Genomic DNA, 144,179 nt, shown 5'->3' with positions numbered 1-144,179 from the left:
CTAATCACCATCCTCAGGCCCCAGTGCTGACTGTCTACCTGTATGGAGCCCCAACACGAGACATGTCAGGCTGCAGGTTAGGATCTGTTTTAGTAGTGTCAGATTTGCCATGTTTTGGGGGGTTAGTATGAAACACCCTCAATTAGTCACTGACCTGGTTTAGTAGCTGCACCTTCACCATGCAAGCTGGTAGCGGAGTGAGTATTTAAATATAATAGAATCTACCTTCATTGTAAGATGGCCTAGATCTAAACCCACAGGGAGCTGTAACTATATTTGACAGAAGCTGTGGCTTCTAAGGAGAACTATGTGAATCCTTTTTCCAGCCTTTTATATCATTACAAACCGAAATCTCAGCCCAGGTTTCCCAAATGCTTCACAAAGCATTTGGGCAAACCAAGGCTAATTTTCAAGTGACAGTGGGCTGACTTTCCCCATGACCAGCCTTCCCCCTGGGTGTTGAGGAAAGATTTATAGTTTCAACCTCAAATTGTGAGAGAAACTGCATTTTTTGCACAGTTTTCAGTCAAAACCATAAGTAGCTCCGTGGTTCTGGCTGAGTTTTGCTTTGGGTTTTTGCCAGCCAATGCTGATAGTCATGGATCCAGAAGGCAGGAGTAAGTACATTTATTGTATGTCTTAGAGTTGGTTTACTAGAAATTTTTCCCCGGCAAGAATGTCCCATTTTTAAGGCCACAGCAGATCCCATCTGAGCTTGTCAACTCCTCAGCTCTAACTATATCATATCTCTAGAAACACAGGATGAACCAGCCATTCTTACAGTGCCTGGGCAGCAATTATCATACAAATGAATGCAACATTGTATCTCTAGAGCAGGTATATTTGGATCAATTTGCACTGCAGTAGCCTGTAGACCAGGAAATCACAAGGTCATGTTCCAGACTGGTGCTTGAGCTCATATGCTATGTTGTACAATACCAAGGCACTGTACCGACCCTGGGATGGTATTTAAAGATGAGATTCCTTCTGCCCATCTCTGTTGGCTGTGCAGGTGGAAGTCAGGCTCATAGCCTTTTTGAGATGAGCAGAGAAATAAACGTCAACATCCAGGACTATTTTTCTTTCCTCATTAAACCAGGTTCTAATGGGAGCTCTAGCTGAGAGCATAAAGCCTGCTGTACTTGCCTAAAAAGTCATTGTACTTCCAGCTTTTAATTCATTATTGTAAATGCTCTGAAATACCAGGGGTATGAAAGGTGGTAATATATCAAGTTATATTCTTATTGTACCGTAGAATCCTGTCTTATTTGTCTCAGGCAGTGTAATAACAATAGTTCTGAATTCAGAGTCATGTAACTGACTCACACTGACTACTGAAAAACAGGCAAGGGTCATATGCAAAAACGTATTAGATTCCAAAAGCAATTTCAGGCTCACTTTTTCGCATTACATTAAAGCTACTGCTCCCAAAATGTTAATGATTTTATACCTCCCCCACACCACCTGTAAGTTCGTTTCTGACAGTCTGCAATACTTGCAATGGACTCTGCGTTTTTCAGATTACAGTTGCTCAGACTTTATCCTGGCCTTTCTCACCTGGGGTACAGGAATGATATTAAAGCCTCCAGCTTGTATAAGGTGGCCACCTCCCCTGGACTTTTGGGGCAGGGCTGGGAGGAAATGGTTCATTTTGGACACAGATGAGGTTAACGTTTCTTCAAGCAGGACAACCTGAACTATGTCGCAAAATTTTAGTACCTTATTACCTCACCTCTCAATTTTAAAGATGGGCCTCGGTGAGAAGTTGGACCTGAATTTGAATTTCCCCCAAAGTTGGAGGGGTTTTGGATCCAGAGTTCTAATTTAACTCCAAGAGATGAACCCAAGCTGTGAATTTCCCCAGAATTTAAGTTTTTTGGATCTGGATTCCAATTCAGGCCCATCTCTCCTTCTTTTAGGCCAAATCCCCATCCTTGCTTTATCCCCTTTGGCCACTCTTGCAGTGCATATGGGACAAAAGCTGGTTTTAAAAGGCAATTAAGGATTCCTTTTGCATAGAGGAATTCCTGGTAGTAGAAAAACTACATAGTTAGGCTCAAAACCACCCACTTCTGGGCTCTTAGGGGTTGTCTGAGCATGAAAGTTATTCTGGAATAAGGTAGGATGTGAATTTAAAGAGGAATGGTTACTCTGGAGTTGTGTCGTGTCCCCTGTGTGCAAGACTTATCTATACCTGGTCAGCACACTGTGCTCCGGTGATCCTGGTCCAGTGGAACTGCCCCAAGGCTGCTCTAACTAGAGCTGTAAGGGGCAGGAAGATGGATGGAAAGCACGCGAGGGCATGGACTGCTTTCTCAAACACTAAAGCATTTTGAGATCCTCCATATGCAAGACAAGATATAAAAAAATCAGACTTGAAGCATTTTAGAATACTCAGTGTTCAGTAAGTGATTCTGGTTTTGCTGGGTTCTAACTAGAAATTCTGCCAAGTGAGAGGGAAATAGTCCATATCGTCTTTTCCTTTTGTGTGGATGCTCATCAGGCTGCTCTTATTTTTACCATGGATCACGCTGGCCCCATGTCAACCCAGGGATCAGAGAAACATAAAGGTGTTTTGTTCTTTTTGTTCCCATGGACAGCCTGGTCCTGTGCTCTGTTCACACGCACCAATCACGGCACATCACCATGCTCAAGCACTGCCCTCCGAGTTCACGTGGGCTCTTCACCGTCCATTCCTGAAAGGCAATGTGATGCAGCTGCATGCCTGCTGTCTCCAGAGCCAAGAATATTGTTAAATGTATTATGTGTTGTTATGTAATGCTGTTAAATAAAACTCAGGGATCTTGACAATTACATTCATAGTCTGTATAAGTCCTTTTTTAAATTCATGCATATACAGTAATACTCAGTTTTACATCACACCTACACACACAGAGGGGCAGATTCTTAGCCCAGAAACCTCTTCCTTTCATCTCCAGAACAAAACAGGTGAAAATCTGGCTTCATTGTAGACAATGAGAAAACTCCCATTGACTTCAGTGGAGCCAAGGTTTCACCCAATGACTCTACACAACCCCTAAACACTAGAGCTATGCCCCAGTGATCACTGCCATTTACCACCCAGCAACACCCCAACTCTTGATACATGCACTGCAACCTTCTAGTCCCCTAGCAAGCTCCTAATTCCCTTCAACTCCCACTTCTTGGGTCTCCTGATGTTCTGATTTTGTACACACAAATGGAGCTCCTATAGACCAAGCTAATATTTGATATCACCCATCCCCCCACACTAACCTCCCATTTCCCAGAGCTCCGCATATGTAATAACTCTATTACATGTGTACACATTCACAGTAATAATTATAGTCTCAACTAAAATGGAGCTACCTCTGAGGTGGAACCTGGCAGCTGTTTAACACACAGTGATTGCACTAGCTAACGTGGCCAGCATGGTTCAGGAGCACATTGGCAGATTCTGAAAGGAGGGAACCATGTGACCTACAAACCATCCAACCATTTTAGTTCTGTGTTGGGGATTGTTCCAGCTATACATATAGGGAATACATAAGTGCCTTTCTTCTTCTTTCTCTGCTGCCCCTTTCAGCACTTTCTCCTATTCTTTCTCTCTCTCTCTCTCCCTCCCTGCCGCCCAAGGTCTCTTCCTCCTCCTCTTGGCAATGATAGCCATGTTCTTTGCTGCCCTAGGTGGGTGGTGGGATTATATATCATCTGATTGAGGCTCCTCATGATAATGAAGAGCAAGGCATAAGACACACACACGAGCCCCTGCCTGTGCTGTGACTAACATGCCCAGATCAATCAAATACAGCTTAGGTTGGCTACTGAGTGAAGCACCCCCATCCTCTCAAGTCACTAGGGTAGAAATGAAATTATATGAAATTAAAGAATTCGATTGCTTAAACTGATTAAGAAAATGTGTTGAAAAGAAAGGCCCTGATTAGCAAGTGGCAGGAAGGCCTTGAAAATAATGAGCTATAAGGACAGCAGGACTGGAGCAGGGAGGATGCATGGTGCAAACAAATAACTAGTAAAATAAAGAGATGTTTCTAAAAAGAAGGCCCCTGACCGATAAGGGTGAGGGCAGATGATTTTAAAGAAGACAAAGAGAATCTGTCTTAGAAGGAGCCAACATGAACCTTTGCACCCCACATACCAGTGCTATCTCAAAAATTAGGGCCTATGTGAACACAGGTGCAAAGGAAAAACTGTTGGTCAGCATGAAGGAAGGGAAACTAGAGAGGAAAGACCTTGGGAACAAAAGAGGTTGTAACTCTTATCTGGATTAAGACAAGAAAGAAGGGTGAACTGTCTCAAATTGGTTTTTCACTGAAGTCAGTAATTGCCAATGACATCACTTGTTTTTTTTAAAGACTATAAAAGAGTCAGCTCTTACAGGGTTCATTGCCAGGGTGACAAGACATCCTGATTTTACTTGTTTGTCCCAATGTTCGGTTGGGACGCAAATTGTCCCAATATTTTGCACTCCGGTGAACAGGCGAAAGGGGCTCATGCCCCCAACTCAGCCCCAGCCCTGCCCCGACTCCGCCTGCTCTCTGGCCCATTGGATCCCTCCCCAAATCCCCACTCTGGCCCCGCCCCTTCCCCAAGCACACCGCATTCCTCATCCTCCTCCCCCTCCCTCCCAGGATTGCGTGAATCAGCTGTATGGCGGCGCACGCGCTGGGAGGGAGGGGGGAGAAGCAGGATGCGGCAGCGCACTTAGGGGAGGCGGAGGTAAGGTGGTGTGCTGGGGGGCAGGGCGGGGAGCTGCCAGTGGGTGCTCAGCCCCCACCAATTTTTCCTATGCTCCAGCGGCTCTTTTCTTTTTTTTGCTCCGCCAGCTCTCGTTTTTGTTTTTGTTGTTGCTCCGCCAGTGACCCGCCACCTCCCATGTCTCACTATTTCATGTCTCTCATCTGGTCACCCTATTCATTGCTAATACCTGCCTGACCATTTTAAAGCCGACCAATATGGGTCAGAGCACCCCTGGGTTTAGCCTATTTGTAAGTGTCTTGATCAAATGCTTGTAAGTGTTCTGTTACTGTTTGGCTGTAGTGCACTGCTTGTTATTGAGGCTTTTTAAGCATGTTTAGAGCAATTTGGTCTTTGGATTTAATAAAGGACTTTATGGTGAAATTAGCGTTGTGGTAACACCCTACACAAACAATGATAATTCCAACACCAGGGTGACCACAAACTGCTGACTCCTACATGTGACAGGAGGAGTGAAGGAACAAACCAACACTGCAGGCCAAATCATCCCCTACGTGATTGATCAATATTAGTGACTAAGAGACATCACTGGCCTGGAGAGGGAGAGTGCAGCTGCTCCTTCTCTTCTGTGCTGGCTGGCTGTAGCCAGTGCAGTAACTCCTCACTTAAAGTCATCTCGGTTAAAGGTGTTTCGTTGCTGATCAATTAGGGGACATGCTTGTTTAAAGTTGTGCAATGCTTCCTTCTAACATCATTTGGCAGTCGCTTGCTTTGTCCACTGCTTGTAGGAAGAGCAGCCTGTTGCAGCTAGCTGGTGGGGGCTTGGAACCAGGGTGGTCTGGCTCCCCCTCTATCAGCTCCCTGCTCCCCTAAGTTCCCTGTGCAGCAGCTGCCAGCAGGCTAGCAATTGCAGCTGTCCCTGCCCCCACTGCCATGTGCTGCTCCTGCTCTCTGCCTTGGAGCTGCTTCCTGAGCTGCCTGCTTGCTGTGGAGGGGGAAGGGGAAATGAGGGGGCTAATGTCAGGGTGTCCCCCTCCACCCTGCTCCTACTGCTTACCTCTTCTTCTCCATATAGAGCAGGGTAGGGGGATGGAGAGAGACAGAGAGAGGCAGGGGCAGCAGCTGCTGTCTCAACTTCCTGATCCACTTAAAAAGACAATGCATCTAAGAGTGGGTCAGCTTACTTAAAGGGGCAGTGTGCATCTCTCTCTCTCCCCCACACACAAGGTGTATGTCTGTCTCTGTCTGCTATGTTATCTCCCCTCCCCTCCATTCCTGCTGCCTTGTAGAGTGAGAGGCTACATTAACAACAAAGTATTAATTCTTGAGGGCTCAGCGGAGTGCTAGTTCATCATTTAGCACAGGGGTTCTCAAACTGGGGGTCGGGACCCCTTAGGGGGTCATGAGGTTATTACACAGGGGGTCATGAGCTGTCAGCCTCCACCCCAAACCCTGCTTTGCCTCCAGCATTTATAATGGTGTTAAATATATAAAAAAGTATTTTTAATTTATATGAGGAGAGGGAGGTGTTGCACTCGGAGGCTTGCTATGTGAAAGGAGTCACCAGTACAAAAGTTTGAGAACCACTGATTTAGCAGCAAGGCATTCCCTGGGAAATATCCCACCCTCTTCCACTCTCTCACCACCTCAACCAAGCTTCACAATCATCATAATAGTTTTTTGTCTGGTGAAAAACATTTCCCTGGAACCTAACCCGCCCCACCCCCAATTTACATTAATTTTTATGGGGAAATTGGATTCGCTTAACATCGTTTCACTTAAAGTCACATTTTTCAGGAACATAACTACAATGTTAAGTGAGGAGTTACTGTACACAGCTTCACAGTACAGAACAGCCATCTGGCTGAGAGCAAGCAGAGTCAGCATGGCAAGAGGCTGTGAAGTGGCGGTTGGGGCCAAGAAGCATCTAGGCAGTGTCCCTAGTGATTTCCTGTCTCACCAATGGTCCCTCTTCCCCCCAGTCCTCATGGTGAACCACAGCTCTCTCTGCCCATCGAGCTCCCTCAGGAGTCCTTGGATTCATATTTTGTAGGTTCAAGGAACTCCTCCCAGTCCATGTGGATCCATGGCTCCTGCCTGAAACCTTCAAAGAAGGAGATCGACCAAGGGGATAAATGGCTATTGTTAACATAGTGGTAGCCATATGTTCTCATTTTCTTGCACACATTATCATGCTCAGACATGTTCAATATACTGATGTGTTTGTGAAATAAAATTGATTGCTTTGTTGTAATCTAAGGATAGCTAATCATTGGGGCAACATAACTGTAGTGTCAATCTCTGCAAACTACCGCAGGAAAAATGTGCTTGGAGAACAACGAGGATGTTACATGTTCCAATGTGGGGTTTTTTATTATTTTTTTGCAAAATAAGATACATCATAAATTCTGTGGGTAGGAATTGATGTTCAGGCCTTATAAAAGAGCAAATCCTTCAGAATAATTTGAATATGCTGAAATCTACCATTATCAAACATCTTGAGACATAACATTGTAGCATATGCGGCATCCAGAAGAAACATGGATACATGTGGTCTAGGTTTGGTTAGTTGTTAATTTATATTATGAAAAATTTTAGTTTATACAGTAAGAAAATGTTTATATGAGCTACTGCATGTGATGATTACAGGAGCAGGCATTTACATAAATTCACAGAAGTGTAAAGCAGTTTTTCCTATTGTCTTGTATTCAGGCTTAATATCTAATTGTGTAACACGATAACATTGTTTATGATTATCATGTCATTTTGGTATTATTTCCCCCCCCCCCATCCCCCAAACCTCTCTTTTGTTTAAGAGCCTTATTCAGCACTCTTCTTCAGGCTAGGAGCAGTATTGTTTAACTGATATCAGCCATACGTTGACTGAAATATTGAAGTCTTCAATTCCCCCTCTTTTTTTCATACTAGCTGTATCTTTCTCAGTTATGGACATCAAATCCTCTCTTGAAGATAATCAATGCCACAAGAGCCTACGATGTCCTGCATAATGGTGATGCAAGCCAGGAGTAATGCCTTTTATTAGAATGGCCTTTTATTAGAGTATTATTTCTTAACTTAAATTTATCTATGTTAATGTCCCTGTTGCTGTAGGTCTAGAATGAAACACAAGGGATTCTGGGTTGAATGAAAAATAGGTTGGTTTGTTATCACTTCTGCAATATATTTATTCTAGATAAGTTTAAACAAGGACTGTTCATGGCATTATCATTTGATATTGCATGGATGGATTCTGTGAGTAAACTGACTACATTGTCATTTGAATGTTTTGGTTTTGCCCATTCATCCAGAGCCAGCAATAGACTCGCTGGGGCCCACGGCAGAAACTAAGGAGCCAAAGCCCAAGCCTAAGCCCTGCTGACTGGGGCAGAAGCCAAAGCTTGATCATGTAACTTAGCTTCGCAAGGGTCCCTGTGGTGTGGGGCCCTAGGCAATTGCCCTGCTTGCTATCCCCTAACGCCAGCCCTGCCTTCATCTCCCTCACAGGATTTGCTAGAACATTCTAGCTTTTTCCACAAGGAAAGGACAATGCAAGTGATGTCCAAGATCATCATAACTGAAAGGGATTTAAGAAAAAGCATTCCCTTTTCAGCTTGTGCCTTTGACACCATCCTTGTGTGCAGGCTGCTTTACTAATGCTCCTCTTTAATCAGTGAGTTAGGATCCAGTCCTGCACAGGGACCCATCTAGACAAGTCCTTGCACCCATGTGGCATCCAAGTTAATTCACATGCATGTAGGCACAAGTGTCTACCTGCACCAGTGGCAGCTGCTGCCCAAAATAAGTGATGGGGGTGGGAATTAGAGACACTTCAAACCTGCCCCTCCTCACTCAAATATTTTACTTCATACCCCAGATAATTTTTGATCTCCCCCTGCTCCAATAGCTCCTCTGAGAGACACAGCAGTGCTCCCCTACTTCTTCTGAAAGAACTGTCAGCCACGCTGCACTCTGCTACTTATTTTCACCCTTGTTAAACCACAGGTTCCTCTTTGGTCACAGGCCCTTACCTGCTGTCTCAGCTCTCCCCAGCGCTGCTCCTTTCATGGAGAGTATCTGTGCCTGCCCTGCATTCACACTCTGGGACTATCCTGACTGCCCCCAAGAGCACTGGAGAAGCAGCCTGTGAGTAGCATGTGCATCTCTCAGCCCTGCTCCATACTTTCAGAGGCAGAAGGAGGAATTTTAGGGCTAGATGTCTATCAACCCCACCTGCCTCTGGCTGCACTTCATAGATTTGCCTACAGCAGGAGTGACAGAAGCTCTCTAAAACTGGGGGGGTCCCACCGGCACCCAAACTGTGGTCCCGCCCCTGTGCCACCCTGCCCCTGAGGCCCCACCCCACGCCACCCCTTCTCCCTAAGACCCTGCCTTCGCACCACCCATTCCCCTCGAGACCTCACCCCCTGCTCATTCATCTCCACCTCCTTCCCACTGTTGCTTGTTCTAAGTGCTGGGGCCATGGTCCCCAGACCCCCCTGTTCCAGCATCCCTGGCCTACAGATGAGTTTTTTACAATCATTGCTGATTAACCTGAGGTATTTAATAGGCTCCTAAAATCTAGTCTGGACACTCCTTAAACATCTACTCCAGGATACAAACTTTTATGGCTTACCTATGCTGAGCATGAGAAAAAAGGCGTTTTTTAAACCCATGTTAGTCCTAGTGAAGACAAGGCAGGTTGTAGTTTTAACATATGTTAGCTTGTCCAGGTAAACCCTAGGCTCCTCCAGTAGGGTTTATCATGATTATCTAACACATCAAAACTACAAACTCCTTTGTCTTCACTAGGACTCACATGGGTTAGTTTAACCTGATTTTAAAATACACCTTTTTTTCCTAGCAAAGACCCAATTCTAGGCTATGTCTTCACTGCAAAAAGTGCTTCTGTTTTGGTTTTACACTGAAATAGCTATCTGAGTGTAAAACCTTAGTGGAGACAAAGCACTGTAGTTTCTACCTTAGTGTAGCTAGTAAACCTATAGGGGTCACCCCCAATTAAAGTAAAAACCACTTGTGCCTTGTCTCCACTAGGATTTTATATCAAGGTGACTAATTTACTGTTTAAAAATAAGCTATATTTTTGCAATGAAGACATAGCCCTAGTGTAAACCAATCACTTAACTTGTGGTCAAAAGTAGACAAACCCACAAGGTGCTACAATGAAGCGCTAGAATGTGTCAGCTGCTCCCCCTTTTCCCCTGCTGCTGTCTGTTGTGCTTTCCTGACTCTGTTGAGAGCTATGGTGTTTTTGTGGTGAACAGGAGGAGGATTTTATCTGCCAAAACATACATTTGGAGTTTATCTGATGGCAAACTTTATGCTGACGTTACAAAAAAACCTAAAACTTCTGCACTGCTGCCACTTCTTTGGCTGTTGGTATGTGTAACATGGTTCCACTCACCACCGCTGGTGCCCCCTGCTGATTGATCTGGGAATTAGCTCTTGACCATTTCAGGGTGTCCTCACCAAGTGGTAGCTCGCCTATTGTCTCCATTCTGCTGCCCTGGGACCCACGTTGGTCCCTGCTCAGCAGTGTCCCTTTTAGGACAGTCTTCATCCACTTCAGGACACTGCCCTCCAGCAGTGCTCAATACTCTGGTCTCATCCCCTTCCGGGGGGGTGGGAGGGGTTGTTAACAGCAGTACTTCCATTTGCCCCTGCCTCAGTGGCCAACCACAACCTTAGAATCTAGCCCCTCATCTCAAGGGCAGGTCATGGTCTGTCTCGGCCCCTCTCCTTGGTGGCCAGGGGCAATGCAAGGGGGGAAGGGGAGGACCCACGCCCACCCACTACTCTGGGTCTCAACCCAGGGACCCTCTAGCGAAAGCCTTCCTCTGTCCCCCTTCTCTCCCCTCTCATCTGCCTAGTTTCCTAGGCCACTTCCCTTTTGACTCTATGAACCTTCTCAACCCCTTCTAGCATGAGCTGCACCATGGCAGTTATCTGGGCTGGAGCTCCGCTCTACTCTACTCTACTTCCCCAAGCCTGCCCAGCACTGCTCTGTCCAAGATGCTGCTCCTTAGCTGGGGTGCCAATCCTTCCTCACTAGTCAGGGAGTGACTGACTTCTCCTCTGCTAGGCAGCCTTTGTATAGGACCGAGCCCGGCCCTGATGGGCTGCCTCTTTCCCTTCCCTGATTAGCATTCCCCAGGCCTTGGCTGATTGGCTGCTGGTCTGTGCAACCTCTCAGGCCTGGTTCAGCCCTTTTCCTCAGAGGGTCGGGCATTGCCCTACCACAACATGATTAGCTATCGCAGGGGAAACTCAGAACCCTGAATCTAGGGTCTAGCAGATATACAAAAAGAGAACTGCTTTTCACCCCTCTCTCTGCACAGTCACGAATGTTTACAATGGTAACACTCAGTTAATTATTTTTATTGATTATAGGGCCCAAAACTGTGCTAGGTACTTCATGAAAAAGACATGGAAGATAAACTTCTGGCCCAAAGAGCTTAGAGCCTAAATGGTGGACTTGACAGATAATTGAGAGTATCACACACACCAGGGAGGAGGGTCAGCAGAAGGAAAGCATCAGTTATGGAAATACTATTGTGCGGTAACTCTTGTTAGGAAGGCACGTGTTTTAAATATTGTTTATTTTTAAGTAAAAACAAAATCAAGATTTCTGATTAAAGTTTCGCTTAAGAGACTGTCACAGACATCATCAACAAGCATATTTTTGGAGGGTTTATTTCTGAACTTATGCTACCATCACCACTTTACCTATTTTTTTTTCTCAGGCCAGTAGAGTTCTGTGACATCACTTCTTCTTCTTCTTCTTAGTATATGTACAATGTGCCTCAGGAGGCACGTGACCAGGATTCATCACTGAATTTGGTCCACTGGTTGGATCATTAGCTTTCCCAGCTTGGGCTGGGTATTGATGGGGAGTGCGACATGAACGCAGTTCCATGCCCCCAGTGACATCACTTAGGGCAGGGGTAGGCAAACTTTTTGGGCCAAGGGACACATCTGGGTGGGGAAATTGTATGCAGGGCCGGGGCAGGGGGTTGGGGTGTGGGAGGGGTGCAGTGTGCAGGAAGGGGCTCATGGCAAGGGGCTAGGGCAGATGAGGGGTGTGGAGTGTATGAGGGGGCTCAGGGAAGGGGGTTGGGGTGTAGGAGGGGTGCAGCATGCAGGAGGGCGCTCAGGGAAGGGGTGCAGGAGGGGTGCAGACTGTGGGAGGGGGCTCAGAGCAGGGGATTGGGATGCAGGAGAGGTGCAGGGTGCGGCAGGGGGCTCAGGGCAGGGAGGTGAGGTGCACAGGGGTGCAAGGTACAGGCAGAGGGCTTAGGGCAGGGAGTTGGGGGGTGAGTTACAGGAGGGGTTCGGGATCCGGCCCAGCACTGCTTACCTCAAGCAGCTCTGGGGTGGCAGTGGCACGCACTGGGGACAGGGCAGGCTCCCTGCACGCCTGCTCTGTCCCCAGCCCCATGCCGCTCCCAGAAGCGCTGCGGCCCCGGCGGGGGGCGGCGCAGAGGGTTCTGCATGCACTGCCCTTGCTGCAACTCCAGGTACCTCCCCCGAAACTTCCATTGGCCGTGATTCCCTCTTCCCAGCCAATGGGAGCTGCAGGGGGTGGTGTCTGGAGGCAAGAGCAATGCATGGAGCCCTCTGCTTCCTGCCTGGGGGCTGCAAGGACGTGGTGCTGGCGGCGCTGTGGGCCAGATCCAAAGCCCTGAAGAGCCGGAGACGGTCTGTGTGCCATAGTTTGCCCACCCCTGACTTAAGGCCCTAGCTCAGAAAGATATACACCGCTGTAATCCCCATTTTTCCAGTTGGGTGAATTAGGATCCTTGGTCTATGCCTAGAAGAATTTACAGTCTGTCTTTTATTTCTCTATACAATGCCATGACATCATAAAAACCAATACATACTAAAATTATATCCTTCCTGTGCCTTGTGCTTTAATCAAGCAAGTTTCAAAGATGAACCAATGAGGCTCTGTGTCCGCTTTTCTATATTTACCTACACACAACACTCTTGCTGCAGAACATAAGACAAATATACTAATACCGAACGTTACAAATATTAACAATGGAGTAGAAACAACATCCATAAAACAGAGTTACATTTAAATCAAGTAAAATATAGAATATACCAAAAAAAAGAAAACTTTTTAAAGATAGTTATGTGTGACTCAGTAACCTGGACCTTTTAGCAGCTAGTGCCTCATCCAATGCCAATTAAAATCAATGGGATTTAAGCACTGGTAGAAGTTCTGCACATATTGTGCTCTTGTTTTGTTTTGTTTTGTTTATTTCACTCTACAGCACAGGACTACGGATTTTCCTGACCACCAATTATCCTCCTTTACAAATCATTTGTTGAGCTGAATGCAGAACTTAACCATCTTTGGCTCAGCTCAGTCTGCAACAGATCATATTTTCTGAGATCCCTGGAACTGAAGGAGAGGCAAGCAAACACACTGGAGGTCAGAAGCAAATAGCAAAGTGACTGGTGCGAGAGAGCAGTGGAGTGGATCGAGTTAGGTTGATGTAAATTGCCTTGTATCAACCTATTGTCAATGTATCTACACTCAAATTTCTCTCTGGCCAATGTAAGTGTCCCGTGTAAAGCAACACAGTAAAACCTTCTCCTCAAATGGCACTGAGCCATGGTCAATCAACAAATGCCAACACAGTGCGAGTGGAGACACAGCGTGACCTATGTCGATCCTTACAGATCTCCAGCAGCTGTCCCACAATGCCTGACACTGACTGCTCTGGTCACAATTGTGAACTCCACTGCCTGGGGGGATGAAGACCGGAAGCCATCGCCCTCCTTAAAACACCTCTTGCATGTTAGAAATGCCTTTTCCAGCTTGACGAGCACACCTAGCAGCTCTCCCTTGTGTGCTACTGATCATGCTAGCTCCACGTACTAGATGTGCTCCTGCCTGGAGTAGACAGGGGGTTTGGGTCTCCTAGGCCTGTGGGTGATAAGGCTGTGCAGGCACAGCTATAGACCATGTCAAGGTATGATTTCCCACTCTGAACCGTAGTGTCCAAAAGATGGGGTACCTGCATGAACCCCTCTAAGCTTAATTACTAGCTTAGAAATGATAGAGCTGCCACCACCCAAAAATATACTGTTTTGGGACACTTTCTGGCCCCCAAACCCTTCCCTGGGGATCCCCAGACCCAAACCCCTTGGATCTCAAAACAAAGGGAAATAAACCATTCCCCTCCTTTCTTCTTCCCAGATTCTCCCCTCCCTGGGTTACACTGGGAGATCACTGTGATTCAAACTCCTTGAATCTTAAAACAGAGAGGAAATTCACCTTCCCCCCATCTTCTCTCCCCCTCCCAGACTCTCCCTGAGAGAGAGACAGTGATCCTAACACAGAGAGAAATCAGGCTTTTCTTCCCCGCCCTTGCTCTCCTTTCTTCCACCAATTCCCTGGTGAAACCAGACCCCATCTCCCTGGGGTCTCACACAAGAATAAAAAAAACCAATCAGGTTCATAAAAAGGAAAAGTTTTTAATTAAAGAAAGAAAAAAAAAGTAAAAATTATCTCTGTAAAATCACAATGGAAAATGTTACAGGGTCTTTTAGCTTATAGACACCAGAGAGAAGCCTCCCCCCAGCACAAATACAAGTTGCAGCAAACAGAGATACAATCCTTCCAGCAAAACACACATTTGCAAATAAAGAAAACAAACATAAATCTAATCCACTTTCTACCTATTACTTACTATTTGAATAGAAGAGACTTTTTCAGAAGATTGGAGAGTCTGTATACAGGTCTGATCCCTCCCAGACCCCAGAGAGAACAAAAAAAAAAAACCCCCAAAAAGCACATACAAAGGCTTCCCTCCACCAAGATTTGAAAGTACCTTGTCTCCTGATTGGTCCTCTGGTCAGGTGTTCCAGGTTTACTGAGCTAGTTAACCCTTTACAGGTAAAAGACACATTAACCCTTAACCATCTGTTTATGACAGACCAGTTGTAGAAATGTGGACATCTACGAACAGATTACACAGGGGATACAGGTGAAGGGGTATGACAGGGATCAACCAGCCCCTGCTTAACAATCTGTCTTCAAAGAAATCCTCATGTCCCCCATTGTTACAGGTTTTCCTGCAGGTCTGCAAATACCAGAGGATCGTTCATCCTGTGTTTGCAACATTCATGAGAATAGTGCAGAGCTGTGAGGGCTCTGTGCTTCTGTAAAACAGCAGACAGTGAAGTTGTGTGGCTTTGTGGGATTTAAGAAAAAATGTGAAAATGATGGGATATGGATGGGATGGAGAAAATGGCATGTTGAAAACTTAACCCCTAGCTCCCAGAGATCTCTGGGCAAATCATTTCTATCCCACAACACATAGCAACAACTTACCAGAAGGCTTTGTGCTGGACAACAGCATGTGACACACTGGTATACTTACCCACGGTGCACTGCACTTTGTATTGCCAGAAGTACTCCTGGTGAGTTCATGCAGCGCTAATTCAAGCAGCCAAGTATGCACACGCACAAGCGATACAATACTTTAGGCAACTTTATGCAAATATAATTTGCACTGACCAAAATTTGTATGTACACAGGACCTCAACTGTAATAAATGTAAAGCTCCACACTCAGGAGAGGAACTAAGCAACACAGCTATAACAACAAGCATGTGGGAGAGGGATTCAGCTAAGCAGTCACACTCATCATGTTATAATGAATTTCTTTTCATTTATCTCATTAAATATTTTCCTCACAATAATACTTCTTAATGTAATCAGCTTTATAGCTACAGAAGACAAGGTAAAGGACCGGATCGGGGAAGCTGGGAGGGGAGATGTCCATGAGTAGATCTTTAGCTTAAGACATGGCCTGCAGTGACTGTTTGCTATCCATTGCATACCTGTACATTAATAAACTGAGTTAGTAGAAAAATGCATATGTTAAGGCATTAACAAGTGACTGTTTGAACCACATTTAACAAAGAACTTACTGTGCACTTGAAACACTGTGGGGTTTTGTCCCCTTTGTTCGCTGTGAACTGGAAGCTCTGTAGGCAAAGCACTACTAGGAATTAGAGCCTATTAGACGTGTTTACACAGCTTGGAAAAACAGCTGCAATTCACCAAAGAATGTAGGCCACACTTACAAGATGGAGGACTCTGACCTAAAAAGCAGTGACTCTGAGAAAGATTAGGAGGTCATGGTGGACAATTAGCTGAACATGAGCTCTCAGTGCAACACTGTGGCCAAAAGGGCTAACTGGATTCTTGCATACACAAACAGAGGAATCTTGAATAGGAGTAGAAAGATTATTTTACCTATGTATCTGGCACTGGTACGACCATTGCTGGAATATTGTGTCCAGTTCTGGTGATCACAATTCAATAAGGATGTTGATAAATTGAGAGAGTTCAGAGAACAGCCATGAGAATGATTAAAGGGTTAGAAAACATGCGTTATATAGTGAAAGACTCAAATAGCTCAATCTATTTAGTTTAACAAAGAGAAGGTTAAGGGGTGATTTAATCACAATCTGTAAGTACCTATGGGGGAACAACAGTTTGATAATTGGCTCTTCAATCTCGCAGACAAAGATATAACATGATCCAAAGGCTGGAAGATGAAGCTAAACAAATTCCGACTGGCATAAATTTTCAAAAGTGAGAGTAGGTAGTTAACCATTGGAACAATTTACCAAGGGATTCTACATCACTGGCAATTTTTAAATCAAGACTGCATATTTTTAAAAAACATTGCTGCAAGGGAGGTTTAGGTTGGACATTAGGAAAAGCTACCTAACTGTCAGGGTGGCTAAGCACTGGAATAAATTGGCTAGGGAGGTTGTGGAATCTCCACCATTGGAGATTTTTAAGATCAGGTTAGACAAACACCTGTCAGGGATGGTCTAAGTCAGAGGTGGGCAAACTATGGCTCGTGGGCCACATCCAGCCAACTGGACCATTCTGCCTGGCCCTTGAGCTCCTGGCCAGGGAGGCTAGCCCAGGACCCTCCTCTGCTGTCCCTGCTCCCCGTGGTCATGGCGCTACTCAGGCAGCGCTCTGGGCGGCAGAGTGACACGCTCCTGCCAAGCAGAGTGGCAGCATGTCTAGCTCCGGCCAGGTGGCGCAACTGCCAGACATGCTGCTCTGAACAGCATGGTAAGGGGGCCGGGGCCAGGGGGTTGGATAAGGGGTGGAGGTTCTGGGGGCACAGTCAGGGATGGGGTACTGGGGGGGGTTGGATAAGCATGGGAGTCCCAAGGGGCCTGTCAGGGGGCAGGGGTGTGGATAGGGATCAGGAGACGGGGAACGGGGGGGTTGGATAGGTGTGCAGGTCCTGGGGGGCCTGTCAGGGGGTGGAGGTGTGGATAGGGGTCAGGGGACAGGGAGCAGGGGGTGTTGGATGGGTGTGGGGTCCCAGGGAGGGCGGTTAGGGTTTGGGGAGTCCCAGGAGGGGGCGGTCAGGGGACAAGGAACAGTGGGGGTTGGATGGGTCAGGGTTTCTGAGGGGGGCTGTCAGGGGGTGGGAAGTGAGAGGAGGAGGATAGGGAGTCGGGGCCAGACTGTTTGGAGAGGCACAGCCTTCCCTACCCGGCCCTCCATACAGTTTTGCAACCCCAGTGTGGCCCTCGGGCCAAAAAGTTTGCCCACACCTGGTCTAAGTAATACTTAGCCTTGCCAGGAGTGCAGGGGACTGGATTAGATGACCTTGAGGTCCCTTCCAGTCCTATGATTCAAGCAGAAATTATTTCAGGTAATTTCTATGGCCTGTGTAATACAGGAGGACAGCTTAAATAATCACCATGGTCCCTTTTGGTCTTGGAATCTATGATTCTATGAATTACATAAATAATAACAATTTACATTGGGAATTCAGGCTACATGGTTTATTGTAGGAATCTATTGCCATGGGTGGATACCAATTATTGGTGTGAAAGTAGAGGACAGTTTCACTAACTGATAATCATTTACAGTGAATTATGAACAATCTAATGGCCATAAATCCTCCTAGGACTGACAGAAAGAACTTGTAGCAGCACTGCTGTGTCATATAAGTTGTACAAATGCAGAAAGGATGTCAGCTCATGAGCATGGGTAGCTATAACATGGATGGTAACTTTCATGGTAACACAGATCCACTTTTTACTATATGATACAGGTGGAGTAGATTGATTCAGACTACTTAATCTTGAGTAAATTGTCTTATGCTCCAAGTGCAGGCTATTTGTTCACCTCAGGAATGTATGTATTGTTCCACCTATTTTTTCAAATACAGGAAACACAGACATTTTGGCTGACAAATGGGAAATCTCATTCTCCTTTTGTCACTGACTTACCTTGTATATCTCTTGCAGTATCTGAGCGCAACGAAGAAGTACGGGATCTTGCTCCAAATCTACACCTATTATATTTTGAAGGGGAATGACTGGATCAACTTTCAAGCACCCACTTCTAGAAAGCTGTGTATTTGGGACCATGGTGTTTTTGCCACAATGTCTTGCTAATCTTCTCTGTGTGCTCCTGGATGGCTTGGCCATGCCTTCCCATTGCACCTGGCCTGGATCTGATCTGATATAAATGGAGACTTGTTCAATTTAATTCACTCTGTTTTATTATAGAGGTGGGTCTGAACCAAAACAAACAAACAAACAAAACCACAGGTCCACATACTCCAAACTCTGTGAAAGTTTGGATTCAGATTCTACCGAAGTGGTGCAGGCCCAGTTCCACCTCTGCTTTACTAGATTTAATTGGGAGTTACAGTTTACATGTCTAACTTGCTTAGAGTCCCAGTCAAACCACTGAATTTCCTACAAAAACCAGCAGCTCTAAAGTTAGAAACAGAAGAGACAGTGTGTCTTACAGTAACAAATCAAGTAATAAATCAAATGAGAAATTCCAGATCAGTACTGAATCAATAGTCCACATCAGCCGGATCGCCTCTTCTATAGACAGATAAAGAGTTTCCTGCTTAGCTATCTTTGAAATGTATACTTCTCATACGTGGGAGGCACTGTGTTCTACTGAAGTGACCATGGGACAGAAGCCAGAAACTTCTGAGTCCTAATTGCACTTCTGATACTGACTTGTTCTGTAGCCTTGAGCAGATCACTTGACATCTTTGTCTCAGTTTCCACTTCTCTAAAATGGAAATATCAATACCTACTGCACCCTTGTGAAGTAGGTATTACTGATATTTCCATTTTAGAGAAGAGGTTAATGGAAATGGTTAATGTTTGAATAGTGGTGCTTGGAAGATGTCAAACATTATATCAGTGCTAATCAGTATATCTGGTCTGCCTACATAGTGAGCAAACTCAAGGACAGCTGCTAGCACAATATTGTCTATTTCTGCACAAAATGAAACATAAATCATGTTCTCTGTCCTCAAGTTTCCCGTCCAATATTTGTTGCTTCACAGTCTGAAGTACTTAGTAATACGAAACATTTCTATCCTACTTTATTTTATTTTCTGAACAGTATTCTATGTCGAAAAGTGAAGAAACATGACTGAATCTTAATTTTTTAAAAAATCACTTGTGTTACATTCTCCCGGGATCATCTATAGCAAAATGTAATAAGTTTCTCGATATGTGACCTAATTATAATTGTCCTTTTAAGTTTTGTTTCCCATAGGAGCTAAATGTCTATGGTTAAAAATAACATTTGAAACTGCTCCAAGTTTCAATGCAACTTTTTCAATATCATTCAAATTTACCATCTATTTTAAATTTGTTTTAATTTTTCCTCCCTAACTTACAAAAGGCATTAGTTTTATTCTACCACACATCTCCTAGAAATGATATGAGCAGATAAACTAGAGGAGCTAAACAAAATGAAATTACATTACATTTATTTATTTTGTGGTCTCAGGATGATACCGTTACTATTGTAGAAGCAGCTATAGGAGCCCTAAGGCTGGTTCTGTAGATAAGTGGGTGCCAGGTTCTGAGTTCTATTCCTAGCTCTCCTACAAGCCTTTTTTTGTATTACCTTGTGTAAGTCACTTAATGCCTTTGAGCCAGATCCTCAATGAACAGCTAATGGGAATTAGGCACCTAAATACCTTTGAGGATCTGGCCTTTGTGTCTCAGTTTCCCCACCTGTAGCTGAAGGATAATAATAATATTTACCTACCTGACTAAGCCACTGTGAGGCTAAATTCATTACTGTTTGCCAAGTGTTTTGGGATCAGATGGAACACGTTTGAGAAGTACAAAGAATTATTATGCCTGGTCATGTTCAGTTCTTAGCTAAAACAATAACTTAACTTTTACATATGGCCCTTTCCTTCTGATAGAGCCTAACTGAAAAGAAACCCAATTTTAGACATGGGTAACTAAACAGCATCCTGATCAGCCCTTCAATATGGAAATGTTAGTTTTATGCATCAAAGAGCCAACATGAACAGATAAATAGGAAAGCAGGATGTCACACTAAATATTTGAAAATTAGACGCTGTTTGTATGGCTCACTCACCCACTCACCTCGTTCTAAAGCCTTGTAAGTGGTATTACATGGCCACCTTCACGGATACTGAGTAAATGCCATTTTCATGGTTTATTAATCTATGAGGTGAGGGGAAGATACAATTCCACTTTAAATCTAATCAAGAAACTCAATTTATAATTGTCTAGCTATGCTGCTGGGAAGGTCTGAAAGACTTAATTGCCACAGTATACAAAGGGAATTTACTGGGAAAAATAGATCTGAGCAAGTCTTAAAGTGGTTTCAAAGACATGCCATGCTTGCCATCGCCTAACAATGGAATTTCACTACTTTGTAAAGAAAGCTAAAGGCTTGAGCAGCTTATTTAAATACATTTATAATGCTAGTGGGGCAGGGAGGTGCTTTTAAACAGGAGAGAGCAGATCCAGAGTGGAAACTTAGGAAACATAGTCTGATTTGACCAGCTGGAAAGTGCTGAGTGACTACCTCAGTAGACTGCGGGGTTAATCAGGCTGACATCACTCTGGCAAATGACAATGTTTAATAGTCTAGAGAGAAAACAAAAATAAAAGCATGCAATTTACAATGATGACAACCCCATGTGTTCAAAAATCATGAATCAGGCTCCCTAAAATCCTGATACTTGCTTAAAAATCAAGATTTTTTTAAAAGGTCTCATTGCTGCAGAAGATGAGGCTTTAAGAAAAAAACACCAAATATCACGAGACTCACAATACTACTGAGACAGTTAGTGACTCTGGATTTTGCACTCTGAAATGCTCAAAACCCATATTATCAGTGCACATGCACCTATCCCATGCATGTGCATTATGCACCATTGCAAATAACACTCTGCCCTGAAAGAAGCATGATGCTTATTGGAAAAAACCTTGGAGTGGGGCCAGAGTGGATGCTGCACTCTTTAGCCAAAACTTCCAAAAGTGACTGGTAATTTTGGGTGCCTAACTTATTACACCTTGAAGAGGCCTGATTTCCAGAGGGTACTTGCTCTAAAAGATCAGGCCCCTTTAAGGTGCCAAAATTGCTAGTCACTTTTGAAAATCTTGGCTTCTGTTTGCAGAGTGGAGAGTACTATTTCAGACTCAGCCCTGTCATCACCTGCTCACTGGTGATCCGCTGACCTCAGAACAACCTTCTTCTTTTTGGCTGGATCTGAGAACCTACCTGACTTCCTGCATTTGCAACATGCCTGCCAGAGGAAGCCACAGAAAAGCCTACTGAATGTGGAAGAAAGCTCAGAGGAGAGGGCTAAAAAGTTGGAGCTCTCCAACAAGGATGTGAAAAGTCTGAGGGAATAAAGACATAAATACTGTGTAGGAAAATCTGTCCCTAATGGATGAAAATATTCTTACTCTTGTGCTGTGATGAGATCCAGTGGAGTTAAGTGACGAGGCAGATATCTGGAGTAAAGGAAGTGATCTCAGCTCCAGTTTATCAGTTTCTGACTTTGGATAAGATATTGAACTAAGGCTCCTTCTACCTGTCTCTAATGAATATATCTAGGTGGAAGTTAAAGATCTCCTGGCACTTTTTAAAAAGAGCTGAGGATAACCCCAAGGGTTCTGGAAAGCATATCTTCTTTCAGTAAAACTTTTTCAAATATCCCAGAGGCTGTGTATGTTGTAATGCAGCACATAATGCTCACCATATTTTTGTATCACTACGCTACTACTTCCAGTGTCTACCTGTTTATTGTAAGATTGTTTGGAATACCATGTATAGAAAAGGTATTATTTAAATCCAAATTTGACTCTGTTTTGGAATCATGTGAACGCATGGTGGTGTTTTGCTGCAAATTGAGAATGTCAAGTTCTCAGGGGGTATTGCATGGTCCCTTGCTTCACTGCTGAGCAGTGTGCATCTTGGGATTGTTTTCACTGTGAATTGTGGGAAGCCAGGTGGGTTCAAATGTTTTTAAAAGCTTTCATGTTTCTGTTGTATCCAGCAGTGCTTCCTTTCTGGGCAGGCTCATGCCATTTTCAAATTGCTGTCTGCCAGCACAGACCCTACAATGCCCTGCTCCACTATGGTGATAAGCATGAATATGCAGATGCTGCTTGAGCTGTATTACAGCAGTCAAAGCCGGAAAACTTCAGCATTGGATTTCTCTTGTTAGACCACCAAATGGATGATGCTGGCATAGGAGAACATTCTACAGCAGCAGTGCAGCTCCTCCAGCAGCCTGGGATACTCTGCATTGGTAGCAGCAGGACAAGGAGGAAGAGCAGGACAATGCTGAGCTATTGGAACAAGAGGACTGGTTCCTGGCTCACCTACACAGCATTCAGCACCATTTCTGGGCCCAGGAAACCTGCATGGAGTGGTGAGAGAGGATTGTTCTGAAGACCGGGGACAACCAGCGGTTGTGAAAGAACTTCAGGACAGGAAGGGCTACCTTGTTTGAGATCGATGCAGGACTGACTTGGGAGTTTCAGCAACAGTGTCCTAACATGTGGTGCTCAATACCCATGGAGAAATAGGTCACCATTGCATCAAGAAACTGGCTACCTCAACCTGCTGCCAGTCTGTAGTCAATGAATTTGACATGGGGAGATCAACTTTTGGGGCCATTCCATTCTCATGCAGGTCAGCTAAGCCATTGGTAAGATACTGCTAAACTGGTTCATAAAGCTGGGTAATGTTCAGAAGATTGATGGCTTTGCACATATGGGATTCCCAAACTGTACTTGGGCTACTGATGGAATCCACATACGTATCACTGCCCCCCTTATCCTCACTCCCCATTGCTTCTCTGCCAGGGCACAGAATTTATACACAGAAAAGGGTACTTTGCCTTGGTGCTCCGTGAACTGGTTGACCATCACGGGGGAAGGGATGGGGACAGAGTGTGGTTTACAGACATAAATACAGGGTGGTCTGCAAGGGTCCTCGATGTTAGGATCTTTTTGAACTCGTTTCTATTTAAATTAATGGAGAAAGAATGGTTGCCCCCAAAGACTACTGTGGACATTAATGTTGTGGAGGTTGTTCCAATTATTCTGGGACACCCAGCTTATTCTCTCATGCCCCAGCTAATGAAGCCATATACAGGTTGGTTGGGCAGAAGGAACAAATGATTTAACTGTTGCCTGAGCAGTTGCAGAATGTTGGTCAAGTGTGCATTTGGCACTGTTTATGGAATAGGATGGAAGCGTCACAAAAAACCCCAAACATTCTGACCATTATAACTGCATGTTGCATTCTGCAGAATATTTATGAGAATAAAGGAGAAAGCCTTATGGATGGGTGGGAAGCAGAGGTGCAGAGACTTGCTCAGTGGTTTGAGCAGCCAGATAGGCGTCCCATAGAAAATGCTCAAACCTGGGGGAATGCTGTCACGGAAGCCTATTGTTCATATTTTGAATCTCATGCCTGAACATGTTAGCCTGTGGAGTGGAGTGTTGGGATAGCTACATTGCGAGCAGTGATGTAGTATGTATGGGTGATGCAAATGGAACATCCCCCATGTACTTTTGTGAAACTCTATGAATTATGTCAGCTTTATTTAAAGAAATTTCTGAGTTAGAGCCAACAATGACACACAACTGATGCTTTGTAAATGGTTTTTATTATGACAGCGTAATAAAAAACCCCAAATAAAGGTTTGATGGAACCAACTAACCAACTATAAACCAACCTTTAATTAAAACAACAGCACAAATAAAACAGAAAGTGCAACAGTAAGAACACTGCAAATAGAATAATTATTTTTGGTGCGGGGAGTGGCTAAATTTACAGGTACATATACAACTTCCCTCTAGTGCATGTGTGATCTGGGGTTGAGTGCTGTGGCTCAACATTTTCACAGATGTTGCAGGGCTGAAAGGAGCTGTGCTCCCAAATGCCAGTGTTTTTGGTGCCCAGAGATTGGTTCTGAGAGGGGAATGACCACAGGGAGCACTGCTGCAGGGGTCCGGTAGGAAGGAGTTGCTGCTGGTCCCAGCATCCAGATTGTCCACAGGCTGGAGGAGTCGGCTGGGTCCCAGATTACAGGACTGCAGGGCTGAGCAGAAGAATGTTCTGGAGGAGATAACATCTATGAGTTGCCTCTGCGTCTCCCTTTTTTCATGCTCTCCTTGGTCATGATGATGCTGTCTGTGCCAATGCCATGATCTCCTGGGAGCACTGCATTTCCTTTTCCTTCTGGGTCCTCATGTACAGCCTCCAACTTCCAGTCAGTCTGGTTTTCTTCTGGGACTCTGCCATGAGTTCTGAAAACACTCATCCCAAGTTTTCCTTTTTCACCCCCTCAGGTCTCTCAACAGTTTGTAGAGTCACTTGTTGGTCTGGCCACTGCAAGCCCTATGGCTGTGGGAGTTTGGAAAAAATAGCATTTTTCATATGTATATGTGATTATCTCCCTGACATTTACCATCTCTGAGATTCCCCCAAGAATGAGAAGTGGTCTCAGTCTTACACCGGGGCAGGTGACTAGGAGGCAGAGAATGGTCTAAGGCAAAGGGCAGACCATCAAGAGAGGCTGTGAGTTTATTCACCAGGATGGTCCCCCCAGCAGTGCCACTGAAATGGGAGGGGCTTGTAAGCTACATCAGGAATGATGGGCTATTCCAACAAAACAGAGTAATTCCTCAGTCTTAAACTCTGCTATATCTCCCCAGCAGACACAGAAAAGGTGCAGAGAAAAACAGATAAGGTCCTGCAATGATTGTCAGCTACAGTGTGTGGTGCAGTGCATTTGTACCTCAGCAGGGAACAGTATTGTTTGTGCCTTTACTGGACGTGCAATGTTAATTTACACCTCATGCAAGCTCTGAGCACTAACCAAACTTTTCCTCTAATCACAGTAACCCCTGTCTCAATAAGCTGTTGAATTTTGCACAAATTAATGCTTTTGTTATTCAAATCTGCCATTGGAGGGAGGACGGGCTAGAGCAGGGGTTCTCAAACTGGGGGCTGGGACCCCTCAGGGGGTCATGAGTTATTACATGGGGGGTCATGAGCTGTCAGCCTCCACCCCAAACCCCACTTTTCCTCCAGCATTTGTAACGGTGTTAAATATACAAAAAAGTGTTTTAATTTATAATGAAGGTCACACTCAGAGGCTTGCTATGTGAAAGGGGTCACCAGTACAAAAGTTTGAGAACCACTGGGCTAGGGACTGCAGCTGTGCCTGCTGAGGGCTGCCATTTTGAGACAGCCAAAAGAGGATGGGGGTATTTCACTATTCAGGACAGATGAGGAAAAGGAAATTGGAAAATAGGCAGATGGGCAAGTGCGCTCCACGCTGTAGCCCTCTAAACAGCAAATAGCTGTGGTTTGAGTATATCACAGAGGCCAATTGCCATGTGGAGCAGCCAGCATTTTGGAAACAGCCATGGGAGGGGCCGAATGCACAGCGTGAGCCAAGGGAGGCAGGGGCTGGATACTCCAAAGGGCTCCTATTTCACGTCCATCTACAATGGCTGTGGTCATGGGGCTCCCAGAACCCAAGCCAGAATGGCAGCATAGCACAATAGTAATAAATTGTAAAGATAGATAATTATATGCTGAAGCTCCCTCCACAAGATCTGCCTCTTCAGGCCCATCCAAGGTTTCTGGCTGGGACTTGGCCTCAGCTGATGCAGGGCAGCAATTGGGTTTGTGATAAACTCAGGACAGATAGCTACAAGGGAGGGATATAAACCAGTCTCAGAGAGTTAAAAGGCCCTCCTCCCTATCAACTGGAGGGTAACTATGGGTCAATCAGGTTCAGCTGAGAAGGGGTTGCCAAGATATCAATTAGAATCTGCTGAGAGGGAGCTACCTGAAGTTAATTAGGATCAGCTGGCTCCAACCAAGGGTGGCCTGAGACCTTTTTAAACCCTCCCCTGGGAAGGGGGTGGGAAGGGGAGAGAGAAGAAGCCCTGCTGCCAGGAGGTGAGGGGCAGCAAGACAGTGATCCTCACCAGGAGGAGAAGCACTATTCTCTCCCACAAGGGAGAAATATATTATGAAAAGGACTGGTGGAGGAAGGGAACAGACTTCCCCTGGGTCCCAAGGGGGACCAGATTACCCAGACCTGTCTCACCAGGGCTAAAAGCAGTGGAGGCTGGGGAGACTGAGAAGGTGCCTTGCCACAGGTTCCATTGCAGTAGTGCAGGATTGGGGCTGGTTTTCTAGCTGTCAGGATCCTGAGTCCCAAAAAGATCCTGGCTCTCAGGGGAGAGCTCATCTCCTGCATCCTCCTGCTCATCTTCTGATGGGCTTTGCCAGCTCACCTTGGGGAGCGGCCGGGGGAGTGCAGGCAGCAGGATCTGAATAGTGTCTGGGACAGGTTGTGCTATAAATGTGTAGATTCCTGTCAAGACATCTGCTTTGCAATGTACACAAAGAGGTCTTTATTTCAGTGGCTGGCCACAAGAGCCTCCTGAACAAATGCTTCTCCCCATTGATAAGATCCAGGATCTCAGCATGGCTCCATGCAGCTGCACGAGGCATGTAGTGGGGCTTCTGGAGTGCTAGAGTGGTTGTACTACAAGAATAGTCCACTAGGATCTAGGAGCAAATGGGCAAAATCTTGCTCCGCACCAAGGGTCATCTTGGGAACCTGACATCCAGAGCAGGGAGCTCAAACAGGTAAATGGACAGGTCAGTAACGATTGACCTGCAAAGCACTGTGGGATTGCCATTGGAAGCATGCAAAAAGTGGTGCTCAGCAATTGTATCCACACAAACAATACACCAAACTAATTCAATCTGAAGCAATCCCAGTCCACTTTACGGGATGATTCCAGAGCTCACAATAAATGTGAAGTTAGTGGACCGCGATGGATTGCATTGTGTGTTCACAAGCATTTTTAAACTAGATTAACTCAATCTGATCTGGTTTGAACCCTCATCTAGACAAGTCCTAAACTGCAAACAGAAATAGCAGACGTGCATGCACAATTCAGGGACTTGCATGTGCACACACATAATCGTTCCACACATAAAATAGGCTCATTCAAGCATTTGCCTATGTCTAATTTTGAAAATCTTGTCCTCGCTAGATTAAACTAAATAGTTGCTATGATTAGTGTTACGATTACTATGATTTTGCCTAGATATTGTGATGGGGCAAGGCCAGATGGCTACAGTAAAGTACTGAGGAACAAGTATGTTAGCCCCAGGCTAAACAAATCCCTAATAACCTGGTAACCAAATGGCAGTTGCTCCAGGTTAATCAAGGCACCTGGGGCCAATTAAGATCTTTCTAGAAGGCAGTGGAGATACCTACTTTAATTAGAACACCTGCAGCCAATCAAGGCAGGCTAATCAGGGCACCTGGGTTTAAAAAGGAGCTCACTCCAGTCAGGCAGGGAGGAGCCAGACGAGAAAGAGTGTATGTGAGGAGCTGGGAGCAAGAGGGCAAGGAGCTGAGAGTGAGAGAGTATACTGCTGGAGGATTGAGGAGGACAAGCATTATCAGACAGCAGGAGGAAGGTCCTGTGGTGAGGATAAGGAAGATGTTTGGAGGAGGCCATGGGGAAGTAGCCCAGGGAGTTGTAGCTGTCATGCAGCTGTTACAGGAGGCACCATAGACAGCTGCCATTCACAGGGCCCTGGGCTGGAATCTGGAGTAGAGGGTGGGCCCGGGTTCCCCCCAAATCTCCCAACTCCTGATCAGACACAGGAAGAGCTGACCCAGACTGTGGGTTCCACAAGAGGGGAAGATCACTGAGGTGAGCAAATCCGCCAATAAGCACAGGACCCACCAAGGTAGAGGAGGAACTTTGTCACTATATATGCAAAAATTATCATTCTGTATGTGATCCTCATTCTGGTATCAGTTGATTTAGCTGTTATGTTTTCAGGGTATAATATTTTTCCTGTATTGTTCCATGGATCCTTGCATCACAGTCTGCTGTCACCCCTTGCATTTCTTTGTTGACTTTTACAGATCTATGTGCTCTGTTGTCACAGTTTCTCCTCAATAATCTTTAGTAGTAGAGTGTACAACCAGCCCACTCATCATGTGAAATATGTCTTTTCTACACTGTCAGTGCTATGTTTGCCAAGTAACTCTTTTGTGGTTGTGAATGTTTCCATGTTGCGTTAGAGTTTGGAACAAAGTGTCACTTTGGCTGGCCAGCTGTCTCATCATCAGATACAATGCCAGTCACCCAAAATATCAGCAAAGTAGCTACTGTAAAACATCAACTAGCTAAAGTCACCCAGCACACATTGTAGCAATCCGTCTTGATTAGGAAGTACTCATTCTCTGCTAGGTCTTTTCATAAGTAGCTTGCCCTGTGTCGGCCTCCACTGTATAAAGGTTTCTTTTCCTTTAACTGAAGTACGTATCCCCTACAGCATATTGCCATTCATCACCTCTCAGAAATGTGTCATTGTTTCTTACAATATTCTGTGAAATCAACTCAGCCAAGTAACATCCATTTACTTGCTAGACCAAATATAGCCCTACTGCTTTTTTTTTTCTTTTTAATAAGGTAATTTTTTTCTGTTTGGGACAATTCCTAGTGCCAAGCCCAAGTGAATGAGCATTAAACAGAGATTTCTTCACACAGGAGTCAGGGGAATAGAATCCTCCCCCTTGGCAAGTTTTGGACCCCCAGCTGTGCCATAGCTGTTACTATAGCCTACATACTGTAGTGGTGGCTGCTGCTCTTGTGCTCCCTCTACAGGGAGACATTGGCCGGTAGTTCTGTGTAGTCACAGACCAATTAATCAAACTCCACTCCAATCCTGCCTCATCCCTAACTTCTCTTGTACACAAAGACAGCAACTATTGCAAAGTTTGCAAACAATACTAAACTGCTCAAGATAGTTAAGACCAAATCAGACTGTGAAGAACTTCAAAAAGATCTCACAAAACTAAGTGATTAGGCAACAAAATAGCAAATAAAATTTAATGTGGATAAATGTAAAGTAATGCACATTGGAAAAAATAACCCCAACTATACATACAATATGATGGGCGCTAATTTAGCTACAATGAATCAGGAAAAAGATCTTGGAGTCATTGTGGATAGTTCTCTGAAGAGGTCCGCACAGTGTTCAGCGGCAGTCAAAAAAGCAAACAGGATATTAGGAATCATTAAAAAGGGGATAGAGAATAAGATGGAGAATATCTTATTGCCTTTATATAAATCCATGGTACACCCACATCTTGAATACTGTGTACAGATGTGGTCTTCTCATCTCAAAAGAGATATACTGGCATTGGACAAGGTTCAGAGAAGGGCAACTAAAATGATTAGGGGTTTGGAACAGGTCCCATATGAGGAGAGATTGAAGAGGCTAGGATTTTTCAGCTTGGAAAAGGAGACTAAGGGGGGGATATGATAGAGTATATAAAATCATGAGTGGTGTGGAGAAAGGAATAAGAAAAAGTTATTTACTTGTTCCCATAATATAAGAACTAGGGGCCCCCAAATGAATTTAATGGGCAGCAGGTTTAAAACAAATAAAAGGAAGTTCTTCACGCAGCACACAGTCAACCTGTGGAACTCCTTACCTGAGGAGGTTGTGAAGGCTAGGACTATAACAGGGTTTAAAAGAGAACTATATAAAGTCCATTAATGGCTATTAGCCAGGATGGGTAAGGAATGGTGTCCCTAGCCTTTGTTTTTCAGAGATGGAGATGGATGGCAGGAGAGAGATCACTTGATCATCACCTGTTAGGTTCACTCCCTCTGGGGCACCTGGCATTGGCCACTGTCAGCAGACAGGATACTGGGCTGGATGGGCCTTTGGTCTGACCCAGTATGGCCATTCTTATGTTCTTAAGTTTTATTGCTGTGCAGCACATAGGGGGTGTGGAATTTTCCCATGTTACTTCTTTATAGCCTGTTGACTTTGTGTAGAAAAACAGTGATCCATCGCTTTTTGGATTCCATAGACTTGCTGAAAGGGGTCAGAATTTGTTCATCTGTCTGCATTTATGTGACCATTTTGATGCTGTATCCACTCTTTATCCTCCCTACTTTCTTTGCATAAGAGCGCCCATTCAAAGCAGACATGTTCTGTAATTATTGTCCTGTATAACATTCACAGTGATTCTAATTTTCCCCAGCTGCTCACAGCTCTAACCTCAGGTGAATGTTTTATGAGATTTTTGTTACTCAGCTTTACCTTTCAATTTTTTTTCTATTAAAAAACTAGTGATTTTTGCAGTCGTCATTTCATCACCCATGGATTTTAGCCAGTACATGCTTTTAATAGCAACACTTCTACTGTTTGTCAAGGCTTGCCAGGCTTTTACAAACACTGAATAACCTTAGTCTCCAGGAGGGCGTTCCCTGCTGGTCATGGCTGAGGTCATGAGCAGACAACTAATGAAGAGAATTAAAGTGATGATTGTCTGCAAGCCACACAGCCAATATACCAGTAGAGACTGTCAAGCTTCCAGCAACTTTGAAAAAGTATTTGCCAAAAACAGCTAATCACAGTAAAGTATTACATTTTTAAAAGGGATGCATGTATTTTAGTATGCAATTACATTAAAAAAGATTTACTTAACAGTAGAGTATATCTCAGTACTGAAAGTGAGATACCCGAGTTCAAACCTGTACTGGGAATACTAGGGCCAGGGCTGGGTGCTATGTAAAGTGACATAAGCCATCAGTGAGAGCAAACCATTCATCCAGCCAAAGAGCACTGCTGGCATTCAGCAAAAATAAATAAATACTCCTGCGTAACAGCAGCTGACAAGGACAGGAAAAAGATAAAACAGGACAGTATCACAGATGAGGCTGTATAAAATGCTCACTGCCCTGGGTCAGAATGAAAGAGATGGGAGTTAAATATCACTACTAATGCCACCCTTCCCACCTCCCCTTTAAATATGGTAGATCCTTTTAACATTTGCTTGTGCTGTCTCATGATGAATGGAACCCCTACTCCTGAATACTATGAAAGAATAAGGATTGCTGTAAAAGAAAGTGAATCATTTTCCTCCTCTTTTTACTTCCTAGAGCTGTTAATTTTCCATGAGGCCATTAAATCAATTTGGCCAAATTCTCCTCAGCTATGTAGGTACATCCCCACTGAAGTCTTTGCTCCAACACAGATGAGGAAAATTTCACGTCTAATATTCATATCCTGCTTTTCCAAAAACGAAGTCCAAAACAAATGATAAACTCCTTTCAATGCCATTTTGTTGTCCATTCAAAGTAACATTTAATAAATTCAGACATTAGGAGGATCTATTTCTACTCTTTTACTTGGCACACTCTCCATAGTCAGACACAATCTGTCAAGGACTTATTAGCTAAATTTTCTCAATACACTGTTGTCTCTTTCTGGTTATCTATAGTTTCAGTGCTGCAACCGGTGTACATCTTACCCATGAACCAAAGCAGTGAAGAACCAGCTAAAAAGATTCCATCAGGAAATAAAATGTTAGATTATATAAGGAAAGCTCACAGTTTAGATTTAAATCCTTATTTCCCAGAGGATGCCTTCAACATCTTTGTTCTTCAGCTTGTTTTCCTTCTCAGGCAGAATCATTTGACTTAAGAGCTATAGGCCAGTTAAAAAGACAATTATCTGCTGACTGCCTTTGCATTATCAGCTGTTCTATCTTGGGCTTTCCCATGCCCTGTCTGTGAACCCCAGATTCAAGATGGCCTAGTTGGTAGCATCCCCTGGGGCTTTGTGATTGGCAGCCAGAATTTTCAATAAATTTAGGATTATCGGAGGGAGACCAGCTTTGTACAAACAAAACATCACATTTTTCTTATACTGTAGGAAAATATTCTTACATGAATTTGTCAACTGGTGCAATAATTCTGACAAGACTGGGTGATTCAAGAGATTACGAATGGCCTATGTAGACTTTCAGGTCTAGTTTGTCAGTGGCTGAAAACTGATGCCATCTGATGGCTGTTCAGTGACCTACAGAAAATGAGTTGGCTCAGTTCCTAGAGGACCAGTGTTCACATCACAAAACCATTACCAGTAGAGAGACCAGCATGTCTGGACACGGAGACTGAAACCCCTCTCATTCCCAGAAGTCTACACCTGCTTTGCGGATAAATAAGTCTTCAGTCTCCAGAGCTGCCAATCAAGCAACTTTCCTGAACATTAGATTTACTAAAAATAGCTGACATCAGTTTTTACGAACAAAAATAAGAAATATGAGATTTTAAAATTCACTGAGCCCTGCACTAAGAGCCCTGAGTGCACAACATCTCTGAAAAATCAGTCCATACAGGTTTTCCTATTCATAAATATCATTCATGTATATATAGTTCCATACTGTACTACCATACTTTGCTGTTATTTGAAAAATAAAACAAGATGATAGAAAAAAGGTACTTTTTAAGCTTATTTTCCCCCATTATATTTTATGCTGGGAATATCTGGCTTTACCTCTAGTTTCCTGTCTTTGTCTGGCTAGAGATTGTACCATTTATGTTAGGTGTCCTTCAGGATGACTGGCAGCATCTATCTATTTTTAAAGTATAATCTTGCTAAATTTGTCTTCAATTGGAAATTTGATTAAACTGCTCTTCAAACTGCAGTTGTTTAATGTTATAGTTATAGGCCTCTTCAGAGCTGACAGCTCCATATCCAGCCCAGCATACTCACAGCCTTCTGAGCTATGCAAACCCTGGAAAGCATAAAATGGAAAAGCCATGCTGGGAGGCAGTGCAGTCTAGTGAACAGGGTACTCAGCTAGGAATCAAGACAGCTGCATGTTGGGTTCTAGACCTAGGTCTATCAATGAGTGCTGTTTCATGTTGGGCTCTTCAAGAATGGGAGTCTCTCACTGTGTTTATCCACTGCCTCACACAATGAGACCCTAATATTGGTTGATGGCATTAGAGTAATACTGATCTACAGCTGATTCAATATGCAACTGCCTTCCAGATGGGATTGATTGTTGGGATCTTTGCTCTTTACAGTGTCCATAATATGAAGGAACTAAATAGGCACAGTGGTGTCCAAATAACCATATTTACTAACTACATACAACATGCCAGGTCTAGCTACTGTGACAAAGCTCCTCCTCTACCTTGGTGGGTCCTGCGCTTATTGGCAGATTTGATCACCTCAGTGATCTTCCCCTCTTGTGGAACCCACAGTCTGGGTCAATTCCTCCTGTGTCTGATCAGGAGTTGAGAGGTTTGGGGGGACACCGGGCCCGCCCTCTACTCCGGGTTCCAGCCCAGGGCCCTGTGGATGGCAGCTGTCTATAGTGCCTCCTGTAACAGCTGCATGACAGCTACAACTCCCTGGGCTACTTCCCCATGGCCTCCTCCAAACATCTTCCTTATCCTCACCACAGGACCTTCCTCCTGCTGTCTGATAATGCTTGATTGTCTGATAATTCCTCAATCCTCCAGTAGCACACCCTCTCAGTCTCAGCTCTTTGTGCCTCTTGCTCCCAGCTTCTCACACATGCTCCTTCTCCTCTGACTCCTCCCTGCCTGACTGGAGTGAGCTCCTTTTTAAACCCAGGTGCCCTGATTAGCCTGCCTTGATTGGCTGCAGGTGTTCTAATCAAAGTAGCTATCCCCACTGTCTTCTAAAAAGACCTTAATTGGCCCCAGGTGCCTTGATTAACCTGGAGCAACTGCCATTTGGTTACCATGCTACTAGGGATTTGTTTAGCCTGGGGCTAACATACTTGTTCCTCAGTACAGTACTTGACTGTAGTCATCTGGCCTTGCCCCATCACACTACATAGACATACTGATGCTCTGGAGGGTTTTGGTGGTTTCTGAAATGTTGAGAGCTCACAAACTGTAGAAAGGAATACTCTCCAATTCAGTGGTTTGATGTCTAGTTAGCAGCCGGTATCAAGTGGAGTGCCCAGTTGTTGGGCCTGGGGCCAGTTTTGTTCAATATCCGCATTAATGATCTCAGTGATGGGATGGACTGCACCCTCAGCAAGTTTGCAATGACACTAAGCTGGGGCAAGAAACAGATATCCTGGAGGGTAGGGATAGGGTCCAGAGTGACCTAGATAAATTGGAGGATTGGGCCAAAAGAATCTATGAGGTTCAACAAGAACAAGTGCAAAGTCCTCCACTTAGGACGGAAGAATCCCATGCACTGCTACAGGCTGGGGACCAGCTGGCTAAGTGGCAGTTCTGCAGAAAATGACCTGGAGATTACAGTAGATGAGAAGCTGGATATGAGTCAGCCGTGTGCCCTTGTAGCCAAGAAGACTAACGGCATATTAGGCTGCATTAGTAAGAGCACTGCCAACAGATCGAGGCACATGATTATTCCCCTTATTCAACACTGGTGAGGCCACATCTGGAGTACTGCATCCAGTTTTGGGCCCCCACTACAGAAAGGATGTGGACAAATTGGAGAAGTCCAGTGGAGGGCAACAAAAATGATTAGGGGGCTGGGGAACATGACTTACAAGAAGAGGCTGAGGGAAATGGGCTCATTTAGTCTGCAGAAGAGAAGAGTGAGGGAGGATTTGATAGCAGCCCTCGACTACCTGAAGGGAGTTTCCAAAGAGGATGGAGCTCGGCTGTTCCCACTGGTGGTAGATGACAGAATAAGGAGCAATGGTCTCAAGTTGCAGTGGGGGAGGTTTACGTTGGATATTAGGAAAAACTACTTCACTAAGAGGGTGGCAAAGCACTGGAATGGGTTACCTAGGGAGGTGGTAGAATCTCCATCCTTAGAGGTTTTTAAGACCCAGCTTGACAAAGCCCTGGCTGGGATGATTTAGTTGGGGTTGGTCCTGCTTTGAGCAGGGGGCCGGACTAGATCTCCTCCTGAGGTCTCTTCCAACCCTAATCTTCTATGATTCTATGCACTACATTGACCATCAAAAACACATAACACTCACTTTCCAAAATCTGCTCCTGTTCCAATTCTAAGTTTATTACAAGGTTATAGTCCTTATGCCTTTCAATGCGTTAAGACTGAACTGTCTAATAGATTGGTGTCTTTCCTCCATATCCACCATGCCAACTAAAATTATAGGGACATTTTGGCTAACAAGTTGAACGCAAAGAGGTCACGAGCACAGCATTCTTAATGGAAGGTCTTCAGCTGTGGAGTTCATAACTGCAGGAGACAATGCTGAGTCCTAGTCTTGACAACTTTAGGGCATTACGCAAGGCTTACTTCTTTCTTTAAGAAGGCCTTTTCCCAGTAATAAAGATGAAGACTGAGCCCGGCAACTCTCTAAGGTTATGGCTCCATGTCAGTGTAAGCTCAAGCTCAGACTCAGACTTGAGCCTAAACCTCCTTCTGTCTACACATACAATTCTGTCTAACTTGGATGTGGGACCCATGACCCCACAAGTGGTGTGGGTTCAAGCCCAGATCCCACTGAGACTCAGGCCCAAACTCCATAATTTTGCAGTGTAGATGCAGCTCAAGCCTGGGCCATCCCTGACTTGGGCCCTGAGAGTCCACCAACACTACCACACAATCCCATGGGCAACTGTTCTTTATTCTCTCTAGCCCAGAAGCAGCTGACTTCCAAAAATGGCATTTAACCCTTCTATTTTATTCTGACCACTGAGCTACAAACACAGTGAACCTTCTCCTGTGTTTGCAATGGCCACCAACCGTAAGAAATCCTTTTCCAAAAATGTGGTTTCTGGATCACAGGAGCACAGTCAGATTGTGGTGATCTCTGGTGTGAGGCAAGCAAAGTTCAATTTTAGTAAGAGAACCAGGAGTGACTACGCATACCAAGAGACAGAAGAGAAGGTGGCAGCACAGGGATTCACTGGCCGGGTGACCACTGCCAGTGGATTAAGCAGCTCAAGACTAACTACCAGAAACACAATGGATGAAAACTGCACCTCTCGGAACTCACTATCATCCTGCCACTTTTACAAGGAGTTTGATGAGGTGCTGGATACTGCACCCAGCGCCAGGCTAACAGTGCTTCACACTGGCCTGATCAGCCAAGATGGCTACCTTCTGACCCCCATATCCAGAAATAGGACCATAGGGGAGCCAGTAGGTGCCCCACTGAACCAGGTGCCCGAGGAGGCTTTGCCGTTGGAGCAGCTGCAGCTTATCCCAGGACCTTTACTTGGAGGAGCTTTTGATACCCCTCTACCCATCAAGGATGGCCTGCCAAAGAAATAGCAGCAGAAACAGAAGACAACTTGCCCTGGATCCTGGTAAGTTGCTGGCTGAATGTTTTGTTTTTATTAATATAGGAATGGGAGGGATTTCTGGGTTATGAACCAATGCAAAAATTACAAGCCACGGGCAGCAGCAGGTATACACTAATGGCAAACTGAACGCCAGCACCTTGGCACTCCCCCATCTCCCACCAGATGGCACTTACAATGGAGACCAGTAAGTGCGAATAGTGAAACAAGAATTTTAAAATGCTTTACTAGAAACTTGTGCATTCTTGCTAAGATGTGTCGGTGTTTTAAAAATAAAATTTAAGTTACACCACTCTGTACTAATGCAACTTATAATGAGACACTTGTAAACAGTGAACTGTTGGGGGTGGAAGAGACTGAAATGTAGTCCATTTACAGATGTAGTCCATTAAAGCTAAATAGAGTCATTGGGTTACAAAAATCATTTGCCCAAAACACAGCTGGAGTGGGGGAAGGGGTTCTATGAAGTCCAGAAATGTGCTGGAGGGGGCATGGGTGTGGCTGTGGTATTCGCATGTGTTTGCATGCAGTCTTAAAAGGCTGAAGTGGAAGTCATGGGGAGGCAGTAATCCATGTGGATGCTAACAGCATCCTTTTGATTCCCTCATGAATTTTGACTGAATTCTCAGTGCTGAGAGCTGCAAACTTATCCTATAGCAGAAACTGCAGATAGGCAGCCACATTTTGGGTCAGGGTGTATTTTCCAGGGCTACCTCAGTAGTTGACCAGCCCACTCCACATGTGTGTTGTTCAATCACCATAAATTTGAATACTTTGGTGACATACATAGCTGGCTTGCACTGGAAGCTTGGAATAGAATCTCTTTGCCAGTCAGGAACCCCCAAAATTGTTATGGCCTCCAACATACAGTGTGCGACAGCCACTCCCTTACCCTCAAAGACTCAGGTGGTCTGCATTTAAAAAAAAGTTTTTTTAACTTATCCTTCTCTGCATACTCTTTTCATCACTACTAACCCAGTTGTGTCCATGGAGCTTCTAGGATCTGAAGCATTTATCACATACTACGTTGAATTTCAGTTTTACAAAGTACCCTATTTTGCCCTTGAAATTGCACAAAGATTTATTCTGTGCCCATGCACTGAACCATGTATGAATCACTGAGAAAATAATGCAGCTTTGTATCTGCTTGCAGGCACCTCTAAGCAGAAGCCTGGGTCTCCCTACCCTCATGAACCATTCCAAGAGGAAGCATTTCTATGAACAACTTATGGTGACATTCCGTACAGGGCCAACAGGCAGTGCCAGTACCAAAGAGAGAAAGATTCATGGCAAGCAGAAAGGCACAGCAAGTCCTACACAGTACACCCTGAGGACAGAACTTGCATCACAATTCCTGGAACAGAAACATTGGTTGAGGGATGTTAGAGAGCACAGCGGAAAGATCTGTCTGAGCAGCTGCTTTCACTAATGGCCAAAAGAGTGCACGCTCATGCTGTGCCTATGCTGGGACCTGAGTCCCCTCCATGAGCCCATATGCTGCATACCAGGAACACTTTAGACAATTTCATGGTTGAGTGGCCAATGCAACTGTGACTTGACTTAGCAGCTGGGCAGGGCAAATCTACTCCTAGCAGCACATTTCAACCTCCATGGTGCTCACCCCTCCCACCCCCACCACACCACCACCACCACTGCATGCAGTGAGCCCTGCACAGACCCCCTGCACCTTGGACTCTGCTACAGCCCTGTAGGCTCCTGTTCAGTGGCGACAAGCCTGTGCTAACTGCACAAGAAAGGGAAAGGAGGACATGCAACATTGGGTTTTTCTTTGATGGCACTGTTTGGATTGTTCAGTGTTTGGCTTAAGCACGTTGTTTTATTAGTGGTTGTGGTGTTGGTTTTTATTACTGCTTCAATGTTCTAGTGGCAGCTGATCTTCCTGGCAATATTTTAATATGGTTATTTTTGTAAGACAAATAAAGGCTTTTATTTTACTAAGAAACTTTATTGCCATCACATCTTATAATGTGTATTTTGAATAATAAAGATAACCAGGATAAGGTACAGTAGACAAGTTATAACTAAATAATTTCAGTATATCTATGTACATCAATAATGTAAATACATAACATTACATTAACAGTTATGTCATCCAAAATAAAAATTAATGACAATCAATGCCTCCTCCCATTCATTGTGTATGACAGTACCCACTCCCATTGCACCCTGTGATGTGATAGTACCTCATTCACTGTACACACTGCTGTACAAAGAGTCAGAAATGTGCTATTCTCCTTTCTCCATAGGCCTGTGTAAGTCCATAATGTAGCAGCACAGAGCAGCCTTGATTTCTGTTGCCCAGGAACATCCTGTGCTGTGATTGGTGCACTGTCTGGTTGAGCATATTGGTTCAGCAGTCCAATACTGTCATAGGTCCATTCAAGGGCAAATGGCTCATTTTTGGCTTCTTAAAGATTGTGGCTTGCTGTGCTCTTCGCAATAGTACAGACAGTGTTGATGACACTGGAATCCAAATGCATCTATAGAGTGAAATCCTACTCGTGCTGTCTGCCAAATGCACATTCAGCCACCATTCTACAGCTGCTAAGAACGTAAATAAACCTTTTGCGGGGCCCTCTGAGATCTGGATATGGTTTCATAAGCCAAGACAAAGAATGTAGGGTCCCCCAGAATGACAGTGAGGACAGTTACTCTATTTATGACAATGTCAATTGGTGGGAATAGTGTCCCAGCCTATCCATAAAAGTAGGCTTCTGACCGACGGAAAACCCTTGCATCATGAACCTTTTGACTACATCACATCTTGAGGTCCATAAATTGGCCTCTGTGGTCCACAAGGGCCTGCATAAACAATGGAGTACTGCTCTTTGTGGTTTATGTACTCATTTGCTCCCTGAGGAGGGCAAACTGTGGACATGAATCCCATCAATAGCCCCAGCACAGTTTGCTGGTTTTGAGAGAATGAGCTTTCCAATCACCTCAGGAATATTGTTTAAACCCACCACCACTGGGTAAATCTTACATCTGATAGCCTCAGAAACTTTCACCACCACTTTACTCACAGTTGACTTTCCAACACTAAACTGGTTAGCAACAGATCTGTAGCAGTCTGGGGTAGCCACCTTCCAGACTGTTATAGCAAACTGCTTCTGGCCTAATATGGCTGTCCTTGTACATGGGTCATGACACCAGAGGGACAGGGCACGCTGCTCACAAAACTCCCCCCAAAACATGTAGCTTTCTTCATGTAAAAGTTCTGGAGCCACTGCTGGTCATCCCAGGTCTGCGTGATGATGTGACACCACCAGTCTGCATTTGTGGCCCTGCTCAAGAAGCACCAGTCTACATGGAGGGCATCAGCAGCTATACCAAGAGTTATGAGCAGAAGCTGCCAGTCTGAGTCTTCTATCTCTGTATTGTCACCCTCCTGCTCTGTCAGGTGCCTTTACTGGGTCAAAAAAGGCCACTGAAATGTCCACCAACACCTCATGGAAGCCTTGCCTCTTTCCTGAAATGGGAGCAAAAGCCCAAGCAAAATAAGTTCTTCAAACGGTGACTTCTCCATGTTGCTGACTCTGGTTGCAGAGAGTATGCAGACCAAAATGATGGCTCAGCAGGATATGCTGGCAGGCTGCCACAACTTCCTGCAACATGCAGGGTGGAAAGTCAAGTTTTCCCACACTGCACCATGAACAAAGGGCTAAAGTGGCCACATTTCGGGAGGGTGAAATATAGTCTGTGATATGGTTGAACAAAATCAGGTCTGCATACTGCAGTCTGGATGATGGAGTCCTGATCTGGGGTCCAAGCTCAGAAATTCATAACCCAGGATCAGCAATGAGTGTGGACATAAGCTCTAGGTTTTCATACCAAAAGCCTGTGGACCCTGGGCTTACACTGCAGTGTAGACAAAGCCTAAGACAGCCACCTGGACTAGGGCTGAAATTCTGGCTCCAGTGATGTCAATTGGAGCTTTGCCACTGATTTCAAATAGGCTATAGTTTTCCCACTGATTTATTTTTAGAAAATGGCTCTAAACCGAGTGAGGTAGAAGGAGGAGAGTTTGGTCATTGCTCAGGTGGAATTGATGTAACCTGAAACTATATAATTTGCACTCAGATACTAAATGAATAGACACATATTAGGAAGCTAGCTGGCTCTAGAGCAAGTTCCACTTTACAAACTTTACCACTTCACAAACTGTTTTTTTTAATTTATTAAAAATATAATGTAGAAATGAGTTTGTAAATGTTTATCATAGTTTATTATATTGACTGATTCCCCTCACCTCATGTCAATTTTCTATTTATAAATATCCTAACCCACTGAAGACGTTCTATGCCAACATCTATTTAATATACTACCACATAGAAATATCACCTCCAGATATATTGTGATAAATAAATTGCATAGGCATGTGATAAATACATTTCTCACATGCCTATACATTCTATTTCATGCAGTTTATCCCATACATATGTTTATAGCTCCTACCACTAACCCAACTCCCTGGGACTGAGTCTCACATGCCAACCCCCCAAGGAGCTTCAGAGAGCTGTCATTTTAAAAAAAATGTAATTATATATGTATCCTCCTTCTCCCCCTCCCTCAAGTTATACCCATTTGAAATATTTAAAACTAACAGAAGAATCCTTCTAATTCACACCAGTAACTGGGAAACCTGCTGATAGTGTTTAAATTTGTAAACGATCTAACACATTAAAATTGTGAGGCTAATGCATCACAGAATGTACTGTATTTATTTTGACAATTGCAGTTTAGTGTCAATTATTTATGACAGCATTATTTCCTAATGTACTAGTAAATGCTTTGTAGTGTTCTTTGTAAAAAGAATGAGACTTCACTACAGCACTATTTTTGTGAGCAAATTATAAAGTGTGTAGATTAGCAATGTGAGGATTGTTACGTTTCTGTTGTATCTATCTTGCAGCACCAAGGTAGCAGTAAGACCCCTGGCACATTATATAAATAGCAAAACACTTCTTAACTCCATCACAAAAGAAAATGATCTTACATGAAAAAGTCTACATTCCAGCACATTCTTGACATTTTCATCTTTGTTGGAAAAAACACACTCATTGTTTCCCCTCCGCCCTCCCCATAAAAACATTCCCCTCGGAATTCTAAATGTGTGAGGCATGCTGCTTAGCTGACATTAATGGCCATGTGTTCAAAGGAAGACACAACAGGTGTGCACACAAAAAGAGCATGTGCACTTGTTCCAGCAAAACATATGACAACGTAAATGAATAATTTCCACGAGTGGTGCATTACTTACAAATGCTGGTTTTTGCATGAGCAATGAGTGAACATTTTCATAAATTCAGAGTCCAACCTCCCTTGTTTTCTTGCCTAGGAGAAATAACTGAAAGAGGAGTAGAAAGGGGAAGACAAAAAAATCTAATACAGTATTTAAATTGTAAGATATCTTTTTCAAAGCCTGTAACATATGTACTTAAAAAGGCTATACTGTATACATGATAGAAGAATTTCCGCAAATTAGGCTATCCCAAGTACAACACACATACTCCCCTTTAGGCAGAAAAATTTTAAAAAATTGAATTTCCCTCCAAAGATAATATAGTTTTAAGCTACAGGGGCGGGAAAGGACCATGAACTTGAACTAGTTTTCAAGCCCTGAGAACCTAAAAAGTCATTTGAGAAGTTTACAATTTCCCAGACTTCATGAAATTCACCCATCTCTAATACCAATACCTACGGGAGGTTCAGATACTTTGTTCTTTGTTACATTGTCAATGAAGTAGCAGAGCTCAAAGGACACAGAGCTGTCTGGTGGTATAAATCATACCCCAGCAGCCACAGTGTCAGGATTCATGTTCGATGGGCCACAAATCAATGAGGGCCCTGCCTAGGTTATTGCTGCCATGGGAGGAATAGTTAGGCTCCAAAGTGAAAAGTGCAAAATTCCTAGGCATGGAGTAGGGCCAGGCAGAAGTGGAACCAAGCCACAGGAACTGGAATACACGGGGAGGAGGATGGTAGGAGAAGTGTAGCATACATAGTTTGATTGGGTGACAAAAGAAGCAGGGCATGGGAATGGTGCACTTCAATACTGTGCACACACCTGCTTTCTGTCTGGAAACTTTCTGAATATTGCTATATCCCTGGAGCTACTTTGTCTCATTGATTTAGAGCTTATCTACACAGCAAATTAGTACACAGCAAGCCAAGGTGTGAACCAGCTTAAAGCGCAGTTTACTAAGCCACGCTCTGGAACTTTCACTGTGCTGTAACATTGTCCACATGGTGAGACAGCGTAACACTGACAGACCCTCGTCATCAGCAGGCAGGATCGAACCTGGGGCCTCCGGAGCTTAATACATGAGTCGCTACTGCATGTAGGGTGACCAGATGTCCCGATTTTATAGGGACAGTCCCGATTTTTGGGTCTTTTTCTTATATAGGCTCCCATTACCCCCCACCCCTGTCCCGATTTTTCACATTTGCTATCTGGTCACCCTAACTGCATGAGCTAAAAGCCATATGGCTGTTAGCTAAGGCTGTAGAGCACAGTTGCCAACTTTCACATGGTAAATAAGTGCCCTGCCTTTCACAATAAGCCAAAAATCAAGCTAATCTCATTTCAAAACAAGGCCAAAACAAGCCAATCCCTGAGAACCCCAACACTCTATGTGACTGTATACCCCTGGCATGCAGTCTGGGACTGTGGTGGGCCTGCTGTGCACCCCTGACCCTCTCTCCTGCTTGCCAGGAGCCGATCCAAAAAAAAAAAGAAAAAAAACCAAGCTACAAGAAGCAACAAGCTGAAAGGCAAAAACTAGCCAATGAGCAACTCAAAAGCCAATTAAGCCAAAACCAAGCCTGATTTCTGTATTTTTTCACAGGTTTGGCACGTCTGCTATATGATAATCTCTCTAAGTGGTGAGGGTACATCTACAGTACCCGCCGGATCAGCGGGTAGTGATCATTCTATCGGGGATCGATTTATCACATATAGTGTAGATGTGATAAAATTGATCCCCGATTGCGCTGCTGTCGACTCCGGAATGCCACTGTGGCGAGATGCAGAAGCGGAGTTGACGGGGGAGTGGAAGCTGTTGACTCGCCGCTGTCCTCACGGCCAGGTAAATCGACCTAAGACACGCCGACTTCAGCTACGCTATTCGCATAGCTGAAGTTGTGTATTTTAGGTCGAAACCCCCCAGTGTAGACCTAACCTGAGTGCCACTAGATAGGACGGAACACCACACCCAGAAGGTGTGTGGGTTACAGTAGCACACGGCAAGCTGGTGCACTGCAGATTTATACCCTGGCTTACGTGCACTAACTTATAGTGTAGACAACTACACTAATGGGTAGACAAACCTGAGAGAGTTGGCATTTTGGAACTAAAAGGTTCTGTGGAAGCTGGGAAAGAGGTCATGAATTGCATGAGCAGGAAGGTAGAGTATGCCCAGCTACCACCCAACTGTTCCTAGGAGCACCACACTGTACAAGTGTCAATAAAGGTTTTTCCTAGTTACATCTGAGCCATAGGCTCCGGGGTTGGAGCACCCATGGAAAAAAATTGCTGAGCACCCACCAGCAGCTCCACGCCCCACCCCCCTGCTCCAGCTTACCTTCACCTCCACCTTCTCCACGAGCGTGCCGCCATGTGCTGCTTCTCCCCCTTCCCTCCCAGTACTTGCCTTGCGACATGAAACAGCTGATTCATGGGGCAAGGGAGGAGGGGGAATGCAGTGTGCTGGGGGAAGAGGCGGGGTCAGGACGGGGACTTTGGGGAGGGATCCAATAGGGGCAAGGAGGGGTGGGGTCAGGACGGGGACTTTGGGGATGTGGTTGGAATGGGGCAGGGCCAGGGGTGGGGAAAGGGTGGAATCAGGGCAGGGCTAGGGGCGGTGAAAGAGGGCGTGGGGGCACAGGCACCCACCGGTGCTGGAGAAAGTTGGCACCTATGATCTGAGCCTCTGTGTCTGATAATGTTTAATGTACACCTCTACCCTGATATAACGCAACCCGATATAACACAAATTTGGATATAACGTGGTAAAGCAGTGCTTCGGAGGGGCAAGGGGGGCTGCGCACTCCGGTGGATCAAAGCAATTTCAATATAATGCAGTTTCACCTATAACCCTGTAAGATTTTTTGGCTCCTGAGGACAGCGTTATATCGGGTTAGAAGTGTAGTTTGTTTCTGGGAAATCTGAAAGGAGAGACAAACTAATCTAGTTTTGTTCTTACCTGTTGTAAGGAGCAACTTTTGTGTTTTTAAACAAGTGCATGTGCACTTAAAGTTTAAAACTCAGGGGCTTCAGAGAAATTTGATGGGGTGATCCACTCACTTCTCTGCGGAACTTCCTTGTGACTTATCTGGGGAATTGCCTCTGCCACCTGGTCAAACATTCCTTCCTGCAGTTACTCAGTCCATCATTTCACTCACTAACTCCGTAGCCTCTAACACGCTGTTAGCAACAGCAACATCCTCTTCATAGCTTAGCCCTCTGGCCAAACCATGTTAAAGTTCTCCCCACTTCCGGGGTATCACAAGCCCTTTGAGGCAAACTGTCCCAGGTAGTCTTCTTCCCATTGCCTGGTCTGTGCCATTCCCTCAGTGGCTAGTAGAGAAACCCAGGCGCACCCTCTACACCTGATTCCACTCCAGGGACCCTCAACCCAGCAACTATAGGCTTTTACTCTCCCAACCCTTACTGTTCCTTCCCTGGACCACTTCCTGCTCTTCCCCCTTGTATCAGGGAGTGCAACTTTCTCTCTTGATAGATCCTGACCAGCTCCTCCCCCAAGCTGGATTTCATCTGTAATTAGGCCATAGCATGCCCTAGGTTTCCTCCAGGTGCAGCCTAAGGTTAATTGACCTAATTTACCCCTTCAGGCTTTGTGGGGGACAGATACCCCACCAGAAGAAGCTAATAATTAGCCTTACCTTTTCATAACTACTGCCTGGATGAAGGGGATCAGAAAACAATGATTCTGGATAGCACTGAAAAGAGAGCATGACTCTACATTACCATTCAATTCTAGCACATATGCTCCATGGAGTTCAGTGCATACTAACACGTACTCTTTGCTTGAGTATCAACCATGGGTTTAGTTGAAGATTTGAAAAATCTTCACCTTGTCATCTGAATTGTACATAAAAATATTAATCTCATCCTCAGAAATATCCACTGGCTTTCTAATCATTTCAGAATCCAGTACAAAAATCTCTCTCTCTCTTCACAACCCTCCATGGACTTGCATCACACATCCAATTGCTTCCTTTTCTCTAACCCAATTTCCAGCTGCTCAAACATCAGACTTCTTTTTGACCTTTTCCTGTCTCTTCATGGTGAATAGTAGAGTACTCTCTACATCTATGGCTTTTCTCTTCAGATCCTGTCCCAACGCTTCACTTCTCTTTGGCCTGTAACTCCCAACCGTCTCTAGCAAAACAACTAATCCTTGGTCTTTAAGCTCCCAGTTTTCCTGAGCTCAGGAATCATCCCCAAACCTTGGCCTTTGTACTCTTTTTAAAATCATACCCCCATCATGTCTTCCTGCATGTTACATTGATATCTTCACACATTGTTCGTATTTGCATATATGGACTGTAATTGGCTATGTATCGTGTTGTGATCCTTTTGTATGAATGAGGTACACTAAAGACTGTGTTGTATAAATACTCTGGATCATCTGACTGACAGTTCTACCTGTGAAGTACAGAGACACTTTTTATTTAGAAAATAATTTACTGCTCTTATTTTCTCTTGCATATTGCTTATCAGTTGCAGTGATCCTATGATTACTAGCTATTTGTGCTCTAACTAGCCTAGCCAGAATCGTGCCAACTTTAACTTATTTGAAAAGAAATAAATGTTTAACTGAGAAGTGAGTCATTAACTATTTGAGAGGTAATAGTGTCCATAAGCATGTTAGTCTCCTCCAATAGCTTAATTTTCATCCCCTTTAAAACTGTTTCAGGTTGAAACATGAAGCACTGCCAGTAGAAGCCAGAAGTTAGAAAAGAAAGAGCACTAGCCCAGTGAGTTGCAGCCTACAGTTCTTACTCCAAAAATCTGCCACTAATCTCTGGGTCTTGAAAATCTGTCCCAGAAGAATTATCTAGGGATTCATATGGTAAAGATGCTTTTGCGTTTAAGGCACTGGACTGGAACCTACAGAATCATGGGCAATTCCTGGCTCTGTCACAGATTTTCGGTGTGACATGGGCAAGTCACTTAGATCTTGTTTACTATGAGACTTAATTCTTCTCCTTGTCCCCTCAAGAACAGGAGCATAGGTGTAGCTGTCAGTCTGCTGCTGAACTTCAAATTCTAAAAAAAAGTAAAATTGTAACATGGTGACACTGCATACATTCCCACTAATTTCATACTTTCCATGGCTTTATCATACAGAGACATATTCAGCTGGCTGGGAGGAGGTGGGAGACCAGATTTTGACGTTCTTGGCATGATGGTATTCATGTATTCCTTATTTTGACTTCATCCCTTCCAAGCTGATCTACTCCTGAATTCAAGGCCTGGAGACGGCACCCATAAGAACCACCACTGTAGGATAAACTGTTCAACCTTACTGAGGATCCCACAGCCAAAAGTAAGTAATTTCTTTGTGTGTTCCACTAGTAAACTCACTTGCAAAAAAACAAAAACAAAAAAATAAAACCAACAACTCAGATATTATTATTTAAAAGCAATAAAGATGACACTTCCAGACAATTCTAAATCTCCACTAAATATAAGATTCTGAAGATTTCCTTATCTTGTGGTGAAACTAACAGTTTTAAAATTTGTACATAGATTAACAAATCCATTATTCTCATTGATACCTATAATCCGTCAAATTAGAGCCACCAATACTCCCAACCATATCACTAAAATACCAGAGGACTAAGGGGGACATGATAAGAGTCCACAAATATTTGATGAGTGTAACTAGTGAAGAAGGAGATTTAGGGTGGGACAGGGGGCTATAACAACTAGAAATGAACACTGACAATACGAAGTCACATTCTAATTGGTCAGTTGAACCTTTCTGATAATGAATGGCTATAACACTGGCTCCCAACAGTGCACTGCTGGGATCTCCTTACTAAATTACACGAACAAAATCCCTACTCCCAATATGTTCAATGGATTGGTCCGGGGTGGAAGATGTTAGCAGGGGAGAACAAAGGATAAGATGCTCTGTGGGGAGGAAGGAATGAAGAGAGGTTGTTTGGGTTGAGAGGAAAGAATGAGGGGCAGAAGGGGGGGGAAATGATAGTTTTAAATTTCTGTTGCTCTTCAAGCCTATAGCTGCTTTAACATTTCAGCACCAATTTGTGGCCCAGAAAGTGTTGTTCCACTCACAATCAGCTATATAAGCTAAACTGGGAATGGCTCAATATACCAAATTTCATCTGTATATAGGAGTCATAATTGGCTGCTGGCCTACAAACTGATATCAAACAGCAGCTGAGTTTCAATAGGTAAGGGTGTGTGGTAGCAGAGCAAACAAACAAATAAAAGACACCCACAAACAAACCAAGAGAGAGAGATTGACAGAAAGGGATTGAAAAAAAATATTAAACAAGAAATATTCAAAAAAGTAGTGATGGGTACTTAGCGTCCCCACCCACACCACCACCAGTTTCTCTTATACTGACACTATGAAAAAAGGTTCTAATAAAGAATGCGACTGTACACGTGTGGGTGCCGGGGCTCGACCCTCTCCGGGGAGGAGGGGAGCCACGCCAGCCCACTCTGCTCCAGTTGGCCCGGGAAGTTAGCCCGGCAGTCCTCGCGGTACTTGCCCGCCAGGCGGGCAAGGGGCTCAGGCCCTCCGGCAGGGCTGAGCCGTAACAGTCGTGAGGCTGCTGGTTCCTACGTCAGGGCGGATAGCAACACAGAGTCAGTAGGCTCAGGCCTGAGTCAGGGCTGAGCAACGGTAATAGCTTAAGGCCCAACCCTTGGTCAGGGCGGGGCAGCAAATGCTGAATCAGTAGGCTCAGGCCTTTGGTCAGGGCTGAGCAACAGTAACAGTTTAGAGGCCCAGCCCTTGGGCAGGGAGGGGCAGCAAAAGCTGGCTCAGTAGGCCCAGGCCTTTGGTCAGGGGGAGGGGGAGTCTGCCACCCCGGAGTGGGGTGGCAGGGGGTACGTAGGCCCTCCCACTCCACTGCGTCCCAGCCTGGGGCCCTAACAGCGGCTGTCACTCCGCTGGTCCGTCAGTGGGGATCCTGGCCGCAACACAGTGATGTAGGCTCCGGCATCTCCGCAGTCTGACTGGGGTTGGCTGCCCCCAGGCTGCTTCCATACTCCCCCTCAGGACCTACCTGCGTCCTAACGTCAGCCTCAGCGGGGTCCAGGAGCATAGGCTCATCACGAAGGGGGCTGGGTGGTAGGTCCGGGAGTTCCTCGGGATCCTCGGGCCACGGTAGCGCTGGCGGCTCCTCCGGGTAGCAGCAGGCGCGGGGAAGCTCAGGCGGCTCCTCCTGGTAGCGAGCGTGGGGAAGCTCAGGCGGCTCCTCCTGGTAGCGAGCGTGGGGAAGCTCAGGCGGCTCCTCCTGGTAGCGAGCGCGGGGAAGCTCCGGCCAGTCCGAGCGGCTCCCCTGGGTTGCCGGAGTCTCCCGGTTTCAAGCTCCCAGAGGGACGTCTGTTCTCTCCGGCTGCTGGGGCCTCACTGAGCTCTGAGGGTAGGCTTTTATAGTTCCAGGTTGCCGCCTGACCCTTTGAGGGGCGGGCTAAGGGCTCTGTAGCTCCACCCACTCTGGCCTCTGCCGGGGCTCGACCCTCTCCGGGGAGGAGGGGAGCCACACCGGCCCACTACAGCAATATACATTCCAAAAACTGCTTAAGAGGGCTTTTTTAAAAAAAAGGAAAATAGCAATAAGCTATGCCAAAGGTGTTCACCAATCACTCACTAGTGCAGAACTTGTGGATTTTTGCAGCAGTAGGGGGAATGAAATTAAGAGAGGGAAAAATTAGGGCACCTATTTAGGATACATTTCATGACAGATCAATTTGGCTGTGGAACAGACTCTCAAAAGAAGTGGAGAAAGCCCCATCACTAAGAACATTTTAAATGTGACTGAACAAAACCCTAGAAAAAGTACTGTAGAGAATAATTCTTTCTTGTTAGGGAAATGGAGTGGATTAGTGTGGTTATGGACACTGGTTGCTTGAAGTCATATTCTGAGGCCAGCTCGTCTTTTCTGATTATGTCACACCCATGCACCAGCCTTAGTGATGCACAATTGAGATCAATGTAATTTTCCACAATAATATTTCTGAGTAAATTCTTAAGATACTATGTCAGTGCATAGGAACTGCCAGATTGGATCAGACCTCAGGTCCATCTAATCTCGTATCTTTTCTCTGCCAGTGGCCTGGAGCAGATGCTTCACAGAAAGGTGTAAGAGCCCTGCATTAGGCAGCTGGAGTCTAATCTGCCCTCCACTTTAGGTTTCATCCTAATCTTTAATAGCTAAAGATTAAACACTAAAGCATGAGCTTTAACAGTCACTCCAAATTTTTTGTTATCAAGCTATTATAACTGGAGATATTCTTGTTACCCATGTAAATGTCTGATTCCTATTTGAATTTTATTAAATCCTAGGCCTCAAGGCCTTTCCTGGCAATGAATTCCACCATTTAATTAGGTGTTGTATGAAAAAGTGTTTATCGGGTTTGAAATTCCTCCTTTTTCATTTAATTGAAATTATGTTCCTGTATTATGAGACAGAGAGAACCCAATATATTTTCTTTAGACCACTCAATTTATATACCTTTAACAAGTTCCCTCTGATTCATTTCTTTTCTGAGGTAAACAATCCCAATCTTTTCCATTTCTCTTCATATGAGAATTTCCCAGGCCCCTAATCATTCTCAGCACCCTTCTCTGAACCCTCTGTGATATTAGCAGACCAGGTGCCAACTCTTGCCAAAGTTCCCATGTGTCCACTGAACACGGACAAATACATAGCTGGAAGCAATCTGGCTGGTGTATTAAGTATTGTTAAAATAGATATTAGAATTATACGAACATGTTTAGACTTTTACTGAATCCTTGTGAGTTGCTGCATGCATTAATCTCACTTATAACATCTGTATCCCAAACTGCAAGGCAATATTTAATTGGTTGTACTGTGAGTATCTGTGATGGTATAAGTCACAGACAGGACAGAGACATAAACTAGTCTGAAGTACAGATCTCCAAACGAAGGTGTTATGTCCTGCCCAATGAGAAAAGTCCATTGACACCAAATGGTCTATGGTCAGTCATTGAAGAAGACCTCTATGTGAAGATGAGTCATGCAAGTGGATTCCTCCCACCAGCTGAGCTTACAGCTCAGAGCATAAGGAAAGAGGGGGATGGAAACTCCTAACAAGAAGGAACTGGATCTCTGTGCTGCTTTGACTCTGGGGAGAAGGGCAAGTTTTCCTAGACATAAGAAAGAGATTCCCCAGCTGCCTAACCTGGGTTAGCCCTAATGGACATGTACAGATTACTTATTATAGAAACTTATATTACCTTTTGAAATTTAAGATTGTAACTCGTGTGTATATTTTTACCTGCTTTAACCTTGCAAAGAACTTGTTTCCTTTTCCTATTTAATAAATCTTTATATAGTTAATTATAGGATTGGCTACAAGCATTGTCTTTGGTGTGAGATCTAAGGTGCAATTGATCTGGGGTGACTGATTCTTTGGGACTGAGAGTAACCGGAATATCACTGTGATTCTTGGTGTAAGGGACCAGCTATCACCAAGGTACACTCACCTGGGTGCTAAGATAGATCAGAGTACCCAAGTGTACATAATCTGTGACTATGTTTAGACAGTTTAGTACTTGAGGAGTTTTCAATTGATAGTTGGTTAGTGAAATCTAAGTATAGAACTCACAACCTGTTTGGGATTTGTGCCCTGGTTCTTAACAGTCTGCCCAGAGGTTGGTACTCAGGCTATTGAGTCACTGAAGGCAGCATTATACCTGATATAATTGTAGAATATCCTTCTGGAGATGGGGTGACTGCACACAGTACTGCAAAAGAGGCCACGCCTTTGATTTTATATGATGCCATTATACTATTCTCCATCTTATTCTCATCCCCTTCTGTTTGCATCCTAACATCTTGTTTGCTTTTTTTTTTTTTTTAAAGCATAGTTGCATATTAAGCAGTCTTCATTGAGCTGTAGACAGTGATGCCTAGGATCCTTTCCTGAGCTGATATGTTCATTTAAAACTCTAATGTGTACAAGTAGTTTACTTTTTTCCTTCCAAAGTGCATTACTTTGTATTTATTAACAATGAACACTGAACAAGTCCAAGTTCCAAATTCCTAATGCTTTTTCTTCTTAGAAACAATAGGCAAGAGTTCATCTTCAGTTACTAAATCCAGAGATATTTCACTAGAGTATAACTGAGGATGGAATGGATGCACCATTAAGTTCTCAAATCTGTATACTACTCACTTACGCTGTAGGGACTCATGTTTTCAGTTCTGGAGGTCCCTGGTTCAAACCTTGGTGTCAGCTACCAGGATGGCCATCACACTTTCATAGAGGATAGGACATTGTATGTCATCTTCAAAAGCAGTGAAAAACCACACGTTTCCTCCTGTGAGGAGAAATGGAGAAGGAATTTCATGTTAGTTTCATGATCCATGTTAGTATTTGTTTTATGTATCTTTGGAGAACATAGATATAACAGTGATAGGCCTGGTGTAAGAACCAGAAGAGAATAAAAGAGTATGATTGAAGTGATACATAGGCCTCATGCTGGTTCCTACACAGGGATATGATCTATTCTAGACACATGTTTTCAAACATTACAGCTTAGATCACCAGTAAATTACTGGAAGCCTATTTTATGACTGGCAGTCTATTATATGACTTCTTGATGGTTCCAGTGGTAACAGTACCCACCCCAAATCCAGTTCTTCATTTACACCCCAAAGTGGCCTAATTAGTTTAGTCAATCTAATTCTAGAGAGAGAACTTTGTTCTTCCATTTTGCATCTGATTCCCCTCAAGAATGTTAACAATCCCCAAACAACATCAAGCTGCCTGATTTTCAAACTAAGCTCCACTGGATCTAAGAATTTACCAGCAGAGGTGAAAGTAAGCTGTACCGGTAAGAGCCAGTACGCCATGCCGGACGGGACCAGCGTCCCCAGGCTTGCAATTTAAAGGGCCCAGGGCTCCCTGCAGCAGCAGGAGTCCTGGGGCCTTTAAATCTTAATTGAAAGGCCCTGCCTCTTCCAGTTGGGGCCACACCCCTGTTCAGGACTCTGTTGTACCGTAAGTCCTTTAACTCAGGCCTTGGCTACACTGGAGAGTTGCAGCGCTGGTGGTGGCTTTACAGTGCTGCAACTCACTCACCGTCCACACTTGCAAGGCACATACAGCGCTGCATCTTCCTGGCTACAGTGCTGCATGTACTCCACTTTGGCCTGGGGAATAACGACTGCAGTGCTGGTGATGCAGTGCTGCTCCGCCAGTGTGGCCACCAAAAGCACTGTTATTGGCCTCCAGAGTTATTCGGAGGTATCTCAGAATGCCTGTTCAGCCACTCTGCTCATCAGTTCGAACTCTACTGCCCTGGCCTCAGGTGACCCGCCTTTTAAATGCCCCGGGAATTTTAAAAATCCCCTTCCTGTTTGCTCAGCCAGGTGTGGAGTGTAATCATGAATCTTTCCAGGTGACCATGCCTCCATGCGCCAAACGAGGCCCAGCATGGAGCAATGGTGAATTGCTGGACCTCATCAGTGTTTGGGGGGAGGAAGCTGTGCAGTCCCAGCTGCGCTCCAGCAGTAGGAATTACGATATCTTTGGGCAGGTATCAAAGGCCATGCTGGAAAGGGGCCATGACCAGGACGCCCTGCAGTGCAGGGTTAAAGTGAAGGAGCTGCGAAGTGCCTATTGCAAAGCCCGTGAGGGAAACCGCTGTTCCAGCGCTGTCCCCACGACCTGTCGTTTTTACAAAGAGCTGGACGTGATACTTGGAGGTGACCCTACCACCAATCCAAGGACCACGATGGACACTTCAAAGCGGGGCAGGGGGACGGGGGGGAGGAGGAAACCGAGAGTGTGGGTACTGGAGTGGGGGGGAGACACCCCGGAGTCCCTGGAGGCATGCAGCCAGGAGCTCTTCTCAAGCCAGAAGGAAGGTAGCCAGTCGCAGCAGCCGGTACTTGGTGGAGGACAAACAGAGGAGCGGGTTCCCGGTAAGCGGCTTTTATTTTCAGGATGGAAATTTTTCGGGAGAGGAGGGAGGGTTCTGCATACATGCCTAGATGTGGAATAGCGCATTGATATGGTCTATCACGCCGCGATAAGCAGCCTCAGTAATCTCTTCAAAAGTTTCAGCCAGAGTGTGGGCAATGCGCTTGCGCAAGTTTATTGGGAGAGCCACCGTGGTCCTAACGTGTCCACGCCACTGTGCCGCAAGGGGTGGGGGGACCATTGCTGCACACAGGCAAGCTGCATAGGGGCCAGGGCGGAATCCGCATTGCTGTAGAAGACCTTCCCGCTCTTCCCAGGTGACCCGCAGCAGCGGGATATCTTCCAGGATCAACTCCTGTGGAAAATGTTGGGAGAGTGTTCAGTGCAGGTGCCCCCTGCAGCTGTTTGCTTTCCCCAACACACAGAAACCCCAGTACAGCCCTGATGCAATCAGTCCCCCTTACTCACCATTTCAGGGCTCCTGTGGGTTATGTGCGCTCTCTTTGGTATGGAAAAATTATGCTATTGTGAAGAATGTTACTCCTTCACTGTGTGGGAATAACTGTCTGAGATATAAACAATGCTGTTTCTGTTAAGTGTTGCCCCTTTTGTCTTTCCACAAGCAACCTTGAGTTCTCGGCTGCCCGTGTTATCAACAGCTCAAAGACTCCAAAACCTCCAGAAGAAGCCACGATAAAGCAAAGAAGACATGCTGCAAGCAGTTATGGATCACTCTGCCACAGAGAATCAAAAAGTGCAGGACTGGAGGGAAGGGGAAAGCAGGATCCACCAGGAAAACGCAGTGGCTAGGAAGAAAAGCGCAAAGCAGCTGATAAGCATCCTGGCACGCCAAGCGGACTCTATCCAAGCGCTCGTAGCCATGCAGGCAGAGCACTACCCGCGCTGGCCCCCACCCCATCCCAAAGCTCTTTCCCTTGTGCCCCAATGTCAGCTCAAAACCCCCTTCCCCAGCATCCAGGTTCTTACCTCCACCAGCTGCCTCCAACACCTGGACATTCACCAACCAGCCCTGAGAACTACGACCCTTACCCTCTGCACTCAACCCCCATCATCATGCAGTATAGGCATCCTGAAGTGCAGCAGTCATTGCACAGCACTCCAGATAGGACATATTCAAACCTGTAACTGTACAGTTCCCCACCCCACCCTCCTGCCCTTTTAGGTTCCCAAAATGTCGTGTGTCTGTCAATAAAGTTATTTTCTTTTCAATAAATGAATTCTTACCTTTGAAAACAGTCTTTATTATTGCAGAAAGTCAGATATCTTAGCCCAGGAAAGAAACAGGCACTGCAAATCAGCTTAGGAAAAACAGATTCCTACTAACATTGTATCCACTGCACTTCACTCCCGTGCAAGGAACCAAACATTACTGGTGGTTTTCAGCCTCAAATTCCTCCCTCAAGGCATCTCTAATCCTTGAATCCCTGTGCTGGGCCTCTCTAGTAGCCCTGCTCTCTGGCTGTGCAAATTCAGCCTCCAGGCGTTGAACCTTGGAGGTCCATGTCTGATGAATCTTTCACCCTTCCCTTCACAAATATTATGGAGGGCACAGCACGCGGATATAACCGCAGGGATGCTGCTTTCCCCCAAGTCTAGCTTCCCATACAGAGATCACCAGCACCCCTTTAAACGGCCAAAAACACACTCCACAGTCATTTGGCACCGGTTCAGCCTGTAGTTGAACTGGTCCTTGCTCCTGTCAAGCTTCCCTGTATAAGGTTTCATGAGCCAAGGCACTAATGGGTAAGCGGGGTCTCCAAGGATCACAATGGGCATTTCAACATCCCCTACTGTGATCTTCCGGTCTGGGAAAAAAAGTCCCTGCCTGCAGCCTCCTGAACAGGCCAGTGTTTCGAACAATGCGTGCATCATGCACCTTTCCAGGCCAGACTGTGTTAATGTCAATGAAACGCCCACTGTGATCCACAAGCGCCTGGAGAACCATAGAAAAATACCACTTCTGATTAACGTACTTGGATGCTAGGTGAGGTGGTGCCAGAGTAGGAATACGCGTCCCATCTATCACCCCTCCACATTTAGGGAAACCCATTTGGGCAAAGCCATCCACAATGTTCTGCACGTTCCCCACAGTCACGGTTCTTCTTAGCAGGATGCGATTAATGGCCCTGCAAAGCTGCATCAACATGATTCCAACGGTCGACTTTCCCACTCCAAACTGGTTCCCGACCAATCGGTAGCAGTCTGGAGTTGCCAGCTTCCAGATTGCAATAGCCACCCGCTTCTCCACCATCAGGGCAGCTCTCAATCTCGTGTCCTTGCGCTGCAGTGTGAGGGTGGGGGCAAGCTCAGCACACAGTCCCATGAAAGTGGCTTTTCTCATCCGAAAGTTCTGCAGCCACTGCTCGTCATCCCAGACTTCCATGACGATGTGATCCCACCACTCAGTGGTTGTTTCCTGAGCCCAAAAGCAGCGTTCCACAGTGCTGAGCATTTCCATGAATGCCAGAAGCAATTTAGTGTCATACGTGTCAGGCAACTCTCTATCATCGTCAGACTCCTCATCACTTTGGATCTTAAGGAATAGCTCAACTGCCAAACGTGATGCGCTGGCGAGATTAGTCAGCATACTCCTCAGCAGTTCGGGCTCCATTTCCCACAGAAATCACGCTGCACAGAAACTGTTGAGAGAGTCAAGATGGCGCTAAACGTGGACGGAAAAACAGGGACTGCTGGGATGTGAAGAGATGCATCATGGGGCATTGGGACAGGAATCAGAATGACCTGCACCCTCCACCCCCTTCCCACAACCCACGGTGCCAAAATGGCGCCAAAATGGGACGAGGTGCTCTATGGGATAGCTGCCCATAATGCACCACTCCCAACACCGCTGCAAATGTGGCCACACTGCAACGCTGGAGCTGTCAGTGTGGCCACACTCCAGCGCGTTCCCTACACAGCTGTACGAAGACAGCTTTAACTTCCAGCGCTGCATACCTGCAAGTGTAGCCAAACCCTTACTTTCACCCCTGCCACCAGGCTGCATAATTCCCAACGTAATATAACAGGTGCTCAGACACGGCAATAATGGAGGCCCTAATAGAGCAATCCATGAATTAACAAAGTGCACGTGACACCCATTAGAGACTTACAGACTCCATGTGACACCCATTAGAGACTTATAGACTCCTTTTCCTTCTCATCAGAGTCTGCAAATTTGCCTGCAGCCCTTCAGACTCAGCCTAGACATTCAAACGAGGTTCTATTCATCTCACATATTTATCACCACTAACAAAGGTTCTGCAGATCAAATTAAGCCCTTAGTGACACCTTTGCAAACCCACTGCCTTCAGTAGGTTTGCAAAGGTGTAACCAATTGGAACTTTTCACACACTAGACAAGAAAGAACAGAATCCAGCTTTCTCTCTCAGCTTTGTTAGCTCCGCAGTTCTAACAAGAGTGAAAAGCAGTATAAACCTAATTTTGTCACTTAGGCAGCTAGATAAGCTGAGTAAGAAGTTGTTTTACATCATTTCTTTTCAGAAAATAACTGCATGTTAAGGTTACAATTTATGGGTTCTATGATATTTGTCTGCAAATATTTGTTCTGTAACTGAAGAAATGGCTTTTTTTACCCACGAAAGTTTATGCCCAAATAAACCTGTTAGTCTTTAAGTGCCACTGGACTCTTCGTTTTTGTTTGCAAATGGTATGTTAAAATTCTATCGTTTTTCTTTATCACTTTCTATCGTTTGCAAACAAACATTTGTAAGATATTTCCTCTCATGGACTGGTAATTGGTTAAAAGATAGGAAACAAAGGGTATGAATAAATGGTGTTCTCAGAATGGAGAGAGGTAAATAGTGGTGTCCCATAGGGGTCTGTACTGGGTCCAGTCTTATTCAACATATTTATAAATGATCTGGGAAAAGGGGTAAGACAGTGAGGTGGCAAAATTTGCAGATGATTCAAAATTACTCAAGATAGTTAAGTCCCAGGCAGACTGTGAAGAGCTACAAAAAGATCTCTCCAAACTGGGTGACTGGGCAACAAAATGGCTGATGAAATTTAATGCTGATAAATGCAAAGTACAGGCAAGTCTTACCTTACGCAGGGGTTCCATTCCACGGTTATTGCGTAAAGCAAAAACCATGTATACTCAAAATTATATCCCCAAGCCCTTTAAATCCCGCCCGCAGCTCCAGTGGCCGGGCCAGGGCGGCATTTAAAGGGCTCCTCCGGGCTCCCCTTTAAATGCTGCCCCACCCAGCCGCCGGAGCTGCGGACAGGGTTTAAAGGGCTCCGCCGGGCTTCCGGCTGCGACGGGGAGCCAGGTGGAGTCCTTTAAATCCCGACCACAGCTTTGGCAGCCGGGCTGGGGCTGGCATTTAAAGGGCTTGGAGCTCCTCAGCAACTGGAGCCTCAGGCCCTTTAGTTCGCCCCAGGGGCTACCAGCCACCTCTGCAACTGGGAGCCCCCTGGATGATTTAAAAGCCCTTGGACTCCCAGCCACAGCTGGTGCCCCAGGATTTTTAAATCTCGAGGCCACGCTTCTTCCACTTGAGGCCACGCCCTCCGACTCCGGCCATACAGCGTAAAGTTGAAATTGCACATGTTAAATGTGCGTAAGTTGCGACAGACCTGTAATACACATTGGAAAACACAATCCCAAATACACATATAAAATGATGGGGTCTAAATTAGCTGCTCCCACTCAAGAAAGAGATCTTGGAGTCATTGTGGATAGTTCTCTGAAAACATTCACTCAGTGTGCAGCGACAGTCAAAAAAGCAAACAGAATCTTGGGAATCATTAAGAAACAGATAGATAGTAAGACAGAAAATAACATATTGCCTCTATATAAATCCATGGTACGCCCACATCTTGAATACTGTGCACAGATGTGGTCACCCCATCGCAAAAAAAATATATTGGAATTGGAAAAGGTTAAGAAAAGGGCAACAAAAATGATTAGGGGTATGGACTGTCTGCCATATGAGGAGAGATTAATAAGAATGGGACTTTTCAGCTTGGAAAAAAGACTAAGGGGGGATCTGATAGAGGTCTATAAAATTATGACTGGTGTGGAGAAAGTAAATAAGGAAGTGTTATTTACTCCTTTTCATAACACAAGAACTAGGGGCCACCAAATGAAATTAATAGGCAGCAGGCTTAAAACAAAAGGAAGTATTTTTTCACACAATGCAGTTAGTCTGTGGACTTCTTTGCCAGAGAATGCTGTGAAGGCCAAGACTTTAACTGGGTTCAAAAAAGAACTATATAAATTCATGGAGGATAGGTCCATCAATGGCGATTAGCCAGGATGGGCAGGGATGTTGTCTCTAGCCTATATTTGCCAGAAGCTGGACATGGGTGACAGGGTATGGATCACTTGATGATTACCTGTTCTGTTTGTGCCCTTCAGAGCACCTGGCATTGGCCACTGTCAGAAAACAGGATACTGGGCTAGATGGACCTTTCGTCTGACCCACTATGGCTGTTCTTATATTCAAATAAATTGATCTCTTCTATCAGATAATGTCTGAAGTATCCCCAATGTGGACATCTGCAACCAAGATCTGGATTAATATATCACTCCATATCCAAAGTCATCTGAAAATATGACTACAAGGATTATCTAAACAGGACTTCAGGTTGTACTGGTTCTTTGCATCTTCCAAGGAGGATATATGTATTGTTTCTTTAAGACTTCAGGAGGAAGCCAAGCAGAAAAGAGGGGTTTGGAGAAGGTTCTAAGCCAGTGGTTTTCAACTTTTTTTTGTTTGTAGACCCCTAAAAAATTTCAAATGAAGGTGCAGATCCCTTTGGAAATCTTAGTCTTCAGACGCCCCAAGGGGTCCTAGGCAGAAGCTTTTCAATGAAGCAGAGAGAGCAAGCATATGCATAGCTTTAGGGATAATATGCCTCGCTTTATCCTAATCCATCACTGAACAAGGAAAATGTAAAGAAAGAGCTCTTTCTGTGATTTTTTTAAACCATTGTCACACGACATGGTGTTTTCAGTTGATTAGTTTTGGACCAATACAAACAGAAGGAAGAAAAAATTCAAAAACTGAATGCCCCAGAAGTTTTTTTGTTTGATCATCTGACTAAATATCCTGAGAGGAAGGAACATGTCAGTAGATTCCAAAACACAGCCAAGCTTGCCACAGAGAGTGATGAAATACAGGTCTGCTCATTAATCTACATTATGAGGAAGGAGGCTGAAAATATTGTGACAAAGTTCCTCCTCTACCTTGGTGGGTCCTGCACTTATTGGCAGATTTGCTCACCTCAGTGATCTTCCCCACAGTCTGGATCAACTCCTTCTGTGTCTGATCAGGAGTTGGGAGGTTTAGGGGGAAGTCGGGCCTGCCCTCCACTCCGGGTTCCAGCCCAGGGCCCTGTGGATTGCAGCTGTCTATAGTACCTTCTGTAACAGCTGCATGACAGCTACAACTCCCTGGGCTACTTCCCCATGGCCTCCTCCAAACACCTTCTTTATCCTCACCACAGGATCTTCCTCATGATGTCTGATAACGCTTGTACTCCTTAGTCCTCCAGCAGCACACCCTCTCACTCTCAGCTCCTTGTGCTTCTTGCTCCCAGCTCCTCACACGCACTTCCTCTCCTCTGGCTCCTCCCTGCCTGACTGGAGTGAGCTCCTTTTTAAATCCAGGTGCCCTGATTACTCTAGTGCAGCCCCTGCTCTGGTCGCTCAGGGAACAGAAAACTACTCATCCAGTGACCAGTATATTTGTCCTCTACCAGACTCCTGTACCCCACTGGCCTGGATCTTTCACAATATTTATAAATCATTAGCCTTTGCTGAGGAAGGAGATTGGAATAACGATGACACCTTCTTAAAAAGTATGAATGTTCAATTCCTAAAAGGAACGTAATACACAAACAGACATGCTGTTACTGAAGGATGCATAGAAGACTTTATAAGGATACTATAATGTACAAGTACAGCCTTGTGACTTTAATGTCAATAAAGAACGTATAAAAGACCATCTAGTAATTAGGATTTTAAGCAAGGAACTGTCAGAAAATTACAGTTAGTGTCTGACCTAACTCTACAATAGGCAGTGCCATAAGAATAGAATCATAGAACTGGAAGGGACCTCGAGAGATCATCTAATCCAGTCCCCTGCACTTGTGGCAGGACTAAGTATTATCTAGATCAGTGTTTCCCAAACTTGGGATGCCACTTGTGTAGGGAAAGCCCTTGGTGGGCCGGGCTGGTTTGTTTACCTGCTGTGTCCGCAGGTTCAGCCAATCACAGCTCCCACTGGCAGCAGATCACTGCTCCAGGCGATTGGGAGCTGCTGGAAGCGGCGCAGGTTGAGGGATGTACTGGCCGCCACTTCCAGCAGCTCCCATTGGTCTGGAGCAGCAAACCGCAGCAAGTGGGAGCCGCAATTGGCTGAAGCCGAGGACGCCACAGGTAAACAAACTGGCCCGGCCTGCCAAGGGCTTTCCCTACACAAGCGGCTCCCAAGTTTGGGGAACACTGATCAAGACCATCCCTGACAGGTGTTTGTCTAACCTGCTCTTAAAAATCTCCAATGATGGAGACTCCACAACCTCCCTAGCCAATTTATTCCAGTGCTTAACCACACTGACAGTAAGGAAGTTTTTCCAAAAGTCCAACCTAAACCTCCCTTGCTGCAATTTAAATCCATTGCTTCTTGTCCTATCCTCAGAGGTTAAGAAAAACAGTGTTTCTTTCTCCTTCTTGTAACAACCTTTTACCTACTTAAAAACTGTTAACATGTCCCCTCTCAGTCTTCTCTTTTCCAGAGAAAACAAACCCAATTTTTTCAATCTTGCCATAGGTCATGTTTTCTAGACCTTTAATCATTTTTGTTGCTCTTCTCTGGACTCTCTCCAGTTTGTCCACATCTTTCCTGAAATGTGGCACTCAGAACTGGACACAATGCTTCAGTTGAGGCCTAATCAGCACGTAGTAGAGCGGAAGAATTACTTCTCGTGTCTTGCTTACAACACTCCTGCTAATACATCCCAGAATGATGCTTGCCTTTTTTGCAACAGTGTTACACTGTTGACTCATTTTTAGCTTGTGGTCCATTATGACCCCCAGATCCCTTTCCACAGTACTCCTTCCTAGGCAGTCATTTCCCATTTTGTATGTGTGCAATTGATTGTTCCTTCCTAAGTGGAGTACTTCGCATTTGTCCTTACTGAATTTCATCCTATTTACTTCAGACCATTTCTCTAGTTTGTCCAGATCATTTTGAATTATAATCCCATTCTTCAAAGTACTTGCAACCCCATCCAGTTTGACATCATCCGCAAACTTTATAAGTATGCTCTGCATGACATTATCTAAATCACTGATGAAGATATTGAACAGAACCAGACCCGGAACTGATCCCTGCGGGACCCCACTTGTTATTCCCTTCCAGCATGATTGTGATCCACTGATAACTACTCTCTGGGAATGATTTGCCAAACAGTTTTGCATCTACCTTATACCTCCATCTAGGTTGTATTTCCCTAGGTTGTTACGAGACGATCATGTGAAATAGTATCAAAAGCTTTACAAAAGCATGACAGACCTGCTGAAACTACAGGATTTTAGACTAGACTAGATTAGACTAGAGATTTGCACACCTTTCTGGGGGACCGCTGAGAAAACATCTAGCCTCTGGGGAAATTCCCTCCAATTGGCTGCTATAAGCTATTCTTCATATTCCTGCCCCCTGGAGAAATGCAGTCAATCAAAACTGCTCCATAAACTGATGCATTCCTTACTCCCTTAGCACAGGGAGAAAGTAATGCTTCTATCTCCCAGCTGATGTGGTGGGACCCCTGTGTTTCAAGAGCCAGCTAGCAAGCAGCTGCTCCCACTGGCCTCTTGTGCTGTCAATACCAGTACAAGGCCTTCTGCAGGGGTTGGAAAAATTCTGCCCTGCGGCCCCCTCGGGAGGCCTGTGAGGTGAATAGTCTTGCCCTGCTTCCCCTCTCCACCTTCTAAAAGGTTATAGTTGGAGGGAGGGGTAATAATTATGTTAGGGGAGAAATAATTAAGTATTGTGGAGGGAGGATGGTGGAATCTCCATCCTTACATGATTTTAAGGCCCAGCTTGACAAAGCCCTGGCTGGGATGATTTAGTTGGGGTTGGTCCTGCTTTGAGCAGGGGATTGGACTAGATGAACTTCCTGAGGTCTCTTCCAACCCTAATCTTCTATGAGTGAAAGAGAAGGATATTTTGGGGTCATTTTCTATCCATTCCCTTTTCCTCCCACCTACTCCCTTTGTATGTACATTTATGCAAATGCATAAGCGTATGCAAGTTTCTATAATCTTACAAATTCATGATCTACTGGTTTTTGCTTCCTGGATGTTGACAAGTATGCCTGACAGTCTGAGATAGTGAAAACACAAGTCATCCAGTAAGAAAACTGCAGAAGCATGGTGCAAAAAAGCAGCAAAGAAAAAAAATTCTCTTGAGGAAAAAGGAAGCCCCCTGTAACAGGGGATACATACTTCTTGAGCACCTCCTGCTGCTACATACAGTACTGCAGTCCTTTTCCTGCTCCTAGCACTCCTTGTAGGTTGTGAAACTCACTTTACTGGCTCAGACCCTCCAGCCAAGTCACAAAGCCCAAATGAACCCTTTCCAAAGTATTATAAACTCTGATAAATAATTTACTCACCTTTAGTAGGGTCTTCAGTCCTAGCTCTGGGCCCCTTTAGATACAGCCCTTTGTTTAGGCTCACAGCTCAATCCTGCCCCCTTCATGGGGTTTACACCACTTTCTGTGAACAGCAGGGGAAGCCAGGCCCACCCACTACCCTAGGTTCCAACCCAGGGTCCCTATTATCAGTGACCACGTACCACTCACTTCAATTCATTGCTGCTTCTTCCCTGGGCCTCTTCCTACCTGCCCCTTTCTGCTCCACCTGTACCTCAGGGTTAATGGTCTTAAGATATAGCTATATCTCTCTGCAAAACCAGCTAAGCGAAGTGCAGCCAGAAGTAGATTATGGCTACCAGTTCAGGCTTCTTTGGCCAGAGAAGGCCCTCCACTCCTAGCCAGGAACTGACTTGCTAAGGCCTTGAAGCAACTTTTATCTGAGCTCTGTAGGTTCTGATTGGCTGCTCCATGCAGCCTCTCTAGGAAAGCCTGGAAGACCTACCTTTTCTTGGGTGGAGTGTAGTAGGACCGTGGGGCCTCCAGCAGAGGGCCACGAAGGCCAAGTACACCCCATCACATCCCCTAACATAAGTCTTTTAAGAATACCAAGTTCCCTGGACAGAAATGTAACACGCATGATAAAGTAGAACACAGGATAGATGAGGTTTGCTGAGCCAGTGGAAGCATGCAGGAAATGTAATAATAAAGGATGGTGGTGGGAATAGATCTTTTTGAAGCAAATGAATCAGGGAGGCAGCACAAACAAAGGTGAGTGATGTATATTTCCTTGGATCATCACAGCTGCAAGGGTACTAATCCCATTGCTTCTAAAATTGAAACAAGAACTAGATATGATAGAGAAGAATGGTGTGACGGAACGAACAAAGTGATGTTCCTTTATGATGTATGCTACAAAAAAAATTGAGATCTCTGTATCTTCACAGTCCTACAGAGGTGCAATGAAGCAGTAAAGAGGAAAAGGTATATTCTTCAAATTTATTTTGAGCAATAATTTTTCCTCACCAGATGTAACTAGTGAATTCTGCCCCACCATTCTGAACACCTTACTTTTGTTACCTCCCATTTGGTCTCATAAGTGCTCCAGAAATCTTGCAAAGGAAAAAGAATGAGATTTTGTGAATCCTACTTCGCCAAGCAGTTGAAGAATCAACAAGAGGGGATGCCATTTTAGATTTGGTTTTGGTGAGTAGTGAGGACCTCATAGAAGAAATGGTTGTAGGGGACAACCTTGGTTTGAGTGATCGTGAGCTAATTTCAGTTCAAACTAGATGGAAGGATAAACAAAAATAGATCTGGGACTAGGGTTTTTGACTTCTCAAGGGCTAACTTTAAAGAATTAAGGAAATTAGTTAGGGAAGTGGATTGGACTGAAGAACTTGTGGATCTAAATGTGGAGGAGGCCTGGAATTACTTTAAGTCGCAGCTGCAGAAACTATCAGAAGCCTGCATCCCAGGAAAGGGGAAAAAAACCATAGGCAGGAGTTGTAGACCAAGCTGGATGAGCAAGCATCTCAGAGAAGTGATTAAGAAAAAGCAGAAAGCCTACAAGGAGTGGAAGAAGGGTGGGATTAGCAAGGAAAGCTACCTTAGTGAGGTCAGAACATGTAGGGATAAAGTGAGAAAGGCTAAAAGCCATGTAGAGTTGGACCTTGCAAAGGGAATTAAAACCAATAGTAAAAGGTTCTATAGCCATATAAATAAGAAGAAAACAAAGAAAGAAGAAGTCGGACCGCTAAACACTGAAGATGGAATGGAGGTTAAGGATAACCTAGGCATGGCCCAATATCTAAATAAGTACTTTGCCTCAGTCTTTAATAAGGCTAATGAGGAGCTAAGGGATAATGGAAGGATGACAAATGGGAATGAGGTTATGGAGGTGGATATTACCACATTTGAGGTAGAAGCCAAACTTGAACAGCTTAATGGGACAAAATTGGAGGGCCCAGATAATCTTCATCCAAGAATATTAAAGGAACTGGCACATGAAATTGCAAGCCCATTAGCAAGAATTGTTAATGAATCGGTAAACTCAGGGGTTGTACTGTACGACTGGAGAATTGCTAACAAACATAGTTCCTATCTTTAAGAAAGGGGAAAAAAAAGTGATCCGAGTAACTATAGGCCTGTTAGTTTGACATCTGTAGTATGTAAGGTCTTGGAAAAAATTTTGAAGGAGAAAGTAGTTAAGGACATTGAAGTCAATGGTAATTGGGACAAGTTACAACATGGTTTTACTAAAGGTAGATCAGGCCAAACCAACCTGATCTCCTTCTTTGAGAAGGTGACAGATTATTTAGACAAAGGAAATGCAGTAGATCTAATTTACCTCGATTTCAGTAAGGCATTTGACACGGTTCCACATGGGGAATTATTAGTTAAATTGGAAAAGATGGGGATCAATATGAAAACTGAAAGGTGGATAAGGAACTGGTTAAAGGGGAGACTCCAACGGGCCGTACTGAAGGGTCAACTGTCAGGCTGGAAGGAGGTTACTAGTGTAGTTCCTCAAGGATCAGTTTTGGGACCAATCTTATTTAACCTTTTTATTACTGACCTTGGCACAAAAAGCGGGAATGTGCTAATAAAGTTTGCAGATGACACAAAGCTGGAGGGTATTGCTAACACAGAGAAGGACTGGGATATCATACAGGAAGATCTGGATGACCTTGTAAACTAATTACTAATAGTAATATGATGAAATTTAATAGTGAAAAAAGTGCAAGGTCATGCACTTAGGGATTAATAATAAGAATTTTAGATATACATTGGGGACACTTCAGTTGGAAGCAACAGAGGAGGAGAAGGACCTTGGAGTATTGGTTGATCACAGGATGACTGTGAGCCACCAATGTGATATGGCCGTTAAAAAAGCTAATGTGGTTTTAGGATGCATTAGGCGAGATATTTCCAGCAAAGATAAGGAGGTGTTAGTACTGTTATATAAGACGCTGGTGAGACCTCACCTGGAATACTGTGTGCAGTTCTGGTCTCCCATGTTTAAGAAGGATGAATTCAAACTGGAACAGGTTCAGAGACGGGCTACTAGGATGATCCGAGGAATGGAAAACCTGTCATATGAAAGGAGACTCAAAGAGCTTGGCTTGTTTAGTCTAGCCAAAAGAAGGCTGAGGGGGGATATGCTTGCTCTTTATAAATATATCAGAGGGATTCATATTAGGGAGGGAGAGGAATTATTTAAGCTTAGTACCAATGTAGACACAAGAACAAATGGGTATAAACTGGACACCAGGAAGTTTAGACTTGAAATTATACGAAGGTTTCTAACCATTAGAGGAGTGAAGTTCTGGAACAGCCTTCCAAGGGGAGTAGTGGGGGCAAAAGACATATCTGGCTTCAAGACTAAGCTTGATAAGTTTATGGAAGGGATGGTTTGATGGGATAGCTTAATTTTGGCAATTGATCTTTGCTTATCAGCAGATAAGTATGCCCAGTGGTCTGTGATGGGATGTGGGGTGGGATGGGATGGGATCTGAGTTACTGCAGAGAATTCTTTCCTGAGTGCTGGCTGGTGAGTCTTGCCCACATGCTCAGGGTTTAGCTGATCGCCATATTTGGGATCGGGAAGGAATTTTCCTCTGGGGCAGATTGGCAGAGGCCCTGGAGGTTTTTCACCTTCTTCTGCAGCGTGGGGCATGGGTCACTTGCTGGTGGATTCTCTGCAGCTTGAGGTCTTCAAACCACAATTTGAAGACTTCAATAACTCGGACATAGGTTAGGGGTTTGTTATAGAAGTGGATGGGTAGGGTTCTGTGGCCTGCTTTGTGCAGGAGGTCAGACTAGATGATCATATTGGTCCCTTCTGACCCTAAAGTCTATGAGTCTATGAAATTTTAAATGGTGACATTTTAATTTGTGGGAAATCCAAGAAAGAGTATCATGTAAAGTTAAAACAAGGTCTGAAGGCAAATGGGGTGGTCAGAATAGAACAAAATGTAAGCTAGCCTCTGACAAACCTGACTACAGTTCTTAGGGCATGTGATAAAGAAGGGGCTGTGGCAGATCAGAAAAAGTCAAAACTACTGTAGAAATGTCACCACCTAAAAATGAACAAATGTTGTTCCTTGGTATGAGTACACTTTTGAAGAGCTAAACAATCTAGAGACAACATCCTCACTTCTGTGATTTTATTGTATTTACAAGTCTACAGCCATTTCCGCGGTCCAGACAAGAAAGAGAAGGCAAGAGGACATGTCTAGAAGTTGTCTAGGGAGTGAATGGATCAACGGGACAGAGAAAGGGACACATTGATCCCCCTACATCCAAATCCCCACCCTGCCGAGCCTCACCTCCTACAATCAGACCCTCCCCACTGAATCCCATCCCCTTCATCAAGACCACTCTCCCAGTGATCCCCTTGTACTCCAACCCACGCCCTGACGAGCCCTGTGCACCCAGACCCCCACCCCACCAAGCCCCATTCCCCCAGCATCCAGACCCCCTGCTGAGCCCCATCCCCCAGATTCTCCCTCTGAGCCCCAACCATCTTCACCTGGATCACCCCCTGCATAGTCCCACTGTCCCTACCCAGAAACCCCAAATGAGCCCTGTGCATCCAGACCCCACCCCCCAGATCCCACACTGAGCCACCTGCACTCAGACTGCCCCACACAGAACCCTGTACTTGTATACCCTACATCTGGATTCCCCAACCCCTCACATAGATCCTGCTGGGCTGAGCCTGCCTGGTCACACCTGGTGCACCTGGCGTGGAGGGGCAAGGCCCCAAGCAATTCTGTGGCAGGCCCTGTCCCCTTGTTGTATATCAGGGTTCAGTGCCATCTCACCTCTGAGTCTGTGTCCTGCGGTGGGGGGGAGAGGGGTTGAAGGGATGAGTGTGGTGGAGAGGGGCTGCAGGGTGACCTCCCACCTCCATGCAGCCAGTGGCCTGTGCTCCCCATTGCCAGTCTGGAGCCTCCACATTTATTTACTGACAAAAAATAGAATGTGCAGAATGTTAAAATATTATGCTTAGAAATTTCTTTTGGTGCAGAATTCCCTTAGGAGTATTATAACCTTTGACATATTTGAAGACTGTTATGTTGTCCCCAATATTCTTTTCTCTAAGTTAAATATGCCCAATTCTTTTAACCTTTCCTCAAAACCCAGGACAACAAATGTGGGAAGTGGAGCATTTTCTGGCAAGGTGATCTGGCTGTAAACCAATTGATTGGGTGGATCCAGTCTGACCATTTTTAGATAATGTTGCAATTTTTTGTCAGAGGAAGCCTTTCCATCATAAGTAATGCTCACAATTCAAACACATCTTTTATTCTCAAAACCCTTTTCAACCCTCCCCCACCCCTGCTGAAACCCGCAGCCCCATCCCCAGCAGAGGTCTGTCCCCATAAAGGGAGAAGTGCCAGAGACTCCAGGAAGGCAGCTAGGGACTCTACTACTGCTATTGATTTTCTGTTTAAGGCACTCAAATCCTTCAGTGACGGGCAACAACATAAAACTCAGATCCATGGATGACAGTGAAGGGTAAAACCAGCTTTGTGCTTCAAGCTGAACTCTCCTAAGTGCTCTAAAGCAGCGTTTTTCAAAGTTCAGATTGCGACCTAATACTGGGTTATGGCATGTCAGGCACTGGGTCGCTCTGGTCAGCACCGCCAGTCCCGTCTGCGATGCTTCCCAGCTAAGGCAGGCTAGTGCCTACCTGTTCCGATACAGTGTTGCACCCTAGAAGTGGCCAGCAGCAGGTCTGGCTTCTAGGCAGAAGAGCCACAGGGCTCCATAGTGCCTGCCTCTGCACCCTGGCTGTGCCTCTGACCAGGAGCTGCGGGAGGTAAGCTTGTGCCCCAACCCGCTGCCCCAGCCTTGAGCTGCCCCTGAACCTAGAACACCTTTGTGCACCTAAAACCCTCATCTCTGGCCCCACCCCAGAGCCTGCACCCCCAGCCCAGAGCCCTGCCCCCTCCCACATCCCAACTCCCTGTCCAAGTCCTGAGCCCCCCAAAACCAGAATCCCTTCCTATACCACAAACCTCCCATCCCCCCCACACCCTGAACCTCTCATTCACAGCTCCACCCTGAAACCCTCAACCCTACACCCCAAAACTCTGCCCCAGCCCTGAGCCCCTCCCACACCCCAAACCTCTCATCCCCAGCTCCGCTGGGTCACCGGCATCAACAATTTTCTTCAACTGGGTCCCCAGGAAATAAGTTTGAAACCCGTTGCTCTAAAGAGCTGCTGCTGCAGGGTTACTCAGACGGCTTTGAAACGTGGTGTGCCACATGGGAGCCGGGGCTGCAGCCAGGCAGCCCCATTTGGGGCTATTTGAACTGAGATGCGCCACCCTAGCGAGCCAGGGTAGAGGATCGGGGCAGTTTCCCCACACCCCAGCGAGAGCTCCTCGAACAGGTCAGCAGGAGGGAGCCCCTCTCCGACGGGAGGCGCCATTGTGGCAGGTCTGTGTGGGGGAAGGGAGAGTCGGTGCGCGGCCTCTCCCAGCGCTGCTGCCGGGGAGCGGCGCGCACCCCGCAGGCGCTTGCTCACTCACACGCTGCAGTCGGAGGCAAAGCCGCGCGCCCGCGGCAGGGGCTGTGGCTGGGCTGGGCGTGTCCCCCGCGGTGCTGCGCGCGCCGACGCCAGCGGCGGTTAGGGCGGAGGAGAAGGCGCGGGCGCAGGCGCTCGCTCCCTCGCGGTTACCATGGCCCCGTTTGACGTCACGGGCAGTGTGGTGCCCGTGCGTTGCGGCGCTGTGATTGGCGGAGACCCCGTGTGCGGCGCCGGGAGAGAGGCTGAAGCGGAGAGAGCAGCAGGGCTAGAGAGGTACAGTCCGCGCCGGCTATCCGCCCAGAGACACTCGCGCCGCCGCTTCCTCCTTACACAGGTAACTGGGCCCACGGCATAGTCAGCCCTGCGGGGTGCCCCCCAAGGGGGAAGGAGCTGGCGGGGTGGCGGCCTCCCCCCCTCGGTTCTTCTGCAGGCAGCAGGGCGGCTCCCCGCCGCGGGCGAGCTGGTCCCCAGGTAACTATTCCGCTGCTGCGGACGTGGCCGGCGCTGCACAGGTGAGGCCGGATCCGCCCCTCCCTGCTAGGTTGCTGCCTTGGAGAGGGGGAAGATGGAGTCGCTGGGGGAGGCGGGGGCAGCAGCGTGTGACCCGGGCTAGGGGGTCAGCGGGGGCTGCTCCTCTGGCCGGTGGCTCGTCCCCGCCGTGTCGGGGCGGGGAGGCAGCGGGGCCAGGGCCGGTGCGACCCTCCCCACCTGGGCGCGCGGGGCCCTGGCGGCACGGGGGCCGCCTGCCTGGGGCAGGGCGCGTAGCGGGGGACGCAGGCGACTCGCTGCTTGGGTGTGGTCTCCCGCCGGCAGCGCTGCGTCCGCCTGGCCGAGCTGGGTTCCTGGAGCGCCTTGCTGCGGCGGCCCCGCCCCGGATCCCGGCGCGGAGGGAGCCAGGGTGTCGCCGGGGACCCCGGCCACGGGGCGTGTAATGGGCGCTTTGCCCGGGCTCCCGAGTGGCCGCGGCAGCTCCTGTAGGGCGGTGACTGCGGTGGCGCCGCGGGGCGGGGTCCGCGCCCTCTCTCTAGCCCGTGTGGCGGTGGCGCCGGGCTGCGGCTTTCCCCTCTGTCGCGCTGTGTCGGGGCGGGGGCGCGGCCGCCTCCTCCCCCCGGCGCTGGACTGAGGTGAGCGGGGTTAGCGCGCATAGTGGGTTGGGCTCTGGCACGGATCCGCCATGACAAAGAGCCCAGCGGAGACGCTGCTTGTCTCAGAGCCGGGCGGATGCGGCGGCGGCCGCAGCGCGGGAGGGGCGGCGGGAGGAGTCTGGCCGGGTTGTGTCTCCTCGCCCACGCCGTGTCGATTTCATGTTGTAGTCGCCCCACTCCCCAGGGCCCCGCGCTCGGTGTAGCCGTGCTGGCTGCAAGCGCGCACCGCGGCCCTGCGCTGCGGAGAGCTCCAGCAGCACCATTTTATGCTGTCAAGACGCGATCTAGTGTACGGAGGAATTGACTGGCATTTTCCGACTATCGCTGTCCTTCGAAAGTAGCTTCTCTTCTGTTAAAGAGCAGCAGTGCTGTCGAGGATCCTGCCGTGCCAGTCTGCTGGCGTTGGCTAGTCAGTAACCGCAGTTTGATCAACTGGCTTTCAGATAATGGTTTAGCCACTACTGCCCTGTCTTATCTATGCCGGATGGTAACATCGCTGTAGCTGCAACCATTCTGTAAAATGGCTTCTTAACAATGTTTGCAGTGTGGTCAAGGCCTTAATCCATCCTAGCAAATATTACAGAGAAGTGGAGCAACTGTGTTCTGCCAGGGTTGGTTCAAACAGCTACTGAAACGTCCTTCACCCTTGAGATGACCTGAGCTCTGACTTCCGCAGCGGTGGAATCTAACTTTTTTTCCCGTGGAGTTTAAATACAAATTCTATTCCCAGTAGTCTTATGTGAAATATACTTATATAAGCCAAACCAAAACTGTTGGCAAGCAATGGGATGGCAATTGGAGTAAGTTATATAAAAACACAATATGCTTGGCTAAAATGAGTTTTCACTTTTTAGCTTCATCAATTAAGATACCAAGGAATCATAGCTAGTGCATATTGCAGGGTTTGAAATAATTACCAGATATTTCAGGAGTCTTTGGTTCATAATGACTGTGGGGGTAGTGGACTCTGACAATCCTGACATGCAGATGGGTATATTTTAATCAAGTTAGATCAGTATATAGAAAGGGCTTGTTAAGATGCAGACCGAAAGGGCTACAACGCACCCAGCTAACACTTGCATCTCAATGAGGGTTTTCACTCAAATTGGGCAATGTGCCTGCCCATCAAGCCATAACTAGTGAGGTGGAAGAGCAATGCGCAGATGAGAAGCTCAGCCCCTCCCCTTCTAGGAGGGCTGCAAGTGTATGTGGGTGTATGATTAGGGCCTAAGCCAGGGATTGGCAACCTTTCAGAAGTGCTGTGCCGTGTCTTCATTTATTCACTCTTAATTTAAGGTTTCTCATTTTAATATTTTTAGAAGGTCTCTCTCTATAAGCTATTGTTACATGTAAAGTAAACAAGTTTTTTAAAATGTTTGAGAAGCTTCATTTAAAATTAAAATAAAATGCAGATCTTATCAGTTTAGTGCAGTGGTTCTTAACCTGGGATGCATGTACGACCTGGGGCAGGGCCGGTGCAAGGATATTTTGCCCCCTAGACAAAACTTCCACCTTGCGCCGCTCCCCGCCTCCCCCCCACCCCGGCACATTGGTTCCTTGAGGAGCAAATCCCAATGAGCCTTTATAGACTCCAGGGGCCAGCCTGCCCAGGGGCTGCTGCCCAGACCAGGTACTTTCTCCCCACCCCCTGAATTCCTCTGGAGGGTGCACAGCCCCCCCACGAGCCCACCCAACCCCAGTGGCTCCCACCCCAACACTCACTGGCTTTGCCGGGCTTGGGCCGCTGCAGCAGCTCATCAGGGAGGCACCGCATAGCCAGAGTGTCATGCTTGCGGCTGCCGCGAGCCCTAGCCATGGAGGAGCCGGCGCAGTGCAGTGGGGCAGCAGCCCTGCAAAGGCGGCGGTGCCACTAGCAGGGAGCAGCTGTGCCTCCTGCCCAGGCTGCGGCCTGGTGCCCCCCAGGGGGCTCCTGCAGGCTGCAGTGGATGTATGTGGGTGTCAGCCCCCATGCCCCTCCCCTAGCTCCCGTCTCACTCTGCCCTCATCCATTCCCTCCCATTTCCCACCCTGACTGCCCTTGTCAGAACTCCTCCCCCGCTCCTTGTCCCCTGACTGCCCCCTCCTGGGACCCCTGCCCCTAACTGCCTCCCAGAACCTCACCCCCTACTTAAGCCTCCCTGCTCTTTGTCCCCTGACTGGCCCCTCCTGAGACCCCCCCCACCCTAACTGCCTCCCTGGGATGCTACCCCCTACCTGACCTCTGACCGCCCCAACCCTTATCCACACCCCCACCATTAGACAGACCCCTGGGACTCCCACACCCCATCCAGCCACTCCCCTCCCCCTGACAGGACCTCCAGAACTCCTGACCCATCCAATCCTCTCCCTGACTGCCCCCTGGGACTCCCCTTACCATGCCCATCAGACGCTGGCTCCATGTGGCATGCTGAGGGGGTGGGGGGGGGAGCTGCAGGAGGGATGGCGGTGGCTTAAACTTCCGGGAGCCGCAGAACCTGAGCGTGATGAGGGGGAGCCAGGAGGTGCGCCTGCCCAAGCTGTGGCCTGATGGGGAGGAGGAGGGAGCTTCCTGCAGCAGATGCATGCAGGCGGTGGTCCCTGTGCGCCCCCCAGCTTCCCCCCCCTCACCACGCTCGGGCTCTGCAGCTCCCGGGAGTGTGAGCCACTGCCACCGCCCCTCCTGCAGCAGGCTGAGGGCCCTGCAGCCCAGCAGCTCACACTCTCGGAAGCCGCGGTCTCCGAGCACAGTGAGGGAGAAGCCAGGGGGCACACCTGCCGCTGCTCTGGAGTTCTGGCTGCTGGGCCCGCTCAGCCTCCTGCTGGCTGAGTGAACGGAACCCCAGGTCAGCAGGACGCTGAGCGGGGCCGATGGCCAGGACCTCGGCCAGCAGCCGCGTGCCAGGCAAAATCGGCTCGTGTGCCGTAGGTTGCCAGCCCCTGGCCTAAGCTGTGATACCAACCTTTGGGTAGTAAGTATCTGAACGTTAAAAACTACTTCTGGCTGCTGCAGATTATTTTTCTTCATTCTAGAGCCTAAACTTCTTGAGGGAGTTGGGAGTTTTGTGCTACTAGAAGTTGTTTGGGGTTTTTTTGTGTTTTAATTTCTTTCATTTATTTTTTGGGCTGGTCCTCCTCTGTACTGTTTAATGGTCAACCACTGACGCTACTTCCAGTTTGTTCTCTAATTATCAGTTTCGTTATTCTGATGAACTTAATGATGCTGATGCTGCTTGGAAATAGTCTGAAGAAAACTCTGAGCAGTGGCAAGAGGCACTTGAACTGTGTACATACTTGGGACAGCACAGAAATGGTGCACCTTCGAAGTTTTATGTGATCTCTGAAATAAAAGCTTAGAAGTGCTAATTAAATAAAGGTTTGAATTCGTAGAAACATCATGGCTTGAAGACTTTTAAGTCACTGGTTTTATAAATGTCCAAGCATTGAAAGCCTTAGTTGCATAACTGACAAGCTAGAATATTTATATATTTTTAAAAAGACTCATGTTCTACATATGAGGCTAACTTGCCCTTGATGAATATTGTTTGAATAATGCCTTCCTATTTTCCCTCTTCAGAAAAATCAGCATGGATAAAAATGAGCTGGTGCAAAAGGCCAAACTGGCTGAGCAGGCTGAGAGATATGATGACATGGCAGGCTGCATGAAGTCTGTGACTGAGCAAGGAGCTGAGTTGTCCAATGAGGAGAGGAATCTTCTCTCTGTTGCTTACAAAAATGTCGTAGGAGCCCGTAGGTCATCTTGGAGAGTCGTCTCAAGTATTGAACAAAAGACGGAAGGTGCTGAGAAAAAACAGCAGATGGCACGAGAATACAGAGAGAAAATTGAGACAGAGCTAAGAGACATCTGCAATGATGTGCTGGTGAGAGATAATAAAACTGTATTTAATCCGTGTTTGCTTAATATTGCAGGGTAAATAGTTTTGGCCCTGTTAAACAACTGTTTTTCACTCCCTTGCTAAAAACTGAGGCATTATGTGCAAAGCATCCAAAATCTCCCTGTACCACCACTTCTGAAAAACAAAATTAGATAACTGAGTGACTTCTCTTCCTTAAATACGTAATTCCAAAACTTGTATTAAAGTCCTTGTTGGCATCAACTCTAACATTTTTGCAAACTTGTTGAAACTCTTTATTGTACATAGACTTTATATTCCATTGATCTCTTGATTATACACGTTTGTATATAAGCAAAAATATTGGCACAATACTTACCTATGATTACCTATGATAATTAAGAGGCTTTGAACCTGGTTTCTTTCAAAGAGAGATTTTTTTCACATAATCCAGATTACTTTTGTATCTGCAATCTTCAGTATACTGTACTGTTTTTGTATGAGGTTGTAATTCTCACTATGGAAATTGTGCCCCTCCCTGGGTAAGATGATGTAATGTTAGTTATGACTCAGCCATGCAGAAAACTGTCTGCACAAGGAGGCAGTAGAAAAGCTACTGATGCCCTCTTCAAGTTACAGCTTTTAGTGATAGAAAGCTAGAACAAAGAAGATATTCTAAACTGCAAGCCTTAAAAGTAGCCTAATTCTAGAGACTAAGACTTGTTAACATGAGAGCTGAATGTTCAAGTTTCTAATTATGATAATTCAGGTGCCAGAAACACTTTTGAAATATATAGTTATCTAAATTTTTCAAACTCTACAATAATACACACATACTAGTATACAATGAACTCATTGCTAGTGAGTCCTTTTGCATGTGTGCTGAGGTAGAAATCCTATTGCTGGTGGTAACAGCTACAGTAAATCAAGGACTTCACTGAAATTTTGTGATATAAGAATTCAAGTTAAATAAATACATATATGGAGATGTACTTATCTCCTAAAACTGGAAGGGATCCTGAAAGGTAACTGAGTCCAGCCCCCTGCCTTCACTAGCAGGACCAAGTACTGATTTTTGTCTCAGATCCCTAAGTGGCCCCCCTCAAGGATTGAACTCTCAAACCTGGGTTTAGCAGGCTAATGCGCAAAACACTGAGCTATCCCTCTCCCTCAATGTTGTAAAATCAGCAGGATACATACAGGTGTTGATTAAAATGGTGCGCACACTTTAGCTGAACCCTTATTTTAAACTTTTATTAAGGTCACTGACACTTTAAATCTTGTCTGGTGGATAGTCACTAGATAAAATGTGATGTGATCATCCCTTTAGAATGAAGTGAAATGTATGGAATACAACTTCTCCAAAGGTGTAGAAGAGAATATGGCAATTTCAGCATCATCCTGACTGTCTAGTTCTATTTAGGGTCTAACTTCCTTGGTGATTGGCACACTAGAAGTACCCATGCAGACAGGGCTGTAATATGTCTTAACATTAATATAAGGATAACTTTAAAATGCCTATGGAACTGCCTAGCTTAGACAGATGTAACACTATTAAAACAACTTTCTCAATGAGAAGTGTGCTTCAGTCTGATTAAGGACTAATACCCAGAGCTGCTAATTCCTAATTTTATTTCAGTAGGTCTCATATTGGTGGGAGAGAACAGGATTTTTGAAAGGGATACTGCTTGAGCAGACTTAACACAAAACTCAGCCTTGTAAACTAGATTCATAAAACTTTAAGGCCAACAGCTTCATAAAATATTTCTTAATTCTGCTGAAAGATTTATTGCAGACAGCAGTGGTTGCAATCAAATGCTGAAATATTTTTTTTCTCAAGTATGAAAAACAAATTCTGAAACAAGGTTTTCATTGTTCCTGCTAAAAAATAAAGCAGGAAACTAAAATATTAAACTATTTCAACATGTTTTAATCTAAGGTATCTATATGTGGAAAAATAAGCACACACAAAAAAGCCTGTCCTTATGCTTCAGATTTTAGAAGACTTTAAATTGTTTGCTGTATTTGGTGATCAGAAATATAAATTATCTGTTTAGATCATTACTACTCAGCATACTTAACTGACTTCAGCCAGCTAAAATCTTACTCATCTGGGTGTGGCCAGTCCAGTTATTCTTAATCAAAACTAAACCTGTTTGGACTAAGCTACCACCCAGAAGAAACACTGCCTTGGGCAGTGACCTTTTTTAAGAAAATCACTCTTCTAAATGCTCGGTTTAAAAAAAAAAGGAAAAAAAAGTTGGAATATTACTATATTATGTATCCAAGTGACTGGTTTTAAAAATGCTTTCAGTGGTGCAACCTAATTATCAAGGTTAAAAATTTTAGGTAAAGAACTAACATTTATAGCTAAACTCACTCTTCTTTCTTGACTGATAAGATGTCCCAGATAGACTCATTAATTAAACTAGTATATACCAAGAAGTTTCTGTACCAGATTCAATGACATAAGATGGGCAAACAGTAAAATCCAGCCCACGTTCGTTTTAGCCCATGTTACTAGGTGAGAGACTCACCTGCAACAGCATATTTCAGCAGCATACTCTACATAGGGATTTGCATGATGTTACTATCTGAGTGAAAATGAAAAGACTTACTGTAATTACAAATTTTTGTAGTTGGACTCTATACTAGCCTACAACTATTCACATAGCAAACTAAATAACTTCAGAGAGAAATGAGACTGACCAGAGAGCATAGTTATTGATTCTGCTTTTATATAGACAACTCGATCTTAAATGTGGATAACAAAGTTCCATCTATACAGTTCATGTCCCTTACAAAGTTCCGTGCAAAAACTACTCAGGCTCCCTATGTTTCCCTGACAAGCGCCATTTAAATTAATGTATTTGCTTTTTCGCACTCTACTTGGTCATTACATAAATGAATTTTTTAATCTGCTGCTGTCCCTCAGTATTTGCAGGGTCATTCAGGTAACACTGCAAGGTATAAAATATTGCACCACAATTCACTGTGGAAGTAATAATCAGTCTGGGGATTGCTCCTGCTTTGAGCAGGGGGTTGGACTAGATGACCTCCAGAGATCCCTTCCAACCCTGACATTCTATGATTATATGTTTTAATTGATGTCCTAATTGATAGATTAGGAAAGCTGGGGGAGGAAGCCCTTTAGGCTTATGTATTTGTGACATTACCAGAATGTGGCAGTTATTGGTTCTGCTGGAGCTTTATGATGCTATGTTTGTAATTTGCTGGGAACATATAAAAGTGGTAGATGAAAATAAATAGCATGAACATAGTCTATTTGTTGGGGCACTGCTTTGGGATTTAGGACGCCTGGGTTCTGTTCCCAGCTCTTCTGCTGACCTGCTGTGACCCTGGCATTACCAGAGTTCCATTTAAACTGGAATTATTCTGAAATGGAAGTGTGGTAAAATGGTCGTGGAATACTTTCTAAAGGATTTGGTGCTTCATAGTATGTGTACAGGCATTGTCAAAACACTTAACAGGTGTAAGGCAATGCAGGGCTTCAGATAAGCACTGGGCTATGCCAATTGCTAGTGCTCACTTAAAACATGAGCAATAGCTGACAATTTACAATGGAAAGTAGTAATGGGGGACACATGTTTTGTAGATTCTATAGGCCTAGCACATTGCACACACTAGGGGCTCCTTGAATTCCTCCATTGCCCTCTTAAGATCCTTTTGTGCCACCTTCCCTGCTTTTCTGCTTTGGGGAGTGTCATAACCTAGTCCCAGATTTGGACCTTAGCGTCCAAAATATGGGGGTTAGCATGAAAAACCTCCAAGCTTAGTTACCAGCTTGGACCTAGTACCGCTGCCACCACCCAAAAAATTAGAGTGTTTTGGGGCACTCTGGTCCCCCCGAAACCCTTCCCTGGGGACCCCAAGACCCAAACCCTTGAGTCTCACAACAAAGGGAAATAAAACTTTTCCCTTCCCCCCTCCAGGTGCTCCTGGAGAGATACACAGAAGCAACCTCCGTGAATCTAAGCAGAGGGAGTCCACCCTCTGTAATTCCAGTCCTGGAAACAAAAGCACTTTCCTCTTCACCCAGAGGGAATGCAAAATCAGACTAGTAAATCTAACACACACAGACCTCCCCCTGACTTCTTCCTCCCACCAATTCCCTGGTGAGCTGCAGACCCAATTCCCTGAAGTTCCCCACTAAAGAAAAACTCCAACAGGTCTTAAAAGAAAGCTTTATAGAAAAAGAAAGAAAAATACATACAAATAGTCTCTCTGTATTAAGGTGACAAATACAGGGTCAATTGCTTAAAAGAAATATGAATAAACAGCCTTATTCAAAAAGAATACAATTTAAAGCACTTCAGCAATTATAGACATGTAAATACAAAAGAACATATAAACCCTTATCTGATCTTTGGTACTCACAACTGGGAAACAGAAGATTAGAAAGCAGGAAATAGAAAAATTTCTCATCCGAGAGAGCATACAGGCAGAAGACAAAGAACTCAGACACAAAATTCCCTCCACCCAGAGTTGAAAAAAATCCTGTTTCCTGATTGGTCCTCTGGTCAGGTGGTTCAGATTACTTCTTTCTAGGTGAAAGAGACGTTAACCCTTAGCTATCTGTTTATGACAGGGAGTCCCTGCAACTCTTCCATGCTTGGGTCTGTGCTCTCCATTCCCCCCTGCACCTCCCTCCCTGGGCTCTGTTTTCCCTTTCCCAATCCTTTACTGACTGCAGGTCACTGTTTCCATGCCCCCTACCTCTTTTCCTCTTCTGAGTCTTTGATTTCCCTCATCACCACTCCCACATCTCTTCCCTTGTATATCCCTCCTTTCGTCCACTCACTAGAGTTTTCTCCCACAAAACCTCCCTGTAAGACTTTGTCTGGCCTCTCACAGAAATATCTTCGTCGCACAGCAAGTTAAATTGCTGCCACTGATATGTGTAGGCAGTACCAGGAAGCCTGATTATTCTCTGAATCGGATGTCTGTGGTATTTCGGTTTACATCAAAATCAATAGAGTTGTCTTTTGATGCCTAGAACACTCCCTGAAATTTTGGAATTGATCAATGCGATCTTCCAAAGTTACTGTTAGACAGAAAAATGCAGTTGAGTTTAGGGCCTTGTTTTGCTCAGCCAAAAAATCCAGGGACAGGTGGTCTGTCTTTGAATGAGGTAATGAGGCCTTCTTCCTCACTGTGTCTAAACAGTGCTTCTTACTAATTTCAGAGTTAAAGGATTACAGTGGTACTTTTTCATGGAAGTGCATCTACTTACACTTGCTATAAGTACTCACTGCAACCTAAAGCTGGTTAGTAACAGAACTGAAGGAAGAGGACAGAATTGAATTATCCACCTGTATTTTTTGGCATACAGTTCTCTGAAGTGCATATATAAAAAAACAAAATGTTATGTATTTGTGAAGGAGCATAAGTAGCTTCAGAACAGACCCAGGTGACTGCTTGTTCACAAAAAGGGCTGCAGCAGGGATGTTTGTTGCCTTGGTTCTGAGGATTGTCCATTCTGAAACAGTATTTCATATTCCATTGATAGATATATATGTGTAAGTGGTTAATATGCTATCACCTATTCATATTTACCACATTCCATCTGTACTTACTCATGAACAGATGATGCAGAAGTATGATTAACATTAGCAAAAGTAACACACCCCCCACTTGGCTTTTCTAGGGAGTGAGTTGCCACTGAATGCTTTTGCAGAGGGACATACATGGCTATATTTTCATTTTGTATGTTCTATCCCACTTTGTGTCCTACTTCCAGCCCATCGTGCCTACTAATTTTTAGGGAACAGTGCCATAATTTTTCTGGCATGTTGACTGGTGGGCTGTAATGATGTAATAACAGTGAAGCAGTTGGTTGAGTTCAGTGGATTTTTCAGCAGCTGCATAGCTTAACTCGTGTGATACAGTATAATTCACTATACTGTGAAAGACTTTAACAAACTTGTTGGAAAAGATATTCAGTACTTCCATGGAAGTACTATCACTGCATGTACTTCTATGGCCATGTAGCATCTTTTCTAAATGTAGACTTGATATTTAGTCTCCCTGTCAGTTCAGATTTTTTGTCTTGTATTCATAACTTTTTGGAGTACACTGCAGAAGTTTAGTTAAAACTTGTATCAGGAACTTGATTTGAATTTTCAAAGGCATCTAAGGAGTGTTATGTGCTCCAATTATTAAAATTCAGTGGGAGTTGAATGCCTAGTCCCCTTAGGCTCTCTTGAAAAATCTTAGTCATTAGCAGTTGCTTCTCGGTCACATGGCTATGATCAAGTGTAAGTAGTCTCTTGGCCTATCCAAGGCCGTGATCAAGTATCTTGATGTTTCTGGTCTTTTGGTCTCGAGATGAAAACCTAGTCTGTGTCTCTGAGACCTTGAGATGAAAATATTATTTAAGTTATATCTATTTTCCTGTTTTAGAACCATTAGTTTAGACTATTATATGCTAAATAATTTTAAAAATTCTAAATTCATGAATTAAATTGTTAATCTTTTGGATTTACAAGTGATGCATTGGAGGTAACCAGTATATTCCAGAGAGATTACTAGCTATAGTTGTTCAATTTTTAGTTTTCCATTAAGACTCGAAATGAAGTCTCCCCTTGATTTAACTGTCTACAACCAGCCTTTCCATTAGGCTTCAGTGTACAGTTGTCAAAGTATTGAATAGGAGGCAGGTGCAAACTCATTGAGTCTTGTGACTTCACACTGTTGATCTTTGAGAATTACTTCCTGGTTGTAGCTGTACCTATCTGAACTCTTTTCCCTGTCACAAAGGTGTAGGAACTTGCTATGGGCTTAAATTTTATAGCGCTCTAACTTGCTGGCTCAGGGATGTGAAAAATCACCGCCATGAGCACAGCAAGTCTGAGCACTTTAAAGCACTAGTGTAGACAGGCTCCAAGCGCTGGGAGCTAATGCCCTCGTGGAGGTGGATTACCAGGAGCACCGAGAGCACTCTCTCCTTGCGCTCATGCACGACCACACTCGCACTTCAAAGTGTGCTGCACTTTGAAGTTTCCAGTGTAGACATACCCTAAAATAACAGAATAGTTTTCCTTTAATTCTCTAACAAAAGGTTTCTAGTCAAACTTTTAATATGCTGCTAACAGCTCCAATATCACAAAGTGGAACTGAAACTCCATGTCAGTCATGGGTAGCTTTGAGTTTGAAATGGACTGCTAGCTACCCAGATCAATTTGGTGTAATATAAATCAGAAGGACTACATTTGATTCTGTCTATTAATTCTTCTGCAGATGTATGAAACTTTGGTTCACTAACAGGATAGCAAAGTGTCTGGATTCCTGCACAGTTAAGATGCGTGGCTCATTCTTAACAATAAAACTGTATGGACAAAGGAAAGGACAACTGTCAATATTGTGCGTTCTGGCCTTGGTCTAGCTAGATGTATTTGTTGCACCAGTCACCATAGTGGCTAAGTGCTAGCAGGAACATTAAAAAAGCCAGTACAAGTTTCATGGAACAGTCAGTATTTGGAAGTGAGAACACATCTTTCTGACAGCATTCGTTTTTCCCTCTTTAATTCCAGCCTGACTTTAACGTCTAGCTTGAATAGCAAGAACTACACTGTGCTTGGGACTATATGAAGGCATCCAAACAAATCTTTTCTTTAACTTTTGCAAGAACTTAAAAATGAACTTGCCAGTAACAAGTAGGAAATTGACAGCAGCAAAATCAAAATGACAAATATTTGGTCAGTTGCCTAATACTATGACTGTCTTTTTCCCTCTGACCCCCTGCCGAGAGAGGATGGGAAGCATGCTTCTGCTGTTGCTTGTAGCTTTCAGTGGATTGTTGATTAAATTATTGTAATAAAGTTGTCTTACTGATAATCCTTTATTCGTTTTTTCAGGCCACACTACCTCTAGTAACCAGTTTTGATTAATCTCAGATAAATTTCTATTTGAACAGCATATCTTAGGTGTGCCTCAGAACTAGATCCCTTTACTTGCCACACATGTTTATGTATCTGGCTTAGGCTGGACTGAACCATATTAATTCATGGTTTTTACCACTGGTGAAACTCCCCTCTATGAGCAAGTCCTGATAAAACTGGTGTTTGGCTAACTTGTTATAATTGCTAGTCTGAAAAGGGTGGAAGTGTTTTACTCTACTAGCAAAGGACAGGGTAGCCTAAAACTCTTGACAGAACTCTTGTAATCAAGAGCATCTGAAGAGGCTTCTCCCTAGAAGCTTCCTGTAGCAAGGTAATGCTAAGTACATAGTATCCATGTGATCCTCAAACTAGGAGAAAACTGACACCTTAAAGATTCCTTTTTATTGGCAATAGTTTCAACTTTTGAAATAGCATTAAATGATTTTATTAATCAAGCTTCCACTGATTTGCATTTATCAGATTATATGAATTGTGTAAATTGTTTTCTCTCTCATGATGCAGAGGGAGAAAGACAAATGTATGGGAAGAAGCCAGAAAACTTGTATTTTGTAAGTGATAGCTTTCGTACTCCACAGACATAACTGACATTTAATAGTTATGAGATGGAAAACAGTCCTAAAATTACAAATCCAGTGTATATTGCAGAAGAAAATATCTAAGTTTATCATAAAATCTAATCAAGGTGAGACCCTAAAAAAGTAGATTACTTGGACAGCTATAGTCCTGCATTGTTGGCATGCTCATAAGTTTAGATTTAATATAAAATTCCATTTGGAACACAGACTAGATCAAGATCTTTTCTCCTTGTGCTGTCTGTGCACAGAAAAATAACTCAACTTAGATTGTCTAACATATATTCTTTCCCTACTTCATTAGTGGGGAGAAAAACCTCTTAAGCAGTACATTTGAAACTTCACATCCATAATGCTGTAAAATATAACTTGCACTAAGGCTGCAGGGCAGTTAGTGGCACCCTTGCCTATCGTAGAATGCCTAGTTGCTATTGCTTTCAAAGGAGTCCAGATTTCAGGCAGATTGGATAATGTTGCACTTGATCTTATGCATGGCCAGTTATTCATGTACCCTGCCTACATAAGGGAAAGCACTTATTAAAAAAGTACATTTTGCAACATAAATAACATTGGAAATTGGGGAAGCGTCTTACAGGTCTGAACTGTAATCTCTCAAAACTACGTAAGTAAATTTAAATGAGACCAAAATGTGCTACACCTTATAAAAAAAAATTTGATGGACTGTCACTGATTTCCAGTGTAGAAGGGCAAATGGAGAGCCACTAATCACCCATCAACCGGCCACCCTTATTTTTTCTATCTGTTGTTTCTCTTGCTCTTTTTCCTGTCTCTTTTTATGTTCCTTTCTTACTCCAGTCCCTACTATTCTGACTTAAAGAAACACTACACTTCTTTGTAGTAGATATATCTTGCATATGGAATTAATATGATGACACGGGTCTACCATCAAGTGCGGTAGTTTTACTTGTATCCCTTTTTAGACTAAAAGCATTTTTGGGCAGGCACTCTTCCTGTTACAGTAACGCTTCTAACAGGGCCCTGATCCTGACTGGGGCTTAAGTGCTGCTTCAGCTTAGATAATAGTGAAATAATCTTGGCAGTTTCTACAAAATATAGCCAGATTTAAGTACCAATGTTTGATGCTGTACAAGACACAGATCTGATTGCCTGCCTGCAGGAGTTTATAATACAGAATCAAATAAGACTCAGAAGGTGGTAATAGAGCACTTGTTTATATAAAGGAAAAGTGTGGTAATGTCTGTAGGCCTTATTGAAATGGGTTTTCAGGAGGGCTTTAACTGAAGATGAGATCACAGTGCCCTGGGATGGGGAGGTCCATTTCAGAAATAGGTTGCATAAAAGACAAGTCTGGTTAGACTTAATCAGTAAAATGCAGTAAATTATCCTTCGATACTTTTAATCCCTTTCATTCTCTAGCAACATGAATTTTGAATATAACATTGTAAAATAAGTAAGTTTGGTATTAATGTTAAAAAATTGCATTGATCTTGCTATAAACTAACATGACACTGTGAGTTCTTAAACTAGCTTTTTTTATTTTCAGTCCAACACATTTACAGATGCAGGCCTTCAAATTTTTGGTCCTAAAGTTTGATGTCTTTCCAACATAAGGTCTGAGTTTTATTTTAGTACTTCTAGGAAACCTTTCATAAGTAAGGATAAGTTCTTTCAGGGTGGATTTAATTTAAATCACTAGTCAGGAAGACTCGATTTAATCATGGATTTCTGCATAAAAGTGAATTCTTGTTGGTTGTTATAACCTTAATACATATTCTTCACAACTTGGAGATAGATGTAGGTGTCATTTTTAGAAGGCACACCCTATGCATTTAAGTGATTTATTTTGAAAACTTTTCAGATTAGTTTTATAGCTATATCAGAAAATGAATGATTGTTTGGTTATTTAATTTACCAAAGAGAATTGAAGCTGATATTTATGAAGTTATTGGGAAGTAAACAATCTCCAATTCAACAGGTTAATCATTAATATATGGAGGATTTTCTTGCCATGCTGTATTAGGAGGAGAACCTCACCAGACAGACATTTACGTTGTTTTATTTAACTAAAACAACGTGTTATATTCTGGATTTTTTTCTTCAATAGCAAACATATACTATTTTAACAAAACAAGCATTTGAATTTAAACATTCAAGTTTTTTTAAAATCAGGTTTATTTTTGTTAACTATTTTAATTAAAAACAATTTTAACAAAATATTTAAAAAAAAAAATCTACTGTGTCAGCCAGGTCAACATGAGAAACTTAATACTGGCTTCTGCAGGTAACTCAGTCGTCTTCACCTTCATTTTCCTGTTTGTTCATAATCTGGGGGGGGGGGGGGGAGCTTTCCTGCTTTTTCAGGTCCCAAGCAATTTCTCAATTTTGAATGAATTAGTCCAAAGGAAGAAAATATTCTTTCTTATACCGGCGGAAGAAGCTACTGTTAAAAGTGACAGAGTCCTGTGGCACCTTGTAGACCAACAGACATATTGGAGCATGAGCTTTCGTGGGTGAATACCCACTTCTTCGGATTCATGACGAAGTGGGTATTCACCCATGAAAGCTCATGCTCCAATACATCTGTTAGTCTATAAGGTGCCACTGGACTCTTTTCTGCTTTTACAGATCCAGACTAACAGGGCTACCCCTCTGATACTTTGTTAAAAGTGAGATGATCACTTCAACAGTCTCTGAATCCAAGTGCTTAAGCTTTCTTTAAAACATCAGCAGCAACCATATTTCTTGAATAGTTCACTCTTAGCTCTGAAGTTTATTATAGTTGGCATTATGGAGGGATGATTGCTGGATGTCCATGTCATAGTCAACTCCTCTTCTTCAGCAGTTAAGGTTTGACCGAGTATTGAGAATATTTGCAAGAAAATGAGCTGGAGATAGTGCTTGTTCCATTTGTTTATTAATGCTTGTAATTTAACTCTGTCATTGCATATTTCTCTCACTCAGTTCCTTCCAAATTTCAACAGCGTCAGCAATAAAACGGCTATTTCCCTGCATTTTGTTCAAGGCTACAGAAATAGGCTTCAGGTTACTCAGCATGTGTTCAACATTTCTCTTAGGCCCAGTTTGGAGAACTTTGGCTGTGACGGTGCCATCTATTTTTTTCATGATTTTGTTCACAAACTGTCATCAGATTTGGCCAGTGCTTGATATAGTGCTCAAAACAGTCCACTACTGAGTTTCATCACGTGTCTTGTGGGAGAGTTAGCTTGGTTCCTCCCACTTTTTTCAGAGCTGCTGCTGCAAAATGGTTGTCACAGAAGTATTTTGCAATTTCAACATGAGCCTTTATTTGTGGAACACTGAAGCCTTTGGCTAGGAGATGCATCAAATGAGCACTGCAACTGTATGTTGTTAGCTTGGGACTCACTTCACTCTCTTCTAAATTTCTTCTCATCTTGGTTACATTTGCAGCATTGTATGTGACCAAGCTGTGTACTAGACATTTGCATTTTTTTTTCACAGTTTGTTATAGCTTTTACTGCTGTTACTTGTAAATATTCTGCTGTGTGTGTATTTCCTGATGTATCAATTGTTCCCTTCTTCCGTTTTCACACAAGCACGTACAACAGGATCATTGTGGACATTGCTCCACCCATCAAGACTCAGGTTAACAGTTTCGCCCTCCAGATCTTTTGCACACTGCTCAATTTCTCTTTCATATGCTTTATCAAGCAGTTTGCCTGCAATATCTGCTCTGTTGGGTGGACTGTATCCTGGTCTTAATGACTGAACCATGTTGATGAAGTGTGGGTTTTCAATCATACGAAAAGGCGAGTTTGTTGCATAAACAAACCAGGCATTTTTTTCATCAATTACCTCTTTTTGTAATCTGCTGGTTCTTATCTATGGTTGTTTCTAGATGATGGAGATTTTTTTTTTTTCTTTTTGCTACAGGTGATATATTGTGGCTATCTGACATACATGATGTGACTAAGAAACTATCATTGGCAGATAACTCTGAAACTATAGAAAATGATGATCTGGGAGGTGGATAGTCTCAGAATCCTGTATGTTGAGGATGGATTCTCCTAAACAAAATAAGTCAATGCAGCTATTTAATTATTATTACCATACTGCTCATTTAGTATTACTCATTGCATTCACTGACACTCAGTATTACTTTAAAGGTGAAATTGTAAAAGGAAGATTGGTCCTTTTTCAGCTATTTATTTTTGTCACAACTGCATCTAAAATGATAGTACCATAGAGTAACAACTATATTTTTTTGCTCAAACATGAGAATTCAAGAATAGTCTAGAAGGAAGACAGGCAGTCCTTAAGACACAAGAATGAAATAAAAAAGTTTTTACCAACTTGAAGATAGTGCATGTTCAGACATGTTACTTTCATCATTATCAACGCAGCTTCCTCCTGAGAAGGAACATTTCTCATGATATCGTTTCATTCGGGCAACTGGACCTTGCATTTCTTTGTTGCACTGTTTGCATTTAGCACACATCTGTATTATCCACAGATAGTGGAACTTCATTCAAATATTCCTAAACTGGGTCTCTCTTATGGCCTGCTGCCACTATAGGTTTTCCCTTCTAGTGAGAGAATGGTATGGTAGATCTCAAATAAATGAAGGCTACACTCAGAAAGACCTCAAGACTTCTGGAATATGCTGCTCAAACAGTTTCACTTTGTTTCCACTGCCTGTCCCTCCCTTCCCATATTTATCTCCAGACTTCTTCTCCTTGTCCAGATCTATTCCACCCCCAACAACCTTCTATTCATTGAACTTTTTGAAATGTTGCACTTTTAGACAGAAGTAAGGGATTGACTCTGAGACCACAAATTTGCAGGGGGACAATAGGGTTGAGGTCTGTTATTTCTCACCTCTATATACTATTAATTTATTTTAGAACATTTTTTCAGTTAACAAGCATGTTATCTCTGGAGACACAAATCCACAGTTTGAGAACTGCAAAACTAAGCATCTCTGATGGTATCTTCTAGACTGAGCACTGAGTCCCATTGGGTAGTATGACAGACCCAGACCAGTGAAATACAGGAGTCTGGTAGAGGGCAAATATACTGGTCACTGGGTGAGTAGTTTTCTGTTCCCTGAGTGACCAGAGCAGGGGCTGCACTAGAGTAATCAGGAACCTGCTAGAACCAATTAAGGCAGACAGGCTGATTAGATCACCTGCAGCCAATCAAGGCAGGCTAATCAGGGCACCTGGGTTTTAAAAGGAGCTCACTCCAGTCAGGCGAGGAGGAGTCGGAGGAGAGGAAGTGCGTGTGAGGAGCTGGGAGCAAGAGGCACAAGGAGCTGAGAGTGAGAGGGTGTGCTGCTGGAGAACTAAGGAGTACAAGCATTATCAGACACCAGGAGGAAGGTCTTGTGGTGAGGACAAAGAATGTGTTTGGAGGAGGCCATGGGGAAGTAGCCCAGGGAGTTGTAGCTGTCATGCAGCTGTTACAAGAGGCACTATAGACAGCTGCAATCCACAGGGCCCTGGGCTGGAACCCGGAGCAGAGGGCAGGCCCGGGTTCCCCCCAAACCTCCCAACTCCTGATCAGACACAGCAGAAGTTGATCCAGACTGTGGGAAGGATCACTGAGGTGAGCAAATCTGCCAATAAGCGCAGGACCCACCAAGGTAGAGGAGGAACTTTGTCACAGTAGGTCATAGATTATTTCGGTTAATCTTTCTGAGAAGCCCCTGGAACACCAGAGATTGGGTCCCCAATCTATGAACTATTGGAACTAATTCACAAAACTTTTCTTAAACATTACATGACTATATTGTCTCATGCTATAGAATTAGAATTTATAATCCCTATTCCATGATGAGAAATCTTTGAGCTATAATGTATCTTAATTAAAACTATCTTTAGATCGGATTTTTTGATAAAATGCTGTGAGGGGGAAAAACCTATTTAAATTTAAAAAAAAATCCATTTTTTTTAAATCATTGATTTTTATTCTTCCTGAGTTCTTATGTATTCTTTCTCTTAAATTAAATATATTGCTGTTAATGAGCAGCTGATATCTTTGGGACAAGTGAACCCACTCCTAATGACTTGCCCTTCTTTGTCAGAAGGGAAATACTTTTAAATAGAACACTGTGTTGCAGTAACCTTTCTCAGGTACGATATTAATTATTCAGAATCCCCAGGTGGCAACATTCACTTTTACTGAAAGCTTCATCAACAATTTCATCAGTGTACACACTTGGAACTAGAAGCAGCTGGCCTAAGTAGGACATTGGTTTAACATCTTCTGTTGAATTAAGTAACCTGTTCCTACCAGATTAGTTTCACCAAAAGATGTGAATGAACACACTTTTGTAGAAAGGTAGTTCAGGCACCAGATGCCAGCAAAGAACTATTTTAATCTCCATGGATTGCATTCCAGTCTTCAGTTGAAGTCTAGACCACAACTTCATAACTCCAGTATATACACTGCCTTCATGAAGGAAAAGCATTTATGTTGCAAAATGTAAGTTTTTTATTTAGTTATTTAAGAAGAACAGTAAGCATCTATGGAATAAACTTCATGTTGCTGGACCACAGAAGCAAATGCGTTAAATGACTGTAGTCCCTCGGGAAAGAACATATCTGCTACGTTTGTAAACCACCATGTAAACTTTCAATATGTAGATGTTTTAGTAGTGCAAATTGAATGTGCATATTTGCCTTGATCTTCTAACTAGCTGGTGGTTTCTCAGCGGCTGGAATAGTGGAAAAATAAATCTCTTGCTTTGGTCACTTCTCAGAGTGGAACAATAAATATCTTTAAGATCACTAGTTCCAATCTAGCCTAAGCTAATAGGCAAAAAGATGCAGTGACAGCATGCCGCTGCAGATTACTGGACATTACTCCTGACTATAACAAGTGTTCCTGGCTGTTGAATCGTAAGCCTAGAAGTAGATCAGGACTGAGATTCACTGGCAGATTAGTGAAGCTTGTGCTGAAGTTGTCTATACTGTATCTTTTTTTAATCTGTCTTAAATTTGTGTGTGTGTTGGGGGGGGGGGGATAATGAAACTCCCTGGGGTTGGGATAGAAATGTGCCAAGTTACCTCTTTAAGTGCTGGTCCTTATGTGTATTCCACATGTGAGGTACTCACACATACCATGTGCCCAAGTCTGAAGATTTTGGCAAGCAGTGTCCATTGGCCCCATATGCATAGTAGATCTCCTTGCGCTTCTAAGTACGGGCATAAGAGGCAGTGCAGGTCGATGCCCGCTCAGTTCCTTCTTACCATCCCATGGCCTGACTGGGAAGCCAGCGTCCTACTGCTCCAGCCCTTCAGAAAATCCTGTAAATAAGATTTTAAATAGTTATTCTTTTACCGTAGTATAGTAGTTTTTAGTATAGCTTGTGTAGTTTCCCCAGACTGGGTATAGTCCCTGACAGTGGGGAGGCAATGTCCAGAGTTCTGGGCTTCAAAAACTGTGTCTCCTGCCCTGTGTACTTCTCCATCAGGGATGAACACCAATGTTGACTCTGCTGCCTGATGCATATTTCGACAAAGTGCAGCATTTGTTGCTTGTTTCCACTGAGAACTCTCAAAGTCCATTGGCTAAGCCTTAGAAAACACTTAGTAGAGAAGGCCATGAGACGTGTCTCTGATTTGGGCCAGGCAGTACGTGTATACACACATCTCTCCCCCCCCTCCCCCCAAAATACATCAGCCTCACCAACTGAGCAGTGCCCCTCTGAGCACATGCTTAAGAGTGGAGCCCTCAGTTTCTAAGCATAAAGACTTCTTTCTCCAGGAATTCCAATAGAGCAAGGGACACTTTCATGGGCACAAGGACAAACTCGGTTGAAAATCACCCATAAGAGAAGTGCTCCTTCCCCGAGCCCACTAAGGTCAGATGACCCCTTACTCGCAGACCCCAAGGAACTGATTCTGCCAAAAAAAAAAAAAAAAAAAAAGCCCTGAGACTGGAAGAAGAAGCAGGTACCAAAACGTAAGGACCATGATCCACTGGTCCTGTCAATGAGTGTGGCTCCAGAATCTCCAGTACCAACTCATCTGCCCAAAGAAGACACCACGTCTAAAGATGCTCCTGTACTGTCAGTGCTGACCACCAAGACCCCCACACACCGGAGTGCAGAGAGATCTATGTGGTACTGGAGGATATCTTACTCCCCCCATCTGCAGTCTCCACTCATTGGTGCAGCCCTCCTGAAGGATGTTACTAAACGAGAAGATAATACTTTCTTATCCAGGAACCATCTCAGAACCATCAGGCAGGAACAAACCCCAGTCATATGAGAAATTGGAAAAATTAGGCTGTTTCCTTGGAGACTGAGAAGGACTGTGTTAGAGGTCTACAGAATCAACAGTGGTGGAACACCTGATTCTCTTCTCATAATAATAGAACAAGGGGACATAAATGAAATTGAAGTGTAACACATTTAAAACAGATGGAAGGAAGTACTATCTGTGCTTAAAGGTGGAACTCAGTGAGTTCCACTGCCCCAAGATATTGAAGCCAAAGGTTTAGCTGCTTACCCACAATAAGCTCCATGGTTAAATTATTTAGCTAGGATAACTTATAAGAGATAAATGACCTTGCTTCAGTATGTGCTTGCCCATTAACTGCCAGGGGTTGGGGAGCAATGCATAACTCCCATGTTCAGGGTGTGTTGAGGGAATTATTACACCTTCTGAGGCATTTTATAATGGCCACTGTCCTGAACCAGAGCTAAAGAATTGTCATACCAGAGTATTGTATCCCTTTTAGATAAACTATGTGTTCAGTGGGCTGGTGAGGTGTAATCTTGTACTTCTACCTAGCTCAGCATTGGAAAAGGAATTCCATTTATCTAAAGATACTCACTATGGACAAACAATATTTTGTATCATAGTAAGAGTATATGAGTAGATCTTGAGCCTGGGATGGTAAACTTTCATGGGTCTTGCAGTGCTAAACTAAAGAATGGTGCAATGTCTTCTGTTCTCTGCCTGCCTTTCATAAAACTCCTGGCTGCTGGACAAACTCTTTGCTGTGTCCTAAGAATAGCACTTTTAATTACAGAAGTATTTTGTGGCCACAAGATGAGATTCTAAAGGGACGGTAGCTCACAAGTTAAGCAGTTAACGTTGAGGCACTAAACAGAGAAAAACCTAGGCAAAAGGCATTGGTTTTGCAACTTAAATATTTATTAAACTGCTGTAACAGCCTTTCTTCATCGAGCAGATTGTTGTATATGTTGTCAGTGAGCTGGCTCTTCTGTCAAATGCTTGAATTGCAAATTTTGTCATTGGCATTTTCAGTAATCCTGGTAGAAAATGATCAGTATGTTAAGTGATCTTTCATGTATTTGTCATGAGCGAAGCCTTCCTTGAAGTATATCGGGCAGTACTTTGCCCATCCTACTTGATGTTAAGAAAGGCACTCAACCTCACCATTAGAGACATGGACAGACTTTTTAACCTTGGGCTGTTCCAGAGGACTGGTAGCTAAATAACTTCTCTCATTAGCATTTAAAAAATAGTTTGAACAATATCCTCTCTTACTTGGGTAATTTTTTCATGATATAGGATTTTCATTTTCCGAGCAGCTGGCTGCGCTGCTAACATCTCAGCTGTAGAAGAGGCTTTCTTAATTAGTAATACTTTCTACCACCAGTGCAAATATGTCCCTTCACTCGGCAGCTGGCAAACAAAACTATTAAGCCAGGCCTGCACAACATGCGGCCTGCGGAGGTTCACTGTGCAGCCCGCGGGGGGATTCTAAATCCCGCGCACACGGCACTCTGCGGGCAGCCCAGAGCCCTTTGAATCCAGGCCACGGCTCCAGCGGATGGGCTGGGGCTGGGATTTAAAGAGCTCGAGTTAAATCCCTGCCCCAACCTCGCAAAGCTCCAGGGGTTCCCCCAGCCGCCAGAGCCCCGGTCCCTTTAATTTGCCCCTGAGGGCTCCCAGCCACCTCTTCAGATGGGAACCCCTGGTTGATTTAAAATCAAGTATCACCTCCCCACCCCCAACCTTTCTTTTTGGCCCACAGCTGTTTTGGTGGGGCGGTGCTGGGGAAAGAGGGTTTGTTTCTGCAGGGCAGTGCTGGGGTAGGGTGTTTCCACAGGGCCAGGAGGTGCTGGGGGGGGGTTGTTTCCGCCGGGCTGGGGGGGTTTCGGCTCTCAACTGTTTTCTTTGGTGTAATGTGGCCCTCACCACTTTAAGAGATGTGCAGGCCTGTATTAAGCAATGGGTATTTTTATAGATTTAGAACTTCACCTGGAGCTGTGGCAGTGGGGATTTGTTAATAAAGGGATATGAATGCTACTGGTTGCCAACTGCCAGACTTCATAAGAGAAGCTAGTTATTCTTCTGCATAGCTAGAACCATGTTGCAGAAAACTTCTGGGGGCTAATTCCTATTTCCTGACACTTGTAACTGAGAATGTGTAGATATGGCTTATCTGAGGGGGAGGACTCGTTTCAAAGGGTTATGTGCATACTAACTAATCTAGTAGACATTGTTTTCAGGGCTATAATTAAGAATGAGTGGACTGGCTATTTTTTTTTTAGTTCTTGGAATACCTGGAATTGCCACTGAATTTAATGAAAGCTGCAAATTCTTGGTGCTTGTGAAAAGTAGGTCATAAGACTAAAATTTTGAAGGGTGCCTGTTTAGAACAAATATTAGGGTGTTTTCCCTCGTTGTGACATTAACTTGCTTTTGGGTCAGATCTCTGTCCAGGGATTGGCCCTGCTGCAACCATTCATGCCAGAGGCAAGAACCCACTGATCAGTTATCTCGTGTTTTGTTACGCATCTGTAGGAGTTGATACCTACTTCACAGGAGTTAAGATGTTGTGCGAATCACTAATATTATGAAAGATGCTAGCAGTATGCAGTACTAAAACTATACTACTGGGCTTTCTTTAACCTTGTTAGAGTATAGGCAACTGACATTTTTTCTGGTCTGAGTCTTTCTTGCACCCACCCACCCAACATTCTGGCTATCCCCATCTGCTGGGGGATGGAGAGACATTTGGCTTAAAGTAGTTTTTCATCTTGAATTTGGGTGGAGTTGGTCTTCAAGTCGTATTAAATGTCATGATTCGTGAAAATTAACAGCGACCCTTTTTTAAGAGTATTGCTACATCCTTTTATTGGTTCATTCCTCCCATATCACTTTACTCAATGACACACATGGTTTTTCCTGCTACTTCACTTGCTGTTTGCTAAATCTGGTACCAAAGGAGCCAGTATAAGAATTTGTTACAAGTGTGTTCTGAATATGGGGATAATGCCCCTCCCAAGAGGGAAACATGCATGTTCTTCTTCGAGTGATTGCTCACATCCATTCCAGTTAGGTGTGCGCGCCGCGCGTGCACGTTCGTCGGAAACTTTTTACCCTAGCAACTCCAGTGGGCCGGCAGGTCGCCCCCTGGAGTGGCGCCGCCATGGCGCCCAATATATATCTCTGCCGGCCCGCCCGCTCCTCAGTTCCTTCTTACCGCCGTGTCGGTCGTTGGAACTGTGGAGCGCGGCATAGCTGTCCTCCACGTCCCTAGCTCTCCTAGTTCTTTATCATTATCTATCGTTCATCTCTAGTTCCATTATAGTTGTTAATTAGTTTGTTAAGTAGATAGTTAAGTTAAATAGTTGTTAAGTAGTTCTTGGCCGGGGGCTTAGCCCTTCCCGGCACCCGGCGCCAGGCTCATGCCTGTTTCGCCGGGCTTCAAGCAGTGTGCGGCCTGCAAGAAGCCCATGCCTACCAGCGATCCCCACGAAGCGTGCCTGAAGTGCCTCGGGGAATCGCACAGATCCGACAAGTGCCGCATCTGTAAGGCTTTTAAGCCGAGGACAAAGAAGGAGAGGGATCAAAGGCTCCGAACTCTCCTAATGGAGGCGGCACTTGACCCGATGGCTTCGCAGGCCGTGGTATCGGCACCGGCACCGGATCGCTCCGGCACCGAGAAGACTCCTCGGCACCGACCCTCTCCGGCACTGGAGTCAGAGCCAAGGCCGTCGAAGTCTGATACTCCGGCCAGGCAGACCCGGCTAGAGCGCCCGGCCTCGACATCGGCCGTGGCGCCGCCGGCACCGTCAGCACCGTTGACTCCGGGCCCGGTGGGTCCGTTGAGTCCGGTACCGCCGAGCTCCCCCATGAGATCTGGGGTTGAGATAGTGGTCCCGTCCACACCGGAGACCTTCGCCTCGGCTCAGGACCTTATTGCCCTGACTGAGCCCACTCGGCTGCCACCCCCGGTACCTCCGGTGCGGGTCGTGTCCAGAGGCAAGCCCATGATATCGGCACCGCCCAGAGACAGTCGTTCACGATCCAGGTCCCGACGTCTTGGGCGCTCCAGATCCCGACGCCGCTCGCAGTCCCGGCACCGCTCCCCTCAGCGGTACCGGTCGCACTCGCGGCACTGGTCGGCATCGAGACGGTCGCGGTCAGGCTCCAGTCGTCGACACCGGCACCGCGATTCCAGGAGCAGGTCCCGACGCTACTCGCCGCACCGGTCGACCTCCCGGCACCGAGCTGGTGGCAGGTCCCGGTCTCGGTCGACCTCCCGGCACCGAGCTGGTGGCAGGTCCCGGTCGACCTCCCGGCACCGAGCTGGTGGCAGGTCCCGGTCGACCTCCCGGCACCGAGCTGGTGGCAGGTCCCGGCACCGAAGCAGCGCCCGGTACCGATCAGGATCCCGGCACCGTGACAGATCCCGGTCCCGATCCCGATCCCGGCACCGATATGACTCCCGGCACCGGTCCCCGGCACCGAGACGATCCTCCGTGCCGGCCCGCGCAGACCCTTACCATCCAGGGTCGGCCCCACCATGGCCCTCGAGACAGCCGTCCGTATCTTCCCAGACGGACAGCGGGTATGCGCTGGGCACCGACAGGCAGGCGGCGCTGTTCGGTGATCCGCCGCTGCAGGACCAAGGCCCACAACAGTGGGGATTCTGGACACCCTGGGCATACCATCAGGCCCAGGGCCCCCAGCAGCTCCCTGCTAGACCGGCGACTGCGGAGCGTAGGGCCCCTGAAGCCTCGTTGTCTCGCCCCCCTCCCTCCCCGGAAGGGGAGGAAGGGTCCAAGCAGCAGGACTCCGCTGCGGCTCCGGAGGCAGAGGCGAGGGCTGAGGAAGACCCTCAGTTAGACACTCTCGTGCCTGGGGTCTCATCTTCCTCCTCCCCGGATGAGGCGGTGGCGGGTACCTCCTCCAACAGTCCCCCCCCCGCTGGATCTCAGGGCGCACCAAGACCTCCTCAGGCGATTGGCTCAAAATCTGAGTCTGCAGGCAGAGGAGGTCTCGGAGATAGAGGATCCAATTGTAACCATCCTCTCTTCTGATGCTCCCACCAGGGTCGCCCTGCCCTTCATACGGACCATCCAGGCCAACGCCAATACCATCTGGCAGTCCCCGGCCTCCATCCCTCCGACAGCGAAAGGAGTCGAGAGGAAGTACATGGCCCCTTCTAGGGGATACGAATATCTCCATGTACACCCGACTCCGGGTTCACTGGTGGTGCAATCAGTGAACGATAGGGAGCGTCACGGCCAGGAGGCTCCAGCCCCCAAATCCAGAGAAGCCAGGCGGATGGACCTCCTTGGCCGTAAGGTGTATTCGGCTGGGGCGCTGCAGCTCAGGGTCTCCAACCAGCAGGCCCTGCTGAGCAGATATGCCTTTAATTCCTGGGTGGCAGTGGACAAATTTAAGGAGCTGCTGCCACAGGATGCTCGCCAAGAGTTTACGGCCATCTTGGACGAAGGCAAGAAGGTCGCACGCACGGCCTTACAAGCCTCCTTGGACGCTGCGGACTCGGCTGCCCGTACCCTCGCGTCAGGAGTTACGATGCGTCGCATCTCCTGGCTGCAGGTTTCCGGCCTTCCGCCGGAGCTCCAGCATACCATACAGGACCTTCCTTTCGAAGGCCAGGGCCTGTTTTCTGATAAGACAGACCCCAGACTCAAGAGTCTAAAAGACAACCGGGTTATTATGCGGTCCCTCGGGATGCACACCCCCGTGACGCAGCGTAGACCCTTTAGGTCGCAACAACAGCAGCAACGTAGGCCGTTTTCCCAGTTCCGCCAGCGGCAGGACCTTTACAGGCGTCGCGGCAGGAACGGAAGGCGCAGGCAGTCTGGGAACCAAGGGGGGCAGAACCAAGGCTCCTCAAAACCCCCGCCTGGTCCTAAGCCTTCATTTTGAAGGTGCGCCCGAGGGCGCGGTAACAGTTTTCCCTATGGATCCTTCCCCCCCGTTTTCCAACCGCCTTTCGTTTTTCCTCCCGGCGTGGTCCCAAATAACATCGGACCGCTGGGTCTTAAGCATGGTGCAGACGGGATACCGCCTGCAGTTTGTTTCATTTCCTCCTTCCCACCCTCCTTCCTCGTCCCTCTTCAGGGACCCCTCTCACGAGCAATTCCTTCGGCAGGAAGTGCAGACGCTCCTCAGCAAAGGAGCTATAGAGGCGGTTCCGGAAAACGAGAAAGGCAAGGGATTTTATTCCCGCTACTTTCTGATCCCCAAGGCCAAGGGGGGCCTCAGGCCTATCCTCGACCTGCGAGAACTCAACAAATACCTCGTGAAGTTGAAGTTCCGCATGGTATCCCTTGGGACCATTATTCCATCCCTGGATCCGGGAGACTGGTACGCCGCCCTCGACATGCAGGACGCGTATTTCCACATTGCCATTTGGCCACGCCACAGACGCTTTCTCCGCTTCGTTGTGGGGGCTCTTCATTATCAATTTGCAGTCCTCCCATTCGGCCTGTCCACGGCCCCGAGGGTGTTTACAAAATGCATGGCAGTTGTCGTGGCGCATCTTCGGCGCAACCGTGTCCACGTGTTCCCTTATCTGGACGACTGGTTGATTCGGGGCATGTCGGAACAGCAAGTCAACAGCCATGTCCGCGTGATCACCGGCATGTTTGCAAGTCTGGGCCTCTTGATAAACACAGACAAGTCCACCCTGAGGCCCACGCAGAAGGTGGAATTTATCGGGGCCGTCCTGGACGCCACTGTGGGCAGGGCCTCGCTGCCTCTGCAACGGTTTCAGACCATGGCGGCGATCGTTCAACGTTTGCGGTCAGCCCCATTGACGTCAGTGAGGACATGTCTAACCCTGTTAGGCCACATGGCGGCGTGCACCTTTGTGACCGACTACGCTTGGCTCCACATGAGGCCTCTCCAGCTGTGGCTTATCAGTCATTACAGGCCGGCAAGGCAACCGTTAGACATGTTAGTCACAATCCCCCAGAAGGTCTTAGATTCTCTCGGCTGGTGGTTAGACCAGTCCGTATTATGTGCGGGTCTTCCCTTCCACCCCTCTCAGCCCTCGGTATCCCTGACAACGGATGCCTCAGATCTAGGCTGGGGGGCCCACCTAGGGGCCCTGCGGACACAGGGCCTGTGGTCTCAGGAGGAGGTGGGGCTACACATCAACATGCGGGAGTTGAGAGCGGTCCGCCTTGCTTGTCAAGCGTTCTGTCATCAGCTTCAGGGTCGTTGTGTCGCCGTGTTCACGGACAACACGACGACCATGTACTATATCAACAAGCAGGGCGGCACCAGGTCCTCCTCCCTGTGCCACGAGGCGATACGACTCTGGGACTTTTGCGTAGCCCACTCCATTCACCTCAGGGCTTCCTTCCTCCCTGGAGTACGGAACACGCTGGCGGATCGATTGAGCAGATCCTTCCTGTCACACGAGTGTTCCCTTCGCCCGGACGTCGCTCTCTCCATTTTCCGGAGGTGGGGTTATCCCCGGGTGGACCTCTTCACGTCCAAGGGGAACAGGAAGTGCCAAGCGTTCTGCTCCTTTCAGAGCAGGGAGCCGGGGTCGATAGCGGATGCCTTCCTCATCCAGTGGTCGACCCACCTGTACTATGCGTTTCCCCCGTTCCCTCTGGTCCACAAGGTCCTCCTGAAGGTGCGCAGAGACAGGGCTCTCGTGATCATGGTGGCCCCGGCATGGCCCAGGCAGCACTGGTACACCATGCTGCTGGACTTGGCCATAGCCGACCCAGTTCCCCTGCCCCTTCATCCGGACCTGATTACCCAGGACCACGGGACCCTCTGTCACCCAGACCTGCAGTCGCTGCACCTAGCGGCGTGGCTCCTGCGTGGCTGACTGGTTCCGAGCTGCGCTGCTCCACGCCTGTGAGAGAGGTGCTCTTGAGCAGCAGGAAACTGTCCACAAGAGCCACATATTCGGCGAAATGGAAGCGCTTCTCCTGTTGGTGCGTAGAGAGAAATCTCCGCCCTATGGAAGTTTCGATAACCGAAATCTTAGACTACGTTTGGTCCCTCAAAGGGCAAGGTCTGGCCTTATCGTCGTTGCGAGTCCACCTAGCAGCTATCTCCACCTTTCACCCGGGTGCGGACGGTCGCTCTGTTTTTTCTCACCCGACGGTGTCGAGATTCCTTAAAGGGCTGGAACGTTTATTCCCTAACGTCCGTCCCCCTGCTCCAACCTGGGATCTTAACCTGGTGTTGTCCCGGCTCATGGGGCCCCCCTTTGAGCCGTTAGCTACTTGTTCCCTGCTCTACCTCTCTTGGAAAACTGCCTTTCTAGTGGCTATCACCTCAGCTAGACGGGTGTCGGAGCTCCGAGCTCTTGTGGTAGACCCCCCATATACGGTCTTCCACAAGGACAAGGTGCAGCTGAGACCACACCCTGCTTTTCTGCCCAAGGTGGTCTCAGCCTTCCACGTCAACCAAGAGATTTTCCTTCCGGTTTTTTTCCCAAAACCTCACTCCTCAGGCAGGGAGCAGCAGCTCCACTCGCTGGATGTCCGTAGGGCTCTTGCGTTCTACATAGAGAGGACTAAGCCCTTCCGAAAATCCCCCCAGCTTTTCGTGGCGGTAGCAGATCGTATGAAAGGGCTTCCTATCTCCTCCCAGAGGGTATCCTCTTGGGTTACGTCCTGTATCAGGACCTGTTATGACTTGGCCCATGTCCCTACGGGCCGTGTGACTGTGCATTCTACCAGGGCGCAGGCGTCGTCACTGGCTTTCCTCGCCCGCGTGCCCATCCAGGAAATCTGTCGGGCAGCGACCTGGTCATCGGTCCACACCTTTGCTTCCCACTACGCCCTGGTCCAGCAGTCGAGGGAGGATGCGGCCTTCGGAACTGCAGTGCTCCGTGCCGCGACTTCTCACTCCGACCCCACCGCCTAGGTATGGCTTGGGAGTCACCTACCTGGAATGGATGTGAGCAATCACTCGAAGAAGAAAAGACGGTTACTCACCTTTGTAACTGTTGTTCTTTGAGATGTGTTGCTCACATCCATTCCACACCCGCCCTCCTTCCCCACTGTCGGAGTAGCCGGCAAGAAGGAACTGAGGAGCGGGCGGGCCGGCAGGGATATATATTGGGCGCCATGGCGGCGCCACTCCAGGGGGCGACCTGCCGGCCCACTGGAGTTGCTAGGGTAAAAAGTTTCCGACGAACGTGCACGCGCGGCGCGCACACCTAACTGGAATGGATGTGAGCAACACATCTCGAAGAACAACAGTTACAAAGGTGAGTAACCGTCTTTTGCTTCTGCTCCAACTAATCTCCTAACTCAGCCATGTAGTAGTAAGTGCTGCAAAATTGTCCATAGTTCTGGAGTCTTGAACACACACACATCCAATTCTATCATGAGTTTGAAAGGATAATCTGAGAACAGTGTTAGATAAAGTTGAAATGTTAGTTTTTTGTAGAAGTTAGGTAGCAGAAGAGTTACCGTTAATGAATAGTCTCTTGCCAAACTTTAACATTATGTACCACAGATATCCTTAAATTTTAATGTGTAACTGCCTCTAAAATCTAACTCAACTTTAGACACATCCTTTGCCCAACTTTTTCAACTTGGGTGTTATACACTCCACTTTTTCAAAGAAAACTGAGTCGTTTATGTAGGTGCCTAACTTTAAGCACCCAATTTGGGGGAGAAAACTTGACTACCATGCTAAATCTGAAATGTCCTGGAAAGTCAAGAAAGACAAGTACTAGAGATGACTAATTTGTCTTTGCTTTTCCACCATAATAAAACTGGCTAAGTGGCTACACTTCAGCCAAAAACATGCTAGGGTGTTTTATTAACATAATTATAAACATGCCCCATTAAATGATGTAAGATATTGCTAGGATGATAATGCCCCAGTGTAACATACAGCTAATACTACTAGGTACAAAAGTGTCAAGCTGAATAGTTGCATTGAGCCAAGTACTTAAATAGTGCTTCTATTCCGCTACTGATCAAAATCTAATTTACTCTGAACTTGGGGGTTTTAGTGATGTCTGGAACAACAATTGAGAACCAATGTTTGTAACATTGTTTCCATCTTTCTGTTAAAATTTTAGGCTGTGTATGCAGACATACTGTCCTCAGTCTAAGATTCCATTATGAGAATAATTTACAACTAGCTAAATGGAATTATATTCAGATTGAAGTAGAGAGGTTATAAAACCAAGGATTAACTAGAATTTTTTTGTAATCCACTGTCTTATGTGAAGTATAAATATATTGCACCTCTTCAAGTCACTGTTACTCATTCCTTCCCAGATAACCCATTTTAAATCAGAGTTAAGGAAGAATATGCTAGAACAACAGTCAGGAATTAAGTATGGCATGTTACACAGATAAGTTTTAGGTACTCTAATAAGTGACTTCAAACACATGTAAAATTGTTGTGTAGCCTGGGAGATAGATGCCACATTGTTGCTATGTAAGCGCTAATACTGCCTTAGCTGAAGAAAAATTTCCCAGTTTGCCTATGACACTCCACTTTCTGGAAGAATAAGCATTACAGTTACCCTACATTTCAGTTATTTAGGTGTGTTGTACTGTTGAACATTCTGTACCTAAAACAATTCCTTCTGCAGATGGCAACATGGCATATTCAGCAAAGAAGTGGATAAAAGCTAGGCTGACTAAAGCTTATCAGAACCAAATTTTCTTGACTTTTTGAAAAACCTGCAATATAACTAATTTGATGGCTCTACAATACTATTGAAAGGTATGGTTGTATAAAACTGAGTACTCTTTGTTTTGATTTTAGTCTCTGTTGGAAAAGTTCTTGATTCCTAACGCTTCTCAAGCAGAAAGTAAAGTTTTCTATCTGAAAATGAAAGGAGACTACTACCGTTACTTGGCTGAGGTTGCTGCTGGGGATGACAAGAAAGGTACAGTATGTCAGCTTCTTGTTAAATTTGTCAAAAAATGGGCTTGCTTTAAATGGGATAGTGCCCTTCTCTGATTCTGGGAGATGATTAATGTTAAATAGCATTAAAAGGTGGTTTAGCTCTGTGGTTATAGAAATTCCCAGTTTATTGCCTAAATGTGGTAAGTCAATAGGTCTCAAACAAGTGTCACCAGGGATTCTCCCTTAAAGTGTGCTTTTCAGATCCCCACTGTAGCATACATGTGGTTGGTTATGAAACACTCCTGAAGCAGTCAACCATTATGCTTCTATACATGTATATATCCCTAGTTTCAGAATTGAGATATGAGTTCCCTTTGCCCCAGCCATCTCTGTTCATATTTCTGCCTTTGGGTGGAGAGTCAGTACCCTACCCTTTCTCCGCAAGGCTTAATATTTAGTTTTATTGCTAGACTTACTACACTTCTACAGTATTTTTTTAAGAATAGCAGACAAACTAGGTATTGACCCTCAAGGAGGCTGGAACCTACCTTGGAATGGAAGGGGCTAATGATCCAGACTCATGATGTACTGGAATGAGAATTGTTGTCTTGAGCTAAGACAGACCTAACCTCCAATTTATTTGGCGACCTTTAATGTCTCAGCAACCTTGAGTCTTCAGATGAAACTGGTTTGTCCCCTCAAACTGCAGGTAGTTGGCTACGTTCACCTGAACTTCAGTATAAACACTGGAATGTATTAACTAAATACCTGTGAAGGGTACCAGAGCTATTGCCTAAAAGGTCTAAAGGCTTGACCGAACAAGACCTGAGTTGCTTTGATTATTTCAGCATAGACTCCTTGGATAGGGTGCTCAGATCAGATTGTCCCACCCTTGGAGGTTGTAGAATTGTACATATAGCTGGCCATTTCTACCAGTTGTACAAAAATGTTCAGATTCTTCTCTCCCTATCCTTCAATTCATGAACCTGCTAGTTTTATCTTCAGTGTTAAAACTTGTTTTGACAATTTTGCATCTGTGAATTAAATTTAAAGCCTAGGTACGTTCATTTCATCTGTGACAGGCTCTCCATATATTATGTTGACTTGTGAGAATTAAGCCTGGGGAACTTAATGGTCATGATCAATTGCCATCAAACACCTTTAGTAGTCTCAGAATTCCAAATAATTCTTTCAACCACTGGGAACCAAGTAGCAGCATCAGAGTGAAGTGTCTAGATCTAGGAATTGTATTGTGATCCCATAAATTGGATTGCTTATTGTTTTAGAAACTAATTTTACCTATCTGCTGTATCTACATAGATAAAAACATGTAACAACCTAGTAGACATATTAGCAAGCGTAAGCAGTACCCCTGTAGCTTAGTCTCTTAGTCCTTGAGGGTCCAAACACCTAGTTTGTCAGCTATTTTTTAAAAATACTGTAGAATTGTAGCAAGTCTAGCCAAAAAAAGGTTGTCCTTCTAATTCTAAACTTGTACCCTCACAGTTCATGGTAAGTCTCTTCTTCTGCTTTGTTTGCAAACTATTCAGAACCGACTTTGCATTGAATCCTAATAGTGTATGGGTCCAGTGCAAAGGCACCAAAACAGTACCCAGAGACTGACTGGCTTCCCTCAACAAAAAGGAGATTCCCCAAGTTACATATTAGTACCCAAGTTACATAATAGTAGCATATTAGTTATTTGTGTAGGAGAAATAGTTTTACAAAGTTTTTTATAAGCAATTGCAAACAGGGGCTTATGGTAAATGTGGGAGCAACATTAATCTGCAGTGCTGCCAGCCCTGTCTGTAATAAAAGGTAGATTTAATGCAGCATTAAAGAGACACTATCAGATGAAATTGTAGCCTTATACATATAGGCTAGATACCAGAATTCTTAAACTTATGCTAAACTTTTTGTACCTTACCTCTTCATTCTTTATTAAGAACTATTAAAAAGCTGCAACGCTTGGGTGGCAAATTCAGCTTTACATATTGACCAGCTATCTCCATCAAGTTTTAATGCTTATTTTGGGCCAAAGCTTATTTGGCCATGTTGCTTTGATAACTGGCTAATTCTGCAAAACTGTTTTTAAAAACAGTACTATGCTGTGAAAATATTTGTGAAGCTAAGATCTCCTTATTAATGAGGAAACGAAACCCTACCATATTACTCATGTTAGGTACATGATAAAAACATAAGTCTTGAACACAGCTGTGTAAATGCATCTAAATTATTTACATGTTTTTCTTGAAGGGATAGTGGAGCAGTCACAACAGGCGTATCAAGAAGCTTTTGAAATCAGTAAAAAGGAGATGCAGCCAACACATCCAATCAGATTAGGTCTGGCTCTGAACTTCTCTGTGTTTTACTATGAGATTCTGAATTCCCCGGAGAAAGCCTGTTCCCTTGCAAAGACTGTAAGTTTTTTAAAAAGAATCAAAAGCTTAAATGCTTTATGTAACCTGTACTATATGGGCAATAATTTTTTTTTCTTTAAACCCTCTAGGCTTTTGATGAAGCCATTGCTGAACTTGATACGTTAAGCGAAGAGTCATACAAAGACAGCACGCTAATAATGCAATTACTGAGAGACAACTTGACAGTAAGTACCATTAAAACTTGTTTGTTAAGCAAGGAATTTTATTACATGTCACTATGAATAGAGCATTTTGTTCATTGCTTGACTCTAACTAAAGCATATGAACAGTTAACTGGTGGCTACTATTTTATGTCTAACATGTAAGTAAATCATATTTGTTAGTAACAAGTTGTAATACTCCTGAACTTAAATTTTGTTCACACTTTTGCCTCTCAAGGTCAATTGACACAACTTTCAGTTTTCTGTGCTCCCACAATTGGCAAATCCACTACATCATTGAATAACTACACTTTCTGGCTTATGTAAGGAATCTAGCATTTTTAAAAACAAGCTGCAATGTAGGTTAACTTTCACTTACTAAGTGTTATCCCTTGTTATATCCCCTAAAAATGGTATTGTTAGCTCTGACTAACAGTGCAATCTTTACATCCTTCTGGAAAAAAATTTTAGAGCTACTCTTCACCTTTGTGTAATGAGTCCACCCTGATCACATGCATAAGGCATGGACCCAAAAAGAGAGAGTCCCTAGTGTAATTCTAAATGGCTAAATATCATCTAGTGTCAGTTGCCTCAGCAGTAAGATTTTTTTTAATATCCACCAAATAGTTTTCTTGCTCATGTTCCACCCCGCCTCCCGCTTATTTGATATTTATGCAAACAAATATTTTGTGAGGTAGATATACTAGAACTTAGTACTAAGACCAGTATAAATAAGCTTGTTTCCTTTTTTGGTCATGTGGGTTTTTGATTTGAAACTTCTCTAGATTCAATGTTATCCAGAAGATTTGCAGGTGAGCCACAGAACAGCAACTTCTAATTCATGGTTACTCAAACTGACTGCTATTCACAGCATGAATCTAGATTGGCTTGCGAGTTTTCTGAAATTGTTTCCTGGTAGATGTCATGACTCAGCACATCTGTCATATATTTTCTGATCAGTTTTAGGTATTTTCCTGCTGCTTAAAGTTTAAGCAAGGAGCATTCACTGTGTGGCATCTGCACAGCATTCAGGCCAGGAACAAGGCTGCAGATCCTGCATAGGATTCTCCACTGCCTTGCGCCACTTACACATATGCAAAGAGAGTGTAAACTTCTGCTGTTCTGAATTTGTAGCATTTTATACTGTCTTTGCACAAGAGTGAATGTTGATTTAAGATGTGTTCAAGGCAGTGAAGAATTAAGGCCTTTAAGGTCTTTCTACTTGAGAGGGCCTTGGCAGCTAAGGGATCCAATTGGAGTGCCACCTTTTGAAGTAGAGAGATGCTCCAAATCACATTGCGCTAGCAATGACTTTGAAAGACTGCCTGTAGAGGAAATGAGAGAGAGTGGGAGAGATAATATCTCTTATCCCTGGAGGAAAATAGATGCATTTAAACTTTGTGACTCAAAATATTTTGGTGATCTCTGTTCTGGTTCTGTGTCTGAAAGCATTGGTGTCTAGCTGCGGTCTTGAATTCTGGACTATGAGAGATATTTCTGTGAAGATTTGTGATGCTTACTCCTTATCGTGTAACTAGGAGGAGAACTTTCTGTACCTGGCACTTCCTTTCAGAGCAGGACCTGATTGCTTCTCCCTTAAAAAGGACCAATTTGAGGGGATGTTTGTCTGTGGCATTGAATCTCATAAGGAAGCACATCCACATTTAGTCTTGAATGTGGGCCTGGTGATAACTTAAGTCTAATTTTCCTCTTGGCCTTCCGTAGTAGGAAGGATATCTGACTTCAAATTAAAGGTCTTAAAGGGAGGGATAATTCTGCGTGAACTAAATTTGAGAGGATGTTTGTTACAGGCTTAATGCTACATGTTTCAGTGGTTGCGGGGGAGGGCTTGCTGACCAGCTGATAGTTAAACTCCCAGAGGAGCAGCAAACTCCCAATGACAAAGCCTTTAAAAAATACCACCATTCAAGGTAGGAAGAGCTTACCCCTTGAAGAAAAGTAGAAATACTACTTATCCTCTTACTAAATATTATGAGTGGAAGAAACCGGAATCAGAGTGGGTTTTCAGCATGCTTGCAAATGCAAACACTTTACTCCATTTTCTGTCAAACAGTTGTGGACATCGGATACCCAAGGAGATGAAGCTGAAGCAGGAGAAGGAGGGGAGAATTAACCAGCCTTCCAACTTTCGTCTGCCTCATTCTAAAATTTACACAGTAGACCATTTGTCATTCATGCTGTCCCACAAATAGTTTTTGTTTACGATTTATGACAGGTTTATGTTACTTCTATTTGGATTTCTATATTTCCCATGTGGTTTTATGTTTAATATTAGGGGAATAGAGCCAGTTAACATTTGGGGAATTTATCTGTTTTCATCTGAGGTGGCCAATATAGGGTTGTGAAATTTTTATACAAGTTTTACATGCTTGGCATAGTACTTTTGGTACACTGTGGCTTCCCACAAGGTGGCCAGGGTTAAACAACTTCCTATGTTGAGCAAAGAAAACTGCTTGCATATTGGTCTGTCATGATGGGAAAAAAGGGATAATCAGTTGCAGCCACAGATGTAGTTAGTGTGAGTACTTCAAAGCTGAAGCATACCATGGCTGTGGGGGAACAGATGTCCCATGGATATTGCATGTCAAGCATGTGAAATCCTATGGAATATATAATCAAGTGTACATCTTTGATTGCAGCTGAAAAGCGTTCCTTAAGATAGTTTTGATCACTCAGTCAACTTTCTCTAGAGAAGGGCAGAAACGGTTCACATTCCATTATTTGTAAAGTTACCTGCTGTTGCTTTCATTATTTTTGCTACACATTTTATTTGTATTTAAATGGTTTAGGCAACCTAAGAACAAATGTACAAGTAAAGATGCAGTAAAAATGAAATGCTTGATATCCATAACTACACTGTATATTGAGCACAGCAGTAAAACAAAAACCCATGTATTTAACTTTTTTAGGTTTTTTGCTTTTGTGATTTTTTTGATACTTGCCTAACATGCATGTGCTGTAAAAATAGTTAACAGGGAAATAACTTGAGATGATGGCTAGCTTTGTTTAATGTCTTATGAAATTTTCATGAACAATCCAAGCATAACTGTTAAGAACATGTGTATTAAGTTGATGTAAGTGGAATAAAAGTTTTATGAATGGACTTTTCAACTACCTTCTCTGTAGCTTTCATGTAAATCTGTCTTCCTGCTCTGAATTTTTTTTTAGAGTATCAATAGGGATTCTAGAGAAACTTCACTAAAACAAGAAGCATGGTGAAATATCTTCACTCTTCCAGTGTCAGTTTTCCCCTGATTAAATGATTCTCTGCATCCAGATTTTGGTTCACTTTCCGCAGGAAATGAAGTAGCAAGATTAAGAGCTCGTCTTAACTATCTTGAAGGCTGAAACTATATACACTTTTACCCTGTTATAATGCAGTCTGATATAACGCAAATTTGGATATAATGCGGTAAAGCAGCACTCCGGGGGATGGGGCTGCTTTACCTTGTTATATCCGAATTCAAGCGGTTCCTCTGCACCCACTCGTTACTTGCTGCAGCCTTCCCTGGGGCCCTCCTGCCCCAGCTCACCTCCACTCTGCCTCCTCCCACGAGCACGCCGCAGCACTGCTTCTCCTCCCTCCCATGCTTGCTGCACCAAACAGCTGATTGGCACAGCAAGCCTGGGAGGGAGGGAGAAGCGGAGCAGCAGCGGCATGCTCAGGGAGGATGCGGAGGTGAGCTGGGGCGGGGAGCGGTTCCTCTCCCTAGCCCAATATAAGGTGGTCTCCCGTATAACACAGTGAGATTTTTTGGCTCCTGAGGGCCATGTTATATCGTGGCTCCTGAGGGCCATGTTATATCGGGGTGGAGGTGTAAATGCTAAAGTATATAATACACACTTGAAGAGGTTGTGGCTGGGGCTGCAGAAGACTTGTGAGTGTCCCGATGATACGCCCATAAAGGCATTTAAAGCCATGGAAGAGAATATTACAAAAGTGCAACCAATACAGAAAAGACCTGGGGGATTGGGGACATTATCTTCAAGACCCAAAAATTCCATGTACACCAGAGCATGACCAGAACTGACTTTTGGAGCAGATCCAGAATCTGACCATCACATTGAATCCCTCCGTTTGCTTTTGTGTTCTCGCTCTTAAATGGAGCCTTAGAGAGTCTTGACAGTTACTCGGAACCCTCAGAGCACTTCACTATTTAATTCTGGGAAAGGATCTGGAGTCTAATTCTTTCTCTTCCTTCCCCTAGCATAGGCCCCCTGTAAGAGCTGCATTGACAGCATACCTCTGGCAAGTATCTTCATTACCCTCAGGGATGTCAATCTGAACTTTACATAATTGAGACAGGAGAAGCACCTCTTGATCTACATTTGCTGTTCCACTGAGGGCAGAAACCACATTAATTTCATTTCTAACATTCTGTGGAATTATAGAATAAATGAAAATATTTTAGTGAAGCTAGGTAAAAACTAAAATCAAATGGGGATAAAAACTACACTACACAGAAAACTCAACAGTACTGTATCTTTAAGCACAGCTTAACTTGCTATTTATATTCACTTTTTGTAGCATTTTTTACACCAAATAATGGATGCCTCACTGTGGTAGAAACAGTGAGATCTTGAAGGATGAAGTGAACTGAGTTGCTGGATTAGACATATACTTTCCAGAATACACTAGATTTTATCAAATGACAGAGCCTATGTAGAAGTATCCTCCCTTCTTTCCCTCTTACAAATTACTCTGTTGTCTTCTATCCTAGTCAACTGAATAGCAAATTCAAAATGGCCTGAGAAATCTCTAGAAATAGCTGAGACCCACACCCAACAGTATAACAAACACAACTAATGGAAGAGGGTGGGGAGGGATAATCTCCATGTTAAATTTATAAATGTTATGAGTATCTAGGCTTACAGGTTAAGAATCTACTTTTTCTAATTAGGGTTCAGAACAAAATCATACAAAGGTGGGAGAATGCAAATGAGAGCAAATAGACAGCAGGGGAAAGTAAGTGTGAACAAGTTCCCTTATTAAAAGGAAAAGCTGACAAATCACCCAAGATCACTGCCAAGAGAACGTTTAGATAATGTTTTCACCTCTTTGCTCAGAGACCTGAGAAGCGAAGAATTCCATTCTTTTCTGTAGTGTTGCCGACACAGAAGTGCCAGAGGCAAGCAACAGCGGTTTGTTGCCCAGAGTGCTTAGCGCCAATAAACACACCAGGGTGGAGAAGCAAACAGCCGTTTATTTGAGCTTAAATAAGGTGCAAGGGAGAAAATTTTAAATTTTGCACCTTTAAGACAAGCAGGGTTTTTTTTATATTTTAGTTGTTTACTATAAAACTTTTTTGTGCTGACTAGCTGATTTCTTACTCTCCCCTCCTTTTCCATCCAGCTGCAGTATCTTTTTTATTCAATTTTTTGTTTTTTCCCTTCCTCCCCCCTCTCTGCTGCTGAGACATGTATACAGTATTTTAAAACGGCCTTGAGCGTGCTTTAGCCTAGCTTTAATGTATTACAGCAGAAAACTGGCTGTTACAACCAAAAACTAACTGCTAACACTACATTTTTACAGCTATTAGTACATTAGGTTACACAAAGTGTTTAACATGGAGGAACAATGGTTCATTGAGGCCTACAACAGGAGGGCTTCATTGACACTTGTGGTCTACCACTCTTCCGAGTTACCTAGGGTTATGCAAGAGTGAAACCAACAACTCCCTCCTTTGAGAATACTCCACAAACTTTTGGCTGAGTATTCTCACATTTAAAGGATAACATGTGATTAAGCTCTAGGGAGCTGGAGTACTTTACAGCAAGCAAGCAAGAGAAGAGTAATAATACACAACACCACACCAGTGAGCAGGAGGTGAACAATGCCTTCCCCTAGTTCTTCCAGGTTGAGCAACCAGCCCCAGATGGAATCAGAAACAGTAGGGTTTTTTTTCCTGGGCCTTTCACTGTTTAAAAGCCTGTTTGGCTGACAGGATGTGCTTGTTAATATCCTGTGCGCTTTCTGGGACATAAGTACAGTATTTATTCCCTATAAGGGCGCACACCCCGCCCTGGGAAGCCACACTTTTACCCAGGAAGTGTCCACGTATGTCTCCATGATTGCAGATTAGATGGTATTCCTGTTGCGTCTGTAAGGGCAATGGGCCAAGTCTGGTACTTAAGATTACTCCGAATGGCCATCAGCTGGTTATTCAGGAAATCCTGAATTTTTAAACATACTAGATTCCACTGCAATGCCTTCCCAGCCTTACTTATATTTAATACTATTTTTTTTGGTGTAGTACTATAATACACCTGTTGTTTAACTATTTTTAGGTATTGTTTAAAAGGCATTTTCATTAATAGCATACATTATTAGTTACTGGAATGGTTTTAATATGGGTAAAATTTTTAGTAGCAGAACAAACTTTTTGGGTACTTGTTATTTAAAATTCAATTAGAGAGAGCAATACATGCTGAAGGATTTATTCAGAACACAGGGTGTAGCCTGTAGAATAAACCCCAAAACCCAATCAATTCCACATTCCCAAGCCTGGGTCCCACAAATGTCCTTTCACCAGTGTATAATTTTTTGTTTTTTTACCAGGGTTAGTTTTTAATGTCCTTTTTAGTTAGGAATTTCTGGACTTTGGCAATTTTAGTGGAGCGAGTGTTTCTTTTTTTTTTTTTTAAAAACATTTGTGGTGCAGCATTTTATAGGGGAGAGGATACTAAGCACATCACCCTGTAATGGTTTTGATTTTTTTAGAAAAATTCAAAGGCACAGTAGATCTGTCAGTGGACAGGGGAGAGGTTACTAGCACTTCACCTTGTACTTTTTCCCTACTGTCCAGAAGGCACAGCGGAGCTAGAAGCTAAAATAGGCTAATCATCAGTAGGAGAATTCTCCCGATGTGGAGGGGTTTTTTTGCAGTGAGAATCTTGGGTCCAAGCAGTTAGTCTTTGGCACTTCACAGCGGTGTTGGTAGTCAACGGGACTTAATAATGGCCTTTCCAGGGTGGAGCCAAAGCAGTCTTTCATTGGTGGACCTTTACATCAATCCCGTCTTCTGGTTCCAAGGAGTGGCAGGGCTGCTAGGGTCTTTGGGTAGCGCTTTTTTACCTGTGAGAAAATAAACTTAACACATTTTAGTAGTGCCTGGCAGTGTTTTTTAGATCTCATAGCTGCGTGGGCAAATTTAAGCCCTTTTTATTTTGATTGTTAGCCAAGTCTTAACTGTGAGCAGTGTCTTTGAATGGAGTTAGTGTTTTATTTATAGCCTGAGCTTGCTATTTTATTTTATTTTATTTTTTTTAGTTAATTTATTTTGTGTTTTGTTTTGGTTTTTTTGGCTTTTTTTAATCTGCAAAGGAAACTTTTATTTTTTACTTATACACTTTTTTTTAACAATGAAGACATAAACATTGTTATTATACAGTACATTAATTTTATTATTTAATATATGCCACACAGACCCTTTTACTAAAATAATTTTATTACAGAACTTTGGAGCAACAAGCCAGGACAAGCACACCCACTTGGAGGATTTCATTTAATTTAACCTTTAGTTTAATAGCTTTTTACCATTTCCAGCCTTCTGGCTAGAAATCTGAGGTAGCCAGAAGGATTCCATGTACAATATGGGGAGTGGGTTAACTTTTCATGTCCTTGCTTTTAAAGACTGTTGGTATGCAAATTTTAACAACAATTTTTGCAATTAACAGTTTGACCAATGAAGTTTTTTTTCCTTACTTAAGGAAATGCGTTAGACTTTAGTATATTACATTTTTTTGATTTATTTAAACACTTTGTATTTTGAGTTGAACAAAACAAGTATTTGCATTTTAATTTAACCTTTTTATTTGATTTTAAATTAGACTATTTTATAAAAAATATTAAACACAAAAGTTCTGGCTACAAGACAAACACTACAAGACAGAACATAGAACACAAAACATAATTTTTATTGTGCCAGTAAATGCATGGTACGTTGAATGCTGTTCAGCTGGCATTAGTTTTTTTTGATTATTTGAAAGACAAAAAAAAACCAGATTTACCCCTTCTGGGCAGTTAATTATCACTTAAAATATACAAATACCCTTGTTGACTTCAGGAAAACAGAGGAATTACCCCATTTTTTTTGTATTTGTTTTATAGGCAGCCTAGGTTTTTAATTACATAACACTGTATACATTTTTTAGCTAATTTAACTAAATTGTTTATAGCCAAACCAAATGATTGCAATTTAATAATTTTTTTGCCTGAATTTATTTACAAACATTTTATAGATACCAAGAACTTTTTTTTTTAGCATTTTTACAAAGTTTAACTGCTGGATTTTTAGCAACTACTGAGTTAACTTTTTACTTTTTTTTAAATTACTTGCTTGTTTCCCAACAGCCACTTTTATTAACTTAACTTACCATTTCAAGTAAGTCCTAGGTATTTTAAATTCCCATGCTCACATTTATTGATTTTTTTTTTTTTTACTACACCCTTAAAGTTTTTTAACCCATTTTTCAATCTCTCTGTCTGTTGCCTGCCCGCCTGGGCCCGATCCTGCTTTTTTTGCTGAACCATCCCTTCCATGGGCACCAACTTGTTTCACTACCAGTTTAGCTAGGAGGGTGGGCTTCTTAACTAGCCCCCACCCCTCCTGGTTTCTTCCCTTAAACATTTTTACTTACAAGACTACCCGAGTGCTCCTTCATGAGGCTTGTCACCTGGACAAAAACACGTGGCCCATTGGGCAAAGGCCATTTACTTAACATACAGTTTAAACCCCTTGAAAGGATTTTACCCAAAGACCCATTCGTCTGCTGACACTTAAACAGAAAAGAGAATTACACAGAGAGCAGAGGGAATTACAGTCTAAGCCAGGTTTTCCCACTTCTATACACTGACCGCTACAGGGGACGGGACAGAAGGATCTCAATTCAACCTTAGAGCTTCCTCGCACGCATGGCTTCCACTCCGAGGAATTACGAACGAGAGGTTTAGTTCCGCCCACACTTCTAACGCCCAAATGAACAGAGCAGAAAAACAACAGTAACCGGTTAAACAGAACAGAACCAGAACCAGATAGCTTTTTTTAATTCTGTTAGGGCTCACTTTTACTCATGCAGTTCTCAACATATAACACCAACAGTACCAAGCAAAGCAAACATAAAATAACAAGGGTAAAACAAATAGATGGTGTAAATTCTGCAGGGCTTCCCTCTTTTTAATTGCTTACCAGACTGTGACAAATTTCTGTTACCAATCTATCCCTCGTGTCAGGTGATCAGGCTGACACTACAGGATCGTTGGGGGAAGATAAAGAAAACACACCATATAACTGAATTTTAAAGCTTTATTAATAAAATAATAAAACAACAACAGAGAGTGTTGGGAACGCTCCCTTATTACTCAGGAAAACATTAATGCCCTAAGCCCCTTTCATACTTACACACATACGTCCAGACTGGCCACTTCTGTGTATAATGTTAAGAGAAGGGGGGAGAGGTGGACGGGAGATTATCCTGTATACAGCTTGTCCAGAATTTCCAGCATGCTTCCGCTCTTGGGAAGGTTGTTCTCTTACACCCTGGAATCTCCTGCGGCGTCTCCTTCAGAGATTCCAGTCCATGTCTGCTGCCTGTGGCTTCTTTGGTGTCACCAAGCCACACCAACTCCAGGGTCACAAAGGCACACTGTTGGATCTTACTGGACAGTTAATTTTTGCAAATGTAATTTCAGTTCTGTAACTTGTATTGCCTTTGGTTCGCCTTTGTTTATATTTTTTTTTACAGCCAGCTGGGGCTGAAAGCAGCCCCTCCCTGCACCAAGCACAGTCCGCGCTGATTCCTGACCCTGAACGCAGAGCAACCCCTCCCCCCCCTTCCATTCCTGGGCCAAGATGATTTTTAAATTAACCCGTTCTTTTTCTTAATAGACAAATTTGCTCACTTTGTGTCAGGGCTTTTTGGTGATTAAACGCTCCTCTTAGATGTATGACCTTATCTAGATTGAAGTACCTTCTAGTGGGCAGTGTTTAGATGGATTTTCACGCATGTAAATATTCCAATTTTCTAAATACCTGCAGGTTGTTGAACCATAATGTACATACATGTAATATGCTGGGGTACTCTTAGGGGGTGAGATGGAATGTTTAGACTGCCCCCCCCCCCCCGCCCATTTTCCACTTACACACACAGGGAGGGTGCCCTGTCCGTGCTAGCGGCTCATAAACTAAGGATTTTTCCCTACAGGGTACTTACACAGGAGAGGCTAATGAGGATGGCCACGACCCTCCTACATCTCCCTTCAGCAAAGAGCATTGGCTAGTCTTTGGGAGACGGCGCCGCTTACTCTGATTGCATCCAGTGAGATGATCAGACTGTCAGTAGCCCACACGGAAAGGAAAGGGGAAGGGAAGATGGGTACACACACTCCTAGACCCAGGCAGCTTCCTCACTGGACAATGCCAGGCCGAGTCAGCCCACCATGGGTTGGACCTCCTAAAGATCTACTAGGTAGCGGGCTTGTGTTAGAGTAGTCCTGGTCACGAGCTTTTGCTTCACAGGGTACTCTAGGCATCTTCCGGTAACAGTCACTCATACTGGCCCCCCCCTTTTTTTTTTTTTGCAGCCACAACAGGGAGAGAGTGCACTAGGACATAGGGTCTCCCCTTCCTAGACAGGTCCCTCCTTTGTCCCTGAACTATTCCTAACCTGCTTTTGGATTCTTGCACTCCGCCAGACAGGGGGAAGAACAGGAGCTACGGGTTTTTTGTTTTGTTTTTTTTAACCAGAGCTTTTCATACAAACAGTTTTAGAACCTACCTGTTCACTGACAAAACAGGAGTAATTGTACTGTAATTTACTGATCCTTCAGGTGGCCACCTTTCCTGACCCTCTAATTTGTACTGAGGCCAGTCTACTGTACAAAACCGATGTAACCTATTTTTGGATAACGGATCCGATCCAAACACCTTCCAATTCTCCAGAATGCATTCTAGGGGGGAGCACCTTGCCTTCCCCACCTTGCTCTGCCCCTGCCCCGTGTCGCAGGTAGACGCTGGGCGTCCCCAGGCCCTAGCAGAGAGAGTCCAGACAACTGGACTTTTCCTATCTTATCCAAGGGACCGGTTCCTCACTGTTGCCCGGGACCGGTTCCACACCGTTGCCCACAACTGCTTCTCCACTATTTGAGCGCATTGCACATTGTGCCCTCTGGGGCTGCTCACACCGCATCTCCACTGAGGCCCCCGGTGAAGTCACCTGTGTGCACTGGGCGTCGGTCGTCGCCGCGATCCGTTGACCACCAGGAGGGATCCAGGCAAGGCTAAATTTCGCCTCTGCCCACCCAGGGACGCCAAAAATTGTTGCCGACGCAGAAGTGCCAGAGGCAAGCAACAGCGGTTCGTTGCCCAGAGTGCTTAGCGCCAATAAACACACCAGGGTGGAGAAGCAAACAGCCAAGTTTATTTGAGCTCAAATAAGGTGCAAGGGAGAAAATCTTAAATCTTGCACCCCTAAGACAAGCAGGTTGTTTTTTTTTTATTTTAGTTGTTTACTACAAAACTTTTTTGTGCTGACTAGCTGATTTCTTTTCCATCCAGCTGCAGTATCTTTTTTTATTCAATTTTTTGTTTTTTCCCTTCCTCCCCCCTCTCTGCTGCTGAGACATGTATACAGTATTTTAAAATGGCCTTGAGCGTGCTTTAGCCTAGCTTTAATGTATTACAGCAGAAAACTGGCTGTTACAACCAAAAACTAACTGCTAACACTACATTTTTACAGCTATTAGTACATTAGGTTACACTAGGTTACACAAAGTGTTTAATATGAAAAAACAATGGTTCATTAAGGCCTACAACAGAAGGGCTTCATTGACACTTGTGGTCTACCACCCTTCCGAGTTACCTAGGGTTATGCCAGAGTAACACCAACAGTAGCATTATGACTAACTGTATAAAAAACAAATACCTGTCTAAAGGAAAAGGCAGTAATTGGCTAAGCTTCCCGCCGTGACTAAATAAAGGGCCCAATTCTATCCTGAAATCCAAGTGTGTAAACTGAGCTGCCTTGCAGATGGTGCTAATACATTAAGAGGACTTTCAAAACCACGTTCTTAACAATGAACCAAGGATAAGTATCTGCAAATGTGGTCACCCTATTTCTGAGCAGGAATCCACTTTTGATGAAGACAGTGTGAAAGCAGTAGAATTTAACATCAGAGTTGCATGGGTTTTGGTTTTTTTCCAATATACAAATAGAATTAATTTAGACTTTGAAATAGTTTGTTGAAGTTTTTTTTGATCTTACTCTGCATCGAACTTTCAAAGGAAAGTTGCCTCTTCCTGTTAAATGTAAAATGTAATGTTAAAGGCTGCTAAACTAGTAAGTCCTGCAATTTCTTATTTAATATTCTAGTTACAAGTAACTTAGAATGAGACCATTTTATCATTTAGGAAATACAGTGTAAATATTCCTGGTTTTATATAATGCTTTTCATCCATCGATCTCAGAGCTTTATAAAAGAGTTCATTATCCGTAGGAAATTGTATCCAATGTTTTTAGATGTGAAATTATTTTCGAAATACCTTTAGCACAGATTGCTCATCCTGGAGTCTTGATCCCCAACCTCACCCCAACTCTTGATGCTAGAGTTCTCCACAGCACTCAATTAAAAATTTAATTGCTTTTATGGAATGAGACTCCTGCCTGTTAGTAGAAGTAAATTCTAACACCAATCTAAGGTTCTTTCCTTATTTAGCTATTTAATTTTTTATTTTCACTGCATATTGCCTAATTAGAACAGTAATTTGCAAGGGTGCTTGTGTTACAAGCAGAACCCATGTAGCTACAACATCCAGGAATCCAGAATCCCATCAGCTGAATGTTCTGTTGTGTATGCAGAGGGACATGGTGAAGAAAGGTCCCTAAACATTTGGGCATGGAGAAGACAGTGAAAGGGGAGAATTGTCTACAAAGAGAGGTGTGTTAACTATATGTTATGGTGAAGGTTGTACAGCTAATAGGATGCTTAAATTACAGATGGGACAGCTCTATTTAAATCAAGTAATTATAAAGTTAATCATGGAACAAGGTGCCTAAATTAAGTTGAAACATTGCAATGAAGATAGTACAGGCTGGACTGGCCATTCATCAGCAACAGTTTGGGACTGACTGGGGCTGGAGAGAGTCCTACAATGGTAATAGGCACATTAAAGCATCTCTCTCTTCTAGGAAAAGAATCTGGTTAAGTTCCTTTCTGCATCAGCTCTCAGTACCTGCTTATCAGAAGCCCATCTTTAAGCTATCCAGTGGCATCTCCCCATACCCCCTCTTGCCTTGGATTTCAGATCCTCCCAAGTGGGAAGATGTGGCTACTGTGAGAGAAAATTACTTCTGGAGAGCTGACACCTCTTGGTTGGGTGCATCTCCCTGTTTGCAATAATTCTTAGTCCCTTGTGACAAATTTCCTTCAGGTAACATGACCAGCTTCTGAATAGTAGGGAAGGTGGTGTTCTAGTATGGCAAAGAGTTAGAAATCAGGAGACCTGTGCTCTCTTGGAGATTTTTTTTTTTCTGTGACCTTAGTTGGCCTGATTTTTTAGAAGTGTTCAGCACTCTCAGCTTTAACTGATATCAGTGAGAGATGGGGGTGCCCTACACCCTTTGAAAATCTGGTCATTTAAGCTGTTTTCACCTACCATACTCAATGTGAGATTAATTTTGCAAAATACTTTTGAGATTCTTGTATGGAAGTTGCTGGAAGTGTAAAATATTTTGAACAGTAGTAGAAAGGGTGTAGAGCAGTACTGTTTAAGAAAGTACTCAAAACCTTCAAATTTGCCTTCTACTAGGTGAAATGGAGGAAATACCTTTCATCTGCCCTACCCTTTCTCCCTATTCCTCTGCAATAAGACGTCTCAGGTGCAACTGCTGATTATGATGAGTAAAACTTAAGTAAGGTGCTCCACCAGTCATGAACCATGCAGTGAATGGGCTGAGTGTCAATCCCCATAGCAACTAAGTGCTATTTAAGTATTTTAGGAGCACAAATTGCATATTGCTACATCATTGGAAAACAATCATTCAGAAATATAAACTAAACCAGATACTGTATGCCTTGCACTGTACGTGAAGGCCCCCAAACTCTGCTTCTAGCAGGCTATCAAAGGGTCATAGTCCCAAAAGTCAGAATAATCTGCTGGAAATCCTGTCTCCAGTCCTGCAAATTTCAGTGCTCACAGCTGAAAACAGAAGCATCCTTCCCAGCTGGTGTGCTATGATGAGATCTAAAGTAAGAGGTCTTATGTCAGGTAAGCAAGACTTTCACTAACATTTTACATTATCATCAATACTTTGAATTGCGCCCGGTAGTGGTATGTGCACAGAGCAATCTACCCTACTCATTAGACAGACCATTATGTTGTTTTTCACTAGTTGAAGCCTGTTGGTCTTCAGAGTTTGCCCAAAGTAGAAAGCACTATAGTAGTCTAGATTGGAGGTGACAACACTGTGGTCGACTATGAAGGTCTGCACTGCGCAGAATGGTCACAGCAGCTTCATGGTCTAGTGTCCTGACAATTAATGAGACATGAAGTAAGTTTGACTCAATTATATTAGGTGCCTATATAGCTAATTTAAAACTAGAGGGAAACGGGCAACTTCACAGATTAAGTTCTCAAGGGACAAGCAGCAAGAGTCTACACAGCTGGAAAAGGAAGGCTGTGTGAAATTCCGGTTGAGATGCAACACACAAAAGCAGCTGCCTTTGGTGTCAGCCCTCAAGGAATTCCATTTTACAAAACCTTTCCCTAGAACTGTAACAAATGGGTCTGCTTTTACGAAAATGTTTCATAGGCCTTTTCTATAGAACTGTTCTTTTTAAAAATATGTAGTAACTGGGAATTCAGTTCCTTGAGCAACTGCTTAGACTGGGGTGGCCAAGCTTGTCAGGGAAACCCAGTTATTGCAGGCCCATAGTGGGTGAAAGTAGCCTTTCCTGGAGAGAGTGGGAGCTGGCAGCCACTGAGGCCCTATACTGAAGTCCTCTGTTAGAACAGTGATGGAGAGCTGTAGTCTAGCACAGACCCTATTGCTCTCTGGGATTCACAGGCAAAAGGAAGGGCGATGCAGAGAGTTCAAGGGCAGAGTCGAATATGCTACATTCTGAATTCCTGGTCTGAGGAGAGGAGTCCCTTGCAGCCCTTCCAAAAAATGCTTGAAAACTAGTCACATTGGAAGCATTTTAATACCAGGGAAGGCCTCTCCCCTTTTACTGCCCCTTTTATGTCTATGATCACTTTTTCTTTTCACATTTTTCCTGCCTCAGTGGACTTGTGTCCCCTTGAAACAGCCTAACAATCTATACAATGCTTCCTGGGAGGAAATGATGTTTTTGATGGGAGGGACTTTCATTCATTCTTCCTGTCTCGTTTTGTTTTCATCTTGGTTTTCCTCTTTTTCCACTGTTTCCCTGCTCCATTCTTCCCCCTTCTAATCTGTGTCATGTCCTGTAACCCTACACAGCTCTCTAAAATTTGCAGCATTTCACCCCAGAAGGAGCTACGTTTCAGTAATGGGCAAAGTGATTGCTGTACATTTAAAGCATTTGTTTAAAAGGCGTCTATCAGTATAGCAGATCTCCCAACAGTTTCACATGACTGTTCTGCTTTGATCCACAAAAAACTGTCATGTGGGGCTGGCTGGGCTTGGCTTTCCACTTTGGCCAGAGGTGGACAGGCCAATCCTGAGCAGCGCTGTGACCTCAGGTTGCAACACCTAGAGCAGGCAGCCACACTCAGCCAGCCCCATAGGACTGGAGCCACAGGAGCTGCCTCCACAGGGAAGAGCAGGGAAGGATCACACTGCAACTTTCTCCCTGACTTCCCCCCCAAACCCTGCATAGAGGCAGGACCCACCCGTCTTGCTTTAGCTACTTTAAATGTTGGGAAGTATGCTGTAGAATCCAGGCACCAGCTATGTAAAATCACAGAACTCCACACTGGAACAGACCTCTGAGAGTTGTTCATCCACCCCTTCCAGCACCAGGGCCCCAGTCCTGCAACTTCTTGCTCATAGGCAGACTGGTGAGCTCTGGATGACTTCAGTGCAACTGCAGCTGTTTGCATACAAGAAGTTGCAAAATCAGGTCCAAAGTTTGCCAAGTGCTTTGGGATCCTTGGTGCTGGGGGGGGGGGCAGAGAGAGGCAATATGAAACATAAATAGTTATCACATTGAAATACTATTCATAGCTTAGTGTCAAATTCCACTTGGTTAAGTTCTCTGAATGTCAGTTTTACTATTTAAACATGTTTTGAGCTGGAGTCATGGTTTCTGGCTGTATTGCAGATACCCACAATGAGACCCTTGAGAGAAAAGGAGGAACTGCCCCCTCTTCCCTCCCCCACCCCCCGCCTAACCTTACAGCAAAACTCAATTGTCACTATTTTTTTAAGAGACTCATTGAAGTTTAACCTTTTGGGACTGGGTAGTGAAGCTGCCTTGCTGCTAATGCTAAACGGTTTAGCACTAGTAGGTTTAATTCCAGCTCCCACTGCCAAAAGGAACTGGAGAATCTTGTCTAAGTACATAGGTAGTATTGCCCATAAAGTTCTAGCAATCTTTTCGTAAATGAGACTTCTTCCACTTAAAGGCTTTGACATATCATTGGCCCAGATTGAAGTTATGCTGCACAATATATCCTCCTCCCATTGCCCTTCTGCTGCTTCTCTCTGCCTCTTTCCTTCCCATTCTGCTATCCCTTTCTCCCCACCCATATCCTCTCACCTTGCACTCTCCTCTTCTTGTTTCCTTTATTGGCCATTTTCTGTTTCTCAGGGTATATGTATGCTACAAAATTAGGTGGATTTAATATAAGTTGATTTTTTAGAATTTGATTTGATACAGTCGATTGTGTGTGTCCCCACTTAAGACCATTAAGTCGGCGGAGTGCATCCACAGTACAGAGGCTAGCATCGACTTTCAGAACGGTGCACTGTGGGTAGCTATCCCACAATTCCCGCAGTCTCTGCCACCCATTGGAATTCTGGGTTGAGCTCCCAATGCCCGATGGGGCAAAAACATTGTCGCAGGTGGTTCTGGGTACATCAGCCTCCCACTCCATCCATGAAAGCAATGGCAAAAAATCGTTTCTTACCTTCTTTAATGGGTTATCTGTGCAGACGACATATCATGGCAAGCATGGAGCCCGCTCAGCTCACTGTCAATGTACATCTCCTGGGTGCTGCTGGCAGACGTGGTACTGCAGGGCTTCACAGCAGCAGCTCCGTGCCTTTGCAAGTTAGCGAAGATGGTTAGTAGCCGTATTTTACTGTCTACTGCTGTCTCCTGGTTCCTTCTGGCCGGCCTTGGTGAGGTCAGTCGGGAGCTCCTGGGCAGACATGGGTGCTCCTGGCTGGTCTTGGTGAGGTTGGTCAGGGGTTCCTGGACATTAAATGGGAGTGACTCCAGGTCATTCCCTTCTTTAAGTTTTGTCTAATGGAGATTCGGTCCTGCCTGGAATATCAGGCAAGCCTACCAAATAACCAGAGAGGCAAACAGCCGTTCTGGGTCAGAACCCCAGGTGTCCCACTTCTATGATGAGCTGCATGCTATTCTGGGAGGGGAGGACCTTCAACTACTCCACCCCTGTGCTTCCCTCCTCCCCTACCCCTCCCAGGCTACCTTGGCAGTTATCCCCCCATTTGTGTGATGAATTAATAAAGAATGCATGAATTTGAAACAATGATTTTATTGCCTCTGCAAGGAGAGAACAAATGTGGAAGGGAAGGGGAGGGCGGTGAGATTACAGGGAAGTAGAGTGAACCACCATTCTGCACTTGCTCAGCCTATAGCTGAACTGCTCTTTACTGCTGTCCATGCTTCATGAGTCATGGGAGCAAGGGGTAGGTGCATCTCTGTGGTGCTGCCAACTGGGAGAGCAGCCAAAGGCAGAAGCCTCCAGCTGGCATGGTATTCCACGCAGGACTGAATCTCCATGAGATGAAACTGAAAGAAAAGAATGACCTGGAGTCATTCCCATTTTTGTCCATGCGCCCTTGACCAACCTACTAAGGCTGGTCAGGAGCACCCATGTCTGCCCAGGCACCCCCGACCAACATAACCGAGGCGGCCAGGAGCACTCACGGGGGGACGATGATGGCTAGCAATCGTATTGTACAATCTGCTGTCCGCAGGGCAAGGCAAGGGGATGCTGCTGTGCAGTACTGCGTCTGCCAGCAGCACTCAGGAGACATACGGTGACAGCTGAGCAGGCTCCATGCTTGCCGTGGTATGTCGTCTGCACGGATAACCCAGGAAAAAGGCAAGAAACAATTTTTTGCCATTGTTTCATGGGGGGGAGAGGGGTGCTGACGACATGTATCCAGAACCACCCACGGCAATGTTTTTGAGCCATCAGGCATTGGGAGCGCAACTCAGAATTCCAATGGGTGGCGGAGACTGCAGGAACAGTACAGTAAGCCAACCCTGTAAGCCATATTGCCAATCGCCCCTCAGTGACAGCAATGGCTGAGAATTGTTTTGCGCCTTTTTTCCGTGCAGACGCCATACTATGGAAAGCATGGAGCCCACTCAGATAGCCACAGCAGTTATGAGCACTGTAAACACCACACACATTATCCTGTAGTGTATGCAGCACCAGCGCAGTGACAAGAGTGATGAGGACATGGACACAGACTTCTCTCAAAGCACGGGCCCTGGCAATTTGGCCATCCTGGTGGCAATGGGGCAGGCTCATTCCATGGAATGCTGATTCTGGGCCCAGGAAACAAGCACAGACTGGTGGGACTGCATAGTGTTGCAGGTCTGGGATGATTCACAGTGGCTGTGAAACTTTCGCATGCGTAAGGGCATTTTCATGGAACTTTGTGACTTGCTTTCCCCTGCCCTGAAGCGCAAGAATACAAAGATGAGAGCAGCCCTCACAGTTGAGAAGCAAGTGGCCATAGCCCTCTTGAAGCTTGCAATGCCAGACAGCTACCGGTCAGTCGGGAATCAATTTGGAGTAGGCAAATCTACTGTGGGGGCTGCTGTGATCCAAGTAGCCAATGCAATCACTGAGCTGCTGCTATCAAGGGTAGTGACTCTCTGGGAAATGTGCAGGTCATAGTGGATGGCTTTGCTGCAGTGGAATTCCCTAACTGTGGTGGGGTGATAGACAGAATACATATCCCTATCTTGGCACCGGACCATCAAGGCAGCCAGTACATAAACTGAAAGGGATACTTTTCAATGGTGCTGCGAGCACTGGTGGATCACAAGGAACATTTCACCAACATCAGCGTGGGATGGCTGGGAAAGGTGCATGACGCTCGCATCTTCAGGAATTCTGGTCTGAACAGCTGGAGAAAGGGACTTACTTCCCAGACCAGAAAATAACCACTGGGGATGTTGAAATGCTTTGTTATCCAAGGCGACCCAGCCTACCCCTTGATGCCATGGCTCATGAAGCCATACACAGGCACCCTGCTGAGCAAGTGCAGAATGGTGGTAGAATGTGCCTTTGGACAATTAAAAGCGCGCTGGTGCAGTTTACTGACTCGGTTAGACCTCAGCGAAACCAATATTCCCAATATTATTACTGCTTGCTCTGTGCTCCATAATATCTGTGAGAGTAAGGGGGAGACATTTATGGCGGGGTGGGAGGTTGAGGCAAATCCCGTGGCGGGTGATTACATGCAGCCAGACACCAGGGCGGTTACAAGAGCACAGCAGAGATGCTTTGAAAACCAGTTTCATGACTTGCCAGGCTACAGGGTGAAAGTTCTGTTTGTTTCTCCTTGATGAAAACCCACCCCCTTAGTTCACTCTGCTTCCCTGTAAGCCAAACACCCTCCCTCCCCTCCTTTGATCATCCCTTGCGGAGGCAATAAAGTCATTGCTGTTTCAAATTCATGCATTCTGTATTAATTCGTCACACAAAGGTAGCCTGGGAGGGGTGGGGGATGAGGGGAGGAGGGAAGGACAAGGCCACACTGCACTTCAAAACTTATTTATTGAATGTCAGCTTTCTGTTACTTGGGCAGTCCTCTGGGGTTGAGTGGTTGGGCGCCCAGAAGCCCCCCCACAGCGTTCTTGGGCGTCTGGGTGAGGAGGCTATGGAACTTAGGGAGGAGGGCTGTTGGCTATGCAGGGGCTGCAGTAGCAGTCTGTGATCCTGCTGCCTGTCCTGCACCTCAGCATACGCCGGAGAATATCAGTTTGATCCTCCAGTAGCCTAAGCGTTGCTTCCTGCCTCCTTTCATCACGCTGATGCCACCTATCATCTTGATCCTGCCACCTGTCCACTGCTCTTTCAGCGTGAAAGGACTGCATGAGCTCAGAGAGCATTTCATCGTGAGTGTCCTTTTTTTGCCTTCTAATCTTTGCTAGCCTCTGGGAGGGAGATGATACGGGGAGCATTTGAAACATTTGCAGCTGCAGCAGGGAAAAAAAAAAGGGAGAGTAGTATTTAAAAAGACACATTTTAAAGAACAATAGGTAGACTCTTTCACGGTGAACCAAGCTGTTAACAGTACATAGCACGTGTGCTTTCTTTACAAGGTCACATTTTGCCTCTTATATTGAGGGCCTGCCAGTTTGGTGTGAGAGATCACACACACAGGGCCGACGGGCAACAGAATTTGGCTTGCAGGTAGACATGATAAGCCACAGTCTTTTGGCTTCTTTAACCTTCATAACATGTGGGAATGGGTTCAAACAGCAGCGCCCTCATGTCCCATACCAAGCACCCATTGGGTTATCCATTTAAAAGGAGGGGCTGCAGTTTTCAGGTTAATGTGCAGCACAAACCCAACTAAACCCCTCCACCCCACCCTATTCTCTGCGATGATCGCTTCACCCCTCCCACCACCATGTGGTGCACAGGATGATTTCTGTTCAGCCACAGTCAAATAGCCCAGCAGGAATGGCCACCTCTGAATGTCCCCTTAATAAAATTCCCCTATTTCAACCAGGTGACCATGAATGATATCACTCTCCTGAGGATAACACAGAGAGATAAAGAACAGATGTTGCTTGAATGCCAGCAAACACTGGGACCATATGCTGCCGTGCTTTATTATGCAATGATTCCAGATTATGTGCTACTGGCCTGGTGTGGTAATGGAGGACAGAATAAGGCTGCCCTCCCCATAAACCTTTTTCAAAGGCTTTAGGTGTTCATCCAGGAGACCTTCATTGAGATGTCCCTGGAGGATTTACGCTCCATCCCCATATACGTTAACAGACTTTTCCAGTAGCTGTACTGGCTGCAAGTGCATCCCAAGTCTTCAGGGCAAATTAATCATTAAACACACTTGCTTTTAAACCATGTACAATATTTACAAAGGTACATTCACCAGAGGTCCCTTTTCTGCCTTCTAGGTCCGGGAGCCCGCCTTCGGTGGGTTGGGAGGGGACTAGATCCAGAGTGAAAAACAATTCCTGGCTGTCGGGGAAAACAGTTTCTCCGCTTGCTTGCTGTGCGCTATCTTCAACCTCCTCCTTATCATCATCTTCCTCGTCCCCATGCAGGGGGGGAAGGAGAACTAAAACTTGGAAGATGCTTATAGAAACTCTGTTTCAGACCCAAGGATACTCCTGTAATTGTTGAAATGTGTTAAAATTCAGTTGTACAATCTGTGGTTGGCCTACTCTGTTTCTGAATGAAAAGAAAACTAAACCCCTTGGTGGTTGGAGGAAAAATGTCACCAGCACTAAAAGATAATGAGAAGTGCATTTGTACTAATGTGAACACTTCAGCACTAAGGATTCAACTCTTGTTATAGTCTGAGCCTGGAGCGTATGCTTAATTGTTCAGAAACACATACGTGGATGTGTGACTTTAATTAAGAGAGATGCAACTGAGCACACGAAAAAATTCTCAGAAAACCATTAGAGCTATATGTCCTCTAGGTTACAGCCACTAGAGGGTGAGAGGATCACACACTTGAGAGAAAGACAGTGGTCCCCATGTTCATTATAGAAGAACAAAGGGTGGGAGTATTATCTACAGCAGCTAATACTGGCAATAGGTGATCTAACTGCCTTGTGGCAAGTCTATTTCTAGCATTGCTGGCACTTGAGTCCTGATCTACCCTGGGTGAAAGGTTTTAGTGCACTTATGGCCTCCAATGAACTTCAAGCCAGAAAAATATTCTTTTTGTGTAAAGAATTCTGTGTAAGATCAATTTTTTGCTGTGCTAGCTTGACAGACTTGGAATTGCTTGTTAAAGCCCAGCCAGACAGAATGGAAAATTTAGCAGTGGGTCAAGTGATTACAACATGATTTAAGTGTGTATGAAGTGGAAACAAAGTTTATTTTTAAAGGTTAGAAAATGAGTGTGCAGAACTATGCATGCTAGAAGATGCATTTTTTGACAATAAATATACAAACACATACTCTGTGAAATAGCTGAAGAGGTGAGTAAGGGAAGGGTTACAACCAAGAATATAACAAGCAGGAAATCAGCAAACATGCTGAGAATGATAGGGAAGTTAGGCAGCCAGCATGAAACCTCAAAGCACACAGTAGATTACGCCATACTGTTTCTAAGACAACCATTCTGAACACTTTAATTAGGGTAACTGTAATAATATATTTGTCCAAGCCCCTGGCCTAAAAGTACTTCACAAACTATACCAAAGTGGGAATAGGTTCATCCATCACTGAAATGCATCCACCTCTAGGGTCTAGCAGCTGCTAAAAAGTGCATATGCACCACTATGTGATGGGAGCTATGAAATTAAATGAAAAAAGAATATATCTATTTGAAACTTCAGGGGGATTTCAGTCAGGAAGAATTTAATGAAATGGTGGAAATTGACCAGGAAACATGCAAAGAGTGATGTGGGATCTTTAAAGATGTCCTGCAGAGAGAAACTGTGTTCTTTTCTTGTCTAATTTTTAAAAATAAAGTCTTATCAGGCCTCCTTTATGGTGCTATAAAATATTATAATAAAACCGTCGATAAGATATTCTTCTTCGAGTGTCCTCTGCATATGCCCATTCTTGGGTTGCTCCAACTGGTGAGGCCTGAATGGTAGAATTGGTAACCCAGGGAGCTGTTCAGTGCCAACTGGTTGAGAGCACACTATGCCATAACCCACATCAGGCCTGACACACTCATTGTCCCACCTCACTGTTGTCATAATCCGTATCTAAAGGTGTCATGTAAGATACCATATGCAGACTGGTAACGCACTGGTCATTAATATTATTGTGTGATGCATGTATGGGTAGAGTATAAACAGTTATAGATGTGTGATGGAAATATCTTCTTAAAAGGTATGCGTTTGGCAAGCAGTGTATGAGTCTAGCCTGTCCTAGACAAAGGAATGTTGTTTCACCTGCTTGACTGTGTCTCCAATGGAAGTATATTTACCAATGGAAGTATATTTACATAGAAGGTAAGGAAAGCCATCAAACTAGCAAGGGTAGGAGATGACCACTAAAGGTATGTCTACACTACGGGATTACTCCGAATTTACAGATTTCTATTTTTGGCAACCAATTGTATAAAGTCGAATGCATGCGGCCACACTAAGCACATTAATTCAGCGGTGTCCATCCATGTACCGAGGCTAGCATCAACTTCCGGAGTGTTGCACTGCGAGTAGCTATCCCATAGTTCCTGCAGTCTTCCCTGCCCATTGGAATTCTGGGTTGAGATCCCAATGCCTGATGGGGCCAAAAATTTGTCCTGGGTGGTTATGGGTAAATGTCATCAGTCAATCCTCCCTCTGTAAAAGCAACAACAGACAATCATTTTGTGCCCTTTTTCCTGGATTGTCTGGGCAGACAGCATAGCATGGCAACCATGGAGCCCGTTCAGCCTTTTTTCACTGTCACCGTATGTGTACTGGATGCTGCTGACAGACGCGGTACTGCAGCGCTACACAGCAGTATCCCCTTGCTTTTGCAAGTTAGCAAAGACGGTTACCAGTCATACTGTACCGTCTGCTGCTTTGCAAGTTGGCAAAGACGGTTACCAGTCATACTGTACTGTCTGCTGCTGTCATGGGTTCTTCTGGCCGGCCTCAGTGAGGTTGGTCGGGGGGGCGCCTGGACAAAAATGGGAATGACTCCCCAGGTCATTCTTGTCTTTAAGTTTTGTCTAATGGAGAATCAGTCCTGCCTAGAATATCAGGCAAGCCTACTAAAGAACCAGAGAGGCAAACGGCTGCTCCAGGTCAGCACCCCAGACATCCCACAAAAATGATGAGCTACATGCCATTCTAAAGGGTGCCCCTACAACAACCCCACCCGTTGCTTCCCTCTTCCGCCACCCCTCCTTGGCTACCGTGGCAGTTATCCCCCCATTTGTGTGATGAAGTAATAAAGAATGCATGAATTTGAAACAGCACTGACTTTATTGCGTCGGCAAGCAGAGATCAAAGGGGGGAGGTGAGGGCAGTTGGCTTACAGTGAAGTAGAGTGAACCACCATTCTGCACTTGCTCAGCTTATAGCTGAAAATGGGAATCTGTGATAAGCACTAGGATAGAAGCACAGGCAGGACTGAATCTCCATTTGTGTGTGGGCCTTTGGTTGACACTGGTAAAACACAAAATGGCCCAGGATATGTATGTTGGGGGACAGTTCTAAACAGCAGCTTAATTTTTTTATTTGCAGCATAATGTAGAGGTCTAAGTATCTGATTGTGAGCCCTGGTAGCAAGGGGTAGGCTGAGGTGGGTGCTGCCAACTGGGAGAGCAGCCCGAGGCACAAGCCTCCAGATGGCATGATATTCCAGGCAGGACTGAATCTCCATTACGCAAAACTTAAAGAAGAGAATGACCTGGCGTCCTTCCCATTTTTGTCCAGGGGCCCCCAACCGACCTCACCAAGGCCAGCCAGGAGCACCCACGGGATGACGATGATGGTTACCAGTCATACTGCACTGTCTGCCGTCCGCAAGGCAAGGCAAAGCAAAGAGATGCTGCTGTGTAGCACTGCAATACCGTGTCTGCCAGCAACATCCAGTAGTCATACAGTGACAGTGAAAAAAGGCAAGAGAGGATTTTTTTCCCTTTGCTTTCACAGGAGGCTGACGACATATACCCTGAACCACCCGCAACAGTGTTTTTGACCCTTCAGGCATTGGGAGCTCAACCCAGAATTCAAATGGTTTTTGGAGAGTGCGGGAACTGTGAGATAGCTACAGTCGTCAGTCACCCCTCCCTCCATGAGCATCCATTTGATTCTTTGGCTTTCTGGTACGCTTGTCTCAGCTCTTTAAGTGTCACGCAGCACGGTGTTGAGTCCCTGTTGTGGCCTCTGTCCATCATAGCCTTGGAAATTTTTTCAAATGTTTTGGCATTTCGTCTTTTGGAATAGAGTTATGATAGAACAGATTCATCTCCCCATACAGAGATCAGATTCAGTATCTCCTGTACGGTCCATGCTAGAGCTCTTTTTTGATTCTGGGACTTCATGGTCACCTGTACTGATCAGCTCTCCATGCTGGGCAAACAAGAAATAAAATTCAAAAGTTCGCAGGGCTTTTTCTGTCTACCTGGCCAGTGCATCCAAGTTCAGATTGCTGTCCACAGCAGTCACAATGGTGCACTGTGGGATAGCTCCTGGAGGCCAATAGCGTCGAATTGCGGCCATACTAACCCTAATTCGAAATGGCAATGTCGATTTCAGCGCTACTCCGCTCGTCAGGGAGCAGTACAGAAATCAATTTTAGAAGCCCTTTATGTCCACAAAAATACCTTCGTTGTGTGGACGGGTGCAGGGTTAATTTGATTTAACACTGCTAAACTCAACATAAACTAGTAGTGTAGACCAGGCCTTAGTGATCACACTGGGAAATGGAAGCTGCACTTCAAGGAAACCTCCCTGGATCTTGAAACAGAGACAATGGACTTATGCAGAAACAGAAAACCATTTTGGCATCTATCACTTGAGGGACACAAGAGGCCAGAGATCTTGAAATCTGAGAAGGGTGGTATGATGCTGGCAGACCAGGCACCAGTGCATGCCCAATCTCAACTGAACACTGACAAATTCGTAGCTGGAAGCAGTCTGGCTCACCTGTGTGTTAAAATAGGTATTAGAATTATATGAATGCTTGTATGTTGTTGCATGCATTAATCTCAGTTATAACTTCTGTATCCCATACTGCAAGGTAATATGTGAATGGTTGTATTGTGAGCCTCTGTGACTTTGTAAATCACCAGACAGGAGAAAGACATTAATTACTCTGAAGTGCTGATATTCAACAAAAGGTGTTATGTCCTGCCTAACAAAAGAGGTCCATCCACACCAGACAGCCTATTGTGGGACACTCAAGAGGACAAAAGACTTTGCTGTTCTGTCCTCCCCCACATGAATATGAGTCACGCAAGTGGATTCCTCCCATCAAGCTGAGTTTGCAGCACAGAGCACAAAGAGAGGAGTGGACTAAAAACCCCTTGTAAGAAGGAACTGGATCTCTGTGCTGCTTGGACTCTGGGGTACAAGGTTTACTAGGCATAAACAAGAGATCCCCAGTGCTTAGCTAGGGTTAGCTTTAAAGGACATATAGAGCTTGCTTATTCTAGAAGTTTCTATTACTTTCTGAAATTTAAGATTATATTTCATTTGTGTGTATATATTTACCTGCTTTAGCCTTGTAAATAACTCTCTTGTTTCATTCCCAACTAATAAATCTTTATATAGTTTAGTGTAGGATTAGCTACAAGCATTGTCCTTGTTGTAAGATCTAACATGCAATTGACCTGGCGTAAGTGACTAGTCCTTTGGGACAGAGAGTAACCTAAATATTGCTGTGATTCTTGGTGGAAGTGACTATCAGAAAGGTATTGTCACCTGGATGGCAAGATAGATGGAAGTACACAAGGGGACTGTCTGTGAGTCCACATTCAGTCTGTTATAGTGCCTGACGAGTTTACACTTGGTGAAATCTAAATATAGAACTCACACTCAGTTTGGGATTTGTGCCCTGGTTCTTAACAGTCTACCCTGAGGGTGGTACTCAGGCTTTTGAGTCACTGCAGGCAAGTTTATAGATGGATCCTTCAACCAAGGAGTTGAAGTCTCTCAGAACTGACTATAGGTGAGAAACCTGCTTAGACAAAGATTGTAATTTGCTGAAGTTAAGTGTTAGTCACTAGAAAGTGTGTTTGTTTCATATCACTTACGTTAAATCCCTTAATCCTATGTTCTATGTTAATAAACTTGTTCTTGTTTTATTACAAAACCATTTCAGTGCTGTCATATTGGATTGAAGTGTGGGTCTTCAGCTAACCTAACAGGCTAGTGTGTACTCTGTCTCTTTGAAGGCAGGAAACTTGACAACTTCAGTAAGGGCTTACTTTCATGTTCAGCACTACAGTGGTGCAGCAGCACTGTTGTAGTGCTTTAGTGAAGACACTACTACTCTGATGGGAGAGCTTCTTCCATTGGTGTAGTTAATCCACCTCCCTGAGAGACGGTAGCTATGTCAACGGGAGAAGCTCTCCAATTGTCACCATAGTGCTGTCTAAACAAGCAGTTAGGTCGGTATAACTGCGCCACTCAGAGGTCTGGATTTTTCACATCCCTGAGCAACGTAGTTATACCGATGTAGGTCTGTGGTGGAGACCTAGCCTCAGTGTCCAGTGGGAGGGACTGGACACTGCAGGAAGGCATCTCTGGTGAACTCAGGAACTGGGGTTCACTGATTGTTATGTGCAAGGCAAGGTTTGGAATGGCAGAGTCCTGTACAGCAGTGGTTCTCAACCAGGTGTCTGGGGCCCCCCTGGAAGGCTGTGAGCAGGATTCATGGGGTCAGCCAAAAAGGGCCAGCATTAGACTTGCTGGGGCCCAGGGCAGAAAGCTGAAGCCCCACCACATGGGGCTGAAGCCCAGGGCCCCGAGTCCTGCCATCCAAGCTGAAGCCAAAACCTAAGCAACTTAGCTTTGTGGGTCCCCCTGTGGCATGGGATACTGGGCAATTGCCCCGCTTGCTAGTCGCTAATGTGTGTTCTGGCTTTTATATGTAGAAAAACAGTTGCTGTGGCACAGATGAGCCATGGAGTTTTTATAGCACGTTGGGGGGCCTCAGAAAGAAAAAGGTTGAGAACCCAGACTGCAGAGTTTGCTGGCAAGGCAGATGAGCTGGTGTATCAGAGCAGTGGCACACAGCTTAGCAGCAGCAAAGCTCACTTTTGCTGAGGCAGAGCAGTACACGGTAACTCAGTTTTCGGTGACCTAAGCAAGGTGTCAAAAAACTCTAGCTAGTAGTAGTTGTTGGAGCACTCGTGCACCTCCCTTGCCCCTCCTTCAGTGAATGTCAGATGTTCCAGTGTGAGGGTATAGCAGGCGTGGTGTGCCAGACACATAGGTTCCTTCCAGCCAATGACGAGCTGAATTGATTAGGAACCACTCTGCGTTGTTCCCAGATCCACAGCTAGTTTGATTGTAGTTAATATTTTGGTAGCTCATTAATAGTTTTAGATTTTGATCAAGTTACTTATAAGTTCTTTGGTGCAAAGATGGTGGAACTGAAGACTGAAAAGTGCAGATTTAAAAGGTGCTGTTTTCCCAGCATCTGACACATGTGCCAGGTTCCTGGGATGTTTGGGTGAGGGACACTCACTGTCAAAATGCTCAAGTTGCTCAACCTTTACAATGTGAGCAAAACAAGAGAGGCAGACAGTGCTTCAAACGATTTTACTCTAAATTCTGTCAGCAAAACTATCTGGAACCGAGTGAGAGCAAGGTTCATACACATCTCAGAGACTGACTTCGGCTCTGAGTGAACCAGCAAGGAAGAAAGCTAAAGCCTCCTCCTCCTCAGTACTCAGCAATAAAGGATCCAGAAGCAGAAAGGATCCAAAGACAAAAGCCTCCCTCACCATGACGTAGCTTTTGTTTCTAGAGCCAATCCATGAGAAAAGGACTCAGATGTTCTGGGGAGTACAAAAACTCCATCCTTATCAGTAGCAACCTCTTTGAAAAAAGCCAATCCATGTGAGGAGGCACCTGAGCAGAGGATCTTCAAGGAATCTACCAAGAGTACAGATTATCATGGTAGAACCAGGAGACTTGCTTCTTTGGGTCCAATCCTGTCGAATCCAGTTGAGCCAGTTCCAAAAATTAAAGCTCAGGAACCGATGGTTTTAGGGAAATATAAGAATCTGATAACCAGTACTGACACAGCACTGCAAACAACAGAGTTATAGTGCAGAATATAAATCAAATGCTTCTCCAATTTCATCGGAGATTAACCTGTGTGTTGCGACTGAGCAGGAATCAGACTTTTTTTGGCACTGATTCAGCTGGATGCATCCCCTGGGAAGAGAAGTAGTGTTGAGGATGTCAGGATTTCTCCATTACTCCTGTTACCTAAACCTCCTTCTGGATCGCCAGAGAAAGTTTTTTCTCCACTCTCCTTTATTCAACCTAGACAAATGATATCTCCATTTCCATCCAAACCAAGAATGGACTCAGATGGCAGAATATGGGTACAGATTAGAGGTTGGATCTGGAAAAAAGACCATTACAGCAATTTCATGAATTTGCGCTGGATCCATATAGACAAAGATATTTCCAGCTGTCAAGAGACTGGCTCCTGAGTGGTCTTGCCTAGTGGTTGGAGCAGGAGTCAGATCTAGTGGTTGGAGCAGGAGGCAGGTGTAGTGAGTGGGGGGCAAAGGTCAGAATAAGAATCAGAGTCAGGAATTGGAATCGAAGGTCAGAACTGGATTACACGGAGTCAGAAAAGGAAGGAGCAGGGGTGGTTTCAAGGCAGGAGCAATGCTGGGACATGACTTGGACAAGTTTGGATGCCAAGAAGGGTCTAGCCTGCAGCAGGGCAGAAGCAAGGCAAACACAGGGAGACAGAGAATCTGTGGGCATGTGCATTGAGCATCCAGTGAGCTACTACTGCAGCTGGGTTTAAGAACAGGTCTGCTAGCTCCCTCAGTCAATAAGGAAGGGCAATCCCTCAGGCAGCCTAGCAGATGTGACCCAGCTGTGCTTGTTAGGCCACCAGGAGATTGAACAGGAGCAGCTGCAGGGCCTTATTGCTAGCAGAGTATAGGCTTTTGGCCTTAATAGCAAGTCCCTCCTTGGGTACGATGATCTCATTTTGGTCATCTCCAGCTCCTCATTCAGATGTCCCTATGAATGGGAACAGACATTCACTGATGTGGTACCAAGAGGATATTCAAGCGACTGATCTGAAAGACATAGATCCAATAATGCCCCAAAGTCAGGGTAGATCTCCTCCTGTGATAAGAGATGTTCTATCAGAAGAGGAAGAATTAGCAGACGTACAAGAATGGGATCCAGACTCTGGAGGAATGACTGGAGGAGAATGTGGTGATCAGCCTTGTGGCCATCAGAGGATGCGGTATTATTTCATGAGCTCATGGATCTCATGGTAAAAACACTGGTTATTCCCTCTGTTTCTGTTGTAGAATCTTTTCACTCTGGTTTCAATATTTTGGGGGCAGTTCCTAGACAAAGGGTCAGGCTCCCTTTAGTGGAAGGATTGTCTTAACTGCCTAAAACAATCTGGAATGCACCTCATCTGTTCAGCCTGTGTCCAAAACTGTGGCAAATTGTACCAATTTCCTCAGGAAGGTCTTCCTATGTTCCATACTCATCCTCATCTAATCTGTTAATAGTAGAGGTTGCACTGCTTGGGTCAAAGGGTATACAAGTTCACTCCTTCTGATAAAGAAAGAAGAAGACTGGATGTGTTTGGGAGGAAAATATTTTCTTCAGCTTCTTTAGGTAGGCGAATAGCAAATTACAAAGCTGTCATGGCTAGATAGCAATATCATTTAGGGGGGTACATTGTAATGTTCCTGAATCCTCTATTGGAGGAGTATAAAAGTGCTCTCCTAGTGGAAGGGCAAAATGTCACTATATACCAGTTGAGAGCAGCATTTGAGTCTTCAGTTGTATCAACTAGAGCAGTAGCTTCAGCTATTGTATTAAGAAGACATGCTTGGCTGAAATCAGTGGGTCTTCCTCAGGAGATAAGGATGAGAACTGAGGATCTTCCCTTTGAGGGAAATGGTTCATTTCGTATACAGACAGGCAACATGCTAGAGAAAATGAAAAATGTCACTCTACAGCTAGATCTTTAGGGATGTTTAATGCAATAAGATCATCCTCTGTTCTATTTTTCCGATACCAGAGACTATACCCACTTTCTTTGTCATCAGCACCTTACTCCTATTAGAGAAGGAATTATTATTACCAAATAATACCAATAATATTACCAATATCATTATCAAAAAACATCATTCCTCTCAACAACAGCAGTGGCAAAAGAAGAGATCATTTAAACCTCACAATAATTGCAAAATCTTCAATTTCATCTTCTGCTGCGACTCCTCCAAGATCACATATTTGACATAAGGACACAGAGCTTCAAACCAGTCTTGTTAGATTCTGTTGTCTCACCTGTTCCATTTTTACCATCAGTGGGAACTAATAACATCAGACACGTAGATTCTAGAGATAATTGCATTACTTCTAGAGATTATTGTTTGATACAGTTCAAACCCCTTCCTCTCACCAGTCACACTCTCCCTAGCCTATCATCAGTCAAGGACCTGGTTCACTTGGGTTTGCTCAGAGAAGAGGTTCAATCCCTATTAAAATCAGCGGTGATAGAGGAAGTAGCTCAGAAATATCAAGCAAGACATTTCTATTTATGTTAATTTCTAATTCCAAAAAAAAGATGAGGGCCTTTGCCCCATTTTGGATCTCAGGAAATGAAACACCTTTATAAAAAAAGTTTCATTGCCTCATGTTATCTCTAATTTGTATAATCCCGTCTCTTCCTTTTCAGGATTGGTTTGCAGTTCTGGATTTAAAAGATGTGTATTTCCACATTTCAGTACAGACATATCTTCAGAAACATCTCTGTTTCATGGTAGGAAAGGACCATTTGCAGTACTAGGTCTTCCTGTAACGGGTTGGACCACAGAAACCCCCTTCGGAGCTGCCACCTGATGTGCCAAGACTACTTCTATCCTTGCTTTCCCCGACAGCTCAGGACTCCAGCATGCTGTCTTGCTGAGCCAGACACACCTGTCTGCTCCAACAAAGACCCAGGGTCTGAATTACTTGCCCCAAACCTGCAGGTTTACCTGAAAGCAGCTAACAGAAGTGTTCCTGTCTTTAACACTTAGATGCCCAACTACCAATGGGGTCTAAACTCAAATAAATCCGTTTTACCCTGTATAAAGCTTACACAGGGTAAACTCTTAAATTGTTCACCCTCTATAACACTGATAGAGAGATATGCATGGCTTTTTGCTCCCCCAGGTATTAATACACCCTCTGAGTTAATTAATAAGTAAAAAGTGGTTTTATTAAATACAGAAAGTAGGATTTAATTGGTTCCAAGTAGTAACAGACAGAACAAAGTAAGTCACCAAGCAAAATAAAATAAAATGTGCAAATCTATGTCTAATCAGACTGAATACAGATAAGATCCTCACCAGTTCCAGAATGCTCCCTTTTACAGGCTAATCTCCTTTTAGCCTGGGTTCAGCAATCACTCACACCCTCTGTAGTTACTGTCCTTTGTTTCAGTTACTTTCAAGTATCCTGGGGGATGGAGGGGCTCCCTCTTTAGCCAACTGAAGACAAAATGGAGGGGTCTCCCAGGAATTTAAATAGACTTTCTCTTGTGGGTGGAGACCCCCTCCTCACTCCTATGCAAAGTCCAGCTCCAAGATGGAGTTCTGGAGTCACCTGGGCAAGTCACATGTCTATGCATGACTCACAGTCTTTACAGGCAGAAGCAATTGGTGAAACCTCCATTTGAAACAATGGGAAGCTGTACATTCCATCTGTCCAGTAAGACCATATTTCTGATAGCTATTACTTCAGCAAAACGTATAAGTGAATTGCATGCCCTATGGCTGAGCCACCATTTACTGTTTTTCATAAAAATAAAATAGTCTGAGGCCCAGAACAGCTTAGTGCCAGATGCCCCTTCTGTATCACAAGGCAGGGAGAAGAAGAAACTGAGGCAAGGGATGCTGATTAAGTGAAAGGAAATTAGAGGGATCAGGGTTCTGGCTCTACGAACATTTGCTAGAGCCAGGGAGTGTGTGTGCAGCCTTAAGGTCATGACCTAAAGAGTTCTGACTTTGATGCCAAGTGTGCATGCTCACCCAAGAGTGCCCATCTATGCTGACAATCTGCTTGAAGATCTACAGTTCCTGCTAAACAATCTCCTTCTCCTCCCAATTATCACTGGCAGCTTGAGACTGAAAAATAGATGCCAAGCCAGTTGCAGGCAAGAAGTTTTGCTTCAAAGTCTATGGCTCCTTTCTTCAAGGTTAAGGGAGGAGACCAAAACCAGAGAATAATGAAGATTTTATCAATTCCACATTTCAATTCACCCCTGCCCCCAATATCTCTTTCTAAGACAGGTGAGATAAGGTAACAAAGAACCATCTTGTCTATTCATTTCCCTCTGACAATGCATTTGATATCTTTGTGCAATAGAGAGATGGACTTCTTTGGTATTCTTCCATGTAATCTATACTGTTCTGTAGAAAGTTCAAAAGCTCTGCATTTCTGGCATGTCCAGTACCTGATTTTCAAGCTATCCCAGTTTTCTGTCAGAGTAAGCATGTTTTTTGATCAGTCTGCACATTGTTTAATGCAGCGACGCTATAAACTCCACACTCCCCTGTCTGAGTTCAGCTGCTTTGACACACTGATCAAACTAATTCACTTTAGGGAACAAAGACATAAATCTCTTGCAGCAAAAATATATGATCCAAATATTTTAAATTCCAACAATTTGGCCAAAACAACATTTACAGTCATCATGGGTTTGCAGCTTGAAAATCCTGTCCAGCAACTGTAGGAGCCTCTAACTAGCAGATATCAGAGGGGTAGCCGTGTTAGTCTGGATCTGGAAAAGCAACAAAGAGTCCTGTGACTCCTTATAGACAAACAGATGTATTGGAGCATGAGCTTTCGTGGGTGAATACCCACTTCGTTGGACGCATCATGCTCCAATATGTCTGTTAGTCTATAAGGTGCCACAGGACTCTTTGCTGCTCTAACTAGCAAGTATGGGAGCCTAGGCTAGTCAAACAGAATGCCTGCCACTGAAACCTCCTTAGGATGGGATCTTCATGGCTGTAATCACTACTGCAAATATTTTGCTCCCCAATGTCTCCCAGAAAGTCCAATGAGACTGAACTCAGAAAAAGGATGTGATCTGCTGTGGTAGCATGGTGGTAACAGTGCCCCCTTGTGGTCCTTCCAGCTGCTCCAATACAGCCAGGGGTCTCCAGGAGGGAAGTCTCCATCCTGGGAAGGTCTCTACCTTTGAGAGGGAGCAAAGCTCCGAAGAGTTCCAAAACAAACGCAAACTCAACTCAATACTGAGCCATCCTCCACTCTTCCAGTGGGGTGCTACATCCTCCCCTTTGGGCTTGTTTCCCAAACAGTATCTTACTCATGTTGCTTACTTCTGGGGTTTAACTGCTCCTCCCAAGTGGCTACTCCAGCTTGCAGGCCAGCTCCTCTGCGACTCTGCAAGCAAAGCAACCTTGAGGCAGAGCTCAGTCCTTCTTTCTGGCCAGCCACCCCTCAACTGAGCCAGGATCTCTCCTTTTATTCTCCCTCCAGGCTTGGCACTGGCTGCAGGTATAGTGAGGCGGGGCTACCCGGGCCTATAGGCTTTCCTTAATTCCTTCTTTGCTCGTATGGGGCCCCTCTGCTCCATCTCATGCACATGCCTGCATGACCCCATTTGGGGTATGTTCCTCCCCTGCTGATTCTCCCCGGTCCTGATAAAAAAATCAGCATCCAGTTAGCTCTCCTGGCCCTGTGCTGGATGTAGATGGAGAAGGGCTGGAGAGATAGGTACCCTACCTCATAATTTGTGGGGTGGTGTCTTCAAGGTGTGGAGATAACATAGTGAGGCATGGTTGGTGACTAAGTTGAAATGACTGCCAGGAAGGTAGTATCTGAGTGAGTCCATTGCCCACCACATCACCAACACCTCTTTTTCAATTACAGAATAGGCCTTCTCCCTTGGAAATAATTTCTGACTAAAGGAGAGGATGGGATATTCTTTGCCTTCCACCAATTAGGTTAAGATGGCCTCTAATCCATTGGTTTGTGTCAGGAATTCACTGGTTAAATTGGGGCTATACAAGACAGGTCTCGGCAGAGGTGAGCCTTAAGGGTTTGAAAGGCCTTTTCACAATCAATGGTCCACTGAGTTTTCTTTGGGCTTTTGTTCTTAAAGAAATCTGTAAGTGGCAGGGAGGGGGGCAGTGGCTAAGAAAAATTGGCAATCATATACTGCCAGTCCTAAGAAGTGGTGTCATTCTTGCTTTGAGGTTGGCATGGGGGCATGTTTGTAGGGTCTGGACTTTGTCCAGCAAGAATTGTACCTTTCCCATCCCCAGAGTATATTTGAGGTAGGTCATCTCATATTTGGTCAGGTGGCATTTAGTAGGGTACACAGTCAGGTTGGCCACCTTGAGGGACTGGAGTATGGCAGTTACATGTTTTAGCTAGTCTTCCCAGATCTGACTACAGAATACAACATAGTCCAAGTATGTGACAGCATGGCTATTATGGGTCTGAGGGACCTGGTATGTCAACCTTTGGAATGTGGCTGAGCCCCATGTAATCCAATCAGCGTAGTCTGGAATCGAAAAAGGCTAAAGGCGGTGGAAAAGGCTGTTTTTTCTCAGAATTCAGGTATGAAGGGGATCTGCCAGTATCCTTTGCCCACAAGCACAAAAATGTAGCGGTATCCAACCAAGGGCTTTTGGCAGGGCCGACTGTGACCATCCCAATACATTCAAAGGAGATGTTCATGAGCAGGAGGGGAACCAGGGAGCCTTCTCCATTGGTCAGGGTGCCATAAACTGGCACTCTGGGCATAAGCCACAAAAATTGGGGATATCTTTATAGACTGCAGGCTAAAAAAACTTGGGTTAGTATTCAGGCTAGTGTTTTGTCCCTCCCCAGGTGCCCTGAACCATAGATGGCATGGGCCATCTGCATGACCTTCCTCCAGTAGGGCCTGGGCACCAAGAAGCTCAGTTCAGAATTCCTTGGTCTTGCAGTCTTTTCCAAGGCAATATAGGCAGTGGCCCTCAATCTCAAAATGAAGGAAGACTTTAGTCGAGATTCCACCATTTCCCCATTGACAACCGCTACGTGGGTATAGGCCCAGCTCCACCATGTCATTGTCTTTCCACTCACAGATTCACAGATTCCAGGGTCAGAACGGACCAATGTGATCATCTAGTCCGACCCCCTGCACAAAGCAGGCCACAGAACCCTACCCATCCACTCTTTTGTGAAGTTGGAGAATTTTGTTAGCATCTCTGATTCAGGCATAGGAAGCCAAGTCAAGCTGGAACTGGGTCTGACCCTGCTCAGCAGTATCCAGTTGGTGAAAGCAAAAATGCATTAAGGGGGATGGGAGGGATTTGGAGGCTTGGTGATAGGTGAGAGCCTTTTACTCCTAGGTTGCAGGTTCATGTCCAGTCCAGGTTGGTAGTGACTATGAATGTTTACCATTTGGTGGCCTGCATGAAAGGAGCTGGATGGTCTCAGTTTAGCTCCCACTGGGCTTGTATCCACATCTCCAGTAGCTGGCTTGTGGCAATTTCCTGCAATACTCTGCAAATAAACCTTCATGAATTAAGTTTAAGTATCTTTGGAGTCCACTGTATTAAGGCTATATTGAACAACATGGCAGGTGAGAATGATCTTTGAACATGTGAGTGGATTTCCTGGGGAATATCTAGGGGGAGGTGAAGGCAAATTCCTTGTCCTCAACTATTCAAAAACCCAGCCTTTTGCAGCTATGCTTTGAGGAGAGAACCATCATCTGCTGATCACCTGTTCCAAAGGTTGGAGATCAAAGGCCTAAGCTATATAAAGAAACAGGCTGACCTGCGCAGTCTGTGTCCGTGTTCTGAGCTGAGGCCGTTCTGAACTTGTAGCCACATAAAAAAACCCTAGGTGGAGTTTGAAGGACTGACTCCCGCAAGAGCCCTGCTGGAGTTGGGGGTGATCTCTGACAAGCTTTTCAGCATGTGTATAGGTTCTTTTATTGTTTCTAATATGTTTTCTCTGTAATGCTTTCCCCTTAAGAATAAATGTAGTTTAAAAAAAAATAAAAAAGCTGTGTAGTAACTCATAACCGTGGGCAATTCTGCTGTTTATAGTCTCTGAGGAGAAGAAAAAGTGCAGGCTCTGGCCTGCCTTGACAATCTGGCTGGCTGGGAATATCACAGTGTAGGCAGGAAACTGTGAAGTCTGATCAGAAGAGAGAGAGACACACACACAGCTCTCCAGCCAAGAGAGGTGATGGCTGAGAGCCAGAAGCCTAAACATGGGTGCCCTGGGTGAACTCCAGAGGGGGAATACAGGTGCAGTTGCTCTGAGCTGTGAGATGGCCATATCGAGTTTTCTGAGAAGAACAAGAGGGTGAAGACTGAACTCTCGCATCCCAAGAAATGATGCCTCAAGATCAGGGCTAAGGCAGGTTGGCTGGGGAAGATGAGGAAGTTTGCAGTGCAGCCCTGCCTGTGTTGTTTCCTATTCTGTGGTTCAAAGGAGGATGCTGGTTTCTAGCGCTGCCATCCTAGTATCTTTCACTAGCACTAGATGCACACTAGGTTGGTTTTTTTTAAATTGACTATTTGATTAAAACATTTAATATAGAACAGTTTAAGGAATGTCAAGATGCTATTTTAAGCACAAAGAAAAAACATGAATGCATTTGAGGAAATGGAGAGGCACATGCAGAGCAGACTTTATGCCACATGTAATACCCTGATTGAGAACCACCACACGCTCTCCAGAGCAAGATTCTTGAGACACAATTAAAGAACCAGTTAGAGGGCTTCCAAAAGGAAATGAGATGTCCAAAAGGAATGAGCTCAATGACTTTTTTTTTATTCCAGCAATGTCTGTTACACAATAACGGTACATTGTTCTTTTAACTGTCAACTCTGCAGCCTGAATCATAATATCACTTTTTATTGCTTCAGATTCTCTTTAATTATATCTTTTCTTCATGTAGCTTGTTTTAGGATTTCTTATTGTGCCATGGTCTCCTGTATTTCTCTTGCTAACAGAGCAAAAGCAAATGAAGTGTTTTATAAAGATGGATCGCAGCAGGAAAAAAGACGTGTTTGTATTCTATTTAAACTCTACCTACTCTCCCTGAGTGACTGGATCTTTCTGAAAAAACAACATAATGGACAATGCTAGTATTCCAATTTCTGTCATTAGGCTTCAGAGTGAACACCAATTGATGCTTTTTTGTTTTGAAATGAAAGTTTAGATTTTGCAGATATTGATGGAGGATCCCAAAAGACTTCTCGTATGCTGTATTACCACAGACTGGCTTGGTTCTACCCCTGGTTATAACTCATTTATTGTGATGAGAGAGGAGACTGATAACTCAGAAGAGGTTAGTGCTTAGGGTAATGTAAGGGTACAAGTAAAGTGTGAGCTTCATGTACCTAACGTGCTGCAATATTTAGGCACTACAAAGTGAGCTGAGGGGAGACTACCTTAATGCACACACACTTCTATTAGTTAGTGTCATAATCTTAAAGATAAATTGCAAATATTTAATTTATTTTATTTGGGTAAATAGCTAAGATCCCAAATCACTAATATATTGTAGATTTAAAATTTACTAGTAAACATATTTTACACCAAGCTATTTGAAAACAACAGGTTAGATCCTCAGCTAGTATAGATAAGTAAAACCACCAATTTACCCCAGCTGAAGATCTAGCCCCTTGTAGCAGGGTGGACCCTAAAGGCTGCTTTCATTGGGGAAGTGGCTGCAGCTGGGGCCACGCCCCAAATGGAGCAACAGGGCCTTATAGGAGGGCCAGGGAAGCCAGAAGAACACAGTCTCTCTCTGACTGGAGAGGGAGACAGGCCTGGCTGCTGGGGAACTCACCCAGGGGCCCTAGAGGAAGGCAGGGCTGGGGAAGGGCCTTAGCAGCGGGGAAGCCCTAGGCCAGCAACTCCCCAGGCTGTAGGGCCTAGTTCTAGGCCTGCAAGGTACTGGGCTTGCAGAGGGGCAGCCGGAGGGTGGGTAAAGGTAGCCAGTCCAAACCCCGTTGCCTATGATGAGTGGCTGATACTGCAGTCTGCCCCAGTGAACAGGGGCTAGCTAGATGGAAACTGAGCAGTAGCCATATACTGAGGCAAAGTGGGGATAGAGGGTGGGGGTCCCCGGGAAGGGGAATCCCTCAGAGAAAGGGGTTATTGCCAGGGGGCAGCCCCCAGGTAAAAGGGCACCGGGTCCAGGGAGGGACACGGGGGCCAGCGGAGAACAGGCGGATCACCCGCCGGCAGAGGGCACTCTGGGCTGGAAACTGAGCTAATTCCCCGAAGACACCAGCAGGGGGTGCCGCAGGGGTGAGTCCGCACCTCTACACCCCTATTCTTTTAAAAATCAGATTGAAAAATTGTATGAAATAATGCAAAGTAATTTCAGGGACATTTTAGAGAGAAGTAAAATCTAGGT

General features: G+C 44.8%; 1 protein-coding gene and 3 long non-coding RNA genes across 6 annotated transcripts in view; 1 reads left to right on the top strand and 3 right to left on the bottom strand.

The window, feature by feature from the left end:
- Positions 1-37,896: 37,896 nt before the first annotated feature.
- LOC115647017 lies at positions 37,897-48,668 on the bottom strand. Its single transcript, XR_003999192.1, has 3 exons — positions 48,504-48,668; positions 41,473-41,559; positions 37,897-39,681 (listed from the first exon to the last, which is right to left on the bottom strand). It is a non-coding gene; the product is annotated as an uncharacterized LOC115647017 (long non-coding RNA).
- A 2,642-nt stretch (positions 48,669-51,310) lies between these two features.
- LOC115647015 lies at positions 51,311-67,939 on the bottom strand. The gene is made up of 2 exons (XR_003999191.1): positions 67,869-67,939; positions 51,311-51,787 (listed from the first exon to the last, which is right to left on the bottom strand). It is a non-coding gene; the product is annotated as an uncharacterized LOC115647015 (long non-coding RNA).
- A 1,834-nt stretch (positions 67,940-69,773) lies between these two features.
- On the top strand, positions 69,774-107,823 carry YWHAZ (tyrosine 3-monooxygenase/tryptophan 5-monooxygenase activation protein zeta). 3 transcript variants are annotated; one of them, XM_030553597.1, is made up of 6 exons: positions 69,774-69,856; positions 74,282-74,585; positions 102,027-102,150; positions 104,367-104,530; positions 104,620-104,715; positions 106,766-107,823. In XM_030553597.1, exons 2-6 carry the CDS (start codon positions 74,292-74,294, stop codon positions 106,823-106,825), a joined length of 738 nt encoding a protein of 245 aa, XP_030409457.1. In that variant the 5' UTR covers positions 69,774-69,856; positions 74,282-74,291; the 3' UTR covers positions 106,826-107,823. The 3 variants fall into 3 exon arrangements, with proteins under 3 accessions (XP_030409457.1, XP_030409458.1, XP_030409459.1); XM_030553598.1 differs by having other exon boundaries at positions 69,786-69,917; XM_030553599.1 differs by lacking the exon at positions 69,774-69,856 and adding an exon at positions 70,611-70,707.
- Positions 107,824-124,612: 16,789 nt separating this feature from the next.
- Positions 124,613-144,179, bottom strand: part of LOC115647014 — a 143,606-nt gene continuing 124,039 nt past the window's right edge. The window contains exon 3 of the long non-coding RNA XR_003999189.1: positions 124,613-125,101. This is a non-coding gene — a long non-coding RNA (uncharacterized LOC115647014). The remainder of the gene's footprint in view (positions 125,102-144,179) is intronic.

Source organism: Gopherus evgoodei, chromosome 2 (genome assembly GCF_007399415.2).
Source record: "Gopherus evgoodei ecotype Sinaloan lineage chromosome 2, rGopEvg1_v1.p, whole genome shotgun sequence".
NCBI lineage: Eukaryota > Metazoa > Chordata > Testudines > Testudinidae > Gopherus > Gopherus evgoodei.
Note: the sequence above shows the minus strand (reverse complement) of the source record. Positions and strands in the feature narration are given on the sequence as shown.

Coding starts and splice junctions, on each gene's coding strand:
- YWHAZ (XM_030553597.1), top strand. CDS start 74,292: ATGGATAAAAATGAGCTGGTGCAAAAGGCCAAACTGGCTGAGCAGGCT. Junction 102,151..104,366: donor TGCTGGGGATGACAAGAAAG/GTACAGTATGTC, acceptor TTTTTCTTGAAG/GGATAGTGGAGCAGTCACAA. Junction 104,716..106,765: donor TACTGAGAGACAACTTGACA/GTAAGTACCATT, acceptor TCTGTCAAACAG/TTGTGGACATCGGATACCCA.